This window comes from Ambystoma mexicanum, chromosome 4q, assembly GCF_040938575.1.
Source record: "Ambystoma mexicanum isolate Mex_15411 chromosome 4q, UKY_AmexF1_1, whole genome shotgun sequence".
Classification (NCBI taxonomy): domain Eukaryota; kingdom Metazoa; phylum Chordata; class Amphibia; order Caudata; family Ambystomatidae; genus Ambystoma; species Ambystoma mexicanum.
This window is the reverse complement of record NC_090928.1, coordinates 1,033,116,593-1,033,260,771: the sequence shown is the minus strand read 5'-3', so window position 1 is coordinate 1,033,260,771 and position 144,179 is coordinate 1,033,116,593.

Sequence of the window (144,179 nt, the reverse complement as noted above, 5' to 3'; positions counted from 1 at the left end):
TCCGCAGAGGTATGATTTGCGCAAATTGACCCAGAATTTATTACCCAGACATCCCAACAAAATCCGAAATGTGGGGAAAAAAATGCATTTTCCACACATTTCACTCGGCTCACCCATCGAAACACGCCACCAACAACACATGGCCTACCGTCCCGCATTCCCACAGGTGTCCGATGAAAACAGTACCTCACATGTGTGGGTGCACCTACCTGGGCGCCAAAGGGAAAGCCTAAGACACAGGTAACCCCAAGTCTGTTCTGACACCTGAATTTCACACTTTCTCCAGACAAGCACAATATACAGATATGGGCCTCGGGTATCCAAGTCACCAAGGAAAACAGGGAACCCCATGCATTTCCGAAAAGAGGACACCTGTGGGAATCCGCAGAGGTATGATTTGAGCAAATCGGCCCAGAATTTATTACCCAGACACCCCCGCAAATTCCGAAATGTGGGGAAAAAATGCATTTTCCACACATTTCACTCAGCTCACCCCTTGAAACACACCGCCAACAACAAATGGCATAGCGTCCCGCATTTCCACAGGTGTCCTGATGAAAATGGTACCTCACATGTGTGGGTGCACCTACCTGGACGCCAAGGGGAAAGCCTAAAACACAGGTAACCCCAAGTCTGTTTTGACACCTGAATTTCACACTTTCTCCAGACAAGCACAACATACAGATATGGGCCTCGGGTGTCCAATTCACCAAGGAAAACAGGGAACCCCATGCATTTCCAAAAAGTTTACACCCATGGGAATCCGCAGAGGTATGATTTGCACAAATTGACCTAGAATGTATTACCCAGACATCCCCGCAAAGTCCGAAATGTGGGGAAAAAATGCATTTTCCACACATTTCACTCAGCTCACCCCTCGAAACACACCGCCAACAACAAATGGCCTACCGTCCCACGATCTCAAAGGTGTCCCGATGAAAACGGTACCTCACATGTGTGGGTGCACCTACCTGGGCGCCAAGGGGAAAGCCTAAAACACAGGTAACCCCAAGTCGGTTTTGACACCTGATTTTCACACTTTCTCCAGACAAGCACAACACACAGATATGAGCCTCGGGTGTCCAAGCCACCAAGGAAAACAGGGAACCCCATGCATTTCCGAAAAGAGGACACCCGTGGGAATCTGCAGAGGTATGATTTGCGCAAATCGGCCCAGAATTTATTACCCAGACACCCCCGCAAATTCCAAAATGTGGGGATAAAATGCATTTTACACACATTTCACTCAGCTCACCCCTCGAAACAAACCGCCAACAACACATGGCCTTCCGTCCCGCGTTCCCACAGGTGTCCCGATGAAAACGGTACATCACATGTGTGGGTGCACCTACCTGGGCGCCAAGGGGAAAGCCTAAAACACAGGTAACCCCAAGTCTGTTCTGACACCTGAATTTCACACTTTCTCCAGACAAGCACAATATACAGATATGGGCCTCGGGTGTCCAAGCCACCAAGGAAAACAGGGAACCCCATGCATTTCCGAAAAGAGGACACCCGTGGGAATCCGCAGAGGTATGATTTGCGCAAATTGACCCAGAATTTATTACCCAGACACCCCCACAAAATCTGAAATGTGGGGAAAAAATGCATTTTCCACACATTTCACTCAGCTCACCCCTCGAAACACACCGCCAACAACACATGGCCTACCGTCCCACGTTCCTACAGGTGTCCCGATGAAAACTGTACCTCACATGTCTGGGTGCACCTACCTGGGCGCCAAGGGGAAAGCCTAAAACACAGGTAACCCCAAGTCTGTTCTGACACCTGAATTTCACACTTTCTCCTGACAAGCACAATATACAGATATGGGCCTCGGGTGTCCAAGCCACCTAGGAAAACAGGAACCCCATGCATTTCCGAAAAGAGGACACCCGTGGGAATCTGCAGAGGTATGATTTGCGCAAATCGGCCCAGAATTTATTACCCAGACACCCCCGCAAATTCCAAAATGTGGGGAAAAAATGCATTTTCCACACATTTCACTCAGCTCACCCCTCGAAACAAACCGCCAACAACACATGGCCTACCGTCCCTCATTCCCACCGGTGTCCCGATGAAAACGGTACATCACATGTGTGGGTGCACCTACCTGGGCGCCAAGGGGAAAGCCTAAAACACAGGTAACCCCGAGTCTGTTTTGACACCTGAATTTCACACTTTCTCCAGACAAGCATAACATACAGATATGGGCCTCGGGTGTCCAATTCACCAAGGAAAACAGGGAACCCCATGCATTTCCGAAAAGAGGACACCCGTGGGAATCCGCAGAGGTATGATTTGCGCAAGTTGACCCAGAATTTATTACGCAGACATCCCTACAAAATCTGAAATGTGGGGAAAAAATACATTTTCCACACATTTCACTCAGCTCACCCCTCGAAACACACCGCCAACAACACATGGCCAACCGTCCCACGTTCCTACAGGTGTCCCGATGAAAACTGTACATCACATGTGTGGGTGTACCTACCTGGGCGCCAAGGGGAAAGCCTAAAACACAGGTAACCCCAAGTCTGTTCTGACACCTGAATTTCACACTTTCTCCAGACAAGCACAATATACAGATATGGGCCTCGGGTGTCCAAGCCACCAAGGAAAACAGGGAACCCCATGCATTTACGAAAAGAGGACACCCGTGGGAATCTGCAGAGGTATGATTTGCGCAAATTGACCCAGAATTTATTACCCAGACACCCCCACAAAGTCTTAAATGTGGGGAAAAAAATGCATTTTCCGCACATTTCACTCAGCTCACCCCTCGAAACACATCGCCAACAACACATGGCCTACCGTCCCACGTTCCTACAGGTGTCCCGATGAAAACTGTACATCACATGTGTGGGTGCACCTACCTGGGCGCCAAGGGGAAAGCCTAAAACACAGGTAACCCCAAGTCTGTTCTGACACCTGAATTTCACACTTTCTCCAGACAAGCACAATATACAGATATGGGCCTCGGGTGTCCAAGCCACCAAGGAAAACAGGGAACCCCATGCATTTCTGAAAAGAGGACACCCGTGGGAATCCGCAGAGGTATGATTTGCGCAAATTGACCCAGAATTTATTACCCAGACACCCCCACAAAGTCTTAAATGTGGGGAAAAAAATGCATTTTCCGCACATTTCACTCGGCTCACCCATCGAAACACACCGTCAACAACAAATGGCCTAGCGTCCCGCATTTCCACAGGTGTCCTGATGAAAACGGTACCTTACATGTGTGGGTGCACCTACCTGGGCACCAAAGGAAAAGCCTAAAACACAGGTAACCCCAAGTCTGTTTTGACACCTGAATTTCACACTTTTTCCAGACAAGCACAGCATACAGATATGGGCCTCGGGTGTCCAAGCCACCAAGGAAAACAGGGAACCCCATGCATTTCTGAAAAGAGGACACCTGTGAGAATCCGCAGAGGAAGATTTGCGCAAATTGACCCAGAATTTATTACCCAGACATCCCAACAAAATCCGAAATGTGGGGAAAAAAATGCATTTTCCACACATTTCACTCGGCTCACCCATCGAAACACGCCACCAACAACACATGGCCTACCGTCCCGCATTCCCACAGGTGTCCGATGAAAACAGTACCTCACATGTGTGGGTGCACCTACCTGGGCGCCAAAGGGAAAGCCTAAGACACAGGTAACCCCAAGTCTGTTCTGACACCTGAATTTCACACTTTCTCCAGACAAGCACAATATACAGATATGGGCCTCGGGTGTCCAAGCCACCAAGGAAAACAGGGAACCCCATGCATTTCCGAAAAGAGGACACCTGTGGGAATCCGCAGAGGTATGATTTGAGCAAATCGGCCCAGAATTTATTACCCAGACACCCCCGCAAATTCCGAAATGTGTGGAAAAAATGCATTTTCCACACATTTCACTCAGCTCACCCCTCGAAACACACCGCCAACAACAAATGGCATAGCGTCCCGCATTTCCACAGGTCTCCTGATGAAAACGGTACCTCACATGTGTGGGTGCACCTACCTGGGCGCCAAGGGGAAAGCCTAAAACACAGGTAACCCCAAGTCTGTTTTGACACCTGAATTTCACACATTCTCCAGACAAGCACAACATACAGATATGGGCCTCGGGTGTCCAATTCACCAAGGAAAACAGAGAACCCCATGAATTTCCGAAAAGAGGACACCCGTGGGAATCCGCAGAGGTATGATTTGCACAAATTGACCCAGAATGTATTACCCAGACATCCCCGCAAAGTCTTAAATGTGGGGAAAAAAATGCATTTTCCGCACATTTCACTCAGCTCACCCCTCGAAACACACCGGCAACAACACATGGCCTACCGTCCCACGTTCCTACAGGTGTCCCGATGAAAACTGTACATCACATGTGTGGGTGCACCTACCTGGGCGCCAAGGGGAAAGCCCAAAACACAGGTAACCCCAAGTCTGTTCTGACACCTGAATTTCACACTTTCTCCAGACAAGCACAATATTCAGATATGGGCCTCGGGTGTCCAAGCCACCAAGGAAAACAGGGAACCCCATGCATTTCCGAAAAGAGGACACCCGTGGGAATCCGCAGAGGTATGATTTGCGCAAATTGACCCAGAATTTATTACCCAGACACCCCCGCAAATTCCGAAATGTGGGGAAAAAATGCATTTTCCACACATTTCACTCAGCTCACCCCTCGAAACACACCGCCAACAACAAATGGCATAGCGTCCCGCATTTCCACAGGTGTCCTGATGAAAATGGTACCTCACATGTGTGGGTGCACCTACCTGGACGCCAAGGGGAAAGCCTAAAACACAGGTAACCCCAAGTCTGTTTTGACACCTGAATTTCACACTTTCTCCAGACAAGCACAACATACAGATATGGGCCTCGGGTGTCCAATTCACCAAGGAAAACAGGGAACCCCATGCATTTCCGAAAAGTTTACACCCGTGGGAATCCGCAGAGGTATGATTTGCACAAATTGACCTAGAATGTATTACCCAGACATCCCCGCAAATTCCGAAATGTGGGGAAAAAATGCATTTTCCACACATTTCACTCAGCTCACCCCTCGAAACACACCGCCAACAACAAATGGCCTACCGTCCCACGTTCTCAAAGGTGTCCCGATGAAAACGGTACCTCACATGTGTGGGTGCACCTACCTGGGCGCCAAGGGGAAAGCCTAAAACACAGGTAACCCCAAGTCGGTTTTGACACCTGATTTTCACACTTTCTCCAGACAAGCACAACACACAGATATGAGCCTCGGGTGTCCAAGCCACCAAGGAAAACAGGGAACCCCATGCATTTCCGACAAGAGGACACCCGTGGGAATCCGCAGAGGTATGATTTGCGCAAATTGACCCAGAATTTATTACCCAGACATCCCCACAAAATCTGAAATGTGGGGAAAAAATGCATTTTCCACACATTTCACTCAGCTCACCCCTCGAAACACACCGCCAACAACACATGGCCTACCGTCCCACGTTCCTACAGGTGTCCCGATGAAAACTGTACCTCACATGTCTGGGTGCACCTACCTGGGCGCCAAGGGGAAAGCCTAAAACACAGGTAAACCCAAGTCTGTTCTGACACCTGAATTTCACACTTTCTCCAGACAAGCACAATATACAGATATGGGCCTCGGGTGTCCAAGCCACCAAGGAAAACAGGGAACCCCATGCATTTCCGAAAAGAGGACACCCGTGGGAATCTGCAGAGGTATGATTTGCGCAAATAGGCCCAGAATTTATTACCCAGACACCCCCGCAAATTCCAAAATGTGGGGAAAAAATGCATTTTCCACACATTTCACTCAGCTCACCCCTCGAAACAAACCGCCAACAACACATGGCCTACCGTCCCGCGTTCCCACAGGTGTCCCGATGAAAACGGTACATCACATGTGTGGGTGCACCTACCTGCGCGCCAAGGGGAAAGCCTAAAACACAGGTAACCCCAAGTCTGTTTTGACACCTGAATTTCACACTTTCTCCAGACAAGCATAACATACAGATATGGGCCTCGGGTGTCCAATTCACCAAGGAAAACAGGGAACCCCATGCATTTCCGAAAAGAGGACACCCGTGGGAATCCGCAGAGGTATGATTTGCGCAAGTTGACCCAGAATTTATTACCCAGACATCCCTACAAAATCTGAAATGTGGGGAAAAAATACATTTTCCACACATTTCACTCAGCTCACCCCTCGAAACACACCGCCAACAACACATGGCCAACCGTCCCACGTTCCTACAGATGTCCCGATGAAAACTGTACATCACATGTGTGGGTGCACCTACCTGGGCGCCAAGGGGAAAGCCTAAAACACAGTTAACCCCAAGTCTGTTCTGACACCTGAATTTCACACTTTCTCCAGACAAGCACAATATACAGATATGGGCCTCAGGTGTCCAAGCCACCAAGGAAAACAGGGAACCCCATGCATTTCCGAAAAGAGGACACCCGTGGGAATCCGCAGAGGTATGATTTGCGCAAATTGACCCAGAATTTATTACCCAGACACCCCCACAAAATCTGAAATGTGGGGAAAAAATGCATTTTCCACACATTTCACTCAGCTCACCCCTCGAAACACACCGCCAACAACACATGGCCTACCGTCCCACGTTCCTACAGGTGTCCTGATGAAAACTGTACCTCACATGTCTGGGTGCACCTACCTGGGCGCCAAGGGGAAAGCCTAAAACACAGGTAACCCCAAGTCTGTTCTGACACCTGAATTTCACACTTTCTCCAGAAAAGCACAATATACAGATATGGGCCTCGGGTGTCCAAGCCACCAAGGAAAACAGGAACCCCATGCATTTCCGAAAAGAGGACACCCGTGGGAATCTGCAGAGGTATGATTTGCGCAAATCGGCCCAGAATTTATTACCCAGACACCCCCGCAAATTCCAAAATGTGGGGAAAAAATGCATTTTCCACACATTTCACTCAGCTCACCCCTCGAAACAAACCGCCAACAACACATGGCCTACCGTCCCGCATTCCCACAGGTGTCCCGATGAAAACGGTACATCACATGTGTGGGTGCACCTACCTGGGCGCCAAGGGGAAAACCTAAAACACAGGTAACCCCAAGTCTGTTTTGACACCTGAATTTCACACTTTCTCCAGACAAGCATAACATACAGATATGGGCCTCGGGTGTCCAATTCACCAAGGAAAACAGGGAACCCCAGGCATTTCCGAAAAGAGGACACCCGTGGGAATCCGCAGAGGTATGATTTGCGCAAGTTGACCCAGAATTTATTACCCAGACATCCCTACAAAATCTGAAATGTGGGGAAAAAATACATTTTCCACACATTTCACTCAGCTCACCCCTCGAAACACACCGCCAACAACACATGGCCAACCGTCCCACGTTCCTACAGGTGTCCCGATGAAAACTGTACATCACATGGGTGGGTGCACCTACCTGGGCGCCAAGGGGAAAGCCTAAAACACAGGTAACCCCAAGTCTGTTCTGACACCTGAATTTCACACTTTCTCCAGACAAGCACAATATACAGATATGGGCCTCGGGTGTCCAAGCCACCAAGGAAAACAGGGAACCCCATGCATTTCCGAAAAGAGGACACCCGTGGGAATCCGCAGAGGTATGATTTGCGCAAATTGACCCAGAATTTATTACCCAGACACCCCCACAAAGTCTTAAATGTGGGGAAAAAAATGCATTTTCCGCACATTTCACTCAGCTCACCCCTCGAACACACCGCCAACAACACATGGCCTACCGTCCCACGTTCCTACAGGTGTCCCGATGAAAACTGTACATCACATGTGTGGGTGCACCTACCTGGGCACCAAGGGGAAAGCCTAAAACACAGGTAACCCCAAGTCTGTTCTGACACCTGAATTTCACACTTTCTCCAGACAAGCACAATATACAGATATGGGCCTCGGGTGTCCAAGCCACCAAGGAAAACAGGGAACCCCATGCATTTCTGAAAAGAGGACACCCGTGGGAATCCGCAGAGGTATGATTTGCGCAAATTGACCCAAAATTTATTACCCAGACACCCCCACAAAGTCTTAAATGTGGGGAAAAAATGCATTTTCCGCACATTTCACTCGGCTCACCCATCGAAACACGCCGTCAACAACAAATGGCCTAGCGTCCCGCATTTCCACAGGTGTCCTAATGAAAACGGTACCTTACATGTGTGGGTGCACCTACCTGGGCACCAAAGGAAAAGCCTAAAACACAGGTAACCCCAAGTCTGTTTTGACACCTGAATTTCACACTTTTTCCAGACAAGCACAGCATACAGATATGGGCCTCGGGTGTCCAAGCCACCAAGGAAAACAGGGAACCCCATGCATTTCTGAAAAGAGGACACCTGTGAGAATCCGCAGAGGAAGATTTGCGCAAATTGACCCAGAATTTATTACCCAGACATCCCAACAAAATCCGAAATGTGGGGAAAAAAATGCATTTTCCACACATTTCACTTGGCTCACCCATCGAAACACGCCACCAACAACACATGGCCTACCGTCCCGCATTCCCACAGGTGTCCGATGAAAACAGTACCTCACATGTGTGGGTGCACCTACCTGGGCGCCAAAGGGAAAGCCTAAGACACAGTTAACCCCAAGTCTGTTCTGACACCTGAATTTCACACTTTCTCCAGACAAGCACAATATACAGATATGGGCCTTGGGTGTCCAAGCCACCAAGGAAAACAGGGAACCCCATGCATTTCCGAAAAGAGGACACCTGTGGGAATCCGCAGAGGTATGATTTGAGCAAATCGGCCCAGAATTTATTACCCAGACACCCCCGCAAATTCCGAAATGTGGGGAAAAAATGCATTTTCCACACATTTCACTCAGCTCACCCCTCGAAACACACCGCCAACAACAAATGGCATAGCGTCCCGCATTTCCACAGGTCTCCTGATGAAAACGGTACCTCACATGTGTGGGTGCACCTACCTGGGCGCCAAGGGGAAAGCCTAAAACACAGGTAACCCCAAGTCTGTTTTGACACCTGAATTTCACACTTTCTCCAGACAAGCACAACATACAGATATGGGCCTCGGGTGTCCAATTCACCAAGGAAAACAGGGAACCCCATGCATTTCCGAAAAGAGGACACCCGTGGGAATCCGCAGAGGTATGATTTGCACAAATTGACCCAGAATTTATTACCCAGACATCCCCACAAAATCTGAAATGTGGGGAAAAATGCATTTTCCACACATTTCACTCAGCTCACCCCTCGAAACACACCGCCAACAAGACATGCCTACCGTCCCACGTTCCTACAGGTGTCCCAATGAAAACTGTACCTCACATGTCTGGGTGCACCTACCTGGGCGCCAAGGGGAAAGCCTAAAACACAGGTAACCCCAAGTCTGTTCTGACACCTGAATTTCACACTTTCTCCAGACAAGCACAATATACAGATATGGGCCTCGGGTGTCCAAGCCACCAAGGAAAACAGGGAACCCCATGCATTTCTGAAAAGAGGACACCCGTGGGAATCTGCAGAGGTATGATTTGCGCAAATCGGCCCAGAATTTATTACCCAGACACCCCCGCAAATTCCAAAATGTGGGGAAAAATGCATTTTCCACACACTTCACTCAGCTCACCCCTCGAAACACACCGCCAACAACAAATGGCCTACCGTCCCACGTTCCCACAGGTGTCCTGATGAAAACGGTACCTCACATGTGTGGGTGCACCTACCTGGGCGCCAAGGGGAAAGCCTAAAACACAGGTAACCCCAAGTCTGTTTTGACACCTGAATTTCACACTTTCTCCAGACAAGCACAACACACAGATATGGGCCTCGGGTGTCCAAGCCACCAAGGAAAACAGGGAACCCCATGCATTTCCGAAAAGAGGACACCCGTGGAAATCCGCAGAGGTATGATTTGCGCAAGTTGACCCAGAATTTAATACCCAGACATCCCCACAAAATCTGAAATGTGGGGAAAAAATGCATTTTCCACACATTTCACTCAGCTCACTCTTCGAAACACACCGCCAACAACACATGGCCTACTGTCCCACGTTTCTACAGGTGTCCCAATGAAAACGGTACCTCACATGTGTGGGTGCACCTACCTGGGCGCCAAGGGAAAAGCCTAAAACACAGGTAACCCCAAGTCTGTTTTGACACCTGAATTTCACACTTTCTCCAGACAAGCACAATATACAGATATGGGCCTCGGGTGTCCAAGCCACCAAGGAAAACAGGGAACCCCATGCATTTCCGAAAAGAGGACACCTGTGGGAATCCGCAGAGGTATGATTTGAGCAAATCGGCCCAGAATTTATTACCCAGACACCCCCGCAAATTCCGAAATGTGGGGAAAAAATGCATTTTCCACACATTTCACTCAGCTCACCCCTCGAAACACACCGCCAACAACAAATGGCATAGCGTCCCGCATTTCCACAGGTCTCCTGATGAAAACGGTACCTCACATGTGTGGGTGCACCTACCTGGGCGCCTAGGGGAAAGCCTAAAACACAGGTAACCCCAAGTCTGTTTTGACACCTGAATTTCACACTTTCTCCAGACAAGCACAACATACAGATATGGGCCTCGGGTGTCCAATTCACCAAGGAAAACAGGGAACCCCATGCATTTCCGAAAAGAGGACACCCGTGGGAATCCGCAGAGGTATGATTTGCACAAATTGACCCAGAATGTATTACCCAGACATCCCCGCAAAGTCCGAAATGTGGCAAAAAATGCATTTTCCACACATTTCACTCAGCTCACCCCTCGAAACACACCGCCAACAACAAATGGCCTACCGTCCCACATTCCCAAAGGTGTCCCGATGAAAACGATACCTCACATGTGTGGGTGCACCTACCTGAGCGCCATGGGGAAAGCCTAAAACACAGGTAACCCCAAGTCGGTTTTGACACCTGATTTTCACACTTTCTCCAGACAAGCACAACACACAGATATGAGCCTCGGGTGTCCAAGCCACCAAGGAAAACAGGGAATCCCATGCATTTCCGACAAGAGGACACCCGTGGGAATCCGCAGAGGTATGATTTGCGCAAGTTGACCCAGAAGTTATTACCCAGACATCCCCACAAAATCTGAAATGTGGGGAAAAATGCATTTTCCACACATTTCACTCAGCTCACCCCTCGAAACACACCGCCAACAAGACATGCCTACCGTCCCACGTTCCTACAGGTGTCCCGATGAAAACTGTACCTCACATGTCTGGGTGCACCTACCTGGGCGCCAAGGGGAAAGCCTAAAACACAGGTAACCCCAAGTCTGTTCTGACACCTGAATTTCACACTTTCTCCAGACAAGCACAATATACAGATATGGGCCTCGGGTGTCCAAGCCACCACGGAAAACAGGGAACCCCATGCATTTCTGAAAAGAGGACACCCGTGGGAATCTGCAGAGGTATGATTTGCGCAAATCGGCCCAGAATTTATTACCCAGACACCCCCGCAAATTCCAAAATGTGGGGAAAAATGCATTTTCCACACATTTCACTCAGCTCACCCCTCGAAACACACCGCCAACAACAAATGGCCTACCGTCCCACGTTCCCACAGGTGTCCTGATGAAAACGGTACCTCACATGTGTGGGTGCACCTACCTGGGCGCCAAGGGGAAAGCCTAAAACACAGGTAACCCCAAGTCTGTTTTGACACCTGAATTTCACACTTTCTCCAGACAAGCACAACACACAGATATGGGCCTCGGGTGTCCAAGCCACCAAGGAAAACAGGGAACCCCATGCATTTCCGAAAAGAGGACACCCGTGGAAATCCGCAGAGGTATGATTTGCGCAAGTTGACCCAGAATTTAATACCCAGACATCCCCACAAAATCTGAAATGTGGGGTAAAAATGCATTTTCCACACATTTCACTCAGCTCACTCTTCGAAACACACCGCCAACAACACATGGCCTACTGTCCCACGTTTCTACAGGTGTCCCAATGAAAACGGTACCTCACATGTGTGGGTGCACCTACCTGGGAGCCAAGGGAAAAGCCTAAAACACAGGTAACCCCAAGTCTGTTTTGACACCTGAATTTCACACTTTCTCCAGACAAGCACAGCATACAGATATGGGCCTCGGGTGTCCAATTCACCAAGGAAAACAGGGAACCCCATGCATTTCCGAAAAGAGGACACCCGTGGGAATCCGCAGAGGTATGATTTGCGCAAATCGGGCCAGAATGTATGACCCATACAACCCCGCAAAGTCTGAAATGTGGGGGAAAAAAAGCATTTTTCGCACATTTCACTCGGCTCACCCATCGAAACACGCCGCCAACAACACATGTCCTACCTACCGTCCCGCATTCCCACAGGTGTCCGATGAAAATGGTACCTCACATGTGTCGGTGCACCTACCTGGGCGCCAAAGGGAAAGCCTAAGACACAGGTAAACCCAAGTCTGTTCTGACACCTGAATTTCACACTTTCTCCAGACAAGCACAATATACAGATATGGGCCTCGGGTGTCCAAGCCACCAAGGAAAACAGGGAACCCCATGCATTTCCAAAAAGAGGACACCCGTGGGAATTCGCAGAGGTATGTTTTGCGCAAATTGAGCCAGAATTTATTACCCAGACATCCCCACAAAATCCGAAATGTGGGGAAAAAAATTCATTTTCCGCACATTTCACTCGGCTCACCCATCGAAACACGCCGCCAACAACACATGGCCTACCGTCGCGCATTCCCACAGGTGTCTGATAAATACGGTACCTCACATGTGTGGGTGCACCTACCTGGGTGCCAAAGGGAAAGCCTAAGACACAGGTAACCCCAAGTCTGTTCTGACACCTGAATTTCACACTTTCTCCAGACAAGCACAATATACAGATATGGGCCTCGGGTGTCCAAGCCACCAAGGAAAACAGGGAACCCCATGCATTTCCGAAAAGAGGACACCTGTGGGAATCCGCAGAGGTATGATTTGAGCAAATCGGCCCAGAATTTATTACCCAGACACCCCCGCAAATTCCGAAATGTGGGGAAAAAATGCATTTTCCACACATTTCACTCAGCTCACCCCTCGAAACACACCGCCAACAACAAATGGCATAGCCTCCCGCATTTCCACAGGTCTCCTGATGAAAACGGTACCTCACATGTGTGGGTGCACCTACCTGGGCGCCAAGGGGAAAGCCTAAAACACAGGTAACCCCAAGTCTGTTTTGACACCTGAATTTCACACTTTCTCCAGACAAGCACAACATACAGATATGGGCCTCGGGTGTCCAATTCACCAAGGAAAACAGGGAACCCCATGCATTTCCGAAAAGAGGACACCATTGGGAATCCGCAGAGGTATGATTTGCGCAAGTTGACCCAGAATGTATTACCCAGACATCCCCGCAAAGTCCGAAATGTGGCAAAAAATGCATTTTCCACACATTTCACTCAGCTCACCCCTCGAAACACACCGCCAACAACACATGGCCTACCGTCCCACGTTCCTACAGGTGTCCCGATGAAAACTGTACCTCACATGTCTGGGTGCACCTACCTGGGCGCCAAGGGGAAAGCCTAAAACACAGGTAACCCCAAGTCTGTTCTGACACCTGAATTTCACACTTTCTCCAGACAAGCACAATATACAGATATGGGCCTCGGGTTTCCAAGCCACCAAGGAAAACAGGGAACCCCATGCATTTCCGAAAAGAGGACACCCGTGGGAATCTGCAGAGGTATGATTTGCGCAAATCGGCCCAGAATTTATTACCCAGACACCCCCGCAAATTCCATAATGTGGGGAAAAATGCATTTTCCACACATTTCACTCAGCTCACCCCTCGAAACACACCGCCAACAACAAATGGTCTACCGTCCCACGTTCCCACAGGTGTCCCGATGAAAACGGTACCTCACATGTGTGGGTGCACCTACCTGGGCGCCAAGGGGAAAGCCTAAAACACAGGTAACCCCAAGTCGGTTTTGACACCTGAATTTCACACTTTCTCCAGACAAGCACAACACACAGATATGGGCCTCGGGTGTCCAAGCCACCAAGGAAAACAGGGAACCCCATGCATTTCCGAAAAGAGGACACCTGTGGAAATCCGCAGAGGTATGATTTGCGCAAGTTGACCCGGAATTTAATACCCAGACATCCCCACAAAATCTGAAATGTGGGGGAAAAATGCATTTTCCACACATTTCACTCAGCTCACTCATCGAAACACACCGCCAACAACACATGGCCTACTGTCCCACGTTTCTACAGGTGTCCCAATGAAAACGGTACCTCACATGTGTGGGTGCACCTACCTGGGCGCCAAGGGAAAAGCCTAAAACACAGGTAACCCCAAGTCTGTTTTGACAACTGAATTTCACACTTTCTCCAGACAAGCACAACATACAGATATGGGCCTCGGGTGTCCAATTCACCAAGGAAAACAGGGAACCCCATGCATTTCCGAAAAGAGGACACCCGTGGGAATCCGCAGAGGTATGATTTGTGCAAATCGGGCCAGAATGTATGACCCATACAACCCCGCAAAGTCTGAAATGTGGGGGAAAAAAAGCATTTTTCGCACATTTCACTCGGCTCACCCATCGAAACACGCCGCCAACAACACATGTCCTACCTACCGTACCGCATTCCCACAGGTGTCCGATGAAAATGGTACCTCACATGTGTGGGTGCACCTACCTGGGCGCCAAAGGGAAAGCCTAAGACACAGGTAAACCCAAGTCTGTTCTGACACCTGAATTTCACACTTTCTCCAGACAAGCACAATATACAGATATGGGCCTCGGGTGTCCAAGCCACCAAGGAAAACAGGGAACCCCATGCATTTCCAAAAAGAGGACACCCGTGGGAATTCGCAGAGGTATGTTTTGCGCAAATTGAGCCAGAATTTATTACCCAGACATCCCCACAAAATCCGAAATGTGGGGAAAAAAATTCATTTTCCGCACATTTCACTCGGCTCACCCATCGAAACACGCCGCCAACAACACATGGCCTACCGTCGCGCATTCCCACAGGTGTCTGATAAAAACGGTACCTCACATGTGTGGGTGCACCTACCTGGGCGCCAAAGGGAAAGCCTAAAACACAGGTAACCCCAAGTCTGTTCTGACACCTGAATTTCACACTTTCTCCAGACAAGCACAATATACAGATATGGGCCTCGGGTGTCCAAGTAACCAAGGAAAACAGGGAACCCCATGCATTTCCGAAAAGAGGACACCCGTGGGAATCTGCAGAGGTATGATTTGCGCAAATCGGCCCAGAATTTATTACCCAGACACCCCTGCAAATTCCGAAATGTGGGGAAAAAAGGCATTTTCCACACATTTCACTCAGCTCACCCCTCGAAACACACCGCCAACAACAAATGGCCTAGCGTCCCGCATTTCCACAGGTGTCCTGATGAAAACGGTACCTCACATGTGTGGGTGCACCTACCTGGGCGCCAAGGGGAAAGCCTAAAACACAGGTAACCTCAAGTCGGTTTTGACACCTGAATTTCACACTTTCTCCAGACAAGCACAATATACAGATATGGGCCTCGGGTGTCCAAGCCACCAAGGAAAACAGGGAACCCCATGCATTTTCGAAAAGAGGACACCCGTGGGAATCCGCAGAGGTATGATTTGCGCAAATTGACCCAGAATTTATTACCCAGACACCCCCGCAAAGTCCGAAATGTGGGGAAAAAATGCATTTTCCACACATTTCACTCAGCTCACCCCTCGAAACACACCGCCAACAACAAATGGCCTACCGTCCCACGTTCCCAAAGGTGTCCTGATGAAAACGGTACCTCACATGTGTGGGTGCACCTACCTGGGTGCCAAGGGGAAAGCCTAAAACACAGGTAACCCCAAGTCGGTTTTGACACCTGATTTTCACACTTTCTCCAGACAAGAATAACACACAGATATGAGCCTCGGGTGTCCAAGCCACCAAGGAAAACAGGGAACCCCATGCATTTTCGAAAAGAGGACACCCGTGGGAATCCGCAGAGGTATGATTTGTGCAAATTGACCCAGAATTTATTACCCAGACATCCCCACAAAATCTGAAATGTGGGGAAAAAATGCATTTTCCACACATTTCACTCAGCTCACCCCTCGAAACACATGGCCAACAACACATGGCCTACCGTCCCACGTTCCTACAGGTGTCCCGATGAAAACGGTACCTCACATGTGTGGGTGCACCTACCTGGGCACCAAGGGGAAAGCCTAAAACACAGGTAACCCCAAGTCTGTTTTGACACCTGAATTTCTTACTTTCTCCAGACAAGCACAACATACAGATATGGGCCTCGGGGTGTCCAATTCACCAAGGAAAACAGGGAACCCCATGCATTTCCGAAAAGAGGACACCCGTGGGAATCCGCAGAGGTATGATTTGGGCAAATCGGGCCAGAATGTATGACCCATACAACCCCGCAAAGTCTGAAATGTGGGGGAAAAAAAGCATTTTTCGCACATTTCACTCGGCTCACCCATCGAAACACGCCGCCAACAACTCATGGCCTACCATCCCGGATTCCCACAGGTGTCCGATGAAAATGGTACCTCATATGTGTGGGTGCACCTACCTGGGCGCCAAAGGGAAAGGCTAAGACACAGGTAACCCCAAGTCTGTTCTGACACTTGAATTTCACACTTTCTCCAGACAAGCACCATATACAGATATGGGCCTCGGGTGTCCAAGCCACCAAGGAAAACAGGGAACCCCATGCATTTCCAAAAAGAGGACACCCGTGGGAATCCGCAGAGGTATGATTTGCGCAAATTGACCCAGAATTTATTACCCAGACATCCCCACAAAATCCGAAATGTGGGGAAAAAATTCATTTTCCGCACATTTCACTCGGCTCACCCATCGAAACACGCCATCAACAACAAATGGCCTAGCGTCCCGCATTTCCACAGGTATCCTGATGAAAACGGTACCTTACATGTGTGGGTGCACCTACCTGGGCACCAAAGGAAAAGCCTAAAACACTGGTAACCCCAAGTCTGTTTTGACACCTGAATTTCACACTTTTTCCAGACAAGCACAGCATACAGATATGGGCCTCGGGTGTCCAAGCCACCAAGGAAAACAGGGAAACCCCATGCATTTCCGAAAAGAGGACACCCGTGGGAATCCGCAGAGGTATGATTTGCGCAAATTGACCCAGAATTTATTACCCAGACATCCCAACAAAATCCGAAATGTGGGGAAAAAAATGCATTTTCCACACATTTCACTCGGCTCACCCATCGAAACACGCCACCAACAACACATGGCCTACCGTCCCGCATTCCCACAGGTGTCCGATGAAAACAGTACCTCACATGTGTGGGTGCACCTACCTGGGCGCCAAAGGGAAAGCCTAAGACACAGGTAACCCCAAGTCTGTTCTGACACCTGAATTTCACACTTTCTCCAGACAAGCACAATATACAGATATGGGCATCGGGTGTCCAAGCCACCAAGGAAAACAGGGAACCCCATGCATTTCCGAAAAGAGGACACCTGTGGGAATCCGCAGAGGTATGATTTGAGCAAATCGGCCCAGAATTTATTACCCAGACACCCCCGCAAATTCTGAAATGTGGGGAAAAAATGCATTTTCCACACATTTCACTCAGCTCACCCCTCGAAACACACTGCCAACAACAAATGGCATAGCGTCCCGCATTTCCACAGGTGTCCTGATGAAAACGGTACCTCACATGGTTGGGTGCACCTACCTGGGCGCCAAGGGGAAAGCCTAAAACACAGGTAACCCCAAGTCTGTTTTGACACCTGAATTTCACACTTTCTCCAGACAAGCACAACATACAGATATGGGCATCGGGTGTCCAAGCCACCAAGGAAAACAGGGAACCCCATGCATTTCCAAAAAGAGGACACCTGTGGGAATCCGCAGAGGTATGATTTGCACAAATTGACCCAGAATGTATTACCCAGACATCCCCGCAAAGTCCGAAATGTGGGGAAAAAATGCATTTTCCACACATTTCACTCAGCTCACCCCTCGAAACACACCGCCAACAACAAATGGCCTACCGTCCCACGTTCACAAAGGTGTCCCGATGAAAACGGTACCTCACATGTGTGGGTGCACCTACCTGGGCGCCAAGGGGAAAGCCTAAAACACAGGTAACCCCAAGTCGGTTTTGACACCTGATTTTCACACTTTCTCCAGACAAGCACAAAACACAGATATGAGCCTCGGGTGTCCAAGCCACCAAAGAAAACAGGGAACCCCATGCATTTCCGACAAGAGGACACCCGTGGGAATCCGCAGAGGTATGATTTGCGCAAGTTGACCCAGAATTTATTACCCAGACATCCGCACAAAATCTGAAATGTGGGGAAAAAATGCATTTTCCACACATTTCACTCAGCTCACCCCTCGAAACACACCGCCAACAACACATGGCCTACCGTCCCACGTTCCTACAGGTGTCCCGATGAAAACTGTACCTCACATGTCTGGGTGCACCTACCTGGGCGCCAAGGGGAAAGCCTAAAACACAGGTAACCCCAAGTCTGTTCTGACACCTGAATTTCACACTTTCTCCAGACAAGCACAATATACAGATATGGGCCTCGGGTGTCCAAGCCACCAAGGAAAACAGGGAACCCCATGCATTTCCGAAAAGAGGACACCCGTGGGAATCTGCAGAGGTATGATTTGCGCAAATCGGCCCAGAATTTATTACCCAGACACCCCCGCAAATTCCAAAATGTGGGGAAAAAATGCATTTTCCACACATTTCACTCAGCTCACCCCTCGAAACACACCGCCAACAACAAATGGCCTACCGTCCCACGTTCCCACAGGTGTCCCGATGAAAACAGTACCTCACATGTGTGGGTGCACCCACCTGGGTGCCAAGGGGAAAGCCTAAAACACAGGTAACCCCAAGTTGGTTTTGACACCTGAATTTCACACTTTCTCCAGACAAGCACAACACACAGATATGGGCCTCGGGTGTCCAAGCCACCAAGGAAAACAGGGAACCCCATGCATTTCCGAAAAGAGGACACCCGTGGGAATCCGCAGAGGTATGATTTGCGCAAGTTGACCCAGAATTTATTACCCAGACATCCCCACAAAATCTGAAATGTGGGGAAAAAATGCATTTTCCACACATTTCACTCAGCTCACCCCTCGAAACACACCGCCAACAACACATGGCCTACTGTCCCACGTTCCTACAGGTGTCCCAATGAAAACGGTACCTCACATGTGTGGGTGCACCTACCTGGGCGCCAAGGGAAAAGCCTAAAACACAGATAACCCCAAGTCTTTTTTGACACCTGAATTTCACACTTTCTCCAGACAAGCACAACATACAGATATGGGCCTCGGGTGTCCAATTCACCAAGGAAAACAGGGAACCCCATGCATTTCCGAAAAGAGGACACCCGTGGGAATCCGCAGAGGTATGATTTGCGCAAATAGGGCCAGAATGTCTGACCCATACAACCCCGCAAAGTCTGAAATGTGGGGGGAAAAAAGCATTTTTCGCACATTTCACTCGGCTCACCCATCGAAACACGCCGCCAACAACACATGTCCTACCTACCGTCCCGCATTCCCACAGGTGTCCGATGAAAATGGTACCTCACATGTGTGGGTGCACCTACCTGGGCGCCAAAGGGAAAGCCTAAGACACAGGTAAACCCAAGTCTGTTCTGACACCTGAATTTCACACTTTCTCCAGACAAGCACAACATACAGATATGGGCCTCGGGTGTCCAATTCACCAAGGAAAACAGGGAACCCCATGCATTTCCAAAAAGAGGACACCCGTGGGAATCCGCAGATGTATGATTTGCACAAATTGACCCAGAATTTATTACCCATACATCCCCACAAAATCCGAAATGTGGGGAAAAAAATTCATTTTCCGCACATTTCACTCGGCTCACCCATCGAAACACGCCGCGAACAACACATGGCCTACCGTCGCGCATTCCCACAGGTGTCCGATGAAAACGGTACCTCACATGTGTGGGTGCACCTACCTGGGCGCCAAAGGGAAAGCCTAAGACACAGGTAACGCCAAGTCTGTTCTGACACTTGAATTTCACACTTTCTCTAGACAAGCACAATATACAGATATGGGCCTCGGGTGTCCAAGCCACCAAGGAAAACAGGGAACCCCATGCATTTTCGAAAAGAGGACACCCGTGGGAATCCGCAGAGGTATGATTTGCACAAATTGACCCCGTATTTATTACCCAGACACCCCCGCAAAGTCCGAAATGTGGGGAAAAAATGCATTTTCCACACATTTCACTCAGCTCACCCCTCGAAACACACCGCCAACAACAAATGGCCTACCGTCCCACGTTCCCAAAGGTGTCCCGATGAAAATGGTACCTCACATGTGTGGGTGCACCTACCTGGGCGCCAAGGGGAAAGCCTAAAACACAGGTAACCCCAAGTCTGTTCTCACACCTGAATTTCACACTTTCTCCAGACAAGCACAATATACAGATATGGGCCTCGGGTGTCCAAGCCACCAAGGACAACAGGGAACCCCATGCATTTCCAAAAAGAGGACACCCGTGGGAATCCGCAGAGGTATGATTTGCGCAAATCGGGCCAGAATGTATGACCCTTACAACCCCGCAAAGTCTGAAATGTGGGGGGAAAAAAAGCATTTTTCGCACATTTCACTCGCCTCACCCATCGAAACACGCCGGCAACAACTCATGGCCTACCATCCCGCATTCCCACAGGTGTCCGATGAAAATGGTACCTCACATGTGTGGGTGCACCTACCTGGGCGCCAAAGGGAAATGCTAAGACACAGGTAACCCCAAGTCTGTTCTGACACCTGAATTTCACACTTTCTCCAGACAAGCACCATATACAGATATGGGCCTCGGGTGTCCAAGCCACCAACGAAAACAGGGAACCCCATGCATTTCCAAAAAGAGGACACCCGTGGGAATCCGCAGAGGTATGATTTGCGCAAGTTGACCCAGAATTTATTACCCAGACAACCCCACAAAATCTGAAATGTGGGGAAAAAATGCATTTTCCACACATTTCACTCAGCTCACCCCTCGAAACACACCGCCAACAACACATGGCCTACCGTCCCACGTTCCTACAGGTGTCCCGATGAAAACGGTACCTCACATGTGTGGGTGCACCTACCTGGGCGCCAAGGGGAAAGCCTAAAACACAGGTAACCCCAAGTCTGTTTTGACACCTGAATTTCACACTTTCTCCAGACAAGCACAACATACAGATATGGGCCTCGGGGTGTCCAATTCACCAAGGAAAACAGGGAACCCCATGCATTTCCGAAAAGAGGACACCCGTGGGAATCCGCAGAGGTATGATTTGCGCAAATCGGGCCAGAATGTATGACCCATACAACCCCGCAAAGTCTGAAATGTGGGGGAAAAAAAGCATTTTTCGCACATTTCACTCGGCTCACCCATCGAAACACGCCGCCAACAACTCATGGCCTACCATCCCGCATTCCCACAGGTGTCCGATGAAAATGGTACCTCACATGTGTGGGTGCACCTACCTGGGCGCCAAAGGGAAAGCCTAAGACACAGGTAACGCCAAGTCTGTTCTGACACCTGAATTTCACACTTTCTCCAGACAAGCACAAAATACAGATATGGGCCTCGGGTGTCCAAGTAACCAAGGAAAACAGGGAACCCCATGCATTTCCAAAAAGAGGACACCCGTGGGAATCCGCAGAGGTATGATTTGCGCAAATTGACCCAGAATTTATTACCCAGACATCCCCACAAAATCCGAAATGTGGGGAATAAAATGCATTTTCCGCACATTTCACTAGGCTCACCCATCGAAACACGCCGCTGTGATGCTGGAAATGTATCAGAGGGACAGGGCCTCTGAATCCTTGTCCTCTTCTGCCTTTTATCGTGTGTTCTGTTATGTTTTCTGCCCAGGAATCCATTTGGGACTCCTGGCAGTGCAGCTCTCTCTTTTGGTTTGGTGAACAGACCCCTGGGATACCCTTATGGCACCCATGGGTGGGGGGGTACAACCCTGTGCCCCTAGTGTATGTTTTTGGGCACCTGTGGGTGGCCCACAGAGCAGGGTATGGGCTGGTGGCAGCTCCATGCTGAATTGGACAGGTGCTCTGGGTGTCCTCCATTTTGGGATACCCAGGCCCTGCCATTGGGATCAGTTGATTCCTGATAGAAACAAGATGGCCCCTGTGGCCTCTTGCTTTCTATTGCCTGTTGTCTTGTTTTCCCAAAGTCCTGGGATGCCCTGACTCTGTCCCTTCCCCCTGACTGGCTGTTGGGTGGAAGTTCCATATATGGTGTTGTTGTGAAGGCCCAGCTAGACTGACTGGAGCCTTCCCAGTGACTGTATGTTGTGGGTACCTCCTGTGGGTGGGACCTGGGTGAATGGAGTGTGTGACCAATATACACTCCTTGTTGTGGTTGTCTGGTTTCTGGCATGAGAGACAAAGACTGAGACAGCCCTGCCCGAAACTGGCCTGAATGCAGTGTGTAGTGTTGAATGGCTGGGTACTTGTCCCAATCCACATTCCTTGTTGTGAGTGTCTGAAAGGGAGGAGTGTGGCCTGAATGCACTGTGTGCCTGATTGGCTGACTGACTGCATGAATGCCCTTCTGTGTGATTGGCTGGTGTGTGTGTGCCAGCAGTGTGGATGAGAGACAGAATAGTATATCTGGGGACCTCTCACCACTGGAAATTGTTCAGAAGCATTCAGAAGCTGAGTCTCCACTCAAGAGTAACTGGATTTGCTGATCCTCGACGTCCAGCTGGAAGAAGAAGACTTGCTGTGGCATTTGCTTCGACGGAACTGAAGGTTGTCGACATTGTCGAGGGCTGACCCGAGAGAGGACCTGGCTAGGCGCCCTCTTCCCGTGCTCCGAGGGACCATCGAGCACCGCTGAATCTTCGCCGAAGCGCCCTGGAAGTCAGACCCTCGAAAGGCTGCCGACCCGAGACGGGACCGCCGAGGAGATCGAAGTGAAGCACCCGGACATCGACGCCGTCGAAGTCCATTGCCGTCGACCAGGGTTCGCAGGTCTGTGTAACCGCTGGAGGCCCGTCGAAGTTGTGTTGCCCAGCCGTGGGAACCACTTGACGCCGTGCCGCCGACGATCGGAGCCGTCCGCTCCATTGCCTAAGAACATTCAATCGAAGGACTCTCTCGACCGCATCGTCGACCGCTTATCCTGCCGGAGAAAGTCGAGGACGACCAACGCGCCGAGGAGAAACCTGCCGGTGGGTTTCCCGCCACCCGACGACCCCAAAGACTCGGACGACTCGACGCCCTTGCTGGGCTCCCGTCTCTACAATCTTTGCGGTCCAGAACTATTGTCATCGAGGTGCCCCGCACACCTCCGCCTTGCAGGACGCCGACGCCCCGACGCCGACGAGCACCGCTCGGACGGAGCTGCCGCCTCTTCGACAACGTTCGGCCTCGTTTGTCGACGGACGTTCGACGCCCCGTGCCTCCCGCCTGAAAAGGAAGGCATTCAAGAAGGGCCGTCGATTCCCCGTCGCCGAACAGCGAGTCCCTCGACGCTTGTCGACGCCTTTTCGAGGAACTCGACTCCACCAGGTACATTGGGGGGGTAAAAACATTATAGGAGAGAAATAGACTATTGAACAATATCTGGACTGGGCTGGTGTTATATCTCTTTATTTTGCAGGTTGCCCAGGTGGGGGGATCTCCACACAGAACTGTGTCCAGTAGCAAGGGCCAGTATTCTGCCTATTGTTTCAACCCTCTGTTATCTCTCCTCTCTCTATTGCTGGTTTCCTTCTTATTGATCTGTGTGCCATTTCTACAGTATTGTGAATGCACTTTAATGAGGTCTAATATTAGTGGTACCACTTTAGAATTGTAGATATTTACCATTGCTGATTTTCCTGAGCACAAAGTGCGTTATTGTGATAAGTGTACATAACCCTTGAATATTAATTATATAAAGACTGTGTTTTCAGTAATACAGTGTGTGGACATTCCTTTGTGGGGGCTTGGGGATACACTGTACTTAAGAACCAGCCTGCATCACCTCCTGAGAAGCTAGGCCTTGATTGCTCGCCCATCGCTACCGTATTAGAGAATCTTGGCTGGGGTCCTCTGTGCCTCCCCTCTACCATATAGAGAGCAGAAGTACAGACCCCCCCACCGGTCTTCTTTACAAAGCTGGTGGCAGCGGTGGGATGCTTATGGTTTTAAGACTCAGTGTATAACCGTGCCACTTACAAAATACCCGCACTTTATTAGATTAAGGTTTGGGTGTGTACCAAATAACTGCATTACAAGCAATGGAGGCCATTGCAAATGGTAAATTGACTCGGATGAGCTTAGAGGCTCTCCAGAGTGCTTGTGAAGCCAGGGAGTTAGACTTTGTGGATAAGTCTAGGGCTGAGCTGATAGCTGCCCTGGTGGATTACCAGACTGATGGTGAAACTCTTGAGGAAGGGGGGGATGCAACCAGTGAGGACTCTGCCCCTGGGGTTGTCGCTGAATCTGTTTCTGGGAATGCCACCATTCCTGCTGCCTCTGTTCCAAACCCCAGCAATTCCATGGAACTTGAGTTATTAAGGATGAAATTGGCCTTTGAATATCGCAAGTTGGAAATAGAAGCTGAGCTTAAGAAAGAGGAGCTGGCACAGCAAGTGGAACTCAAGAATAGGGATCTTGCGCTCAAAGACAAGGACACTGAATGTCAGAGAATCCAGCTAGAGAGAGCTAGAGTGGAGACTTCAGCTAGACCAATTGAGAGTGGCAGGTCCCCAGCCACCAAGTTTATGAAAGATTTGGTTGGTGTGTTTGTGGAGGGTTCAGATATCCTCCAATGGATTGAAGCGTTTGAAATGGCTTGTGCAATTCATGATGTAGATAAAAGAGATTGGGCTAAGTGTTTGTTAAGCAGAGTGCCTCAAACTGGATATGACTGTATTCTGAAGCTGAGTGTGGAGGAAAGGGGTCAGTATGAGTGTATGAAGTCTGCTTTGATTGCCAAGTTTGGCAAGACACCTACCCAATACCTTAAAAGGTTCAGGGAATTTAAGAAAAGAGAGAATGTGTCTTGGGTTGACTGGGTGAGTACTGCGCACATGAACATGATGGGGTGGATTGATGGATACAAGGTGAAAACTTTTGTTGAGTTGTCCCACCTCTTGTTTTTTGAGCATTTTTCTGAAGCCTGTTCACCAGAGCTGCGTCAGTATGTGGCTGACCAGAACATTTTGGACCCCTTTAAGCTGGCTAGGTTGGCTGACAAGTGGGTCTCCCACCGGGTGTCCCCTAAGGACTCCAGTGGGAAGGACAAGGACAAAGAAAAGGGGGCCTCTCAGAAAGCTGAGGAGTCCCAAAAGCAGTCACAGTCGGGTAAACCAAAACCTTCCTCTCCTAAGACCCAAAAATCTAGTGGGGATAAGTCCTCTGTGGGTGGGAATAAGAGTAGTGGTCCACCTGCTGCAAAGCAGGCTCCCAGTGGTTCCAGTACCGTACCCCGCACTCCTGGCACTTGTTGGGATTGTGGGGCTCTGGATCACAAAAGGGGTGACCCCAAGTGTAAAGGTAAGGCACTTGGAGTACAGGCTGTCAGCCTGACCTACCCTTACCCCGTGTCTGAGGTGGAGGCCACTGTCCTCCCCTCCTCTACAGGAATCACATTTGGTGCTCCAGTAGAGATTTCCTTAGTGTCCCTTGGGGCCTGGGACCAGTACGCAGAAGTACTGGCGACTATCCCACAGAACACCCGTAGATTTTTGAGGAGTGTCCTCTTGAATGGCCAGCCTTCTACTGGTTTGAGAGACACTGGGGCAAGCATGACAGTGGTGGACAGGACCCTGCTCAAGCCAGAGGACTATGAAGGTGCTCCTCTGCAAACCACCAGGTTAGCTGGTGGGCCTCCCAAATTATCGCCTGTAGCCCTAGTCACACTCATGATTGGAGACAAGACAGCAAAGCTTCCTGTCCTGGTTCAGGACAATGTCCCTGCTAACATTCTGTTAGGAAATGATCTAGTAGAGTTGGGGTTGATCTCGGATGGTCTTCCCATGACTGCTGCTGCAGTCACTAGGTCACAGGTGACACCGGGTCTGGCTGTGAGTCAGGTATCCGAGCCAAAGGCGAGGCCTAAGGCAAGAAGAAGGAAGACCAAGAAGGCCACCTCTGTGGAGGGAACACCTTCTCTTCCTGCTGTTCCGACAGCACCCAATGGGATCCATGCTCCGGACGGGCTGGGTCCAGCGGAAAACCCAAACTCAACTCCTGTGGGAGAAGAGACAGAAGACTCTCCTGTGGGAGAGGTTCTCAACCCGGAGGATCATCCCGACCTTCAATGCTTGTTAGCTGAAGGGGGACCCTCCCGGGCAGACTTCTGTAAGGGACAGAGAGAGTGCCACTCTCTCGAGGGCCTGAGGAAACAGGCCCTGTCCCAGGCACAAGGTGAAGTGCCTAGGACATTCAAGATTTATTGGGAGGGTGAGCTCCTTGTTAGTGAGCCCACTAAGCCCGAACCTGGTGCCCGCAAGAGGTTGGTGGTACCCCAGGTTTACAGGCCCTTCCTACTGCAGTTGGCGCATGAGGTGCCCTTGGCTGGTCATCTTGGGACCAAGAAGACTAAGCAGAGGCTCTCTGCCCATTTCTACTGGCCACGGATGGGAGTAGAGGTGGAGTCCCACTGCAGGACCTGCCCAACTTGTCAGTTGTCTGGCAAGACTGGAGGCAGGGTCATTGCCCCACTGCAGCCATTACCAGTGGTTGGCACACCATTTGAGAGGGTGGGCATCGACATCGTCGGTCCCCTTGACCCTCCCACTTCAGGTGGACATCGGTTCATCCTGGTCTTGGTAGATCATGCCACCAGGTACCCTGAGGCAATACCCCTTCGGACTGTTACTGCCAAGGTGGTTGCCAGGGCTCTCCTGGGCATTTTCACCCGTGTTGGATTCCCCAAGGAGGTTGTCTCTGACCGAGGATCCAACTTCATGTCTAGTTACATGAAAACCATGTGGAAAGAGTGCGGGGTAACCTACAAGTTCTCCACCTCTTACCACCCCCAGACCAATGGTCTGGTTGAGAGATTTAACAAAACTCTCAAGGGCATGCTAGGTGCTTTGGAAGAGCCCCTAAGGAGGAAATGGGATCTCCTCCTGCCATGCCTGCTGTTTGCTTACAGAGAGGTACCTCAAGAGGGTGTTGGTTTCAGCCCCTTTGAGTTACTCTTTGGACATCCCGTGAGGGGGCCCCTCGCCTTGATCCGAGAAGGCTTGGAAGCCACCCCTCCAGGTCCCGCCAAGCAAGTGGGGGACTATGTGTTAGGCCTCAGGCGGAGGATGACACAAATGATGGGTCAGGCAACAGCAAATCTCAAGGCCAGCCAGGAATTGAATAAGTACTGGCATGACCTGAAAGCTTCGCAAGTGGATTGGACTCCGGGACAGGAAATCCTTGTGATGGAGCCTACCAAGCCTAGAGCTTTGGCAGACAAGTGGACTGGACCCTTCAGGATCATCTCCAAGATGGGCGAAGTCAATTATCTGGTGGACATGGGAGCCTCTGGGGTAGCCCCCCAGGTATTCCATGTCAACAGGCTCAAGCCTTTCCACAGGCGAGCAGAGGTCTCATGTCTCTTGCTAGCTTCAGGGCAAGAAGAGGATGAGAGTGAGCCCCTTCCTGATTTGCTGCATAGCAACCCTCAGGATGGCTCAGTGGAGGGAGTACAACTCTCTCCCGATTTGACAACAGAGCAGCAGAGGGCCTGCCGGGCTTTGCTCCAGCAGTATGCCCCTCTGTTTTCACTGACACCGGGCCTTACACCGTGGTGTAAGCACGAAATTGACACTGGTGACAGTGTGCCTGTCAAAAGCAGGAGCTATCGTATGTCAGATACCGTCAAAAACCACATCCAGGCTGAGGTCGCCAAGATGTTGGATCTGGGTGTTATTGAACCCTCCACCAGTCCCTGGTCCAGTCCAGTGGTCCTTGTCCCCAAGGCAAGTTCCCCGGCGGGTACCAAGGATTGGAGGTTCTGTGTGGACTACCGAGGAGTCAATGCCGTCACCAAAACTGACGCGCACCCATTGCCCAGGGCTGATGAGCTCGTGGACACGATAGGTGCTGCCAAATTTGTGAGCACCTTTGACCTTACCTCAGGCTATTGGCAAATAGCTCTGACGGACCATGCCAAGGAAAAGACGGCATTCTCCACACCTGAGGGACTCTACCAGTTTAGGGTCATGCCCTTTGGGTTGAAGAATGCCCCTGCCACCTTCCAGAGATTGGTCAACCATGCGCTCAGTGGGCTGGAAGCCTTTTGTGTGGCTTACTTAGACGACATTGCCGTCTACAGTTCCACCTGGGAAGAGCATTTGACACATCTGGATAAGGTGTTGCAGGCCTTGAAAAGGGCTAACCTCACTATCAAGGCCACCAAGTGCCAGATAGCTCAGGGGAAAGTTACCTATCTTGGTCATGAGGTAGGAGGGGGTCAAATCCAACCTCTCTCCAGTAAAGTACAGGACGTACAGAACTGGGAGACTCCCACTACTCAAACCCAGGTGAGAGCCTTTTTGGGCCTCACTGGGTACTATCGCAATTTCATGGCAGACTATGGAACCATAGCTGCACCCCTGACAGCTCTAACTTCACCCAAACAGCCTAGGAAGGTTAATTGGACTGAAGACTGTCAGAGGGCCTTTGATGGCTTGAAAGAAAGTCTGTGTAGGGCACCTGTGTTGAGTGCGCCTGACTACAGCCGACCCTTTATCGTCCAGACGGATGCCTGCGACACCGGAATTGGAGCTGTCTTGTCCCAGTTAGATGACAAAGGGAGAGAACATCCTATCATATTCATCAGTAGACAACTCAAGGGTAGAGAACTTAGGTGGGCTACTGTTGAAAAGGAATGTTTTAGTATAGTTTGGAGCCTTAGGCGTTTTAGGCCCTACCTTACGGGGTCTACCTTCAAGGTCCAAACAGATCATAAGCCCCTGAAGTGGCTTATGCAGATGAAGGGTGAGAACCCGAAATTGCTCAGGTGGTCCATTAGCCTGCAAGGGCTAGACTTCACCATAGAGCACAGACCAGGGAAAAGTCACGATAATGCAGATGGCCTTTCCAGAAGGTATGTTGACCGTCTGGATGAGGGTGTCTATCCCGTGGGAGATTAGACACCCTCCACCTCAGTCTGGGGGGGGCGACTGTGATGCTGGAAATGTATCAGAGGGACAGGGCCTCTGAATCCTTGTCCTCTTCTGCCTTTTATCGTGTGTTCTGTTATGTTTTCTGCCCAGGAATCCATTTGGGACTCCTGGCAGTGCAGCTCTCTCTTTTGGTTTGGTGAACAGACCCCTGGGATACCCTTATGGCACCCATGGGTGGGGGGGTACAACCCTGTGCCCCTAGTGTATGTTTTTGGGCACCTGTGGGTGGCCCACAGAGCAGGGTATGGGCTGGTGGCAGCTCCATGCTGAATTGGACAGGTGCTCTGGGTGTCCTCCATTTTGGGATACCCAGGCCCTGCCATTGGGATCAGTTGATTCCTGATAGAAACAAGATGGCCCCTGTGGCCTCTTGCTTTCTATTGCCTGTTGTCTTGTTTTCCCAAAGTCCTGGGATGCCCTGACTCTGTCCCTTCCCCCTGACTGGCTGTTGGGTGGAAGTTCCATATATGGTGTTGTTGTGAAGGCCCAGCTAGACTGACTGGAGCCTTCCCAGTGACTGTATGTTGTGGGTACCTCCTGTGGGTGGGACCTGGGTGAATGGAGTGTGTGACCAATATACACTCCTTGTTGTGGTTGTCTGGTTTCTGGCATGAGAGACAAAGACTGAGACAGCCCTGCCCGAAACTGGCCTGAATGCAGTGTGTAGTGTTGAATGGCTGGGTACTTGTCCCAATCCACATTCCTTGTTGTGAGTGTCTGAAAGGGAGGAGTGTGGCCTGAATGCACTGTGTGCCTGATTGGCTGACTGACTGCATGAATGCCCTTCTGTGTGATTGGCTGGTGTGTGTGTGCCAGCAGTGTGGATGAGAGACAGAATAGTATATCTGGGGACCTCTCACCACTGGAAATTGTTCAGAAGCATTCAGAAGCTGAGTCTCCACTCAAGAGTAACTGGATTTGCTGATCCTCGACGTCCAGCTGGAAGAAGAAGACTTGCTGTGGCATTTGCTTCGACGGAACTGAAGGTTGTCGACATTGTCGAGGGCTGACCCGAGAGAGGACCTGGCTAGGCGCCCTCTTCCCGTGCTCCGAGGGACCATCGAGCACCGCTGAATCTTCGCCGAAGCGCCCTGGAAGTCAGACCCTCGAAAGGCTGCCGACCCGAGACGGGACCGCCGAGGAGATCGAAGTGAAGCACCCGGACATCGACGCCGTCGAAGTCCATTGCCGTCGACCAGGGTTCGCAGGTCTGTGTAACCGCTGGAGGCCCGTCGAAGTTGTGTTGCCCAGCCGTGGGAACCACTTGACGCCGTGCCGCCGACGATCGGAGCCGTCCGCTCCATTGCCTAAGAACATTCAATCGAAGGACTCTCTCGACCGCATCGTCGACCGCTTATCCTGCCGGAGAAAGTCGAGGACGACCAACGCGCCGAGGAGAAACCTGCCGGTGGGTTTCCCGCCACCCGACGACCCCAAAGACTCGGACGACTCGACGCCCTTGCTGGGCTCCCGTCTCTACAATCTTTGCGGTCCAGAACTATTGTCATCGAGGTGCCCCGCACACCTCCGCCTTGCAGGACGCCGACGCCCCGACGCCGACGAGCACCGCTCGGACGGAGCTGCCGCCTCTTCGACAACGTTCGGCCTCGTTTGTCGACGGACGTTCGACGCCCCGTGCCTCCCGCCTGAAAAGGAAGGCATTCAAGAAGGGCCGTCGATTCCCCGTCGCCGAACAGCGAGTCCCTCGACGCTTGTCGACGCCTTTTCGAGGAACTCGACTCCACCAGGTACATTGGGGGGGTAAAAACATTATAGGAGAGAAATAGACTATTGAACAATATCTGGACTGGGCTGGTGTTATATCTCTTTATTTTGCAGGTTGCCCAGGTGGGGGGATCTCCACACAGAACTGTGTCCAGTAGCAAGGGCCAGTATTCTGCCTATTGTTTCAACCCTCTGTTATCTCTCCTCTCTCTATTGCTGGTTTCCTTCTTATTGATCTGTGTGCCATTTCTACAGTATTGTGAATGCACTTTAATGAGGTCTAATATTAGTGGTACCACTTTAGAATTGTAGATATTTACCATTGCTGATTTTCCTGAGCACAAAGTGCGTTATTGTGATAAGTGTACATAACCCTTGAATATTAATTATATAAAGACTGTGTTTTCAGTAATACAGTGTGTGGACATTCCTTTGTGGGGGCTTGGGGATACACTGTACTTAAGAACCAGCCTGCATCACCTCCTGAGAAGCTAGGCCTTGATTGCTCGCCCATCGCTACCGTATTAGAGAATCTTGGCTGGGGTCCTCTGTGCCTCCCCTCTACCATATAGAGAGCAGAAGTACAGACCCCCCCACCGGTCTTCTTTACAGCCGCCAACAACACATGGCCTACCGTCCCGCATTCCCACAGGTGTCCGATGAAAATTGTACCTCAAATGTGTGGGTGCACCTACTTGGCCGCCAAAGGGAAAGCCTAAGACACAGGTAACCCCAAGTCTGTGTTGACACCTGAATTTCACACTTTCTCCAGACAAGCACAATATACAGATATGGGCCTCGGGTGTCCAAGCCACCAAGGACAACAGGGAACCCCATGCATTTCCGAAAAGAGGACACCCGTGGGAATCCGCAGAGGTATGATTTGCACAAATCGGGCCAGAATGTATGACCCATACAACACCGCAAAGTCTGAAATGTGGGGGGGGGAAAAGCATTTTTCGCACATTTCACTCGCCTCACCCATCGAAACACGCCGCCAACAACTCATGGCCTACCATCCCGCATTCCCACAGGTGTCCGATGAAAATGGTACCTCACATGTGTGGGTGCACCTACCTGGGCGCCAAAGGGAAAGCCTAAAACACAGGTAACCCCAAGTCTGTTTTGACACCTGAATTTCACACTTTCTCCAGACAAGCACAACATACAGATATGGGCCTCGGGGTGTCCAATTCACCAAGGAAAACAGGGAACCCCATGCATTTCCGAAAAGAGGACACCCGTGGGAATCCGCAGAGGTATGATTTGCGCCAATCGGGCCAGAATGTATGACCCATACAACCCCGCAAAGTCTGAAATGTGGGGGAAAAAAAGCATTTTTCGCACATTTCACTCGGCTCACCCAACGAAACACGCCGCCAACAACTCATGGCCTACCATCCCGCATTCCCACAGGTGTCCGATGAAAATGGTACCTCACATGTGTGGGTGCACCTACCTGGGCGCCAAAGGGAAAGGCTAAGACACAGGTAACCCCAAGTCTGTTCTGACACCTGAATTTCACACTTTCTCCAGACAAGCACCATATACAGATATGGGCCTCGGGTGTCCAAGCCACCAAGGAAAACAGGGAACCCCATGCATTTCCAAAAAGAGGACACCCGTGGGAATCCGCAGAGGTATGATTTGCGCAAATTGACCCAGAATTTATTACCCAGACATCCCCACAAAATCCGAAATGTGGGGAAAAAAATTCATTTTCCGCACATTTCACTCGGCTCACCCATCGAAACACGCCGCCAACAACACATGGCCTACAGTCGCGCATTCCCACAGGTGTCTGATGGAAACGGTACCTCACATGTGTGGGTGCACCTACCTGGGCGCCAAAGGGAAAGCCTAAGACACAGGTAACGCCAAGTCTGTTCTGACACCTGAATTTCACACTTTCTCCAGACAAGCACAATATACAGATATGGACCTCGGGTGTCCAAGTAACCAAGGAAAACAGGGAACCCCATGCATTTCCGAAAAGAGGACACCCGTGGGAATCCGCAGAGGTATGATTTGCGCAAATTGACCCAGAATTTATTACCCAGACATCCCCACAAAATCCGAAATGTGGGGAAAATAATGCATTTTCCGCACATTTCACTCGGCTCACCCATCGAAACACGCCGCCAACAACACATGGCCTACCGTCCCGCATTCCCACAGGTGTCCGATGAAAATTGTACCTCACATGTGTGGGTGCACCTACTTTGCCGCCAAAGGGAAAGCCTAAAACACAGGTAACCCCAAGTCTGTTCTGACACCTGAATTTCACACTTTCTCCAGACAAGCACAATATACAGGTATGGGCCTCGGGTGTCCAAGCCACCAAGGAAAACCGGGAACCCCATGCATTTCCGAAAAGAGGACACCCGTGGGAATCCGCAGAGGTATGATTTGCGCAAATCGGGCCAGAATGTATGACCCATACAACCCCGCAAAGTCTGAAATGTGGGGGAAAAAAAGCATTTTTCGCACATTTCACTCGGCTCACCCATCGAAACACGCCGCCAACAACTCATGGCCTACCATCCCGCATTCCCACAGGTGTCCGATGAATATGGTACCTCACATGTGTGGGTGCACCTACCTGGGCGCCAAAGGGAAAGCCTAAGACACCGGTAACGTTAAGTCTGTTCTGACACCTGAATTTCACACTTTCTCCAGACAAGCACCATATACAGATATGGGCCTCGGGTGTCCAAGCCACCAAGGAAAACAGGGAACCCCATGCATTTCCAAAAAGAGGACACCCGTGGGAATCCGCAGAGGTATGATTTGCGCAAATTGACCCAGAATTTATTACCCAGACATCCCCACAAAATCCGAAATGTGGGGAAAAAAATTCATTTTCCGCACATTTCACTCGGCTCACCCATCGAAACACTCCACCAACAACACATGGCCTACAGTCGCGCATTCCCACAGGTGTCTGATGGAAACGGTACCTCACATGTGTGGGTGCACCTACCTGGGCGCCAAAGGGAAAGCCTAAGACACAGGTAACGCCAAGTCTGTTCTGACACCTGAATTTCACACTTTCTCCAGACAAGCACAATATACAGATATGGACCTCGGGTGTCCAAGTAACCAAGGAAAACAGGGAACCCCATGCATTTCCGAAAAGAGGACACCCGTGGGAATCCGCAGAGGTATGATTTGCGCAAATTGACCCAGAATTTATTACCCAGACATCCCCACAAAATCCGAAATGTGGGGAAAATAATGCATTTTCCACACATTTCACTCGGCTCACCCATCGAAACACGCCGCCAACAACACATGGCCTACCGTCCCGCATTCCCAGAGGTGTCCGATGAAAATTGTACCTCACATGTGTGGGTGCACCTACTTGGCCGCCAAAGGGAAAGCCTAAGACACAGGTAACCCCAAGTCTGTTCTGACACCTGAATTTCACACTTTCTCCAGACAAGCACAATATACAGATATGGGCCTTGGGTGTCCAAGCCACCAAGGAAAACAGGAAACCCCATGCATTTCCGAAAAGAGGACACCCGTGGGAATCAGCAGAGGTATGATTTGCGCAAATCAGCCCAGAATGTATTACCCAGACACCACCGCAAATTCCAAAATGTGGGGAAAAAATGCATTTTCCACACATTTCACTCAGCTCACCCCTCGAAAACACACCGCCAACAACAAATGGCCTACCGTCATACGTTCCCCCAGGTGTCTCGATCGATGAAAACGGTACCTCAAATGTGTGGGTGCACCTACCTGGGCGCCAAGGGGAAAGCCTAAAACACAGGTAACCGCAAGTCAGTTTTGACACCTGAATTTCACACTTTCTCCAGACAAGCACAACATACAGATATGGGCCTCGGGTGTCCAAGCCACCAAGGAAAACAGGGAACCCCATGCATTTCCAAAAAGTGGACACCCGTGGGAATCCGCAGAGGTATGATTTGCGCAAATTGACCCAGAATTTATTACCCAGAAATCCCCACAAAATCTGAAATGTGGGGAAAAAAATGCATTTTCCGCACATTTCACTCGGCTCGCTCATCGAAACACGCCGCCAACAACACATGGCGTACCGTCCCGCGTTCCCACCGGTGTCCCGATGAAAATGGTACATCACATGTGTGAGTGTACCTACCTGGGCGTAAACCCAAGTCTGTTCTGACACCTGAATTTCACACTTTCTCCAGACAAGCACAATATACAGATATGGGCCTCGGGTGTCCAAGCCATAAAGGAAAACAGGAACCCCATGCATTTCCGAAAAGAGGACACCCGTGGGAATCCGCAGAGGTATGATTTGCGCAAATCGGCCCAGAATGTATTACCTAGAAACCCCCGCAAAGTCTGAAATGTGGGGAAAAAATGCATTTTCCACACATTTCACTCAGCTCACCCCTCGAAACACACCGCCAACAACAAATGGCCTACCATCCCGCATTCCCACAGGTGTCCGATGAAAATGGTACTTCATATGTGTGGGTGCACCTACCTGGGCGCCAAAGGGAAAGGCTAAGAGACAGGTAACCCCAAGTCTGTTCTGACACTTGAATTTCACACTTTCTCCAGACAAGCACCATATACAGATATGGGCCTCGGGTGTCCAAGCCACCAAGGAAAACAGGGAACCCCATGCATTTCCAAAAAGAGGACACCCGTGGGAATCCGCAGAGGTATGATTTGCGCAAATTGACCCAGAATTTATTACCCAGACATCCCCACAAAATCCAAAATGTGGGGAAAAAATTCATTTTCCGCACATTTCACTCGGCTCACCCATCGAAACACGCCATCAACAACAAATGGCCTAGCGTCCCGCATTTCCACAGGTGTCCTGATGAAAACTGTACCTTACATGTGTGGGTGCACCTACCTGGGCACCAAAGGAAAAGCCTAAAACACTGGTAACCCCAAGTCTGTTTTGACACCTGAATTTCACACTTTTTCCAGACAAGCACAGCATACAGATATGGGCCTCGGGTGTCCAAGCCACCAAGGAAAACAGGGAACCCCATGCATTTCCGAAAAGAGGACACCCGTGGGAATCCGCAGAGGTATGATTTGGTCAAATTGACCCAGAATTTATTACCCAGACATCCCAACAAAATCCGAAATGTGGGGAAAAAAATGCATTTTCCACACATTTCACTCGGCTCACCCATCGAAACACGCCACCAACAACACATGGCCTACCGTCCCGCATTCCCACAGGTGTCCGATGAAAACAGTACCTCACATGTGTGGGTGCACCTACCTGGGCGCCAAAGGGAAAGCCTAAGACACAGGTAACCCCAAGTCTGTTCTGACACCTGAATTTCACACTTTCTCCAGACAAGCACAATATACAGATATGGGTATCGGGTGTCCAAGCCACCAAGGAAAACAGGGAACCCCATGCATTTCCGAAAAGAGGACACCTGTGGGAATCCGCAGAGGTATGATTTGAGCAAATCGGCCCAGAATTTATTACCCAGACACCCCCGCAAATTCTGAAATGTGGGGAAAAAATGCATTTTCCACACATTTCACTCAGCTCACCCCTCGAAACACACCGCCAACAACAAATGGCATAGCGTCCCGCATTTCCACAGGTGTCCTGATGAAAACGGTACCTCACATGGTTGGGTGCACCTACCTGGGCGCCAAGGGGAAAGCCTAAAACACAGGTAACCCCAAGTCTGTTTTGACACCTGAATTTCACACTTTCTCCAGACAAGCACAACATACAGATATGGGCATCGGGTGTCCAAGCCACCAAGGAAAACAGGGAACCCCATGCATTTCCGAAAAGAGGACACCTGTGGGAATCCGCAGAGGTATGATTTGCACAAATTGACCCAGAATGTATTACCCAGACATCCCCGCAAAGTCCGAAATGTGGAGAAAAAATGCATTTTCCACACATTTCACTCAGCTCACCCCTCTAAACACACCGCCAACAACAAATGGCCTACCGTCCCACGTTCCCAAAGGTGTCCCGATGAAAACGGTACCTCACATGTGTGGGTGCACCTACCTGGGCGCCAAGGGGAAAGCCTAAAACATAGGTAACCCCAAGTCGGTTTTGACACCTGATTTTCACACTTTCTCCAGACAAGCACAACACACAGATATGAGCCTCGGGTGTCCAAGCCACCAAAGAAAACAGGGAACCCCATGCATTTCCGACAAGAGGACACCCGTGGGAATCCGCAGAGGTATGATTTGCGCAAGTTAACCCAGAATTTATTACCCAGACATCCGCACAAAATCTGAAATGTGGGGAAATAATGCATTTTCCACACATTTCACTCAGCTCACCCCTCGAAACATACCGCCAACAACACATGGCCTACTGTCCCACATTCCTACAGGTGTCCCGATGAAAACAGTACCTCACATGTCTGGGTGCACCTACCTGGGCGCCAAGGGGAAAGCCTAAAACACAGGTAACCCCAAGTCTGTTCTGACACCTGAATTTCACACTTTCTCCAGACAAGCACAATATACAGATATGGGCCTCGGGTGTCCAAGCCACCAAGGAAAACAGGGAACCCCATGCATTTCCGAAAAGAGGACACCCGTGGGAATCTGCAGAGGTATGATTTGCGCAAATCGGCCCAGAATTTATTACCCAGACACCCCCGCAAATTCCAAAATGTGGGGAAAAAATGCATTTTCCACACATTTCACTCAGCTCACCTCTCGAAACACACCGCCAACAACAAATGGCCTACCGTCCCACGTTCCCACAGGTGTCCCGATGAAAACGGTACCTCACATGTGTGGGTGCACCCACCTGGGCGCCAAGGGGAAAGCCTAAAACACAGGTAACCCCAAGTCTGTTTTGACACCTGAATTTCACACTTTCTCCAGACAAGCACAACATACAGATATGGGCCTCGGGTGTCCAATTCACCAAGGAAAACAGGGAACCCCATGCATTTCCGAAAAGAGGACACCCGTGGGAATCCGCAGAGGTATGATTTGTGCAAATCGGGCCAGAATGTCTGACCCATACAACCCCGCAAAGTCTGAAATGTGGGGGGAAAAAAGCATTTTTCACACATTTCACTCGGCTCACCCATCGAAACACGCCGCCAACAACACATGTCCTACCTACCGTCCCGCATTCCCACAGGTGTCCGATGAAAATGGTACCTCACATGTGTGGGTGCACCTACCTGGGCGCCAAAGGGAAAGCCTAAGACACAGGTAAACCCAAGTCTGTTCTGACACCTGAATTTCACACTTTCTCCAGACAAGCACAATATACAGATATGGGCCTCGGGTGTCCAAGCCACCAAGGAAAAGAGGGAACCCCATGCATTTCCAAAAAGAGGACACCCGTGGGAATCCGCAGAGGTATGTTTTGCGCAAATTGAGCCAGAATTTATTACCCAGACATCCCCACAAAATCCGAAATGTGGGGAAAAAAATTCATTTTCCGCACATTTCACTCGGCTCACCCATCAAAACACGCCGCCAACAACACATGGCCTACCGGCGCGCATTCCCACAGGTGTCTGATAAAAACGGTACCTCACATGTGTGGGTGCACCTACCTGGGCGCCAAAGGGAAAGCCTAAGACGCAGGTAACGCCAAGTCTGTTCTGACACCTGAATTTCACACTTTCTCCAGACAAGCACAATATACAGATATGGGCCTCGGGTGTCCAAGTAACCAAGGAAAACAGGGAACCCCATGCATTTCCGAAAAGAGGACACCCGTGGGAATCCGCAGAGGTATGATTTGCGCAAATCGGCCCAGAATTTATTACCCAGACACCCCCGCAAATTCCGAAATGTGGGGAAAAAATGCATTTTCCACACATTTCACTCAGCTCACCCCTCGAAACACACCGCCAACAACAAATGGCCTAGCGTCCCGCATTTCCACAGGTGTCCTGATGAAAACGGTACCTCACATGTGTGGGTGCACCTACCTGGGCGCCAAGGGGAAAGCCTAAAACACAGGTAACCTCAAGTCTTTTTTGACACCTGAATTTCACACTTTCTTCAGACAAGCACAACATACAGATATGGGCCTCGGGTGTCCAATTCACCAAGGAAAACAGGGAACCCCATGCATTTCCAAAAAGAGGACACCCGTGGGAATCCGCAGAGGTATGATTTGCACAAATTGACCCAGAATTTATTACCCATACATCCCCACAAAATCCGAAATATGGGGAAAAAAATTCATTTTCCGCACATTTCACTCGGCTCACCCATCGAAACACGCCGCGAACAACACATGGCCTACCGTCGCGCATTCCCACAGGTGTCCGATGAAAACGGTACCTCACATGTGTGGGTGCACCTACCTGGGTGCCAAAGGGAAAGCCTAAGACACAGGTAACGCCAAGTTTGTTCTGACACCTGAATTTCACACTTTCTCCAGACATGCACAATATACAGATATGGGCCTCGGGTGTCCAAGCCACCAAGGAAAACAGGGAACCCCATGCATTTTCGAAAAGAGGACACCCGTGGGAATCCGCAGAGGTATGATTTGCGCAAATTGACCCAGAATTTATTACCCAGACACCCCCGCAAAGTCCGAAATGTGGGGAAAAAATGCATTTTCCACACATTTCACTCAGCTCACCCCTCGAAACACACCGCCAACAACAAATTGCCTACCGTCCCACGTTCCCAAAGGTGTCCCGATGAAAACGGTACCTCACATGTGTGGGTGCACCTACCTGAGCGCCAAAGGGAATGCCTAAGACACAGGTAACCCCAAGTCTGTTCTCACACCTGAATTTCACACTTTCTCCAGACAAGCACAATATACAGATATGGGCCTCGGGTGTCCAAGCCACCAAGGAAAACAGGGAACCCCATGCATTTCCGAAAAGAGGACACCCGTGGGAATCCGCAGAGGTATGATTAGCGCAAGTTGACCCAGAATTTATTACTCAGACATCCCCACAAAATCTGAAATGTGGGGAAAAAATGCATTTTCCACACATTTCACTCAGCTCACCCCTCGAAACACACCGCCAACAACACATGGCCTACCGTCCCACGTTCCTACAGGTGTCCCGATGAAAACTGTACCTCACATGTGTGGGTGCACCTACCTGGGCGCCAAGGGGAAAGCCTAAAACACAGGTAACCCCAAGTCTGTTTTGACACCTGAATTTCTCACTTTCTCCAGACAAGCACAACATACAGATATGGGCCTCGGGGTGTCCAATTCACCAAGGAAAACAGGGAACCCCATGCATTTCCGAAAAGAGGACACCCGTGGGAATCCGCAGAGGTATGATTTGCGCAAATCGGGCCAGAATGTATGACCCATACAACCCTGCAAAATCTGAAATGTGGGGGAAAAAAAGCATTTTTCGCACATTTCACTCGGCTCACCCATCGAAACACGCCGCCAACAACTCATGGCCTACCATCCCGCATTCCCACAGGTGTCCGATGAAAATGGTACCTCACATGTGTGGGTGCACCTACCTGGGCGCCAAAGGGAAAGGCTAAGACACAGGTAACCCCAAGTCTGTTCTGTCACCTGAATTTCACACTTTCTCCAGAAAAGCACCATATACAGATATGGGCCTCGGGTGTCCAAGCCACCAAGGAAAACATGAAACCCCATGCATTTCCAAAAAGAGGACACCCGTGGGAATCCGCAGAGGTATGATTTGCGCAAATTGACCCAGAATTTATTACCCAGACATCCCCACAAAATCCGAAATGTGGGGAAAAAAATTCATTTTCCGCACATTTCACTCGGCTCACCCATCGAAACACGCCGCCAACAACACATGGCCTACAGTCGCGCATTCCCACAGGTGTCAGATGAAAACGGTACCTCACATGTGTGGGTGCACCTACCTGGGCGCCAAAGGGAAAGCCTAAGACACAGGTAACGCCAAGTCTGTTCTGACACCTGAATTTCACACTTTCTCCAGACAAGCACAATATACAGATATGGGCCTCGGTTGTCCAAGTAACCAAGGAAAACAGGGAACCCCATGCATTTCCGAAAAGAGGACACCATGGGGAATCCGCAGAGGTATGATTTGCGCAAATTGACCCAGAATTTATTACCCAGACATCCCCACAAAATCCGAAATGTGGGGAAAAAAATGCATTTTCCGCACATTTCACTCGGCTCACCCATCGAAACACGCCGCCAACAACACATGGCCTACCGTCCCGCGTTCCCACAGGTGTCCCGATGAAAATGGTACATCACATGTGTGAGTGCACCTACTTGGGCGCAAAGGGGAAAGCCTAAAACACAAGTAACCCCAAGTCTGTTTTGACACCTGAATTTCACACTTTCTCCAGACAAGCACAATATACAGATATGGGCCTCGGGTGTCCAAGCCACCAAGGACAACAGGGAACCCCATGCATTTCCGAAAAGAGGACACCCGTGGGAATCCGCAGAGGTAAATCGGGCCAGAATGTATGACCCATACAACCCCGCAAAGTCTGAAATGTGGGGGGAAAAAAAGCATTTTTCGCACATTTCACTCGCCTCACCCATCGAAACACGCCGCCAACAACTCATGGCCTACCATCCCGCATTCCCACAGGTGTCCGATGAAAATGGTACCTCACATGTGTGGGTGCACCTACCTGGGCGCCAAAGGGAAATGCTAAGACACAGGTAACCCCAAGTCTGTTCTGACACCTGAATTTCACACTTTCTCCAGACAAGCACCATATACAGATATGGGCCTCGGGTGTCCAAGCCACCAAGGAAAACAGGGAACCCCATGCATTTCCGAAAAGAGGACACCCGTGGGAATCCGCAGAGGTATGATTTGCGCAAATTGACCCAGAATTTATTACCCAGCCATCCCCACAAAATCCGAAATGTGGGGAATAAAATGCATTTTCCGCACATTTCACTCGGCTCACCCATCGAAACACGCCGCCAACAACACATGGCCTACCGTCCCGCATTCCCACAGGTGTCCGATGAAAATTGTACCTCACATGTGTGGGTGCACCTACTTGGCCGCCAAAGGGAAAGCCTAAGACACAGGTAACCCCAAGTCTGTGTTGACACCTGAATTTCACACTTTCTCCAGACAAGCACAATATACAGATATGGGCCTCGGGTGTCCAAGCCACCAAGGACAACAGGGAACCCCATGCATTTCCGAAAAGAGGACACCCGTGGGAATCCGCAGAGGTATGATTTGCACTAATCGGGCCAGAATGTATGACCCATACAACACCGCAAAGTCTGAAATGTGGGGGGAAAAAAAGCATTTTTCGCACATTTCACTCGCCTCACCCATCGAAACACGCCGCCAACAACTCATGGCCTACCATCCCGCATTCCCAGAGGTGTCCGATGAAAATGGTACCTCACATGTGTGGGTGCACCTACCTGGGCGCCAAAGGGAAATGCTAAGACACAGGTAACCCCAAGTCTGTTCTGACACCTGAATTTCACACTTTCTCCAGACAAGCACCATATACAGATATGGGCCTCGGGTGTCCAAGCCACCAAAGAAAACAGGGAACCCCATGCATTTCCAAAAAGAGGACACCCGTGGGAATCCGCAGAGGTATGATTTGCGCAAGTTGACCCAGAATTTATTACCCAGACATCCCCACAAAATCTGAAATGTGGGGAAAAAATGCATTTTCCACACATTTCACTCAGCTCACCCCTCGAAACACACCGCCAACAACACATGGCCTACCGTCCCACGTTCCTACAGGTGTCCCGATGAAAACGGTACCTCACATGTGTGGGTGCACCTACCTGGGCGCCAAGGGGAAAGCCTAAAACACAGGTAACCCCAAGTCTGTTTTGACACCTGAATTTCACACTTTCTCCAGACAAGCACAGCATACAGATATGGGCCTCGGGGTGTCCAATTCACCAAGGAAAACAGGGAACCCCATGCATTTCCGAAAAGAGGACACCCGTGGGAATCCGCAGAGGTATGATTTGCGCCAATCGGGCCAGAATGTATGACCCATACAACCCCGCAAAGTCTGAAATGTGGGGGAAAAAAAGCATTTTTCGCACATTTCACTCGGCTCACCCATCGAAACACGCCGCCAACAACTCATGGCCTACCATCCCGCATTCCCACAGGTGTCCGATGAAAATGGTACCTCACATGTGTGGGTGCACCTACCTGGGCGCCAAAGGGAAAGGCTAAAACACAGGTAACCCCAAGTCTGTTCTGACACCTGAATTTCACACTTTCTCCAGACAAGCACCATATACAGATATGGGCCTCGGGTGTCCAAGCCACCAAGGAAAACAGGGAACCCCATGCATTTCCAAAAAGAGGACACCCGTGGGAATCCGCAGAGGTATGATTTGCGCAAATTGACCCAGAATTTATTACCCAGACATCCCCACAAAATCCGAAATGTGGGGAAAAAAATTCATTTTCCGCACATTTCACTCGGCTCACCCATCGAAACACGCCACCAACAACACATGGTCTACAGTCGCGCATTCCCACAGGTGTCTGATGGAAACGGTACCTCACATGTGTGGGTGCACCTACTTGGCCGCCAAAGGGAAAGCCTAAGACACAGGTAACCCCAAGTCTGTTCTGACTCCTGAATTTCACACTTTCTCCAGACAGGCACAATATACAGATATGGGCCTCGGGTGTCCAAGCCACCAAGGAAAACAGGAAACCCCATGCATTTCCGAAAAGAGGACACCCGTGGGAATCAGCAGAGGTATGATTTGCGCAAATCAGCCCAGAATTTATTACCCAGACACCAACCCAAATTCCAAAATGTGGGGAAAAAATGCATTTTCCACACATTTCACTCAGCTCACCCCTCGAAACACACCGCCAACAACAAATGGCCTACCGTCATACGTTCCCCCCGGTGTCCCGATCGATGAAAACGGTACCTCACATGTGTGGGTGCACCTACCTGGGCGCCAAAGGGAAAGCCTAAAACACAGGTAACCGCAAGTCAGTTTTGACACCTGAATTTCACACTTTCTCCAGACAAGCACAACATACAGATATGGGCCTCGGGTGTCCAAGCCACCAAGGAAAACAGGGAACCCCATGCATTTCCAAAAAGTGGACACCCGTGGGAATCCGCAGAGGTATGATTTGCGCAAATTGACCCAGAATTTATTACCCATAAATCCCCACAAAATCTGAAATGTGGGGAAAAAAATGCATTTTCCGCACATTTCACTCGGCTCGCTCATCGAAACACGCCGCCAACAACACATGGCGTACCGTCCCGCGTTCCCACCGGTGTGCCGATGAAAATGGTACATCACATGTGTGAGTGCACCTACCTGGGCGCAAAGGGGAAAGCCTAAAACACAGGTAAACCCAAGTCTGTTCTGACACCTGAATTTCACACTTTCTCCAGACAAGCACAATATACAGATATGGGCCTCGGGTGTCCAACCCATAAAGGAAAACAGGAACCCCATGCATTTCCAAAAAGAGGACACCCGTGGCAATCCGCAGAGGTATGATTTGCGCAAATCGGCCCAGAATGTATTACCTAGAAACCCCCGCAAAGTCTGAAATGTGGTGAAAAAATGCATTTTCCACACATTTCACACAGCTCACCCCTCCAAACACACCGCCAACAACAAATGGCCTACCGTCCCACGTTCCCACAGGTGTCCCGATGAAAACGGTACCTCACATGTGTGGGTGCACCTACCTGGGCGCCAAGGGGAAAGCCTAAAACACAGGTAACCCCAAGTCGTTTTTGACACCTGAATTTCACACTTTCTCCAGACAAGCACAACACACAGATATGGGCCTCGGGTGTCCAAGCCACCAAGGAAAACAGGGAACCCCATGCATTTCCGAAAAGAGGACGCCTGTGGGAATCCAAAGAGGTATGATTTGCGCAAATTGACCCAGAATTTATTACCCAGACATCCCCACAAAATCCAAAATGTTGGGAAAAAAATGCATTTTCCGCACATTTCACTCGGCTCACGCAACCAAACACGCCACCAACAACACATGGCCTACCGTCCCGCATTCCCACAGGTGTCCGATGAAAACGGTACCTCACATGTGTGGGTGCACCTACCTGGGCGCCAAAGGGAAAGCCTAAGACACAGGTAACCCCAAGTCTGTTCTGACACCTGAATTTCACACTTTCTCCAGACAAGCACAATATACAGATATGGGCCTCGGGTGTCCAAACCACCAAGGAAAACAGGGAACCCCATGCATTTCCGAAAAGAGGACACCCGTGGGAATCCGCAGAGGTATGATTTGCGCAAATCGGCCCAGAATTTATTACCCAGACACCACCGCAAATTCCAAAATGTGGGTAAAAAATGCATTTTCCACACATTTCACTCAGCTCACCCCTCGAAACACACCGCCAACAACAAATGGCCTACCGTCCCACGTTCCCCCAGGTGTCCCGATCGATGAAAACGGTACCTCACATGTGTGGGTGCACCTACCTGGGCGCCAAGGGGAAAGCCTAAAACACAGGTAACCCCAAGTCTGTTTTGACACCTGAATTTCACACTTTCTCCAGACAAGCACAACATACAGATATGGGCCTCGGGTGTCCAATTCACCAAGGAAAACAGGGAACCCCATGCATTTCCGAAAAGAGGACACCCGTGGGAATCCGCAGAGGTATGATTTGCGCAAATTGACCCAGAATATATTACCCAGACACCCCCACAAAGTCTTAAATGTGGAGAAAAAAATGCATTTTCCGCACATTTCACTCGGCTCACCCATTGAAACACGCCGCCAACAACAAATGGCCTACGGTCCCGCATTTCGACAGGTGTCCTGATGAAAACGGTACCTCACATGTGTGGGTGCACCTACTTGGCCGCCAAAGGGAAAGCCTAAGACACAGGTAACCCCAAGTCTGTTCTGACACCTGAATTTCACACTTTCTCCAGACAAGCACAACACACAGATATGGGCCTCGGGTGTCCAAGCCACCAAGGAAAACAGGGAACCCGATGCATTTCCGAAAAGAGGACACCCGTGGGAATCCGCAGAGGTATGATTTGCGCAAGTTGACCCAGAATTTATTACCCAGACATCCCCACAAAATCTGAAATGTGGGGAAAAAATGCATTTTCCACACATTTCACTCAGCTCACCCATCGAAACACACCGCCAACAACAACTGGCCTACCGTCCCACGTTCCTACAGCTGTCCCGATGAAAACGGTACCTCACATGTGTGGGTGCACCTACCTGGGCGCCAAGGGGAAAGCCTAAAACACAGGTAACCCCAAGTCTGTTTTGACACCTGAATTTCACACTTTCTCCAGACAAGCACAACATACAGATATGGGCCTCGGGGTGTCCAATTCACCAAGGAAAACAGGGAACCCCATGCATTTCCGAAAAGAGGACACCCGTGGGAATCCGCAGAGGTATGATTTGCGCAAATCGGGCCAGAATGTATGACCCATACAACCCCGCAAAGTCTGAAATGTGGGGGGAAAAAAGCATTTTTCGCACATTTCACTCGGCTCACCCATCGAAACACGCCGCCAACAACTCATGGCCTACCATCCCGCATTCCCACAGGTGTCCGATGAAAATGGTACCTCACATGTGTGGGTGCACCTACCTGGGCGCCAAAGGGAAAGGCTAAGACACAGGTAACCCCAAGTCTGTTCTGACACCTGAATTTCACACTTTCTCCAGACAAGCACCATATACAGATATGGGCCTCGAGTGTCCAAGCCACCAAGGAAAACAGGGAACCCCATGCATTTCCAAAAAGAGGACACCCGGGGGAATCCGCAGAGGTATGATTTGTGCAAATTGACCCGGAATTTATTACCCAGACATCCCCACAAAATCCGAAATGTGGGGAAAAAAATTCATTTTCCACACATTTCACTCGGCTCACCCATCGAAACACGCCGCCAACAACACATGGCCTACAGTCGTGCATTCCCACAGGTGTCTGATGAAAACGGTACCTCACATGTGTGGGGGCACCTACCTGGGCGCCAAAGGGAAAGCCTAAGACACAGGTAACGCCAAGTCTGTTCTGACACCTGAATTTCACACTTTCTCCAGACAAGCACAATATACAGATATGGGCCTCGGGTGTCCAAGTAACCAAGGAAAACAGGGAACCCCTTGCATTTCCGAAAAGAGGACACCCGTGGGAATCCGCAGAGGTATGATTTGCGCAAATTGACCCAGAATTTATTACCCAGACATCCCCACAAAATCCGAAATGTGGGGAAAAAAATGCATTTTCCGCACATTTCACTCAGCTCACCCATTGAAACACGCCGCCAACAACACATGGCCTACCGTCCCGCATTCCCACAGGTGTCCGATGAAAATTGTACCTCACATGTGTGGGTGCACCTACTTGGCCGCCAAAGGGAAAGCCTAAGACACAGGTAACCCCAAGTCTGTTCTGACACCTGAATTTCACACTTTCTCCAGACAAGCACAACACACAGATATGGGCCTCGGGTGTCCAAGCCACCAAGGAAAACAGGGAACCCGATGCATTTCCGAAAAGAGGACACCCGTGGGAATCCGCAGAGGTATGATTTGCGCAAGTTGACCCAGAATTTATTACCCAGACATCCCCACAAAATCTGAAATGTGGGGAAAAAATGCATTTTCCACACATTTCACTCAGCTCACCCCTCGAAACACACCGCCAACAACAACTGGCCTACCGTCCCACGTTCCTACAGCTGTCCCGATGAAAACGGTACCTCACATGTGTGGGTGCACCTACCTGGGCGCCAAGGGGAAAGCCTAAAACACAGGTAACCCCAAGTCTGTTTTGACACCTGAATTTCACACTTTCTCCAGACAAGCACAACATACAGATATGGGCCTCGGGGTGTCCAATTCACCAAGGAAAACAGGGAACCCCATGCATTTCCGAAAAGAGGACACCCGTGGGAATCCGCAGAGGTATGATTTGCGCAAATCGGGCCAGAATGTATGACCCATACAACCCCGCAAAGTCTGAAATGTGGGGGGAAAAAAGCATTTTTCGCACATTTCACTCGGCTCACCCATCGAAACACGCCGCCAACAACTCATGGCCTACCATCCCGCATTCCCACAGGTGTCCGATGAAAATGGTACCTCACATGTGTGGGTGCACCTACCTGGGCGCCAAAGGGAAAGGCTAAGACACAGGTAACCCCAAGTCTGTTCTGACACCTGAATTTCACACTTTCTCCAGACAAGCACCATATACAGATATGGGCCTCGAGTGTCCAAGCCACCAAGGAAAACAGGGAACCCCATGCATTTCCAAAAAGAGGACACCCGGGGGAATCCGCAGAGGTATGATTTGTGCAAATTGACCCGGAATTTATTACCCAGACATCCCCACAAAATCCGAAATGTGGGGAAAAAAATTCATTTTCCACACATTTCACTCGGCTCACCCATCGAAACACGCCGCCAACAACACATGGCCTACAGTCGTGCATTCCCACAGGTGTCTGATGAAAACGGTACCTCACATGTGTGGGGGCACCTACCTGGGCGCCAAAGGGAAAGCCTAAGACACAGGTAACGCCAAGTCTGTTCTGACACCTGAATTTCACACTTTCTCCAGACAAGCACAATATACAGATATGGGCCTCGGGTGTCCAAGTAACCAAGGAAAACAGGGAACCCCTTGCATTTCCGAAAAGAGGACACCCGTGGGAATCCGCAGAGGTATGATTTGCGCAAATTGACCCAGAATTTATTACCCAGACATCCCCACAAAATCCGAAATGTGGGGAAAAAAATGCATTTTCCGCACATTTCACTCGGCTCACCCATCGAAACACGCCGCCAACAACACATGGCCTACCGTCCCGCATTCCCACAGGTGTCCGATGAAAATTGTACCTCACATGTGTGGGTGCACCTACTTGGCCGCCAAAGGGAAAGCCTAAGACACAGGTAACCCCAAGTCTGTTCTGACACCTGAATTTCACACTTTCTCCAGACAAGCACAATATACAGATATGGGCCTCGGGTGTCCAAGCCACCAAGGAAAACAGGAAACCCCATGCATTTCCGAAAAGAGGACACCCGTGGGAATCAGCAGAGGTATGATTTGAGCAAATCAGCCCAGAATTTATTACCCAGACACCACCGCAAATTCCAAAATGTGGGGAAAAAATGCATTTTCCACACATTTCACTCAGCTCACCCCTCGAAACACACCGCCAACAACAAATGGCCTACCGTCCCACGTTCCCCCAGGTGTCCCGATCGATGAAAACGGTACCTCACATGTGTGGGTGCACCTCCCTGGGCGCCAAGGGGAAAGCCTAAAACACAGGTAACCGCAAGTCGGTTTTGACACCTGAATTTCACACTTTCTCCAGACAAGCACAACATACAGATATGGGCCTCGGGTGTCCAAGCCACCAAGGAAAACAGGGAACCCCATGCATTTTCAAAAAGAGGACACCCGTGGGAATCCGCAGAGGTATGATTTGCGCAAATTGACCCAGAATTTATTACCCAGAAATCCCCACAAAATCTGAAATGTGGGGAAAAAAATGCATTTTCCGCACATTTCACTCGGCTCGCCCATCGAAACACGCCGCCAACAACACATGGCCTACCGTCCCGCGTTCCCACCGGTGTCCCGATGAAAATGGTACATCACATGTGTGAGTGCACCTACCTGGGCGCAAAGGGGAAAGCCTAAAACACGGGTAAACCCAAGTCTGTTCTGACACCTGAATTTCACACTTTCTCCAGACAAGCACAATATACAGATATGGGCCTCGGGTGTCCAAGCCATAAAGGAAAACAGGAACCTCATGCATTTTCGAAAGGAGGACACCCGTGGGAATCCGCAGAGGTATGATTTGCGCAAATCGGCCCAGAATGTATTACCTAGAAACCCCCACAAAATCCGAAATGTGGGGAAAAAAATTCATTTTCCACACATTTCACTCGGCTCACCCATCGAAACACGCCGCCAACAACACATGGCCTACAGTCGTGCATTCCCACAGGTGTCTGATGAAAACGGTACCTCACATGTGTGGGGGCACCTACCTGGGCGCCAAAGGGAAAGCCTAAGACACAGGTAACGCCAAGTCTGTTCTGACACCTGAATTTCACACTTTCTCCAGACAAGCACAATATACAGATATGGGCCTCGGGTGTCCAAGTAACCAAGGAAAACAGGGAACCCCTTGCATTTCCGAAAAGAGGACACCCGTGGGAATCCGCAGAGGTATGATTTGCGCAAATTGACCCAGAATTTATTACCCAGACATCCCCACAAAATCCGAAATGTGGGGAAAAAAATGCATTTTCCGCACATTTCACTCAGCTCACCCATTGAAACACGCCGCCAACAACACATGGCCTACCGTCCCGCATTCCCACAGGTGTCCGATGAAAATTGTACCTCACATGTGTGGGTGCACCTACTTGGCCGCCAAAGGGAAAGCCTAAGACACAGGTAACCCCAAGTCTGTTCTGACACCTGAATTTCACACTTTCTCCAGACAAGCACAACACACAGATATGGGCCTCGGGTGTCCAAGCCACCAAGGAAAACAGGGAACCCGATGCATTTCCGAAAAGAGGACACCCGTGGGAATCCGCAGAGGTATGATTTGCGCAAGTTGACCCAGAATTTATTACCCAGACATCCCCACAAAATCTGAAATGTGGGGAAAAAATGCATTTTCCACACATTTCACTCAGCTCACCCCTCGAAACACACCGCCAACAACAACTGGCCTACCGTCCCACGTTCCTACAGCTGTCCCGATGAAAACGGTACCTCACATGTGTGGGTGCACCTACCTGGGCGCCAAGGGGAAAGCCTAAAACACAGGTAACCCCAAGTCTGTTTTGACACCTGAATTTCACACTTTCTCCAGACAAGCACAACATACAGATATGGGCCTCGGGGTGTCCAATTCACCAAGGAAAACAGGGAACCCCATGCATTTCCGAAAAGAGGACACCCGTGGGAATCCGCAGAGGTATGATTTGCGCAAATCGGGCCAGAATGTATGACCCATACAACCCCGCAAAGTCTGAAATGTGGGGGGAAAAAAGCATTTTTCGCACATTTCACTCGGCTCACCCATCGAAACACGCCGCCAACAACTCATGGCCTACCATCCCGCATTCCCACAGGTGTCCGATGAAAATGGTACCTCACATGTGTGGGTGCACCTACCTGGGCGCCAAAGGGAAAGGCTAAGACACAGGTAACCCCAAGTCTGTTCTGACACCTGAATTTCACACTTTCTCCAGACAAGCACCATATACAGATATGGGCCTCGAGTGTCCAAGCCACCAAGGAAAACAGGGAACCCCATGCATTTCCAAAAAGAGGACACCCGGGGGAATCCGCAGAGGTATGATTTGTGCAAATTGACCCGGAATTTATTACCCAGACATCCCCACAAAATCCGAAATGTGGGGAAAAAAATTCATTTTCCACACATTTCACTCGGCTCACCCATCGAAACACGCCGCCAACAACACATGGCCTACAGTCGTGCATTCCCACAGGTGTCTGATGAAAACGGTACCTCACATGTGTGGGGGCACCTACCTGGGCGCCAAAGGGAAAGCCTAAGACACAGGTAACGCCAAGTCTGTTCTGACACCTGAATTTCACACTTTCTCCAGACAAGCACAATATACAGATATGGGCCTCGGGTGTCCAAGTAACCAAGGAAAACAGGGAACCCCTTGCATTTCCGAAAAGAGGACACCCGTGGGAATCCGCAGAGGTATGATTTGCGCAAATTGACCCAGAATTTATTACCCAGACATCCCCACAAAATCCGAAATGTGGGGAAAAAAATGCATTTTCCGCACATTTCACTCGGCTCACCCATCGAAACACGCCGCCAACAACACATGGCCTACCGTCCCGCATTCCCACAGGTGTCCGATGAAAATTGTACCTCACATGTGTGGGTGCACCTACTTGGCCGCCAAAGGGAAAGCCTAAGACACAGGTAACCCCAAGTCTGTTCTGACACCTGAATTTCACACTTTCTCCAGACAAGCACAATATACAGATATGGGCCTCGGGTGTCCAAGCCACCAAGGAAAACAGGAAACCCCATGCATTTCCGAAAAGAGGACACCCGTGGGAATCAGCAGAGGTATGATTTGAGCAAATCAGCCCAGAATTTATTACCCAGACACCACCGCAAATTCCAAAATGTGGGGAAAAAATGCATTTTCCACACATTTCACTCAGCTCACCCCTCGAAACACACCGCCAACAACAAATGGCCTACCGTCCCACGTTCCCCCAGGTGTCCCGATCGATGAAAACGGTACCTCACATGTGTGGGTGCACCTCCCTGGGCGCCAAGGGGAAAGCCTAAAACACAGGTAACCGCAAGTCGGTTTTGACACCTGAATTTCACACTTTCTCCAGACAAGCACAACATACAGATATGGGCCTCGGGTGTCCAAGCCACCAAGGAAAACAGGGAACCCCATGCATTTTCAAAAAGAGGACACCCGTGGGAATCCGCAGAGGTATGATTTGCGCAAATTGACCCAGAATTTATTACCCAGAAATCCCCACAAAATCTGAAATGTGGGGAAAAAAATGCATTTTCCGCACATTTCACTCGGCTCGCCCATCGAAACACGCCGCCAACAACACATGGCCTACCGTCCCGCGTTCCCACCGGTGTCCCGATGAAAATGGTACATCACATGTGTGAGTGCACCTACCTGGGCGCAAAGGGGAAAGCCTAAAACACGGGTAAACCCAAGTCTGTTCTGACACCTGAATTTCACACTTTCTCCAGACAAGCACAATATACAGATATGGGCCTCGGGTGTCCAAGCCATAAAGGAAAACAGGAACCTCATGCATTTTCGAAAGGAGGACACCCGTGGGAATCCGCAGAGGTATGATTTGCGCAAATCGGCCCAGAATGTATTACCTAGAAACCCCCGCAAAGTCTGAAATGTGGGGAAAAAATGCATTTTCCACACATTTCACTCAGCTCACCCCTCGAAACACACCGCCAACAACAAATGGCCTACCGTCCCGCGTTCCCACAGGTGTCCCGATGAAAACGGTACCTCACATGTGTGGGTGCACCTACCTGGGCGCCAAGGGGAAAGCCTAAAACACAGGTAACCCCAAGTTGGTTTTCACACCTGAATTTCACACTTTCTCCAGACAAGCACAACACACAGATATGGGCCTCGGGTGTCCAAGCCACCAAGGAAAACAGGGAACCCCATGCATTTCCGAAAAGAGGACGCCCGTGGGAATCCACAGAGGTATGATTTGCGCAAATTGACCCAGAATTTATTACCCAGACATCCCCACAATATCCGAAATGTGGGGAAAAAAATGCATTTTCCGCACATTTCACTCGGCTCACGCAACGAAACACGCCACCAACAACACATGGCCTACCGTCCCGCATTCCCACAGGTGTCCGATGAAAACGGTACCTCACATGTGTGGGTGCACCTACCTGGGCGCCAAAGGGAAAGCCTAAGACACAGGTAACCCCAAGTCTGTTCAGACACCTGAATTTCACACTTTCTCCAGACAAGCACAATATACAGATATGGGCCTCGGGTGTCCAAACCACCAAGGAAAACAGGGAACCCCATGCATTTCCGAAAAGAGGACACCCGTGGGAATCCGCAGAGGTATGATTTGCGCAAATCGGCCCAGAATTTATTACCCAGACACCACCGCAAATAAAAAAAATGTGGGGAAAAAATTAATTTTCCACACATTTCACTCGGCTCACCCATCGAAACACGCCGCCAACAACACATGGCCTACAGTCGTGCATTCCCACAGGTGTCTGATGAAAACGGTACCTCACATGTGTGGGGGCACCTACCTGGGCGCCAAAGGGAAAGCCTAAGACACAGGTAACGCCAAGTCTGTTCTGACACCTGAATTTCACACTTTCTCCAGACAAGCACAATATACAGATATGGGCCTCGGGTGTCCAAGTAACCAAGGAAAACAGGGAACCCCTTGCATTTCCGAAAAGAGGACACCCGTGGGAATCCGCAGAGGTATGATTTGCGCAAATTGACCCAGAATTTATTACCCAGACATCCCCACAAAATCCGAAATGTGGGGAAAAAAATGCATTTTCCGCACATTTCACTCGGCTCACCCATCGAAACACGCCGCCAACAACACATGGCCTACCGTCCCGCATTCCCACAGGTGTCCGATGAAAATTGTACCTCACATGTGTGGGTGCACCTACTTGGCCGCCAAAGGGAAAGCCTAAGACACAGGTAACCCCAAGTCTGTTCTGACACCTGAATTTCACACTTTCTCCAGACAAGCACAATATACAGATATGGGCCTCGGGTGTCCAAGCCACCAAGGAAAACAGGAAACCCCATGCATTTCCGAAAAGAGGACACCCGTGGGAATCAGCAGAGGTATGATTTGAGCAAATCAGCCCAGAATTTATTACCCAGACACCACCGCAAATTCCAAAATGTGGGGAAAAAATGCATTTTCCACACATTTCACTCAGCTCACCCCTCGAAACACACCGCCAACAACAAATGGCCTACCGTCCCACGTTCCCCCAGGTGTCCCGATCGAAGAAAACGGTACCTCACATGTGTGGGTGCACCTCCCTGGGCGCCAAGGGGAAAGCCTAAAACACAGGTAACCGCAAGTCGGTTTTGACACCTGAATTTCACACTTTCTCCAGACAAGCACAACATACAGATATGGGCCTCGGGTGTCCAAGCCACCAAGGAAAACAGGGAACCCCATGCATTTCCAAAAAGAGGACACCCGTGGGAATCCGCAGAGGTATGATTTGCGCAAATTGACCCAGAATTTATTACCCAGAAATCCCCACAAAATCTGAAATGTGGGGAAGAAAATGCATTTTCCGCACATTTCACTCGGCTCGCCCATCGAAACACGCCGCCAACAACACATGGCCTACCGTCCCGCGTTCCCACCGGTGTCCCGATGAAAATGGTACATCACATGTGTGAGTGCACCTACCTGGGCGCAAAGGGGAAAGCCTAAAACACGGGTAAACCCAAGTCTGTTCTGACACCTGAATTTCACACTTTCTCCAGACAAGCACAATATACAGATATGGGCCTCGGGTGTCCAAGCCATAAAGGAAAACAGGAACCTCATGCATTTTCGAAAGGAGGACACCCGTGGGAATCCGCAGAGGTATGATTGCGCAAATCGGCCCAGAATGTATTACCTAGAAACCCCCGCAAAGTCTGAAATGTGGGGAAAAAATGCATTTTCCACACATTTCACTCAGCTCACCCCTCGAAACACACCGCCAACAACAAATGGCCTACCGTCCCGCGTTCCCACAGGTGTCCCGATGAAAACGGTACCTCACATGTGTGGGTGCACCTACCTGGGCGCCAAGGGGAAAGCCTAAAACACAGGTAACCCCAAGTTGGTTTTCACACCTGAATTTCACACTTTCTCCAGACAAGCACAACACACAGATATGGGCCTCGGGTGTCCAAGCCACCAAGGAAAACAGGGAACCCCATGCATTTCCGAAAAAGAGGACGCCCGTGGGAATCCACAGAGGTATGATTTGCGCAAATTGACCCAGAATTTATTACCCAGACATCCCCACAATATCCGAAATGTGGGGAAAAAAATGCATTTTCCGCACATTTCACTCGGCTCACGCAACGAAACACGCCACCAACAACACATGGCCTACCGTCCCGCATTCCCACAGGTGTCCGATGAAAACGGTACCTCACATGTGTGGGTGCACCTACCTGGGCGCCAAAGGGAAAGCCTAAGACACAGGTAACCCCAAGTCTGTTCTGACACCTGAATTTCACACTTTCTCCAGACAAGCACAATATACAGATATGGGCATCGGGTGTCCAAACCACCAAGGAAAACAGGGAACCCCATGCATTTCCGAAAAGAGGACACCCGTGGGAATCCGCAGAGGTATGATTTGCGCAAATCGGCCCAGAATTTATTACCCAGACACCACCGCAAATAAAAAAAATGTGGGGAAAAAATGCATTTTCCACACATTTCACTCAGCTCACCCCTCGAAACACACCGCCAAAAACAAATGGCCTACCGTCCCACGTTACCCCAGGTGTCCCGATCGATGAAAACGGTACCTCACATGTGTGGGTGCACCTACCTGGGCGCTAAGGGGAAAGCCTAAAACACAGGTAACCCCAAGTCTGTTTTGACACCTGAATTTCACACTTTCTCCAGACAAGCACAACATACAGATATGGGCCTCGGGTGTACAATTCACCAAGGAAAACAGGGAACCCCATGCATTTCCGAAAAGAGGACACCCGTGGGAATCCGCAGAGGTATAATTTGCGCAAATTGACCCAGAATATATTACCCAGACACCCCCACAAAGTCTTAAATGTGGGGAAAAAAATGCATTTTCCGCACATTTCACTCGGCTCACCCATCGAAACACGCCGTCAACAACAAATGGCCTAGTGTCCCGCATTTAAACCGGTGTCCTGATGAAAACGGTACCTCACATGTGTGGGTGCACCTACCTGGGCACCAAAGGAAAAGCCTAAAACACAGGTAACCCCAAGTCTGTTTTGACACCTGAATTTCACACTTTTACCAGACAAGCACAGCATACAGATATGGGCCTCGGGTGTCGAAGCCACCAAGGAAAATAGGGAACCCCATGCATTTCCGAAAAGAGCACACCCGTGGGAATTCGCAGAGGTATGATTTGCGCAAATTGACCCAGAATTTATTACCCAGACACCCCTGCAAAGTCCGAAATGTGGGGAAAAAATGCATTTTCCGCACATTTCACTCGGCTCACGCAACGAAACACGCCACCAACAACACATGGCCTACCGTCCTGCATTCCCAAAGGTGTCCGATGAAAACGGTACCTCACATGTGTGGGTGCACTTACCTGGATGCCAAAGGGAAAGCCTAAGACACAGGTAACCCCAAGTCTGTTCTGACACCTGAATTTCACACTTTCTCCAGACAAGCACAATATACAGATATGGGCCTCGGGTGTCCAAGCCACCAAGGAAAACAGGGAACCCCATGCATTTCCGAAAAGAGGACACCCGTGGGAATCCGCAGAGGTATGATTTGCGCAAATCGGCCCAGAATTTATTACCAAGACACACCCGCAAATTCCAAAATGTGGGGAAAAAATGCATTTTCCACACATTTCACTCAGCTCACCCCTCGAAACACACCGCCAACAACAAATGGCCTACCGTCCCACGTTCCCACAGGTGTCCCGATGAAAACGGTACCTCACATGTGTGGGTGCACCTACCTGGGCGCCAAGGGGAAAGCCTAAAACACAGGTAACCCCAAGTCAGTTTTGACACCTGAATTTCACACTTTCTCCAGGCAAGCACAACACACAGATATGGGCCTCGGTGTCCAAGCCACCAAGGAAAACAGGGAACCCCATGCATTTCCGAAAAGAGGACACCCGTGGGAGTCCGCAGAGTATGATTTGCGCAAATTGACCCAGAATTTATTACTCAGACACCCCCACAAAGTCTTAAATGTGGGGAAAAAAATGAATTTTCCGCACATTTCACTCGGCTCACCCATCGAAACACGCCGTCAACAACAAATGGCCTAGCGTCCCGCATTTCCACAGTTGTCCTGATGAAAACGGTACCTCACATGTGTGGGTGCACCTACCTGGGCACCAAAGGAAAAGCATAAAACACAGGTAACCCCAAGTCTGTTTTGACACCTGAATTTCACACTTTTTCCAGACAAGCACAGCATACAGATATGGGCCTCGGGTGTCCAAGCCACCAAGGAAAACAGGGAACCCCATGCATTTCCGAAAAGAGGACACCCGTGGGAATTCGCAGAGGTATGATTTGCGCAAATTGGCCAAGAATTTATTACCCAGACACCCCTGCAAAGTCCGAAATGTGGGGAAAAAATGCATTTTCCACACATTTCACTCAGCTCACCCCTCGAAACACACCGCCAACAATAAATGGCCTAGCGTCCCGCATTTCCACAGGTGTCCTGATGAAAACGGTACCTCAGATGTGTGGGTGCACCTACCTGGGCGCCAAGGGGAAAGCCTAAAACACAGGTAACCCCAAGTCTGTTTTGACACCTGAATTTCACACTTTCTCCAGACAAGCACAACATACAGATATGGGCCTCGGGTGTCCAATTCACCAAGGAAAACAGGGAACCCCATGCATTTCCGAAAAGAGGACACCCGTGGGAATCCGCAGAGGTATGATTTGCGCAAATTGACCCAGAATATATTGCCCAGACACCCCCACAAAGTCTTAAATGTGGGGAAAAAAAGCATTTTCCGCACATTTCACTCGGCTCACCCATCGAAACACGCCGTTAACAACAAATGGCCTAGCGTCCCGCATTTCCACAGGTGTACTGATGAAAACGGTACCTCACATGTGTGGGTGCACCTACCTGGGCACCAAAGGAAAAGCCTAAAACACAGGTAACCCCAAGTCTGTTTTGACACCTGAATTTCACACTTTTTCCAGACAAGCACAGCGTACAGATATGGGCCTCGGGTGTCCAAGCCACCAAGGAAAATAGGGAACCCCATGCATTTCCGAAAAGAGGACACCCGTGGGAATTCGCAGAGGTATGATTGGCGCAAATTGGCTCAGAATTTATTACCCAGACACCCCTGCAAAGTCTGAAATGTGGGGAAAATATGCATTTTCTGCACATTCCACTCAGCTCACCCCTCGAAACACACCGCCAACAACAAATGGCCTACCGCCCCACGTTCCCACAGTTGTCCCGATGAAAACGGTACCTCACATGTGTGGGTGCACTTACCTGGGCGCCAAGGGGAAAGCCTAAAACACAGGTAACCCCAAGTCAGTTTTGACACCTGAATTTCACACTTTCTCCAGACAAGCACAACAAACAGATATGGGCCTCGGGTGTCCAAGCCACCAAGGAAAACAGGGAACCCCATGCATTTCCGAAAAGAGGACACCTGTGGGAATCCGCAGAGGTATGATTTGCGCAAATTTACCCAGAATTGATTACGCAGACTCCCCCACAAAGTCTTAAATGTTGGGAAAAAAATGCATTTTCCGCACATTTCAATCGGCTCACCCATCGAAACACGCTGTCAACAACGAATGGCCTAGCGTCCCGCATTTCCACAGGTGTCCTGATGAAAATGGTACCTCACATGTGTGGGTGCACCTACCTGGGCACCAAAGTTAAAGCCTAAAACACAGGTAACCCCAAGTCTGTTTTGACACCTGAATTTCACACTTTTTCCAGACAAGCACAGCATACAGATATGGGCCTCGGGTGTCCACGCCACCAAGGAAAACATGGAGCCCCATGCATTTCCAAAAAGAGGACACGCATGGGAATCCGCAGAGGTATGATTTGCGCAAATTGACCCAGAATTTATTACCCAGACACCCCCACAAAATCCGAAATGTGGGGAAAAAATGCATTTTCCACACATTTCACTCAGCTCACCCCTCGAAACAAACCGCCAACAACAAATGGCCTAGCGTCCCGCATTTCCACTGGTGTCCTGATGAAAACGGTACCTCACATGTGTGGGTGCAACTACCTGGGTGCCAAGGGGAAAGCCTAAAACACAGGTAACCCCAAGTCTGTTTTGACACCTGAATTTCACACTTTCTCCAGACAAGCACAACATACAGATATGGGCCTCGGTTGTCCAATTCACCAAGGAAAACAGGGAACCCCATGCATTTCCGAAAAGAGGACACCCGTGGGAATCCACAGAGGTATGATTTGTGCAAATGGGGTCAGAATGTATGGCCCATACAACCCCACAAAGTCTGAAATGTGGGGGAAAAAAAGCAATTTTGGCACATTTCACTCGGTTCACCCATCGAAACACGCCGTTAACAACAAATGGCCTACCGTCCTGCATTCCCACAGGTGTCCCGATGAAAACGGTACATCACATGTGTTGGTGCACCTACCTGGGCGCCAAGGGGAAAGCCTAAAACACAGGTAACCCCAAGTCTGTTTTGACACCTGAATTTCACACTTTCTCCAGACAAGCACAACATACAGATATGGGCCTCGGGTGTCCAATTCACCAAGGAAAACAGGGAACCCCATGCATTTCCGAAAAGAGGACACCCGTGGGAATCCACAGAGGTATGATTTGCGCAAATGGGGTCAGAATTTATGACCCATACAACCCCACAAAGTCCGAAATGTGGGGGAAAAAAAGCATTTTTCGCACATTTCACTCGGCTCACCCATCGAAACACACCACCAACAACACATGACCTACCGTCCCGATTTTCCCACAGGTGTCCGATGAAAATGGTACCTCACATGTGTGGGTGAACCTACCTGGGCGCCAAAGGGAAAGTCTAAGACACAGGTAACCCCAAGTCTGTTCTGACACCTGAATTTCACACTTTCTCCAGACAAGCACAATATACAGATATGGGCCTCCGGTGTCCAAGCCACCAAGAAAAACAGGGAACCCCATGCATTTTCGAGAAGAGGACACCCGTACGAATCCGCAGAGGTATGATTTGCGCAAATCGGCCCAGAATTTATTACCCAGACACCCCCGCAAATTCCGAAATATGGGGAAAAAATGCATTTTCCAAACATTTCACTCAGCTCAGCCCTCGAAACACACCTCCAACAACAAATGGCCTACCGTCCCACGTTCCCACAGGTGTCCCGATGAAAACGGTACCTGACATGTGTGAGTGCACCTACCTGGGCGCCAAGGGGAAAGCCTAAAACACAGGTAACCCCAAGTCAGTTTTGACACCTGAATTTCACACTTTCTCCAGACAAGCACAACACACAGATATGGGCCTCGGGTGTCCAAGCCACCAAGGAAAACAGGGAACCCCATGCATTTCCGAAAAGAGGACACCCGTGGGAATCCACAGAGGTATGATTTGCATAAATGGGGTCAGAATTTATTACCCATACAACCCCACAAAGTCTTAAATGTGGGGGAAAAAAAGTATTTTTCGCACATTTCACTCGGCTCACCCATCGAAACACGCCACCAACAACACATGACCTACCGTCCCGCATTCCCACAGGTGTCCGATGAAAATGGTACCTCAGATGTGTGGGTGAACCTACCTGGGCGCCAAAGGGAAAGCCTAAGACACAGGTAACCCCAAGTCTGTTCTGACACCTGAATTTCACACTTTCTCCAGACAAGCACAATATACAGATATGGGCCTCGGGTGTCCAAGCCACCAAGGAAAACAGGGAGCCCCATGCATTTCCGAAAAGAGGACACCCGTGTGAATCCGCAGAGGTATGATTTGCGCAAATTGACCCAGAATTTATTACCCAGACACCCCTGCAAAGTCCGAAATGTGGGGAAAAAAAGTATTTTCCGCACATTTCACTCGGCTCACCCATCGAAACACGCCGTCAACAACAAATGGCCTAGCGTCCCGCATTTCCACAGGTGTCCTGATGAAAACGGTACCTCACATGTGTGGGTGTACCTACCTGGGCACCAAAGGAAAAGCCTAAAACACAGGTAACCCCAAGTCTGTTTTGACACCTGAATTTCACACTTTTTCCAGACAAGCACAGCATACAGATATGGGCCTCGCGTGTCCAAGCCACCAAGGAAAACAGGGAACCCATGCATTTCCAAAAAGAGGACACCCGTGGGAATTCGCAGAGGTATGATTTGCGCAAATTGGCCCAGAATTTATTACCCAGACACCCCTGCAAAGTCCGAAATGTGGGGAAAAAAAGCATTTTCCGCACATTTCACTCGGCTCACCAATCGAAACAAACCGCCAACAACACATGGCCTACCGTCCCGCATTCCCACAGGTGTCCCGATGAAAACGGTACATCACATGTGTGGGTGCACCTACCTGGGCGCCAATGGGAAAGCCTAAAACACAGGTAACCCCAAGTCTGTTTTGACACCTGAATTTCACACTTTCTCCAGACAAGCACAACATACAGATATGGGCCTCGGGTGTCCAATTCACCAAGGAAAACAGGGAACCCCATGCATTTCCGAAAAGAGGACACCCGTGGGAATCCGCAGAGGTATGATTTGCGCAAATTGACCCAGAATTTATTACCCAGACATCCCCGCAAATTCCGAAATGTGGGGAAAAAAATGCATTTTCCGCACATTTCACTGGGCTCACCCATCGAAACATGCCGCCAACAACACATGGCCTACCGTCCCGCATTCCCACAGGTGTCCGATGAAAACGGTACCTCACATGTGTGGGTGCACCTACCTGGGCGCCAAAGGGAAAGCCTAAGACACAGGTAACCCCAAGTCTGTTCTGACACCTGAATTTCACACTTTCTCCAGACAAGGACAACATACAGATACGGGCCTCGGGTGTCCAATTCACCAAGGAAAACAGGGAACCCCATGCATTTCCGAAAAGAGGACACCCGTGGGAATCCGCAGATGTATGATTTGCGCAAATTGACCCAGAATATATTACCCAGACACCCCCACAAAGTCTTAAATGTGCGGAAAAAAATGCATTTTCCGCACATTTCACTCGGCTCACCCATCGAAACACGCCGATAACAACAAATGCCCTAGCCTCCCGCATTTTCACAGGTGTCCTGATGAAAACGGTACCTCACATGTGTGGGTGCACCTACCTGGGCGCCAAGGGGAAAGCCTAAAACACAGGTAACCCCAAGTCTGTTTTGACACCTGAATTTCACACTTTCTCCAGACAAGCACAACATACAGATATTGGCCTCGGGTGTCCAATTCACCAAGGAAAACAGGGAACCCCATGCATTTCCGAAAATAGGACACCCGTGGGAATCCGCAGAGGTATGATTTGCGCAAATCGGCCCAGAAATTATTACCCAGACACCCCCGCAAATTCCGAAATGGGGGGAAAAAATGCATTTTCCACACATTCCACTCAGCTCACCCCTCGAAACACACCGCCAACAACAAATGGCCTACCGCCCCACGTTCCCACAGTTGTCCCGATGAAAACGGTACCTCACATGTGTGGGTGCACTTACCTGGGCGCCAAGGGGAAAGCCTAAAACACAGGTAACCCCAAGTCAGTTTTGACACCTGAATTTCACACTTTCTCCAGACAAGCACAACAAACAGATATGGGCCTCGGGTGTCCAAGCCACCAAGGAAAACAGGGAACCCCATGCATTTCCGAAAAGAGGACACCTGTGGGAATCCGCAGAGGTATGATTTGTGCAAATTTACCCAGAATTGATTACGCAGACTCCCCCACAAAGTCTTAAATGTTGGGAAAAAAATGCATTTTCCGCACATTTCACTCGGCTCACCCATCGAAACACGCCGTTAACAACAAATGCCCTAGCCTCCCGCATTTTCACAGGTGTCCTGATGAAAACGGTACCTCACATGTGTGGGTGCACCTACCTGGGCACCAAAGGAAAAGCCTAAAACACAGGTAACCCCAAGTCTGTTTTGACACCTGAATTTCACACTTTTTCCAGACAAGCACAGCGTACAGATATGGGCCTCGGGTGTCCAAGCCACCAAGGAAAATAGGGAACCCCATGCATTTCCGAAAAGAGGACACCCGTGGGAATTCGCAGAGGTATGATTGGCGCAAATTGGCTCAGAATTTATTACCCAGACACCCCTGCAAAGTCTGAAATGTGGGGAAAATATGCATTTTCTGCACATTTCACTCGGCTCACCAATCGAAACAAGCCGCCAACAACACATGGCCTACTGTCCCGCATTTCCACAGGTGTCCTGATGAAAATGGTACCTCACATGTGTGGGTGCACCTACCTGGGCGCCAAGGGGAAAGCCTAAAACACAGGTAACCCCAAGTCTGTTTTGACACCTGAATTTCACACTTTCTCCAGACAAGCACAACATACAGATATTGGCCTCGGGTGTCCAATTCACCAAGGAAAACAGGGAACCCCATGCATTTCCGAAAATAGGACACCCGTGGGAATCCGCAGAGGTATGATTTGCGCAAATCGGCCCAGAAATTATTACCCAGACACCCCTGCAAATTCCGAAATGTGGGGAAAAAATGCATTTTCCACACATTCCACTCAGCTCACCCCTCGAAACACACCGCCAACAACAAATGGCCTACCGCCCCACGTTCCCACAGTTGTCCCGATGAAAACGGTACCTCACATGTGTGGGTGCACTTACCTGGGCGCCAAGGGGAAAGCCTAAAACACAGGTAACCCCAAGTCAGTTTTGACACCTGAATTTCACACTTTCTCCAGACAAGCACAACAAACAGATATGGGCCTCGGGTGTCCAAGCCACCAAGGAAAACAGGGAACCCCATGCATTTCCGAAAAGAGGACACCTGTGGGAATCCGCAGAGGTATGATTTGTGCAAATTTACCCAGAATTGATTACGCAGACTCCCCCACAAAGTCTTAAATGTTGGGAAAAAAATGCATTTTCCGCACATTTCAATCGGCTCACCCATCGAAACACGCTGTCAACAACAAATGGCCTAGCGTCCCGCATTTCCACAGGTGTCCTGATGAAAATGGTACCTCACATGTGTGGGTGCACCTACCTGGGCACCAAAGTTAAAGCCTAAAACACAGGTAACCCCAAGTCTGTTTTGACACCTGAATTTCACACTTTTTCCAGACAAGCACAGCATACAGATATGGGCCTCGGGTGTCCAAGCCACCAAGGAAAACATGGAGCCCCATGCATTTCCAAAAAGAGGACACGCGTGGGAATCCGCAGAGGTATGATTTGCGCAAATTGACCCAGAATTTATTACCCAGACATCCCCACAAAATCCGAAATGTGGGGAAAAAAATGCATTTTCCGCACATTTCACTCGGCTCACCCATCGAAACACGCTGCCAACAACACATGGCCTACCGTCCCGCATTCCCACAGGTGTCCGATGAAAACGGTACCCCACATGTGTGGGTGCACCTACCTGGGTGCCAAAGGGAAAGCCTAAGACACAGGTAACCCCAAGTCTGTTCTGACACCTGAATTTCACACTTTCTCCAGACAAGCACAATATACAGATATGGGCCTCGGGTGTCCAATTCACCAAGGAAAACAGGGAACCCCATGCATTTCCGAAAAGAGGACACCCGTGGGAATTCGCAGAGGTATGATTTGCGCAAATCGGCCCAGAATTTATTACCCAGACACCCCCGCAAATTCTGAAATGTGGGGAAAAAATGCATTTTCCACACATTTCACTCAGCTCACCCCTCGAAACAAACCGCCAACAACAAATGGCCTAGCGTCCCGCATTTCCACTGGTGTCCTGATGAAAACGGTACCTCACATGTGTGGGTGCAACTACCTGGGTGCCAAGGGGAAAGCCTAAAACACAGGTAACCCCAAGTCTGTTTTGACACCTGAATTTCACACTTTCTCCAGACAAGCACAACATACAGATATGGGCCTCGGTTGTCCAATTCACCAAGGAAAACAGGGAACCCCATGCATTTCCGAAAAGAGGACACCCGTGGGAATCCACAGAGGTATGATTTGTGCAAATGGGGTCAGAATGTATGGCCCATACAACCCCACAAAGTCTGAAATGTGGGGGAAAAAAAGCATTTTTGGCACATTTCACTCGGTTCACCCATCGAAACACGCCGTTAACAACAAATGGCCTACCGTCCTGCGTTCCCACAGGTGTCCCGATGAAAACGGTACATCACATGTGTTGGTGCACCTACCTGGGCGCCAAGGGGAAAGCCTAAAACACAGGTAACCCCAAGTCTGTTTTGACACCTGAATTTCACACTTTCTCCAGACAAGCACAACATACAGATATGGGCCTCGGGTGTCCAATTCACCAAGGAAAACAGGGAACCCCATGCATTTCCGAAAAAGAGGACACCCGTGGGAATCCACAGAGGTATGATTTGCGCAAATGGGGTCAGAATTTATGACCCATACAACCCCACAAAGTCCGAAATGTGGGGGAAAAAAAGCATTTTTCGCACATTTCACTCGGCTCACCCATCGAAACACACAACCAACAACACATGACCTACCATCCCGCATTCCCACAGGTGTCCGATGAAAATGGTACCTCACATGTGTGGGTGAACCTACCTGGGCGCCAAAGGGAAAGCCTAAGACACAGGTAACCCCAAGTCTGTTCTGACACCTGAATTTCACACTTTCTCCAGACAAGCACAATATACAGATATGGGCCTCGGGTGTCCAAGCCACCAAGAAAAACAGGGAACCCCATGCATTTTCGAGAAGAGGACACCCGTACGAATCCGCAGAGGTATGATTTGCGCAAATCGGCCCAGAATTTATTACCCAGACACCCCCGCAAATTCCGAAATATGGGTAAAAAATGCATTTTCCACACATTTCACTCAGCTCACCCCTCGAAACACACCTCCAACAACAAATGGCCTACCGTCCCACGTTCCCACAGGTGTCCCGATGAAAACGGTACCTGACATGTGTGGGTGCACCTACCTGGGCGCCAAGGGGAAAGCCTAAAACACAGGTAACCCCAAGTCAGTTTTGACACCTGAATTTCACACTTTCTCCAGACAAGCACAATATACAGATATGGGACTCGGGTGTCCAAGCCACCAAGGAAAACAGGGAACGCCATGCATTTCCGAAAAGAGGACACCTGTGGGAATCCGCAGAGGTATGATTTGCGCAAATCGGCCCAGAATTTATTACACAGACACCCCTGCAAATTCCGAAATGTGGGGAAAAAATGCATTTTCCACACATTTCACTCAGCTCACCCCTCGAAACAAACCGCCAACAACAAATGGTCTAGCGTCCCGCATTTCCACTGGTGTCCTGATGAAAACGGTACCTCACATGTGTGGGTGCACCTACCTGGGCGCCAAGGGGAAAGCCTAAAACACAGGTAACCCCAAGTCTGTTTTGACACCTGAATTTCACACTTTCTCCAGACAAGCACAACATACAGATATGGGCCTCGGTGGTCCAATTCACCAAGGAAAACAGGGAACCCCATGCATTTCCGAAAAGAGGACACCCGTGGGAATCCACAGAGGTATGATTTGCGCAAATGGGGTCAGAATTTATGACCCATACAACCCCACAAAGTCTGAAATGTGGGGGAAAAAAAGCATTTTTGGCACATTTCACTCGGTTCACCCATCGAAACATGCCGTTAACAACAAATGGCCTACCGTCCCGCATTCCCACAGGTGTCCCGATGAAAACGGTACATCACATGTGTTGGTGCACCTACCTGGGCGCCAAGGGGAAAGCCTAAAACACAGGTAACCTCAAGACTGTTTTGACACCTGAATTTCACACTTTCTCCAGACAAGCACAACATACAGATATGGGCCTCGGGTGTCCAATTCACCAAGGAAAACACGGAACCCCATGCATTTCCGAAAAGAGGACACCCGTGGGAATCCACAGAGGTATGATTTGCGCAAATGGGGTCAGAATTTATGACCCATACAACCCCACAAAGTCTTAAATGTGGGGGAAAAAAAGCATTTTTCGCACATTTCACTCGGCTCACCCATCGAAACACGCCACCAACAACACATGACCTACCGTCCCGCATTCCCACAGGTGTCCGATGAAAATGGTACCTCACATGTGTGGGTGAACCTACCTGGGCGCCAAAGGGAAAGCCTAAGACACAGGTAACCCCAAGTCTGTTCTGACACCTGAATTTCACACTTTCTCCAGACAAGCACAATATACAGATATGGGCCTCGGGTGTCCAAGCCACCAAGGAAAACAGGGAACCCCATGCATTTTCGACAAGAGGACACCTGTACGAATCCGCAGAGGTATGATTTGCGCAAATCGGCCCAGAATTTATTACCCAGACACCCCCGCAAATTCCGAAATATGGGGAAAAAATGCATTTTCCACACATTTCACTCAGCTCACCCCTCGAAACACACCGCCAACAACAAATGGCCTACCGTCCCACGTTCCCACAGGTGTCCCGATGAAAACAGTACCTGACATGTGTGGGTGCACCTACCTGGGCGCCAAGGGGAAAGCCTCAAACACAGGTAACCCCAAGTCAGTTTTGACACCTGAATTTCACACTTTCTCCAGACAAGCACAACACACAGATATGGGCCTCGGGTGTCCAAGCCACCAAGGAAAACAGGGAACCCCATGCATTTCCGAAAAGAGGACACCCGTGGGAATCCGCAGAGGTATGATTTGCGCAAATTGACCCAGAATTTATTACCCAGACACCCCTGCAAAGTCCGAAATGTGGGGAAAAAAAGTATTTTCCGCACATTTCATTCGGCTCACCCATCGAAACACGCCGTCAACAACAAATGGCCTAGCGTCCCGCATTTTCACAGGTGTCCTGATGAAAACGGTACCTTACATGTGTGGGTGCACCTACCTGGGCACCAAAGGAAAAGCCTAAAACACAGGTAACCCCAAGTCTGTTTTGACACCTGAATTTCACACTTTTTCCATACAAGCACAGCATACAGATATGGGCCTCGGGTGTCCAAGCCACCAAGGAAAACAGGGAACCCCATGCATTTCCGAAAAGAGGACACCCGTGGGAATTCGCAGAGTTATGATTTGCGCAAATTGGCCCAGAATTTATTACCCAGACACCCCTGCAAAGTCCGAAATGTGGGGAAAAAATGCATTTTCCGCACATTTCACTCGGCTCACCAATCGAAACAAACCGCCAACAACACATGGCCTACCGTCCCGCGCTCCCACAGGAGTCCCGATAAAAACGGTACATCACATGTGTGGGTGCACCTACCTGGGCGCCAAGGGGAAAGCCTAAAACACAGGTAACCCCAAAATTAGTTTTGACACCTGAATTTCACACTTTCTCCAGACAAGCACAACACACAGATATGGGCCTCGGGTGTCCAAGCCATCAAGGAAAACAGGGAACCCCATGCATTTCCGAAAAGAGGACACCTGTGGGAATCCGCAGAGGTATGATTTGCGCAAATCGGCCCAGAATTTATTACCCAGACACCCCTGCAAAGTCTTAAATGTGGGGAAAAAAATGCATTTTCCGCACATTTCACTCGGCTCACCCATCGAAACACGCCGTCAACAACAAATGGCCTAGCGACCCGCATTTCCGCAGGTGTCCTGATGAAAACGGTACCTCACATGTGTGGGTGCACCTACCTGGGCACCAAAGGAAAAGCCTAAAACACAGGTAACCCCAAGTCTGTTTGGACACCTGAATTTCACACTTTTTCCAGACAAGCACAGCATACAGATATGGGCCTCGGGTGTCCAAGCCACCAAGGAAAACAGGGAACCCCATGCATTTCGGAAAAGAGGACACCCGTGGGAATTCGCAGAGGTATGATTTGCGCAAATTGGCCCAGAATGTATTACCCAGACACCCCTGCAAAGTCCGAAATGTGGGAAAAAAATGCATTTTCCGCATATTTCACTCGGCTCACCAATCGAAACAAACCGCCAACAACACGTGGCCTACCGTCCCGCATTCCCACAGGTGTCCCAATGAAAACGGTACATCACATGTGTGGGTGCACCTACCTGGGCACCAAGGGAAAAGCCTAAAACACAGGTAACCCCAAGTCTGTTTTGACACCTGAATTTCACACTTTCTCCTGACAAGCACAACATACAGATATGGGCCTCGGGTGTCCAATTCACCAAGGAAAACAGGGAACCCCATGCATTTCCGAAAAGAGGACACCCGTGGGAATCCGCAGAGGTATGATTTGCGCAAATTGACCCAGAATTTATTACCCAGACACCCCCACAAAGTCTTAAATGTGGGGAAAAAAATGCATTTTCCGCACATTTCACTCGGCTCATCCATCGAAACACGCCGTCAACAATAAATGGCCTAGCGTCCCGCATTTCCACAGGTGTCCTGATGAAAACGGTACCTCACATTTGTGGGTGCACCTACCTGGGCACCAAAGGAAAAGCCTAAAACACAGGTAACCCCAAGTCTGTTTTGACACCTGAATTTCACACTTTTTCCAGACAAGCACAGCATACAGATATGGGCCTCGGGTGTCCAAGCCACCAAGGAAAACAGGGAACCCCATGCATTTCCGAAAAGAGGACACCAGTGGGAATTCGCAGAGGTATGATTTGCGCAAATTGGCCCAGAATTTATTACCCAGGCACCCCTTCAAAGTCCGAAATGTTGGGAAAATATGTATTTTCCACACATTTCACTCGGCTCACCAATCGAAACAAGCCGCCAACAACACATGGCCTACCGTCCCACGTTCCCACAGGTGTCCCAATGAAAACGGTACATCACATGTGTGGGTGCACCTACCTGGGCGCCAAGGGGAAAGCCTAAAACAGGGGTAACCCCAAGTCTGTTTTGACACCTGAATTTCACACTTTCTCCAGACAAGCACAACATACAGATATGGGCCTCGGGTGTCCAATTCACCAAGGAAAACAGGGAACCCCATGCATTTGCGAAAAGAGGACACCCGTGGGAATCCGCAGAGGTATGATTTGCGCAAATTGACCCAGAATTTATTACCCAGACATCCCCACAAAATCCGAAATGTCGGGAAAAAGATTCATTTTCCGCACATTTCACTCGGCTCACCCATCGAAACACGCCGCCACCAACACATGGCCTACCGTCGCGCATTCCCACAGGTGTCTGATGAAAACGGTACCTCACATCTGTGGGTGCACCTACCTGGGCGCCAAAGGGAAATCCTAAGACACAGGTAACGCCAAGTCTGTTCTGACACCTGAATTTCACACTTTCTCCAGACAAGCACAATATACAGATATGGGCCTCGGGTGTCCAAGCCACCAAGGAAAAAAGGGAACCCCATGCATTTTCGAAAAGAGGACACCCGTGGGAATCCGCAGAGGTATGATTTGCGCAAATTGGCCCAGAATGTATTACCCAGACACCCCCGCAAAGTCCGAAATGTGGGGAAAATATGCATTTTCCGCACATTTCACTAGGCTCACCAATCGAAACAAGCCGCCAACAACAAATGGCCTACCGTCCCGCGTTCCCACAGGTGTCCCGATGAAAACGGTACATCACATGTGTGGGTGCACCTACCTGGGCGCCAAAGGGAAAGCCTAAGACACAGGTAACCCCAAGTCTGTTCTGACACCTGAATTTCACACTTTCTCCAGACAAGCACAATATACAGATATGGGCCTCGGGTGTCCAATTCACCAAGGAAAACAGGGAACCCCATGCATTTCCGAAAAGAGGACACCCGTGGGAATCCGCAGAGGTATGATTTGCGCAAATCGGCCCAGAATTTATTACCCAGACACCCCCGCAAATTCTGAAATGTGGGGAAAAAATGCATTTTCCACACATTTCACTCAGCTCACCCCTCGAAACAAACCGCCAACAACAAATGGCCTAGCGTCCCGCATTTCCACTGGTGTCCTGATGAAAACGGTACCTCACATGTGTGGGTGCAACTACCTGGGTGCCAAGGGGAAAGCCTAAAACACAGGTAACCCCAAGTCTGTTTTGACACCTGAATTTCACACTTTCTCCAGACAAGCACAACATACAGATATGGGCCTCGGTTGTCCAATTCACCAAGGAAAACAGGGAACCCCATGCATTTCCGAAAAGAGGACACCCGTGGGAATCCACAGAGGTATGATTTGTGCAAATGGGGTCAGAATGTATGGCCCATACAACCCCACAAAGTCTGAAATGTGGGGGAAAAAAAGCATTTTTGGCACATTTCACTCGGTTCACCCATCGAAACACGCCGTTAACAACAAATGGCCTACCGTCCTGCGTTCCCACAGGTGTCCCGATGAAAACGGTACATCACATGTGTTGGTGCACCTACCTGGGCGCCAAGGGGAAAGCCTAAAACACAGGTAACCCCAAGTCTGTTTTGACACCTGAATTTCACACTTTCTCCAGACAAGCACAACATACAGATATGGGCCTCGGGTGTCCAATTCACCAAGGAAAACAGGGAACCCCATGCATTTCCGAAAAGAGGACACCCGTGGGAATCCACAGAGGTATGATTTGCGCAAATGGGGTCAGAATTTATGACCCATACAACCCCACAAAGTCCGAAATGTGGGGGAAAAAAAGCATTTTTCGCACATTTCACTCGGCTCACCCATCGAAACACACCACCAACAACACATGACCTACCGTCCCGCATTCCCACAGGTGTCCGATGAAAATGGTACCTCACATGTGTGGGTGAACCTACCTGGGCGCCAAAGGGAAAGCCTAAGACACAGGTAACCCCAAGTCTGTTCTGACACCTGAATTTCACACTTTCTCCAGACAAGCACAATATACAGATATGGGCCTCGGGTGTCCAAGCCACCAAGAAAAACAGGGAACCCCATGCATTTTCGAGAAGAGGACACCCGTACGAATCCGCAGAGGTATGATTTGCGCAAATCGGCCCAGAATTTATTACCCAGACACCCCCGCAAATTCCGAAATATGGGTAAAAAATGCATTTTCCACACATTTCACTCAGCTCACCCCTCGAAACACACCTCCAACAACAAATGGCCTACCGTCCCACGTTCTCACAGGTGTCCCGATGAAAATGGTACCTGACATGTGTGGGTGCACCTACCTGGGCGCCAAGGGGAAAGCCTAAAACACAGGTAACCCCAAGTCAGTTTTGACACCTGAATTTCACACTTTCTCCAGACAAGCACAATATACAGATATGGGACTCGGGTGTCCAAGCCACCAAGGAAAACAGGGAACGCCATGCATTTCCGAAAAGAGGACACCTGTGGGAATCCGCAGAGGTATGATTTGCGCAAATCGGCCCAGAATTTATGACCCATACAACCCCACAAAGTCTGAAATGTGGGGGAAAAAAAGCATTTTTGGCACATTTCACTCAGCTCACCCCTCGAAACAAACCGCCAACAACAAATGGTCTAGCGTCCCGCATTTCCACTGGTGTCCTGATGAAAACGGTACCTCACATGTGTGGGTGCACCTACCTGGGCGCCAAGGGGAAAGCCTAAAACACAGGTAACCCCAAGTCTGTTTTGACACCTGAATTTCACACTTTCTCCAGACAAGCATAACATACAGATATGGGCCTCGGTGGTCCAATTCACCAAGGAAAACAGGGAACCCCATGCATTTCCGAAAAGAGGACACCCGTGGGAATCCACAGAGGTATGATTTGCGCAAATGGGGTCAGAATTTATGACCCATACAACCCCACAAAGTCTGAAATGTGGGGGAAAAAAAGCATTTTTGGCACATTTCACTCGGTTCACCCATCGAAACATGCCGTTAACAACAAATGGCCTACCGTCCCGCATTCCCACAGGTGTCCCGATGAAAACGGTACATCACATGTGTTGGTGCACCTACCTGGGCGCCAAGGGGAAAGCCTAAAACACAGGTAACCTCAAGACTGTTTTGACACCTGAATTTCACACTTTCTCCAGACAAGCACAACATACAGATATGGGCCTCGGGTGTCCAATTCACCAAGGAAAACACGGAACCCCATGCATTTCCGAAAAGAGGACACCCGTGGGAATCCACAGAGGTATGATTTGCGCAAATGGGGTCAGAATTTATGACCCATACAACCCCACAAAGTCTTAAATGTGGGGGAAAAAAAGCATTTTTCGCACATTTCACTCGGCTCACCCATCTAAACACGCCACCAACAACACATGACCTACCGTCCCGCATTCCCACAGGTGTCCGATGAAAATGGTACCTCACATGTGTGGGTGAACCTACCTGGGCGCCAAAGGGAAAGCCTAAGACACAGGTAACCCCAAGTCTGTTCTGACACCTGAATTTCACACTTTCTCCAGACAAGCACAATATACAGATATGGGCCTCGGGTGTCCAAGCCACCAAGGAAAACAGGGAACCCCATGCATTTTCGACAAGAGGACACCCGTACGAATCCGCAGAGGTATGATTTGCGCAAATCGGCCCAGAATTTATTACCCAGACACCCCCGCAAATTCCGAAATATGGGTAAAAAATGCATTTTCCACACATTTCACTCAGCTCACCCCTCGAAACACACCTCCAACAACAAATGGCCTACCGTCCCACGTTCCCACAGGTGTCCCGATGAAAACGGTACCTGACATGTGTGGGTGCACCTACCTGGGCGCCAAGGGGAAAGCCTAAAACACAGGTAACACCAAGTCAGTTTTGACACCTGAATTTCACACTTTCTCCAGACAAGCACAATATACAGATATGGGACTCGGGTGTCCAAGCCACCAAGGAAAACAGGGAACGCCATGCATTTCCGAAAAGAGGACACCTGTGGGAATCCGCAGAGGTATGATTTGCGCAAATCGGCCCAGAATTTATGACCCATACAACCCCACAAAGTCTGAAATGTGGGGGAAAAAAGCATTTTTGGCACATTTCACTCAGCTCACCCCTCGAAACAAACCGCCAACAACAAATGGTCTAGCGTCCCGCATTTCCACTGGTGTCCTGATGAAAACGGTACCTCACATGTGTGGGTGCACCTACCTGGGCGCCAAGGGGAAAGCCTAAAACACAGGTAACCCCAAGTATGTTTTGACACCTGAATTTCACACTTTCTCCAGACAAGCACAACATACAGATATGGGCCTCGGTGGTCCAATTCACCAAGGAAAACAGGGAACCCCATGCATTTCCGAAAAGAGGACACCCGTGGGAATCCACAGAGGTATGATTTGCGCAAATGGGGTCAGAATTTATGACCCATACAACCCCACAAAGTCTGAAATGTGGGGGAAAAAAAGCATTTTTGGCACATTTCACTCGGTTCACCCATCGAAACATGCCGTTAACAACAAATGGCCTACCGTCCCGCATTCCCACAGGTGTCCCGATGAAAACGGTACATCACATGTGTTGGTGCACCTACCTGGGCGCCAAGGGGAAAGCCTAAAACACAGGTAACCTCAAGACTGTTTTGACACCTGAATTTCACACTTTCTCCAGACAAGCACAACATACAGATATGGGCCTCGGGTGTCCAATTCACCAAGGAAAACACGGAACCCCATGCATTTCCGAAAAGAGGACACCCGTGGGAATCCACAGAGGTATGATTTGCGCAAATGGGGTCAGAATTTATGACCCATACAACCCCACAAAGTCTTAAATGTGGGGGAAAAAAAGCATTTTTCGCACATTTCACTCGGCTCACCCATCTAAACACGCCACCAACAACACATGACCTACCGTCCCGCATTCCCACAGGTGTCCGATGAAAATGGTACCTCACATGTGTGGGTGAACCTACCTGGGCGCCAAAGGGAAAGCCTAAGACACAGGTAACCCCAAGTCTGTTCTGACACCTGAATTTCACACTTTCTCCAGACAAGCACAATATACAGATATGGGCCTCGGGTGTCCAAGCCACCAAGGAAAACAGGGAACCCCATGCATTTTCGACAAGAGGACACCCGTACGAATCCGCAGAGGTATGATTTGCGCAAATCGGCCCAGAATTTATTACCCAGACACCCCCGCAAATTCCGAAATATGGGGAAAAAATGCATTTTCCACACATTTCACTCAGCTCACCCCTCGAAACACACCGCCAACAACAAATGGCCTACCGTCCCACGTTCCCACAGGTGTCCCGATGAAAACAGTACCTGACATGTGTGGGTGCACCTACCTGGGCGCCAAGGGGAAAGCCTCAAACACAGGTAACCCCAAGTCAGTTTTGACACCTGAATTTCACACTTTCTCCAGACAAGCACAACACACAGATATGGGCCTCGGGTGTCCAAGCCACCAAGGAAAACAGGGAACCCCATGCATTTCCGAAAAGAGGACACCCGTGGGAATCCGCAGAGGTATGATTTGCGCAAATTGACCCAGAATTTATTACCCAGACACCCCTGCAAAGTCCGAAATGTGGGGAAAAAAAGTATTTTCCGCACATTTCACTCGGCTCACCCATCGAAACACGCCGTCAACAACAAATGGCCTAGCGTCCCGCATTTTCACAGGTGTCCTGATGAAAACGGTACCTTACATGTGTGGGTGCACCTACCTGGGCACCAAAGGAAAAGCCTAAAACACAGGTAACCCCAAGTCTGTTTTGACACCTGAATTTCACACTTTTTCCATACAAGCACAGCATACAGATATGGGCCTCGGGTGTCCAAGCCACCAAGGAAAACAGGGAACCCCATGCATTTCCGAAAAGAGGACACCCGTGGGAATTCGCAGAGTTATGATTTGCGCAAATTGGCCCAGAATTTATTACCCAGACACCCCTGCAAAGTCCGAAATGTGGGGAAAAATGCATTTTCCGCACATTTCACTCGGCTCACCAATCGAAACAAACCGCCAACAACACATGGCCTACCGTCCCGCGTTCCCACAGGTGTCCCGATAAAAACGGTACATCACATGTGTGGGTGCACCTACCTGGGCGCCAAGGGAAAAGCCTAAAACACAGGTAACCCCAAAATTAGTTTTGACACCTGAATTTCACACTTTCTCCAGACAAGCACAACACACAGATATGGGCCTCGGATGTCCAAGCCATCAAGGAAAACAGGGAACCCCATGCATTTCCGAAAAGAGGACACCTGTGGGAATCCGCAGAGGTATGATTTGCGCAAATCGGCCCAGAATTTATTACCCAGACACCCCTGCAAAGTCTTAAATTTGGGGAAATAAATGCATTTTCCGCACATTTCACTCGGCTCACCCATCGAAACACGCCGTCAACAACAAATGGCCTAGCGACCCGCATTTCCGCAGGTGTCCTGATGAAAACGGTACCTCACATGTGTGGGTGCACCTACCTGGGCACCAAAGGAAAAGCCTAAAACACAGGTAACCCCAAGTCTGTTTGGACACCTGAATTTCACACTTTTTCCAGACAAGCACAGCATACAGATATGGGCCTCGGGTGTCCAAGCCACCAAGGAAAACAGGGAACCCCATGCATTTCGGAAAAGAGGACACCCGTGGGAATTCGCAGAGGTATGATTTGCGCAAATTGGCCCAGAATGTATTACCCAGACACCCCTGCAAAGTCCGAAATGTGGGAAAAAAATGCATTTTCCGCACATTTCACTCGGCTCACCAATCGAAACAAACCGCCAACAACACGTGGCCTACCGTCCCGCATTCCCACAGGTGTCCCAATGAAAACGGTACATCACATGTGTGGGTGCACCTACCTGGGCACCAAGGGGAAAGCCTAAAACACAGGTAACCCCAAGTCTGTTTTGACACCTGAATTTCACACTTTCTCCTGACAAGCACAACATACAGATATGGGCCTCGGGTGTCCAATTCACCAAGGAAAACAGGGAACCCCATGCATTTCCGAAAAGAGGACACCCGTGGGAATCCGCAGAGGTATGATTTGCGCAAATTGACCCAGAATTTATTGCCCAGACACCCCCACAAAGTCTTAAATGTGGGGAAAAAAATGCATTTTCCGCACATTTCACTCGGCTCATCCATCGAAACACGCCGTCAACAATAAATGGCCTAGCGTCCCGCATTTCCACAGGTGTCCTGATGAAAACGGTACCTCACATTTGTGGGTGCACCTACCTGGGCACCAAAGGAAAAGCCTAAAACACAGGTAACCCCAAGTCTGTTTTGACACCTGAATTTCACACTTTTTCCAGACAAACACAGCATACAGATATGGGCCTCGGGTGTCCAAGCCACCAAGGAAAACAGGGAACCCCATGCATTTCCGAAAAGAGGACACCCGTGGGAATCCGCAGAGGTATGATTTGCGCAAATTGACCCAGAATTTATTACCCAGACATCCCCACAAAATCCGAAATGTGGGGAAAATATGTATTTTCCACACATTTCACTCGGCTCACCAATCGAAACAAGCCGCCAACAACACATGGCCTACCGTCCCACGTTCCCACAGGTGTCCCAATGAAAACGGTACATCACATGTGTGGGTGCACCTACCTGGGCGCCAAGGGGAAAGCCTAAAACAGGGGTAACCCCAAGTCTGTTTTGACACCTGAATTTCACACTTTCTCCAGACAAGCACAACATACAGATATGGGCCTCGGGTGTCCAATTCACCAAGGAAAACAGGGAACCCCATGCATTTGCGAAAAGAGGACACCCGTGGGAATCCGCAGAGGTATGATTTGCGCAAATTGACCCAGAATTTATTACCCAGACATCCCCACAAAATCCGAAATGTCGGGAAAAAGATTCATTTTCCGCACATTTCACTCGGCTCACCCATCGAAACACGCCGCCACCAACACATGGCCTACCGTCGCGCATTCCCACAGGTGTCTGATGAAAACGGTACCTCACATCTGTGGGTGCACCTACCTGGGCGCCAAAGGGAAATCCTAAGACACAGGTAACGCCAAGTCTGTTCTGACACCTGAATTTCACACTTTCTCCAGACAAGCACAATATACAGATATGGGCCTCGGGTGTCCAAGCCACCAAGGAAAAAAGGGAACCCCATGCATTTTCGAAAAGAGGACACCCGTGGGAATCCGCAGAGGTATGATTTGCGCAAATTGGCCCAGAATGTATTACCCAGACACCCCCGCAAAGTCCGAAATGTGGGGAAAATATGCATTTTCCGCACATTTCACTAGGCTCACCAATCGAAACAAGCCGCCAACAACAAATGGCCTACCGTCCCGCGTTCCGACAGGTGTCCCGATGAAAACGGTACATCACATGTGTGGGTGCACCTACCTGGGCGCCAAGGGGAAAGCCTAAAACACAGGTAACCCAAAGTCTGTTTTGACACCTGAACTTCACACTTTCTCCAGACAAGCACAACATACAGATATGGACCTCGGGTGTCCAATTCACCAAGGAAAACAGGGAACCCCATGCATTTCCGAAAAGAGGACACCAGTGGGAATTCGCAGAGGTATGATTTGCGCAAATTGACCCAGAATTTATTACCCAGAAATCCCCACAAAATCTGAAATGTGGGGAAATAAATGAATTTTCCGCACATTTCACTCGGCTCACCCATCGAAACACGCCGCCAACAACACATGGCCTACCGTCCCGCGTTCCCACAGGTGTCCCGATGAAAATGGTACATCACATGTGTGAGTGCACCTAGCTGGGCGCAAAGGGGAAAGCCTAAAACAACGGTAAACCCAAGTCTGTTCTGACACCTGAATTTCACACTTTCTCCAGACAAGCACAATATACAGATATGGGCCTCGGGTGTCCAAGCCACCAAGGAAAACAGGAACCCCATTCATTTCCGAAAAGAGGACACCCGTGGGAATACGCAGAGGTATGATTTGTGCAAATCGGCCCAGAATTTATTACCCAGACACCACCGCAAATTCCGAAATGTGGGGAAAAAATGCATTTTCCACACATTTCACTCAGCTCACCCCTCGAAACACACCGCCAACAACAAATGGCCTACCGTCCCACATTCCCCCAGTGTCCCGATGAAAACTGTACCTCACATGTGTGGGTGCACCTACCTGGGCGCCAAGGGGAAAGTCTAAAACACAGGTAACCCCAAGTCAGTTTTGACACCTGAATTTCACACTTTCTCCAGACAAGCACAACACACAGATATGGGGCTCGGGTGTCCAAGCCACCAAGGAAAACAGAGAACCCCATGCATTTCTGTAAAGAGGACACCCGTGGGAATCCGCAGAGGTATCATTTGCACAAATCGGCCCAGAATTTATTACCCAGACACCCCCACAAAGTCTTAAATGTGGGGAAAAAAATGAATTTTCCGCCCATTTCACTCGGCTCACCCATCGAAACACGCCGTCAACAACAAATGGCCTAGCGTCCCGCATTTTCACAGGTGTCCTGATGAAAACGGTACCTTACATGTGTGGGTGCACCTACCTGGGCACCAAAGGAAAAGCCTAAAACACAGGTAACCCCAAGTCTGTTTTGACACCTGAATTTCACACTTTTTCCATACAAGCACAGCATACAGATATGGGCCTCGGGTGTCCAAGCCACCAAGGAAAACAGGGAACCCCATGCATTTCCGAAAAGAGGACACCCGTGGGAATTGGCAGAGGTATGATTTGCGCAAATTGGCCCAGAATTTATTACCCAGACACCCCTGCAAAGTCCGAAATGTGGGGAAAAAATGCATTTTCCGCACATTTCACTCGGCTCACCAATCGAAACAAACCGCCAACAACACATGGCCTACCGTCCCGCGTTCCCACAGGTGTCCCGATGAAAACGGTACATCACATGTGTGGGTGCACCTACCTGGGCGCCAAGGGGAAAGCCTAAAACACAGGTAACCCCAAAATTAGTTTTGACACCTGAATTTCACACTTTCTCCAGACAAGCACAACACACAGATATGGGCCCCGGGTGTCCAAGCCAACAAGGAAAACAGGGACCCCCATGCATTTCCAAAAAGAGGACACCTGTGGGAATCCGCAGAAGTATGATTTGCGCAAATCGGCCCAGAATTTATTACCCAGACACCCCCACAAAGTCTTAAATGTGGGGAAAAAAATGCATTTTCCGCACATTTCACTCGGCTCACCCATCGAAACACGCCGTCAACAACAAATGGCCTGGCGACCCGCATTTCCGCAGGTGTCCTGATGAAAACGGTACCTCATATGTGTGGGTGCACCTACCTGGGCACCAAAGGAAAAGCCTAAAACACAGGTAACCCCAAGTCTGTTTGGACACCTGAATTTCACACTTTCTCCAGACAAGCACAACATACAGATATGGGCCTCGGGTGTCCAATTCACCAAGGAAAACAGGGAACCCCATGCATTTCCGAAAAGAGGACACCCGTGGGAATCCGCAGAGGTATGATTTGCGTAAATTGACCCAGAATTTATTACCCAGACACCCCCACAAAGTCTTAAATGTGGGGAAAAAAATGCATTTTCCGCACATTTCACTCGGCTCACCCATCGAAACACGCCGTCAACAATAAATGGCCTAGCGTCCCGCATTTCCACAGGTGTCCTGATGAAAACGGTACTTCACATTTCTGGGTGCACCTACCTGGGCACCAAAGGAAAAGCCTAAAACACAGGTAACCCCAAGTCTGTTTTGACACCTGAATTTCACACTTTTTCCAGACAACCACAGCATACAGATATGGGCCTCGGGTGTCCAAGCCACCAAGGAAAACAGGGAACCCCATGCATTTCCGAAAAGAGGACACCCGTGGGAATCCGCAGAGGTATGATTTGCGCAAATTGACCCAGAATTTATAACCCAGACATCCCCACAAAATCCGAAATGTGGGGAAGAAAATGCATTTTCCGCACATTTCACTCGGCTCACCCATCGAAACATGCCGCCAACAACACATGGCCTACCGTCCCGCATTCCCACAGGTGTCCGATGAAAATGGTACCTCACATGTGTGGGTGCAACTACCTGGGCGCCAAAGGGAAAGCCTAAGAAAGAGGTAACCCCAAGTCTGTTCTGACACCTGAATTTCACACTTTCTCCAGACAAGCACAATATACAGATATGGGCCACGGGTTTCCAAGCCACCAAGGAAAACAGGAAACCCCATGCATTTCCGAAAAGAGGACACCCGTGGGAATCCGCAGAGGTATGATTTGCGCGAATCAGCCCAGAATTTAGTACACAGACACCCCCGCAAATTCCGAAATGTGGGGAAAAAATGCATTTTCCACACATTTCACTCAGCTCACCCCTCGAAACACACCGCCAACAACAAATGGCCTACCGTCCCACGTTCCCACAGGTGTCCCGATGAAAACGGTACCTCACATGTGTGGGTGCACCTACCTGGGCGCCAAGGGGAAAGTCTAAAACACAGGTAACCCCAAGTCGGTTTTGACACCTGAATTTCACACATTCTCCAGACAAGCACAACATACAGATATGGGCCTCGGGTGTCCAAGCCACCAAGGAAAACAGGGAACCCCATGCATTTCCAAAAAGAGGACACCCGTGGGAATCGGCAGAGGTATGATTTGCGCAAATTGACCCAGAATTTATTACCCAGAAATCCCCACAAATCTGAAATGTGGGGAAAAAAATGCATTTTCCGCACATTTCACTCGGCTCACCCATCGAAACACGCCACCAACAACACATGGCCTACCGTCCCGCGTTCCCACAGGTGTCCCGATGAAAATGGTACATCACATGTGTGAGTGCACCTACCTGGGCGCAAAGGGGAAAGCCTAAAACACAGGTAAACCCAAGTCTGTTTTGACACCTGAATTTCACACTTTCTCCAGACAAGCACAACATACAGATATGGGCCTCGGGTGTCCAATTCACCAAGGAAAACAGGGAACCCCATGCAGTTCCGAAAAGAGGACACCCGTTGGAATCCTCAGAGGTATGATTTGCGCAAATCGGCCCAGAATTTATTACCGAGACACCCCTGCAAAGTCTTAAATGTGGGGAAGAAAATGCATTTTCCGCACATTTCACTCGGCTCACCCATCGAAACATGCCGCCAACAACACATGGCCTACCGTCCCGCATTCCCACAGGTATCCGATGAAAATGGTACCTCACATGTGTGGGTGCAACTACCTGGGCGCCAAAGGGAAAGCCTAAAACAGAGGTAACCCCAAGTCTGTTCTGACACCTGAATTTCACACTTTCTCCAGACAAGCACAATATACAGATATGGGCCACGGGTGTCCAAGCCACCAAGGAAAACAGGAAACCCCATGCATTTCCAAAAAGAGGACACCCGTGGGAATCCGCAGAGGTATGATTTGCACGAATCAGCCCAGAATTTATTACCCAGACACCCCCGCAAATTCCGAAATGTGGGGAAAAAATGCATTTTCCACACATTTCACTCAGCTCACCCCTCAAAACACACCGCCAACAACAAATGGCCTACAGTCCCGCGTTCCCACAGGTGTCCCGATGAAAATGGTACATCACATGTGTGAGTGCACCTATCTGGGCGCAAAGGGGAAAGCCTAAAACACAGGTAAACCGAAGTCTGTTCTGACACCTGAATTTCACACTTTCTCCAGACAAGCACAATATACAGATATGGGCCTCGGGTGTCCAAGCCACCAAGGAAAACAGGAACCCTATGCATTTCCGAAAAGAGGACACCCGTGGGAATCCGCAGAGGAATGATTTGCGCAAATCGGGCCAGAATGTATGACCCATACAACCCCGCAAAGTCTGAAATGTGGGGGAAAAAAAACATTTTTCGCACATTTCACTCGGCTCACCCATCGAAACACGCCGCCAACAACACATGGCCTACCATCCCGCATTCCCACAGGTGTCCGATGAAAATGGTACCTCACATGTGTGGGTGCACCTACCTGGGTGCCAAAGGGAAAGCCTAAGACACAGGTAACCCCAAGTCTGTTCTGACACCTGAATTTCACACTTTCTCCAGACAAGCACAATATACAGATATGGGCCTCGGGTGTCCAAGCCACCAAGGAAAACAGGGAACCCCATGCATTTTCGAAAAGAGGACACCCGTGGGAATCCGCAGAGGTATGATTTGCGCAAATTGACCCAGAATTTATTACCCAGACATCCCCACAAAATCCGAAATGTGGGGAAAAAAATGCATTTTCCGCACATTTCACTCGGCTCACCCATCAAAACATGCCGCCAACAACACATGGCCTACCGTCCCGCATTCCCACAGGTGTCCGATGAAAATGGTACCTCACATGTGTGGGTGCACCTACCTGGGCGCCAAGGGGAAAGCCTAAAACACAGGTAACCCAAAGTCTGTTTTGACACCTGAACTTCACACTTTCTCCAGACAAGCACAACATACAGATATGGACCTCGGGTGTCCAATTCACCAAGGAAAACAGGGAACCCCATGCATTTCCGAAAAGAGGACACCAGTGGGAATTCGCAGAGGTATGATTTGCGCAAATTGACCCAGAATTTATTACCCAGAAATCCCCACAAAATCTGAAATGTGGGGAAATAAATGAATTTTCCGCACATTTCACTCGGCTCACCCATCGAAACACGCCGCCAACAACACATGGCCTACCGTCCCGCGTTCCCACAGGTGTCCCGATGAAAATGGTACATCACATGTGTGAGTGCACCTAGCTGGGCGCAAAGGGGAAAGCCTAAAACAACGGTAAACCCAAGTCTGTTCTGACACCTGAATTTCACACTTTCTCCAGACAAGCACAATATACAGATATGGGCCTCGGGTGTCCAAGCCACCAAGGAAAACAGGAACCCCATTCATTTCCGAAAAGAGGACACCCGTGGGAATACGCAGAGGTATGATTTGTGCAAATCGGCCCAGAATTTATTACCCAGACACCACCGCAAATTCCGAAATGTGGGGAAAAAATGCATTTTCCACACATTTCACTCAGCTCACCCCTCGAAACACACCGCCAACAACAAATGGCCTACCGTCCCACATTCCCCCAGTGTCCCGATGAAAACTGTACCTCACATGTGTGGGTGCACCTACCTGGGCGCCAAGGGGAAAGTCTAAAACACAGGTAACCCCAAGTCAGTTTTGACACCTGAATTTCACACTTTCTCCAGACAAGCACAACACACAGATATGGGGCTCGGGTGTCCAAGCCACCAAGGAAAACAGAGAACCCCATGCATTTCTGTAAAGAGGACACCCGTGGGAATCCGCAGAGGTATCATTTGCACAAATCGGCCCAGAATTTATTACCCAGACACCCCCACAAAGTCTTAAATGTGGGGAAAAAAATGAATTTTCCGCCCATTTCACTCGGCTCACCCATCGAAACACGCCGTCAACAACAAATGGCCTAGCGTCCCGCATTTTCACAGGTGTCCTGATGAAAACGGTACCTTACATGTGTGGGTGCACCTACCTGGGCACCAAAGGAAAAGCCTAAAACACAGGTAACCCCAAGTCTGTTTTGACACCTGAATTTCACACTTTTTCCATACAAGCACAGCATACAGATATGGGCCTCGGGTGTCCAAGCCACCAAGGAAAACAGGGAACCCCATGCATTTCCGAAAAGAGGACACCCGTGGGAATTGGCAGAGGTATGATTTGCGCAAATTGGCCCAGAATTTATTACCCAGACACCCCTGCAAAGTCCGAAATGTGGGGAAAAAATGCATTTTCCGCACATTTCACTCGGCTCACCAATCGAAACAAACCGCCAACAACACATGGCCTACCGTCCCGCGTTCCCACAGGTGTCCCGATGAAAACGGTACATCACATGTGTGGGTGCACCTACCTGGGCGCCAAGGGGAAAGCCTAAAACACAGGTAACCCCAAAATTAGTTTTGACACCTGAATTTCACACTTTCTCCAGACAAGCACAACACACAGATATGGGCCCCGGGTGTCCAAGCCAACAAGGAAAACAGGGACCCCCATGCATTTCCAAAAAGAGGACACCTGTGGGAATCCGCAGAAGTATGATTTGCGCAAATCGGCCCAGAATTTATTACCCAGACACCCCCACAAAGTCTTAAATGTGGGGAAAAAAATGCATTTTCCGCACATTTCACTCGGCTCACCCATCGAAACACGCCGTCAACAACAAATGGCCTGGCGACCCGCATTTCCGCAGGTGTCCTGATGAAAACGGTACCTCATATGTGTGGGTGCACCTACCTGGGCACCAAAGGAAAAGCCTAAAACACAGGTAACCCCAAGTCTGTTTGGACACCTGAATTTCACACTTTCTCCAGACAAGCACAACATACAGATATGGGCCTCGGGTGTCCAATTCACCAAGGAAAACAGGGAACCCCATGCATTTCCGAAAAGAGGACACCCGTGGGAATCCGCAGAGGTATGATTTGCGTAAATTGACCCAGAATTTATTACCCAGACACCCCCACAAAGTCTTAAATGTGGGGAAAAAAATGCATTTTCCGCACATTTCACTCGGCTCACCCATCGAAACACGCCGTCAACAATAAATGGCCTAGCGTCCCGCATTTCCACAGGTGTCCTGATGAAAACGGTACTTCACATTTGTGGGTGCACCTACCTGGGCACCAAAGGAAAAGCCTAAAACACAGGTAACCCCAAGTCTGTTTTGACACCTGAATTTCACACTTTTTCCAGACAACCACAGCATACAGATATGGGCCTCGGGTGTCCAAGCCACCAAGGAAAACAGGGAACCCCATGCATTTCCGAAAAGAGGACACCCGTGGGAATCCGCAGAGGTATGATTTGCGCAAATTGACCCAGAATTTATAACCCAGACATCCCCACAAAATCCGAAATGTGGGGAAGAAAATGCATTTTCCGCACATTTCACTCGGCTCACCCATCGAAACATGCCGCCAACAACACATGGCCTACCGTCCCGCATTCCCACAGGTGTCCGATGAAAATGGTACCTCACATGTGTGGGTGCAACTACCTGGGCGCCAAAGGGAAAGCCTAAGAAAGAGGTAACCCCAAGTCTGTTCTGACACCTGAATTTCACACTTTCTCCAGACAAGCACAATATACAGATATGGGCCACGGGTTTCCAAGCCACCAAGGAAAACAGGAAACCCCATGCATTTCCGAAAAGAGGACACCCGTGGGAATCCGCAGAGGTATGATTTGCGCGAATCAGCCCAGAATTTAGTACACAGACACCCCCGCAAATTCCGAAATGTGGGGAAAAAATGCATTTTCCACACATTTCACTCAGCTCACCCCTCGAAACACACCGCCAACAACAAATGGCCTACCGTCCCACGTTCCCACAGGTGTCCCGATGAAAACGGTACCTCACATGTGTGGGTGCACCTACCTGGGCGCCAAGGGGAAAGTCTAAAACACAGGTAACCCCAAGTCGGTTTTGACACCTGAATTTCACACATTCTCCAGACAAGCACAACATACAGATATGGGCCTCGGGTGTCCAAGCCACCAAGGAAAACAGGGAACCCCATGCATTTCCAAAAAGAGGACACCCGTGGGAATCGGCAGAGGTATGATTTGCGCAAATTGACCCAGAATTTATTACCCAGAAATCCCCACAAATCTGAAATGTGGGGAAAAAAATGCATTTTCCGCACATTTCACTCGGCTCACCCATCGAAACACGCCACCAACAACACATGGCCTACCGTCCCGCGTTCCCACAGGTGTCCTGATGAAAATGGTACATCACATGTGTGAGTGCACCTACCTGGGCGCAAAGGGGAAAGCCTAAAACACAGGTAAACCCAAGTCTGTTTTGACACCTGAATTTCACACTTTCTCCAGACAAGCACAACATACAGATATGGGCCTCGGGTGTCCAATTCACCAAGGAAAACAGGGAACCCCATGCAGTTCCGAAAAGAGGACACCCGTTGGAATCCTCAGAGGTATGATTTGCGCAAATCGGCCCAGAATTTATTACCGAGACACCCCTGCAAAGTCTTAAATGTGGGGAAGAAAATGCATTTTCCGCACATTTCACTCGGCTCACCCATCGAAACATGCCGCCAACAACACATGGCCTACCGTCCCGCATTCCCACAGGTATCCGATGAAAATGGTACCTCACATGTGTGGGTGCAACTACCTGGGCGCCAAAGGGAAAGCCTAAAACAGAGGTAACCCCAAGTCTGTTCTGACACCTGAATTTCACACTTTCTCCAGACAAGCACAATATACAGATATGGGCCACGGGTGTCCAAGCCACCAAGGAAAACAGGAAACCCCATGCATTTCCAAAAAGAGGACACCCGTGGGAATCCGCAGAGGTATGATTTGCACGAATCAGCCCAGAATTTATTACCCAGACACCCCCGCAAATTCCGAAATGTGGGGAAAAAATGCATTTTCCACACATTTCACTCAGCTCACCCCTCAAAACACACCGCCAACAACAAATGGCCTACAGTCCCGCGTTCCCACAGGTGTCCCGATGAAAATGGTACATCACATGTGTGAGTGCACCTATCTGGGCGCAAAGGGGAAAGCCTAAAACACAGGTAAACCGAAGTCTGTTCTGACACCTGAATTTCACACTTTCTCCAGACAAGCACAATATACAGATATGGGCCTCGGGTGTCCAAGCCACCAAGGAAAACAGGAACCCTATGCATTTCCGAAAAGAGGACACCCGTGGGAATCCGCAGAGGAATGATTTGCGCAAATCGGGCCAGAATGTATGACCCATACAACCCCGCAAAGTCTGAAATGTGGGGGAAAAAAAACATTTTTCGCACATTTCACTCGGCTCACCCATCGAAACACGCCGCCAACAACACATGGCCTACCATCCCGCATTCCCACAGGTGTCCGATGAAAATGGTACCTCACATGTGTGGGTGCACCTACCTGGGTGCCAAAGGGAAAGCCTAAGACACAGGTAACCCCAAGTCTGTTCTGACACCTGAATTTCACACTTTCTCCAGACAAGCACAATATACAGATATGGGCCTCGGGTGTCCAAGCCACCAAGGAAAACAGGGAACCCCATGCATTTTCGAAAAGAGGACACCCGTGGGAATCCGCAGAGGTATGATTTGCGCAAATTGACCCAGAATTTATTACCCAGACATCCCCACAAAATCCGAAATGTGGGGAAAAAAATGCATTTTCCGCACATTTCACTCGGCTCACCCATCAAAACATGCCGCCAACAACACATGGCCTACCGTCCCGCATTCCCACAGGTGTCCGATGAAAATGGTACCTCACATGTGTGGGTGCACCTACCTGGGCGCCAAAGGGAAAGCCTAAGACAGAGGTAACCCCAAGTCTGTTCTGACACCTGAATTTCACACTTTCTCCAGACAAGCACAATATGTAGATATGGGCCACGGTTGTCCAAGCCACCAAGGAAAACAGGAAACCCCATGCATTTCCGAAAAGAGGACACCCGTGGGAATCCGCAGAGGTATGATTTGCGCGAATCAGCCCAGAATTTAGTACCAAGACACCCCCGCAAATTCCAAAATGTGGGGAAAAAATGCATTTTCCACACATTTCACTCAGCTCACCCCTCGAAACACACCGCCAACAACAAATGGCCTACCGTCCCATGTTCCCACAGGTGTCCCGATGAAAATGGTACCTCACATGTGTGGGTGCACCTCCCTGGGCCCCAAGGGGAAAGCCTAAAACACAGGTAACCCCAAGTCGGTTTTGACACCTGAATTTCACACTTTCTCCAGACAAGCACAACATACAGATATGGGCCTCGGGTGTCCAAGCCACCAAGGAAAACAGGGAACCCCATGCATTTCCAAAAAGAGGATAGCCGTGGGAATCCGCAGAGGTATGATTTGCGCAAATTGACCCAGAATTTATTACCCAGAAATCCCCACAAAATCTGAAATGTGGGGAAAAAATGCATTTTCGGCACATTTCACTCGGCTCACCCATCGAAACACGCCACCAACAACACATGGCCTACCGTCCCGCGTTCCCACAGGTGTCCCGATGAAAATGGTACATCACATGTGTGAGTGCACCTACCTGGGCGCAAAGGGGAAAGCCTAAAACACAGGTAACCCCAAGTCAGTTTTGACACCTGAATTTCACACTTTCTCCAGACAAGCACAACACACAGATATGGGCCTCGGGTGTCCAAGCCAACAAGGAAAACAGGGAACGGCATGCATTTCCAAAAAGAGGACACCCGTGGGAATCCGCAGAGGTATGATTTGCGCAAATTGACCCAGAATTTATTACCCAGACACCCCCACAAAGTCTTACATGTGTGGAAAAAAATGCATTTTCCGCACATTTCACTCGGCTCACCCATCGAAACACGCCGTCAACAACAAATGGCCTAGCGTCCCGCATTTCCACAGGTGTCCTGATGAAAACGGTACCTCACATGTGTGGGTGCACCTACCTGGGCACCAAAGGAAAAGCCTAAAACACAGGTAACCCCAAGTCTGTTTGGACACCTGAATTTCACACTTTTTCCAGACAAGCACAGCATACAGATATGGGCCTCAGGTGTCCAAGCCACCAAGGAAAACAGGGAACCCCATGCATTTCCGAAAAGAGGACATACGTGGGAATTCGCAGAGGTATGATTTGCGCAAATTGGCCCAGAATTTATTACCCAGACACCCCTGCAAAGTCCGAAATGTGGGGAAAAAATGCATTTTCCGCACATTTCACTCGGCTCACCAATTCAAACAAACCGCCAACAACACATGGCCTACCGTCCCGCGTTCCCACAGGTGTCCCGATGAAAACGGTACATCACATGTGTTGGTGCACCTACCTGGGCACCAAGGGGAAAGCCTAAAACACAGGTAACCCCAAGTCTGTTTTGACACCTGAATTTCACACTTTCTCCAGACAAGCACAACATACAGATATGGGCCTCGGGTGTCCAATTCACCAAGGAAAACAGGGAACCCCATGCATTTCCGAAAAGAGGACACCCGTGGGAATCCGCAGAGGTATGATTTGCGCAAATTGACCCAGAATTTATTACCCAGACACCCCCACAAAGTTTTAAATGTGGGGAAAAAAATGCATTTTCCGCACATTTCACTCGGCTCACCCATCAAAACACGCAGTCAACAATAAATGGCCTAGCGTCCCGCATTTCCACAGGTGTCCTGATGAAAACGGTACTCACATGTGTGGGTGCACCTACCTGGGCACCAAAGGAAAAGCCTAAAACACAGGTAACCCCAAGTCTGTTTTGACACCTGAATTTCACACTTTTTCCAGACAAGCACAGCATACAGATATGGGCCTCGGGTGTCCAAGCCACCAAGGAAAACAGGGAACCCAATGCATTTCCGAAAAGAGGACACCCGTGGGAATTCGCAGAGGTATGATTTGCGCAAATTGGCCCAGAATTTATTACCCAGACACCCCTGCAAAGTCTGAAATGTGGGGAAAAAATGCATTTTCCGCACATTTCACTCGGCTCACCAATTGAAACAAACCGCCAACAACACATGGCCTACCGTCCCGCGTTCCCACAGGTGTCCCGATGAAAACGGTACATCACATGTGTGGGTGCACCTACCTGGGCGCCAAGGGGAAAGCCTAAAACACAGGTAACCCCAAGTCTGTTTTGACACCTGAATTTCACACTTTCTCCAGACAAGCACAACATACAGATATGGGCCTCGGGTGTCCAATTCACCAAGGAAAACAGGGAACCCCATGCATTTTCGAAAAGAGGACACCCGTGGGAATCCGCAGAGGTATGATTTGCGCAAATTGACCCAGAATTTATTACCCAGACATCCCCACAAAATCCGAAATGTGGGGAAAAAAATGCATTTTCCGCACATTTCACTCGGCTCACCCATCAAAACATGCCGCCAACAACACATGGCCTACCGTCCCGCATTCCCACAGGTGTCCGATGAAAATGGTACCTCACATGTGTGGGTGCACCTACCTGGGCGCCAAAGGGAAAACCTAAGACAGAGGTAACCCCAAGTCTGTTCTGACACCTGAATTTCACACTTTCTCCAGACAAGCACAATATACAGATATGGGCCTCGGGTGTCCAAGCCACCAAGGAAAACAGGGAACCCCATGCATTTTCGAAAAGAGGACACCCGTGGGAATCCGCAGAGGTATGATTTGCGCAAATTGACCCAGAATTTATTACCCAGACACCCCCACAAAGTCTTAAATGTGTTGAAAAAAATGCATTTTCCGCACATTTCACTCGGCTCACCCATCGAAACACGCAGTCAACAATAAATGGCCTAGCGTCCCGCATTTCCACAGGTGTTCTGATGAAAACGGTACCTCACATGTGTGGGTGCACCTACCTGGGCACCAAAGGAAAAGCCTAAAACACAGTTAACCCCAAGTCTGTTTTGACACCTGAATTTCACACTTTTTCCAGACAAGCACAGCATACAGATATGGGCCTCGGGTGTCCAAGCCACCAAGGAAAACAGGGAACCCAATGCATTTCCAAAAAGAGGACACCCGTGGGAATTCGCAGAGGTATGATTTGTGCAAATTGGCCCAGAATTTATTAACCAGACAGCCCTTCAAAGTCCGAAATGTGGGGAAAATATGTATTTTCCGCACATTTCACTCGGCTCACCAATTGAAACAAGCCGCCAACAACACATGGCCTACCGTCCCACGTTCCCACAGGTGTCCCGATGAAAACGGTACATCACATGTGTGGGTGCACCTACCTGGGCGCCAATGGGAAAGCCTAAAACACAGGTAACCCCAAGTCTGTTTTGACACCTGAATTTCACACTTTCTCCAGACAAGCACAACATAGAGATATGGGCCTCGGGTGTCCAATTCACCAAGGAAAACAGGGAACCCCATGCATTTCCGAAAATAGGACACCCGTGGGAATCCGGAGAGGTATGATTTGCGCAAATCGGGCCAGAATGTATGACCCATACAACCCCGCAAAGTCTGAAATGTGGGGGAAAAAAACATTTTTCGCACATTTCACTCGGCTCACCCATCGAAACACGCCGCCAACAACACATGGCCTACCATCCCGCATTCCCACAGGTGTCCGATGAAAATGGTACCTCACATGTGTGGGTGCACCTACCTGGGTGCCAAAGGGAAAGCCTAAGCCAAGTCTGTTCTGACACCTGAATTTCACACTTTCTCCAGACAAGCACAATATACAGATATGGGCCTCGGGTGTCCAAGCCACCAAGGAAAACAGGGAACCCCATGCATTTTCGAAAAGAGGACACCCGTAGGAATCCGCAGAGGTATGATTTGCGCAAATTGACCCAGAATTTATTACCCAGACATCCCCACAAAATCCGAAATGTGGGGAAAAAAATGCATTTTCCGCACATTTCACTCGGCTCACCCATCAAAACATGCCGCCAACAACACATGGCCTACCGTCCCGCATTCCCACAGGTGTCCGATGAAAATGGTACCTCACATGTGTGGGTGCACCTACCTGGGCGCCAAAGGAAAAGCCTAAGACAGAGGTAACCCCAAGTCTGTTCTGACACCTGAATTTCACACTTTCTCAAGACAAGCACAATATGTAGATATGGGCCACGGGTGTCCAAGCCACCAAGGAAAACAGGAAACCCCATGCATTTCCGAAAGAGGACACCCGTGGGAATCCGCAGAGGTATGATTTGCGCAAATCGGCCCAGAATGTATTACCCAGACACCCCCGCAAAGTCCGAAATGTGGGGAAAAAATGCATTTTCCACACATTTCACTCAGCTCACCCCTCGAAACACACCGCCAACAACAAATGGCCTACCGTCCCACGTTTCCACAGGTGTCTCGATGAAAACGGTACCTCACATGTGTGGGTGTACCTACCTGGGCGCCAAGGGGAAAGCCTAAAACACAGGTAACCCCAAGTCTGTTTTGACACCTGAATTTCACACTTTCTCCAGACAAGCACAACATACAGATATGGGCCTCGGGTGTCCAAGCCACCAAGGAAAACAGGGAACCCCATGCATTTCCAAAAAGAGGATACCCGTGGGAATCCGCAGAGGTATGATTTGCGCAAATTGACCCAGAATTTATTACCGAGACACCCCTCCAAAGTCCGAAATGTGAGAAAAGAAACGCATTTTCCGCACATTTCACTTGGCTCACCCATCAAAACACGCCGCCAACAACACATGGCCTACCGTCCCGCGTTCCCACAGGTGTCCCGATGAAAATGGTACATCACATGTGTGAATGCACCTACCTGGGCGCAAAGGAGAAAGCCTAAAACACAGGTAAACCCAAGTCTGTTCTGACACCTGAATTTCACACTTTCTCCAGACAAGCACAATATACAGATATGGGCCTCGGGTGTCCAAGCCACCAAGGAAAACAGGAACCCCATGCATTTCCGAAAAGAGGACACCCGTGGGAATCCGCAGAGGTATGATTTGCGCAAATCGGCCCAGAATGTATTACCCAGACACCCCCGCAAAGTCCGAAATGTGGGGAAAAAATGCATTTTCCACACATTTCACTCAGCTCACCCCTCGAAACACACCGCCAACAACAAATGGCCTACCGTCCCACGTTTCCACAGGTGTCTCGATGAAAACGGTACCTCACATGTGTGGGTGTACCTACCTGGGCGCCAAGGGGAAAGCCTAAAACACAGGTAACCCCAAGTCGGTTTTGACACCTGAATTTCACACTTTCTCCAGACAAGCACAACATACAGATATGGGCCTCGGGTGTCCAAGCCACCAAGGAAAACAGGGAACCCCATGCATTTCCAAAAAGAGGATACCCGTGGGAATCCGCAGAGGTATGATTTGCGCAAATTGACCCAGAATTTATTACCCAGAAATCCCCACAAAATCTGAAATGTGGGGAAAAAAATGCATTTTCCGCACATTTCACTCGGCTCACCCATCGAAACATGCCGCCAACAACAAATGGCCTACCGTCCCACGTTCCCACAGGTGTCTCGATGACAACGGTACCTCACATGTGTGGGTGTACCTACCTGGGCGCCAAGGGGAAAGCCTAAAACACAGTTACCCCAAGTCGGTTTTGACACCTGAATTTCACACTTTCTCCAGACAAGCACAACATACAGATATGGGCCTCGGGTGTCCAAGCCACCAAGGAAAACAGGAACCCCATGCATTTCCGAAAAGAGGACACCCGTGGGAATCCGCAGAGGAATGATTCGCGCAAATCGGCCCAGAATCTATTACCGAGACACCCCTGCAAAGTCTTAAATGTGGGGAAGAAAATGCATTTTCCGCACATTTCACTCGGCTCACCCATCGAAACATGCCGCCAACAACACATGGCCTACTGTCCCGCATTCCCACAGGTGTCCGATGAAAATGGTACCTCACATGTGTGGGTGCAACTACCTGGGCGCCAAAGGGAAAGCCTAAGACAGAGGTAACCCCAAGTCTGTTCTGACACCTGAATTTCACACTTTCTCCAGACAAGCACAATATACAGATATGGGCCACGGGTGTCCAAGCCACCAAGGAAAACAGGAAACCCCATGCATTTCCGAAAGAGGACACCCGTGGGAATCCGCAGAGGTATGATTTGCGTGAATCAGCCCAGAATTTAGTACCCAGACACCCCCGCAAATTCCGAAATGTGGGGAAAAAATGCTCTTTCCACACATTTCACTCAGCTCACCCCTCGAAACACACTGCCAACAACAAATGGCCTACCATCCCACGTTCCCACAGGTGTCCCGATGAAAACTGTACCTCACATGTGTGGGTGCACCTACCTGGGCGCCAAGGGGAAAGCCTAAAACACAGGTAACCCAAGTCGGTTTTGACACCTGAATTTCACACTTTCTCCAGACAAGCACAACATACAGATATGGGTCTCGGGTGTCCAAGCCACCAAGGAAAACAGGGAACCCCATGCATTTCCAAAAAGAGGACACCCGTGGGAATCCGCAGAGGTATGATTTGCGCAAATTGACCCAGAATATATTACCCAGAAATCCCCACAAAATCTGAAATGTGGGGAAAAAAATGCATTTTCCGCACATTTCACTCGGCTCACCCATCGAAACACGCCACCAACAACACATGGCCTACCGTCCCGCGTTCCCACAGGTGTCCCAATGAAAATTGTACATCACATGTGTGAGTGCACCTACCTGGGCGCAAAGGGGAAAGCCTAAAACACAGGTAAACCCAAGTCTGTTTTGACACCTGAATTTCACACTTTCTCCAGACAAGCACAACATACAGATATGGGCCTCGGGTGTCCAATTCACCAAGGAAACCAGGAAACCCCATGCATTTCCGAAAAGAGGACATCCGTGGGAATCCTCAGAGGTATGATTTGCGCAAATCGGCCCAGAATTTATTACCGAGACACCCCTGCAAAGTCCGAAATGTGAGAAAAGAAACGCATTTTCCGCACATTTCACTTGGCTCACCCATCAAAACACGCCGCCAACAACACATGGCCTACCGTCCCGCGTTCCCACAGGTGTCCCGATGAAAATGGTACATCACATGTGTGAGTGCACCTACCTGGGCGCAAAGGGAAAAGCCTAAAACACAGGTAAACCGAAGTCTGTTCTGACACCTGAATTTCACACTTTATCCAGACAAGCACATTATACAGATATGGGCCTCGGGTGTCCAAGCCACCAAGGAAAACAGGAACCCCATGCATTTCCGAAAAGAGGACACCCGTGGGAATCCGCAGAGGTATGATTTGCGCAAATCGGCCCAGAATGTATTACCCAGACACCCCTGCAAAGTCTTAAATGTGGGGAAAAAAATGCATTTTCCGCACATTTCACTCGGCTCACCCATCGAAACACGCCGTCAACAACACATGGCCTACCGTCCCGCGTTCCCACAGGTGTCCCGATGAAAATGGTACATCACATGTGTGAGTGCACCTACCTGTGCGCAAAGGGGAAAGCCTAAAACACAGGTAAACCGAAGTCTGTTCTGACACCTGAATTTCACACTTTATCCAGACAAGCACAATATACAGATATGGGCCTCGGGTGTCCAAGCCACCAAGGAAAACAGGAACCCCATGCATTTCCGAAAAGAGGACACCCGTGGGAATCCGCAGAGGAATGATTTGCGCAAATCAGCCCAGAATGTATTACCGAGACACCACTGCAAAGTCTTAAATGTGGGGAAGAAAATGCATTTTCTGCACATTTCACTCGGCTCACCCATCGAAACATGCCGCCAACAACACATGGCCTACCGTCCCGCATTCCCACAGGTGTCAGATGAAAATGGTACCTCACATGTGTGGGTGCAACTACCTGGGCGCCAAAGGGAAAGCCTAAGACAGAGATAACCCCAAGTCTGTTCTGACACCTGAATTTCACACTTTCTCCAGACAAGCACAATATACAGATATGGGCCACGGGTATCCAAGCCACCAAGGAAAACAGGAAACTCCATGCATTTCCGAAAAGAGGACACCCATGGGAATCCGCAGAGGTATGATTTGCGCGAATCAGCCCAGAATTTAGTACCCAGACACCCCCGCAAATTCCGAAATGTGGGGAAAAAATGCATTTTCCACACATTTCACTAAGCTCACCCCTCGAAACACACCGCCAACAACAAATGGCCTACCGTCCCACGTTCCCACAGGTGTCCCAATGAAAACGGTACCTCACATGTGTGGGTGCACCTACATGGGCCCCAAGGGGAAAGCCTAAAACACAGGTAACCCCAAGTCGGTTTTGACACCTGAATTTCACACTTTCTCCAGACAAGCACAACATACAGATATGGGCCTCGGGTGTCCAAGCCACCAAGGAAAACAGGGAACCCCATGCATTTCCAAAAAGAGGATACCCGTGGGAATCCGCAGAGGTATGATTTGCGCAAATTGACCCAGAATTTATTACCGAGACACCCCTCCAAAGTCCGAAATGTGAGAAAAGAAACGCATTTTCCGCACATTTCACTTGGCTCACCCATCAAAACACGCCGCCAACAACACATGGCCTACCGTCCCGCGTTCCCACAGGTGTCCCGATGAAAATGGTACATCACATGTGTGAGTGCACCTACCTGGGCGCAAAGGAGAAAGCCTAAAACACAGGTAAACCCAAGTCTGTTCTGACACCTGAATTTCACACTTTCTCCAGACAAGCACAATATACAGATATGGGCCTCGGGTGTCCAAGCCACCAAGGAAAACAGGAACCCCATGCATTTCCGAAAAGAGGACACCCGTGGGAATCCGCAGAGGTATGATTTGCGCAAATCGGCCCAGAATGTATTACCCAGACACCCCTGCAAAGTCTTAAATGTGGGGAAAAAAATGCATTTTCCGCACATTTCACTCGGCTCACCCATCGAAACACGCCGTCAACAACACATGGCCTACCGTCCCGTGTTCCCAAAGGTGTCCCGATGAAAATGGTACATCACATGTGTGAGTGCACCTACCTGTGCGCAAAGGGGAAAGCCTAAAACACAGGTAAACCGAAGTCTGTTCTGACACCTGAATTTCACACTTTATCCAGACAAGCACAATATACAGATATGGGCCTCGGGTGTCCAAGCCACCAAGGAAAACAGGAACCCCATGCATTTCCGAAAAGAGGACACCCGTGGGAATCCGCAGAGGAATGATTTGCGCAAATCGGCCCAGAATGTATTACCCAGACATCCCCACAAAATCCGAAATGTGGGGAAAAAATGCATTTTCCGGACATTTCACTCGGCTCACCCATCAAAACATGCCGCCAACAACACATGGCCTACCGTCCCGCATTCCCACAGGTGTCCGATGAAAATGGTACCTCACATGTGTGGGTGCACCTACCTGGGCGCCAAAGGGAAAGCCTAAGACAGAGGTAACCCCAAGTCTGTTCTGACACCTGAATTTCACACTTTCTCCAGACAAGCACAATATGTAGATATGGGCCACGGTTGTCCAAGCCACCAAGGAAAACAGGAAACCCCATGCATTTCCGAAAAGAGGACACCCGTGGGAATCCGCAGAGGTATGATTTGCGCGAATCAGCCCAGAATTTAGTACCAAGACACCCCCGCAAATTCCAAAATGTGGGGAAAAAATGCATTTTCCACACATTTCACTCAGCTCACCCCTCGAAACACACCGCCAACAACAAATGGCCTACCGTCCCATGTTCCCACAGGTGTCCCGATGAAAATGGTACCTCACATGTGTGGGTGCACCTCCCTGGGCCCCAAGGGGAAAGCCTAAAACACAGGTAACCCCAAGTCGGTTTTGACACCTGAATTTCACACTTTCTCCAGACAAGCACAACATACAGATATGGGCCTCGGGTGTCCAAGCCACCAAGGAAAACAGGGAACCCCATGCATTTCCAAAAAGAGGATACCCGTGGGAATCCGCAGAGGTATGATTTGCGCAAATTGACCCAGAATTTATTACCCAGAAATCCCCACAAAATCTGAAATGTGGGGAAAAAATGCATTTTCGGCACATTTCACTCGGCTCACCCATCGAAACACGCCACCAACAACACATGGCCTACCGTCCCGCGTTCCCACAGGTGTCCCGATGAAAATGGTACATCACATGTGTGAGTGCACCTACCTGGGCGCAAAGGGGAAAGCCTAAAACACAGGTAACCCCAAGTCAGTTTTGACACCTGAATTTCACACTTTCTCCAGACAAGCACAACACACAGATATGGGCCTCGGGTGTCCAAGCCAACAAGGAAAACAGGGAACGGCATGCATTTCCAAAAAGAGGACACCCGTGGGAATCCGCAGAGGTATGATTTGCGCAAATTGACCCAGAATTTATTACCCAGACACCCCTGCAAAGTCTGAAATGTGGGGAAAAAATGCATTTTCCGCACATTTCACTCGGCTCACCAATTGAAACAAACCGCCAACAACACATGGCCTACCGTCCCGCGTTCCCACAGGTGTCCCGATGAAAACGGTACATCACATGTGTGGGTGCACCTACCTGGGCGCCAAGGGGAAAGCCTAAAACACAGGTAACCCCAAGTCTGTTTTGACACCTGAATTTCACACTTTCTCCAGACAAGCACAACATACAGATATGGGCCTCGGGTGTCCAATTCACCAAGGAAAACAGGGAACCCCATGCATTTTCGAAAAGAGGACACCCGTGGGAATCCGCAGAGGTATGATTTGCGCAAATTGACCCAGAATTTATTACCCAGACATCCCCACAAAATCCGAAATGTGGGGAAAAAAATGCATTTTCCGCACATTTCACTCGGCTCACCCATCAAAACATGCCGCCAACAACACATGGCCTACCGCCCCGCATTCCCACAGGTGTCCGATGAAAATGGTACCTCACATGTGTGGGTGCACCTACCTGGGCGCCAAAGGGAAAACCTAAGACAGAGGTAACCCCAAGTCTGTTCTGACACCTGAATTTCACACTTTCTCCAGACAAGCACAATATACAGATATGGGCCTCGGGTGTCCAAGCCACCAAGGAAAACAGGGAACCCCATGCATTTTCGAAAAGAGGACACCCGTGGGAATCCGCAGAGGTATGATTTGCGCAAATTGACCCAGAATTTATTACCCAGACACCCCCACAAAGTCTTAAATGTGTTGAAAAAAATGCATTTTCCGCACATTTCACTCGGCTCACCCATCGAAACACGCAGTCAACAATAAATGGCCTAGCGTCCCGCATTTCCACAGGTGTCCTGATGAAAACGGTACCTCACATGTGTGGGTGCACCTACCTGGGCACCAAAGGAAAAGCCTAAAACACAGTTAACCCCAAGTCTGTTTTGACACCTGAATTTCACACTTTTTCCAGACAAGCACAGCATACAGATATGGGCCTCGGGTGTCCAAGCCACCAAGGAAAACAGGGAACCCAATGCATTTCCAAAAAGAGGACACCCGTGGGAATTCGCAGAGGTATGATTTGTGCAAATTGGCCCAGAATTTATTAACCAGACAGCCCTTCAAAGTCCGAAATGTGGGGAAAATATGTATTTTCCGCACATTTCACTCGGCTCACCAATTGAAACAAGCCGCCAACAACACATGGCCTACCGTCCCACGTTCCCACAGGTGTCCCGATGAAAACGGTACATCACATGTGTGGGTGCACCTACCTGGGCGCCAATGGGAAAGCCTAAAACACAGGTAACCCCAAGTCTGTTTTGACACCTGAATTTCACACTTTCTCCAGACAAGCACAACATAGAGATATGGGCCTCGGGTGTCCAATTCACCAAGGAAAACAGGGAACCCCATGCATTTCCGAAAATAGGACACCCGTGGGAATCCGGAGAGGTATGATTTGCGCAAATCGGGCCAGAATGTATGACCCATACAACCCCGCAAAGTCTGAAATGTGGGGGAAAAAAACATTTTTCGCACATTTCACTCGGCTCACCCATCGAAACACGCCGCCAACAACACATGGCCTACCATCCCGCATTCCCACAGGTGTCCGATGAAAATGGTACCTCACATGTGTGGGTGCACCTACCTGGGTGCCAAAGGGAAAGCCTAAGCCAAGTCTGTTCTGACACCTGAATTTCACACTTTCTCCAGACAAGCACAATATACAGATATGGGCCTCGGGTGTCCAAGCCACCAAGGAAAACAGGGAACCCCATGCATTTTCGAAAAGAGGACACCCGTGGGAATCCGCAGAGGTATGATTTGCGCAAATTGACCCAGAATTTATTACCCAGACATCCCCACAAAATCCGAAATGTGGGGAAAAAAATGCATTTTCCGCACATTTCACTCGGCTCACCCATCAAAACATGCCGCCAACAACACATGGCCTACCGTCCCGCATTCCCACAGGTGTCCGATGAAAATGGTACCTCACATGTGTGGGTGCACCTACCTGGGCGCCAAAGGGAAAGCCTAAGACAGAGGTAACCCCAAGTCTGTTCTGACACCTGAATTTCACACTTTCTCAAGACAAGCACAATATGTAGATATGGGCCACGGGTGTCCAAGCCACCAAGGAAAACAGGAAACCCCATGCATTTCCGAAAAGAGGACACCCGTGGGAATCCGCAGAGGTATGATTTGCGCAAATCGGCCCAGAATGTATTACCCAGACACCCCCGCAAAGTCCGAAATGTGGGGAAAAAATGCATTTTCCACACATTTCACTCAGCTCACCCCTCGAAACACACCGCCAACAACAAATGGCCTACCGTCCCACGTTTCCACAGGTGTCTCGATGAAAACGGTACCTCACATGTGTGGGTGTACCTACCTGGGCGCCAAGGGGAAAGCCTAAAACACAGGTAACCCCAAGTCTGTTTTGACACCTGAATTTCACACTTTCTCCAGACAAGCACAACATACAGATATGGGCCACGGGTGTCCAAGCCACCAAGGAAAACAGGGAACCCCATGCATTTCCAAAAAGAGGATACCCGTGGGAATCCGCAGAGGTATGATTTGCGCAAATTGACCCAGAATTTATTACCGAGACACCCCTCCAAGGTCCGAAATGTGAGAAAAGAAACGCATTTTCCGCACATTTCACTTGGCTCACCCATCAAAACACGCCGCCAACAACACATGGCCTACCGTCCCGCGTTCCCACAGGTGTCCCGATGAAAATGGTACATCACATGTGTGAGTGCACCTACCTGGGCGCAAAGGAGAAAGCCTAAAACACAGGTAAACCCAAGTCTGTTCTGACACCTGAATTTCACACTTTCTCCAGACAAGCACAATATACAGATATGGGCCTCGGGTGTCCAAGCCACCAAGGAAAACAGGAACCCCATGCATTTCCGAAAAGAGGACACCCGTGGGAATCCGCAGAGGTATGATTTGCGCAAATCGGCCCAGAATGTATTACCCAGACACCCCCGCAAAGTCCGAAATGTGGGGAAAAAATGTATTTTCCACACATTTCACTCAGCTCACCCCTCGAAACACACCGCCAACAACAAATGGCCTACCGTCCCACGTTTCCACAGGTGTCTCGATGAAAACGGTACCTCACATGTGTGGGTGTACCTACCTGGGCGCCAAGGGGAAAGCCTAAAACACAGGTAACCCCAAGTCGGTTTTGACACCTGAATTTCACACTTTCTCCAGACAAGCACAACATACAGATATGGGCCTCGGGTGTCCAAGCCACCAAGGAAAACAGGGAACCCCATGCATTTCCAAAAAGAGGATACCCGTGGGAATCCGCAGAGGTATGATTTGCGCAAATTGACCCAGAATTTATTACCCAGAAATCCCCACAAAATCTGAAATGTGGGGAAAAAAATGCATTTTCCGCACATTTCACTCGGCTCACCCATCGAAACATGCCGCCAACAACAAATGGCCTACCGTCCCACGTTCCCACAGGTGTCTCGATGACAACGGTACCTCACATGTGTGGGTGTACCTACCTGGGCGCCAAGGGGAAAGCCTAAAACACAGGTAACCCCAAGTCGGTTTTGACACCTGAATTTCACACTTTCTCCAGACAAGCACAACATACAGATATGGGCCTCGGGTGTCCAAGCCACCAAGGAAAACAGGGAACCCCATGCATTTCCAAAAAGAGGATACCCGTGGGAATCCGCAGAGGTATGATTTGCGCAAATTGACCCAGAATTTATTACCCAGAAATCCCCACAAAATCTGAAATGTGGGGAAAAAAATACATTTTCCGCACATTTCACTCGGCTCACCCATCGAAACACGCCACCAACAACACATGGCCTACCGTCCCGCGTTCCCACAGGTGTCCCGATGAAAATGGTACATCACATGTGTGAGTGCACCTACCTGGGCGCAAAGGGAAAAGCCTAAAACACAGGTAAACCGAAGTCTGTTCTGACACCTGAATTTCACACTTTATCCAGACAAGCACAATATACAGATATGGGCCTCGGGTGTCCAAGCCACCAAGGAAAACAGGAACCCCATGCATTTCCGAAAAGAGGACACCCGTGGGAATCCGCAGAGGAATGATTCGCGCAAATCGGCCCAGAATGTATTACCGAGACACCCCTGCAAAGTCTTAAATGTGGGGAAGAAAATGCATTTTCCGCACATTTCACTCGGCTCACCCATCGAAACATGCCGCCAACAACACATGGCCTACTGTCCCGCATTCCCACAGGTGTCCGATGAAAATGGTACCTCACATGTGTGGGTGCAACTACCTGGGCGCCAAAGGGAAAGCCTAAGACAGAGGTAACCCCAAGTCTGTTCTGACACCTGAATTTCACACTTTCTCCAGACAAGCACAATATACAGATATGGGCCACGGGTGTCCAAGCCACCAAGGAAAACAGGAAAACCCATGCATTTCCGAAAGAGGACACCCGTGGGAATCCGCAGAGGTATGATTTGCGTGAATCAGCCCAGAATTTAGTACCCAGACACCCCCGCAAATTCCGAAATGTGGGGAAAAAATGCTCTTTCCACACATTTCACTCAGCTCACCCCTCGAAACACACTGCCAACAACAAATGGCCTACCATCCCACGTTCCCACAGGTGTCCCGATGAAAACTGTACCTCACATGTGTGGGTGCACCTACCTGGGCGCCAAGGGGAAAGCCTAAAACACAGGTAACCCAAGTCGGTTTTGACACCTGAATTTCACACTTTCTCCAGACAAGCACAACATACAGATATGGGTCTCGGGTGTCCAAGCCACCAAGGAAAACAGGGAACCCCATGCATTTCCAAAAAGAGGACACCCGTGGGAATCCGCAGAGGTATGATTTGCGCAAATTGACCCAGAATATATTACCCAGAAATCCCCACAAAATCTGAAATGTGGGGAAAAAAATGCATTTTCCGCACATTTCACTCGGCTCACCCATCGAAACACGCCACCAACAACACATGGCCTACCGTCCCGCGTTCCCACAGGTGTCCCAATGAAAATTGTACATCACATGTGTGAGTGCACCTACCTGGGCGCAAAGGGGAAAGCCTAAAACACAGGTAAACCCAAGTCTGTTTTGACACCTGAATTTCACACTTTCTCCAGACAAGCACAACATACAGATATGGGCCTCGGGTGTCCAATTCACCAAGGAAACCAGGAAACCCCATGCATTTCCGAAAAGAGGACATCCGTGGGAATCCTCAGAGGTATGATTTGCGCAAATCGGCCCAGAATTTATTACCGAGACACCCCTGCAAAGTCCGAAATGTGAGAAAAGAAACGCATTTTCCGCACATTTCACTTGGCTCACCCATCAAAACACGCCGCCAACAACACATGGCCTACCGTCCCGCGTTCCCACAGGTGTCCCGATGAAAATGGTACATCACATGTGTGAGTGCACCTACCTGGGCGCAAAGGGGAAAGCCTAAAACACAGGTAAACCGAAGTCTGTTCTGACACCTGAATTTCACACTTTCTCCAGACAAGCACATTATACAGATATGGGCCTCGGGTGTCCAAGCCACCAAGGAAAACAGGAACCCCATGCATTTCCGAAAAGAGGACACCCGTGGGAATCCGCAGAGGTATGATTTGCGCAAATCGGCCCAGAATGTATTACCCAGACACCCCTGCAAAGTCTTAAATGTGGGGAAAAAAATGCATTTTCCGCACATTTCACTCGGCTCACCCATCGAAACACGCCGTCAACAACACATGGCCTACCGTCCCGCGTTCCCACAGGTGTCCCGATGAAAATGGTACATCACATGTGTGAGTGCACCTACCTGTGCGCAAAGGGGAAAGCCTAAAACACAGGTAAACCGAAGTCTGTTCTGACACCTGAATTTCACACTTTATCCAGACAAGCACAATATACAGATATGGGCCTCGGGTGTCCAAGCCACCAAGGAAAACAGGAACCCCATGCATTTCCGAAAAGAGGACACCCGTGGGAATCCGCAGAGGAATGATTTGCGCAAATCAGCCCAGAATGTATTACCGAGACACCACTGCAAAGTCTTAAATGTGGGGAAGAAAATGCATTTTCTGCACATTTCACTCGGCTCACCCATCGAAACATGCCGCCAACAACACATGGCCTACCGTCCCGCCTTCCCACAGGTGTCCGATGAAAATGGTACCTCACATGTGTGGGTGCAACTACCTGGGCGCCAAAGGGAAAGCCTAAGACAGAGATAACCCCAAGTCTGTTCTGACACCTGAATTTCACACTTTCTCCAGACAAGCACAATATACAGATATGGGCCACGGGTATCCAAGCCACCAAGGAAAACAGGAAACTCCATGCATTTCCGAAAAGAGGACACCCATGGGAATCCGCAGAGGTATGATTTGCGCGAATCAGCCCAGAATTTAGTACCCAGACACCCCCGCAAATTCCGAAATGTGGGGAAAAAATGCATTTTCCACACATTTCACTAAGCTCACCCCTCGAAACACACCGCCAACAACAAATGGCCTACCGTCCCACGTTCCCACAGGTGTCCCAATGAAAACGGTACCTCACATGTGTGGGTGCACCTACATGGGCCCCAAGGGGAAAGCCTAAAACACAGGTAACCCCAAGTCGGTTTTGACACCTGAATTTCACACTTTCTCCAGACAAGCACAGCATACAGATATGGGCCTCGGGTGTCCAAGCCACCAAGGAAAACAGGGAACCCCATGCATTTCCAAAAAGAGGATACCCGTGGGAATCCGCAGAGGTATGATTTGCGCAAATTGACCCAGAATTTATTACCGAGACACCCCTCCAAAGTCCGAAATGTGAGAAAAGAAACGCATTTTCCGCACATTTCACTTGGCTCACCCATCAAAACACGCTGCCAACAACACATGGCCTACCGTCCCGCGTTCCCACAGGTGTCCCGATGAAAATGGTACATCACATGTGTGAGTGCACCTACCTGGGCGCAAAGGAGAAAGCCTAAAACACAGGTAAACCCAAGTCTGTTCTGACACCTGAATTTCACACTTTCTCCAGACAAGCACAATATACAGATATGGGCCTCGGGTGTCCAAGCCACCAAGGAAAACAGGAACCCCATGCATTTCCGAAAAGAGGACACCCGTGGGAATCCGCAGAGGTATGATTTGCGCAAATCGGCCCAGAATGTATTACCCAGACACCCCCGCAAAGTCCAAAATGTGGGGAAAAAATGCATTTTCCACACATTTCACTCAGCTCACCCCTCGAAACACACCGCCAACAACAAATGGCCTACCGTCCCACGTTTCCACAGGTGTCTCGATGAAAACGGTACCTCACATGTGTGGGTGTACCTACCTGGGCGCCAAGGGGAAAGCCTAAAACACAGGTAACCCCAAGTCGGTTTTGACACCTGAATTTCACACTTTCTCCAGACAAGCACAACATACAGATATGGGCCTCGGGTGTCCAAGCCACCAAGGAAAACAGGGAACCCCATGCATTTCCAAAAAGAGGATACCCGTGGGAATCCGCAGAGGTATGATTTGCGCAAATTGACCCAGAATTTATTACCCAGAAATCCCCACAAAATCTGAAATGTGGGGAAAAAAATGCATTTTCCTCACATTTCACTCGGCTCACCCATCGAAACATGCCGCCAACAACAAATGGCCTACCGTCCCACGGTCCCACAGGTGTTTCGATGACAACGGTACCTCACATGTGTGGGTGTACCTACCTGGGCGCCAAGGGGAAAGCCTAAAACACAGGTAACCCCAAGTCGGTTTTGACACCTGAATTTCACACTTTCTCCAGACAAGCACAACATACAGATATGGGCCTCGGGTGTCCAAGCCACCAAGGAAAACAGGGAACCCCATGCATTTCCAAAAAGAGGATACCAGTGGGAATCCGCAGAGGTATGATTTGCGCAAATTGACCCAGAATTTATTACCCAGAAATCCCCACAAAATCTGAAATGTGGGGAAAAAAATACATTTTCCGCACATTTCACTCGGCTCACCCATCGAAACACGCCACCAACAACACATGGCCTACCGTCCCGCGTTCCCACAGGTGTCCCGATGAAAATGGTACATCACATGTGTGAGTGCACCTACCTGGGCGCAAAGGGAAAAGCCTAAAACACAGGTAAACCGAAGTCTGTTCTGACACCTGAATTTCACACTTTATCCAGACAAGCACAATATACAGATATGGGCCTCGGGTGTCCAAGCCACCAAGGAAAACAGGAACCCCATGCATTTCCGAAAAGAGGACACCCGTGGGAATCCGCAGAGGAATGATTCGCGCAAATCGGCCCAGAATGTATTACCGAGACACCCCTGCAAAGTCTTAAATGTGGGGAAGAAAATGCATTTTCCGCACATTTCACTCGGCTCACCCATCGAAACATGCCGCCAACAACACATGGCCTACCGTCCCGCATTCCCACAGGTGTCCGATGAAAATGGTACCTCACATGTGTGGGTGCAACTACCTGGGCGCCAAAGGGAAAGCCTAAGACAGAGGTAACCCCAAGTCTGTTCTGACACCTGAATTTCACACTTTCTCCAGACAAGCACAATATACAGATATGGGCCACGGGTGTCCAAGCCACCAAGGAAAACAGGAAACCCCATGCATTTCCGAAAGAGGACACCCGTGGAAATCCGCAGAGGTATGATTTGCGCGAATCAGCCCAGAATTTAGTACCCAGACACCCCCGCAAATTCCGAAATGTGGGGAAAAAATGCATTTTCCACACATTTCACTCAGCTCACCCCTCGAAACACACTGCCAACAACAAATGGCCTACCGTCCCAAGTTCCCACAGGTGTCCCGATGAAAACTGTACCTCACATGTGTGGGTGCACCTACCTGGGCGCCAAGGGGAAAGCCTAAAACACAGGTAACCCCAAGTCGGTTTTGACACCTGAATTTCACACTTTCTCCAGACAAGCACAACATACAGATATGGGTCTCGGGTGTCCAAGTCACCAAGGAAAACAGGGAACCCCATGCATTTCCAAAAAGAGGACACCCGTGGGAATCCGCAGAGGTATGATTTGCGCAAATTGACCCAGAATTTATTACCCAGAAATCCCCACAAAATCTGAAATGTGGGGAAAAAAATGCATTTTCCGCACATTTCACTCGGCTCACCCATCGAAACACGCCACCAACAACACATGGCCTACCGTCCCGCGTTCCCACAGGTGTCGCAATGAAAATGGTACATCACATGTGTGAGTGCACCTACCTGGGCGCAAAGGGGAAAGCCTAAAACACAGGTAAACCCAAGTCTGTTTTGACACCTGAATTTCACACTTTCTCCAGACAAGCACAACATACAGATATGGGCCTCGGGTGTCCAATTCACCAAGGAAAACAGGAAACCCCATGCATTTCCGAAAAGAGGACATCCGTGGGAATCCTCAGAGGTATGATTTGCGCAAATCGGCCCAGAATTTATTACCGAGACACCCCTGCAAAGTCCGAAATGTGAGAAAAGAAACGCATTTTCCGCACATTTCACTTGGCTCACCCATCAAAACACGCCGCCAACAACACATGGCCTACCGTCCCGCGTTCCCACAGGTGTCCCGATGAAAATGGTACATCACATGTGTGAGTGCACCTACCTGGGCGCAAAGGGGAAAGCCTAAAACACAGGTAAACCGAAGTCTGTTCTGACACATGAATTTCACACTTTCTCCAGACAAGCACATTATACAGATATGGGCCTCGGGTGTCCAAGCCACCAAGGAAAACAGGAACCCCATGCATTTCCGAAAAGAGGACACCCGTGGGAATCCGCAGAGGTATGATTTGCGCAAATCGGCCCAGAATGTATTACCCAGACACCCCTGCAAAGTCTTAAATGTGGGGAAAAAAATGCATTTTCCGCACATTTCACTCGGCTCACCCATCGAAACACGCCGTCAACAACACATGGCCTACCGTCCCGTGTTCCCAAAGGTGTCCCGATGAAAATGGTACATCACATGTGTGAGTGCACCTACCTGTGCGCAAAGGGGAAAGCCTAAAACACAGGTAAACCGAAGTCTGTTCTGACACCTGAATTTCACACTTTATCCAGACAAGCACAATATACAGATATGGGCCTCGGGTGTCCAAGCCACCAAGGAAAACAGGAACCCCATGCATTTCCGAAAAGAGGACACCCGTGGGAATCCGCAGAGGAATGATTTGCGCAAATCGGCCCAGAATGTATTACCCAGACATCCCCACAAAATCCGAAATGTGGGGAAAAAATGCATTTTCCGCACATTTCACTCGGCTCACCCATCAAAACATGCCGCCAACAACACATGGCCTACCGTCCCGCATTCCCACAGGTGTCAGATGAAAATGGTACCTCACATGTGTGGGTGCACCTACCTGGGCGCCAAAGGGAAAGCCTAAGACAGAGGTAACCCCAAGTCTGTTCTGACACCTGAATTTCACACTTTCTCCAGACAAGCACAATATGTAGATATGGGCCACGGTTGTCCAAGCCACCAAGGAAAACAGGAAACCCCATGCATTTCCGAAAAGAGGACACCCGTGGGAATCCGCAGAGGTATGATTTGCGCGAATCAGCCCAGAATTTAGTACCAAGACACCCCCGCAAATTCCAAAATGTGGGGAAAAAATGCATTTTCCACACATTTCACTCAGCTCACCCCTCGAAACACACCGCCAACAACAAATGGCCTACCGTCCCATGTTCCCACAGGTGTCCCGATGAAAATGGTACCTCACATGTGTGGGTGCACCTCCCTGGGCCCCAAGGGGAAAGCCTAAAACACAGGTAACCCCAAGTCGGTTTTGACACCTGAATTTCACACTTTATCCAGACAAGCACAACATACAGATATGGGCCTCGGGTGTCCAAGCCACCAAGGAAAACAGGGAACCCCATGCATTTCCAAAAAGAGGATACCCGTGGGAATCCGCAGAGGTATGATTTGCGCAAATTGACCCAGAATTTATTACCCAGAAATCCCCACAAAATCTGAAATGTGGGGAAAAAATGCATTTTCGGCACATTTCACTCGGCTCACCCATCGAAACACGCCACCAACAACACATGGCCTACCGTCCCGCGTTCCCACAGGTGTCCCGATGAAAATGGTACATCACATGTGTGAGTGCACCTACCTGGGCGCAAAGGGGAAAGCCTAAAACACAGGTAACCCCAAGTCAGTTTTGACACCTGAATTTCACACTTTCTCCAGACAAGCACAACACACAGATATGGGCCTCGGGTGTCCAAGCCAACAAGGAAAACAGGGAACGGCATGCATTTCCAAAAAGAGAACACCCGTGGGAATCCGCAGAGGTATGATTTGCGCAAATTGACCCAGAATTTATTACCCAGACACCCCTGCAAAGTCTGAAATGTGGGGAAAAAATGCATTTTCCGCACATTTCACTCGGCTCACCAATTGAAACAAACCGCCAACAACACATGGCCTACCGTCCCGCGTTCCCACAGGTGTCCCGATGAAAACGGTACATCACATGTGTGGGTGCACCTACCTGGGCGCCAAGGGGAATGCCTAAAACACAGGTAACCCCAAGTCTGTTTTGACACCTGAATTTCACACTTTCTCCAGACAAGCACAACATACAGATATGGGCCTCGGGTGTCCAATTCACCAAGGAAAACAGGGAACCCCATGCATTTTCGAAAAGAGGACACCCGTGGGAATCCGCAGAGGTATGATTTGCGCAAATTGACCCAGAATTTATTACCCAGACATCCCCACAAAATCCGAAATGTGGGGAAAAAAATGCATTTTCCGCACATTTCACTCGGCTCACCCATCAAAACATGCCGCCAACAACACATGGCCTACCGTCCCGCATTCCCACAGGTGTCCGATGAAAATGGTACCTCACATGTGTGGGTGCACCTACCTGGGCGCCAAAGGGAAAACCTAAGACAGAGGTAACCCCAAGTCTGTTCTGACACCTGAATTTCACACTTTCTCCAGACAAGCACAATATACAGATATGGGCCTCGGGTGTCCAAGCCACCAAGGAAAACAGGGAACCCCATGCATTTTCGAAAAGAGGACACCCGTGGGAATCCGCAGAGGTATGATTTGCGCAAATTGACCCAGAATTTATTACCCAGACACCCCCACAAAGTCTTAAATGTGTTGAAAAAAATGCATTTTCCGCACATTTCACTCGGCTCACCCATCGAAACACGCAGTCAACAATAAATGGCCTAGCGTCCCGCATTTCCACAGGTGTCCTGATGAAAACGGTACCTCACATGTGTGGGTGCACCTACCTGGGCACCAAAGGAAAAGCCTAAAACACAGTTAACCCCAAGTCTGTTTTGACACCTGAATTTCACACTTTTTCCAGACAAGCACAGCATACAGATATGGGCCTCGGGTGTCCAAGCCACCAAGGAAAACAGGGAACCCAATGCATTTCCAAAAAGAGGACACCCGTGGGAATTCGCAGAGGTATGATTTGTGCAAATTGGCCCAGAATTTATTAACCAGACAGCCCTTCAAAGTCCGAAATGTGGGGAAAATATGTATTTTCCGCACATTTCACTCGGCTCACCAATTGAAACAAGCCGCCAACAACACATGGCCTACCGTCCCACGTTCCCACAGGTGTCCCGATGAAAACGGTACATCACATGTGTGGGTGCACCTACCTGGGCGCCAATGGGAAAGCCTAAAACACAGGTAACCCCAAGTCTGTTTTGACACCTGAATTTCACACTTTCTCCAGACAAGCACAACATAGAGATATGGGCCTCGGGTGTCCAATTCACCAAGGAAAACAGGGAACCCCATGCATTTCCGAAAATAGGACACCCGTGGGAATCCGGAGAGGTATGATTTGCGCAAATCGGGCCAGAATGTATGACCCATACAACCCCGCAAAGTCTGAAATGTGGGGGAAAAAAATATTTTTCGCACATTTCACTCGGCTCACCCATCGAAACACGCCGCCAACAACACATGGCCTACCATCCCGCATTCCCACAGGTGTCCGATGAAAATGGTACCTCACATGTGTGGGTGCACCTACCTGGGTGCCAAAGGGAAAGCCTAAGCCAAGTCTGTTCTGACACCTGAATTTCACACTTTCTCCAGACAAGCACAATATACAGATATGGGCCTCGGGTGTCCAAGCCACCAAGGAAAACAGGGAACCCCATGCATTTTCGAAAAGAGGACACCCGTGGGAATCCGCAGAGGTATGATTTGCGCAAATTGACCCAGAATTTATTACCCAGACATCCCCACAAAATCCGAAATGTGGGGAAAAAAATGCATTTTCCGCACATTTCACTCGGCTCACCCATCAAAACATGCCGCCAACAACACATGGCCTACCGTCCCGCATTCCCACAGGTGTCCGATGAAAATGGTACCTCACATGTGTGGGTGCACCTACCTGGGCGCCAAAGGGAAAGCCTAAGACAGAGGTAACCCCAAGTCTGTTCTGACACCTGAATTTCACACTTTCTCAAGACAAGCACAATATGTAGATATGGGCCACGGGTGTCCAAGCCACCAAGGAAAACAGGAAACCCCATGCATTTCCGAAAAGAGGACACCCGTGGGAATCCGCAGAGGTATGATTTGCGCAAATCGGCCCAGAATGTATTACCCAGACACCCCCGCAAAGTCCGAAATGTGGGGAAAAAATGCATTTTCCACACATTTCACTCAGCTCACCCCTCGAAACACACCGCCAACAACAAATGGCCTACCGTCCCACGTTTCCACAGGTGTCTCGATGAAAACGGTACCTCACATGTGTGGGTGTACCTACCTGGGCGCCAAGGGGAAAGCCTAAAACACAGGTAACCCCAAGTCTGTTTTGACACCTGAATTTCACACTTTCTCCAGACAAGCACAACATACAGATATGGGCCTCGGGTGTCCAAGCCACCAAGGAAAACAGGGAACCCCATGCATTTCCAAAAAGAGGATACCCGTGGGAATCCGCAGAGGTATGATTTGCGCAAATTGACCCAGAATTTATTACCGAGACACCCCTCCAAGGTCCGAAATGTGAGAAAAGAAACGCATTTTCCGCACATTTCACTTGGCTCACCCATCAAAACACGCCGCCAACAACACATGGCCTACCGTCCCGCGTTCCCACAGGTGTCCCGATGAAAATGGTACATCACATGTGTGAGTGCACCTACCTGGGCGCAAAGGAGAAAGCCTAAAACACAGGTAAACCCAAGTCTGTTCTGACACCTGAATTTCACACTTTCTCCAGACAAGCACAATATACAGATATGGGCCTCGGGTGTCCAAGCCACCAAGGAAAACAGGAACCCCATGCATTTCCGAAAAGAGGACACCCGTGGGAATCCGCAGAGGTATGATTTGCGCAAATCGGCCCAGAATGTATTACCCAGGCACCCCCGCAAAGTCCAAAATGTGGGGAAAAAATGCATTTTCCACACATTTCACTCAGCTCACCCCTCGAAACACACCGCCAACAACAAATGGCCTACCGTCCCACGTTTCCACAGGTGTCTCGATGAAAACGGTACCTCACATGTGTGGGTGTACCTACCTGGGCGCCAAGGGGAAAGCCTAAAACACAGGTAACCCCAAGTCGGTTTTGACACCTGAATTTCACACTTTCTCCAGACAAGCACAACATACAGATATGGGCCTCGGGTGTCCAAGCCACCAAGGAAAACAGGGAACCCCATGCATTTCCAAAAAGAGGATACCCGTGGGAATCCGCAGAGGTATGATTTGCGCAAATTGACCCAGAATTTATTACCCAGAAATCCCCACAAAATCTGAAATGTGGGGAAAAAAATGCATTTTCCTCACATTTCACTCGGCTCACCCATCGAAACATGCCGCCAACAACAAATGGCCTACCGTCCCACGGTCCCACAGGTGTTTCGATGACAACGGTACCTCACATGTGTGGGTGTACCTACCTGGGCGCCAAGGGGAAAGCCTAAAACACAGGTAACCCCAAGTCGGTTTTGACACCTGAATTTCACACTTTCTCCAGACAAGCACAACATACAGATATGGGCCTCGGGTGTCCAAGCCACCAAGGAAAACAGGGAACCCCATGCATTTCCAAAAAGAGGATACCAGTGGGAATCCGCAGAGGTATGATTTGCGCAAATTGACCCAGAATTTATTACCCAGAAATCCCCACAAAATCTGAAATGTGGGGAAAAAAATACATTTTCCGCACATTTCACTCGGCTCACCCATCGAAACACGCCACCAACAACACATGGCCTACCGTCCCGCGTTCCCACAGGTGTCCCGATGAAAATGGTACATCACATGTGTGAGTGCACCTACCTGGGCGCAAAGGGAAAAGCCTAAAACACAGGTAAACCGAAGTCTGTTCTGACACCTGAATTTCACACTTTATCCAGACAAGCACAATATACAGATATGGGCCTCGGGTGTCCAAGCCACCAAGGAAAACAGGAACCCCATGCATTTCCGAAAAGAGGACACCCGTGGGAATCCGCAGAGGAATGATTCGCGCAAATCGGCCCAGAATGTATTACCGAGACACCCCTGCAAAGTCTTAAATGTGGGGAAGAAAATGCATTTTCCGCACATTTCACTCGGCTCACCCATCGAAACATGCCGCCAACAACACATGGCCTACCGTCCCGCATTCCCACAGGTGTCCGATGAAAATGGTACCTCACATGTGTGGGTGCAACTACCTGGGCGCCAAAGGGAAAGCCTAAGACAGAGGTAACCCCAAGTCTGTTCTGACACCTGAATTTCACACTTTCTCCAGACAAGCACAATATACAGATATGGGCCACGGGTGTCCAAGCCACCAAGGAAAACAGGAAACCCCATGCATTTCCGAAAGAGGACACCCGTGGAAATCCGCAGAGGTATGATTTGCGCGAATCAGCCCAGAATTTAGTACCCAGACACCCCCGCAAATTCCGAAATGTGGGGAAAAAATGCATTTTCCACACATTTCACTCAGCTCACCCCTCGAAACACACTGCCAACAACAAATGGCCTACCGTCCCAAGTTCCCACAGGTGTCCCGATGAAAACTGTACCTCACATGTGTGGGTGCACCTACCTGGGCGCCAAGGGGAAAGCCTAAAACACAGGTAACCCCAAGTCGGTTTTGACACCTGAATTTCACACTTTCTCCAGACAAGCACAACATACAGATATGGGTCTCGGGTGTCCAAGTCACCAAGGAAAACAGGGAACCCCATGCATTTCCAAAAAGAGGACACCCGTGGGAATCCGCAGAGGTATGATTTGCGCAAATTGACCCAGAATTTATTACCCAGAAATCCCCACAAAATCTGAAATGTGGGGAAAAAAATGCATTTTCCGCACATTTCACTCGGCTCACCCATCGAAACACGCCACCAACAACACATGGCCTACCGTCCCGCGTTCCCACAGGTGTCGCAATGAAAATGGTACATCACATGTGTGAGTGCACCTACCTGGGCGCAAAGGGGAAAGCCTAAAACACAGGTAAACCCAAGTCTGTTTTGACACCTGAATTTCACACTTTCTCCAGACAAGCACAACATACAGATATGGGCCTCGGGTGTCCAATTCACCAAGGAAAACAGGAAACCCCATGCATTTCCGAAAAGAGGACATCCGTGGGAATCCTCAGAGGTATGATTTGCGCAAATCGGCCCAGAATTTATTACCGAGACACCCCTGCAAAGTCCGAAATGTGAGAAAAGAAACGCATTTTCCGCACATTTCACTTGGCTCACCCATCAAAACACGCCGCCAACAACACATGGCCTACCGTCCCGCGTTCCCACAGGTGTCCCGATGAAAATGGTACATCACATGTGTGAGTGCACCTACCTGGGCGCAAAGGGGAAAGCCTAAAACACAGGTAAACCGAAGTCTGTTCTGACACATGAATTTCACACTTTCTCCAGACAAGCACATTATACAGATATGGGCCTCGGGTGTCCAAGCCACCAAGGAAAACAGGAACCCCATGCATTTCCGAAAAGAGGACACCCGTGGGAATCCGCAGAGGTATGATTTGCGCAAATCGGCCCAGAATGTATTACCCAGACACCCCTGCAAAGTCTTAAATGTGGGGAAAAAAATGCATTTTCCGCACATTTCACTCGGCTCACCCATCGAAACACGCCGTCAACAACACATGGCCTACCGTCCCGTGTTCCCAAAGGTGTCCCGATGAAAATGGTACATCACATGTGTGAGTGCACCTACCTGTGCGCAAAGGGGAAAGCCTAAAACACAGGTAAACCGAAGTCTGTTCTGACACCTGAATTTCACACTTTATCCAGACAAGCACAATATACAGATATGGGCCTCGGGTGTCCAAGCCACCAAGGAAAACAGGAACCCCATGCATTTCCGAAAAGAGGACACCCGTGGGAATCCGCAGAGGAATGATTTGCGCAAATCGGCCCAGAATGTATTACCCAGACATCCCCACAAAATCCGAAATGTGGGGAAAAAATGCATTTTCCGCACATTTCACTCGGCTCACCCATCAAAACATGCCGCCAACAACACATGGCCTACCGTCCCGCATTCCCACAGGTGTCAGATGAAAATGGTACCTCACATGTGTGGGTGCACCTACCTGGGCGCCAAAGGGAAAGCCTAAGACAGAGGTAACCCCAAGTCTGTTCTGACACCTGAATTTCACACTTTCTCCAGACAAGCACAATATGTAGATATGGGCCACGGTTGTCCAAGCCACCAAGGAAAACAGGAAACCCCATGCATTTCCGAAAAGAGGACACCCGTGGGAATCCGCAGAGGTATGATTTGCGCGAATCAGCCCAGAATTTAGTACCAAGACACCCCCGCAAATTCCAAAATGTGGGGAAAAAATGCATTTTCCACACATTTCACTCAGCTCACCCCTCGAAACACACCGCCAACAACAAATGGCCTACCGTCCCATGTTCCCACAGGTGTCCCGATGAAAATGGTACCTCACATGTGTGGGTGCACCTCCCTGGGCCCCAAGGGGAAAGCCTAAAACACAGGTAACCCCAAGTCGGTTTTGACACCTGAATTTCACACTTTATCCAGACAAGCACAACATACAGATATGGGCCTCGGGTGTCCAAGCCACCAAGGAAAACAGGGAACCCCATGCATTTCCAAAAAGAGGATACCCGTGGGAATCCGCAGAGGTATGATTTGCGCAAATTGACCCAGAATTTATTACCCAGAAATCCCCACAAAATCTGAAATGTGGGGAAAAAATGCATTTTCGGCACATTTCACTCGGCTCACCCATCGAAACACGCCACCAACAACACATGGCCTACCGTCCCGCGTTCCCACAGGTGTCCCGATGAAAATGGTACATCACATGTGTGAGTGCACCTACCTGGGCGCAAAGGGGAAAGCCTAAAACACAGGTAACCCCAAGTCAGTTTTGACACCTGAATTTCACACTTTCTCCAGACAAGCACAACACACAGATATGGGCCTCGGGTGTCCAAGCCAACAAGGAAAACAGGGAACGGCATGCATTTCCAAAAAGAGAACACCCGTGGGAATCCGCAGAGGTATGATTTGCGCAAATTGACCCAGAATTTATTACCCAGACACCCCTGCAAAGTCTGAAATGTGGGGAAAAAATGCATTTTCCGCACATTTCACTCGGCTCACCAATTGAAACAAACCGCCAACAACACATGGCCTACCGTCCCGCGTTCCCACAGGTGTCCCGATGAAAACGGTACATCACATGTGTGGGTGCACCTACCTGGGCGCCAAGGGGAATGCCTAAAACACAGGTAACCCCAAGTCTGTTTTGACACCTGAATTTCACACTTTCTCCAGACAAGCACAACATACAGATATGGGCCTCGGGTGTCCAATTCACCAAGGAAAACAGGGAACCCCATGCATTTTCGAAAAGAGGACACCCGTGGGAATCCGCAGAGGTATGATTTGCGCAAATTGACCCAGAATTTATTACCCAGACATCCCCACAAAATCCGAAATGTGGGGAAAAAAATGCATTTTCCGCACATTTCACTCGGCTCACCCATCAAAACATGCCGCCAACAACACATGGCCTACCGTCCCGCATTCCCACAGGTGTCCGATGAAAATGGTACCTCACATGTGTGGGTGCACCTACCTGGGCGCCAAAGGGAAAACCTAAGACAGAGGTAACCCCAAGTCTGTTCTGACACCTGAATTTCACACTTTCTCCAGACAAGCACAATATACAGATATGGGCCTCGGGTGTCCAAGCCACCAAGGAAAACAGGGAACCCCATGCATTTTCGAAAAGAGGACACCCGTGGGAATCCGCAGAGGTATGATTTGCGCAAATTGACCCAGAATTTATTACCCAGACACCCCCACAAAGTCTTAAATGTGTTGAAAAAAATGCATTTTCCGCACATTTCACTCGGCTCACCCATCGAAACACGCAGTCAACAATAAATGGCCTAGCGTCCCGCATTTCCACAGGTGTCCTGATGAAAACGGTACCTCACATGTGTGGGTGCACCTACCTGGGCACCAAAGGAAAAGCCTAAAACACAGTTAACCCCAAGTCTGTTTTGACACCTGAATTTCACACTTTTTCCAGACAAGCACAGCATACAGATATGGGTCTCGGGTGTCCAAGCCACCAAGGAAAACAGGGAACCCAATGCATTTCCAAAAAGAGGACACCCGTGGGAATTCGCAGAGGTATGATTTGTGCAAATTGGCCCAGAATTTATTAACCAGACAGCCCTTCAAAGTCCGAAATGTGGGGAAAATATGTATTTTCCGCACATTTCACTCGGCTCACCAATTGAAACAAGCCGCCAACAACACATGGCCTACCGTCCCACGTTCCCACAGGTGTCCCGATGAAAACGGTACATCACATGTGTGGGTGCACCTACCTGGGCGCCAATGGGAAAGCCTAAAACACAGGTAACCCCAAGTCTGTTTTGACACCTGAATTTCACACTTTCTCCAGACAAGCACAATATGTAGATATGGGCCACGGTTGTCCAAGCCACCAAGGAAAACAGGAAACCCCATGCATTTCCGAAAAGAGGACACCCGTGGGAATCCGCAGAGGTATGATTTGCGCGAATCAGCCCAGAATTTAGTACCAAGACACCCCCGCAAATTCCAAAATGTGGGGAAAAAATGCATTTTCCACACATTTCACTCAGCTCACCCCTCGAAACACACCGCCAACAACAAATGGCCTACCGTCCCATGTTCCCACAGGTGTCCCGATGAAAATGGTACCTCACATGTGTGGGTGCACCTCCCTGGGCCCCAAGGGGAAAGCCTAAAACACAGGTAACCCCAAGTCGGTTTTGACACCTGAATTTCACACTTTATCCAGACAAGCACAACATACAGATATGGGCCTCGGGTGTCCAAGCCACCAAGGAAAACAGGGAACCCCATGCATTTCCAAAAAGAGGATACCCGTGGGAATCCGCAGAGGTATGATTTGCGCAAATTGACCCAGAATTTATTACCCAGAAATCCCCACAAAATCTGAAATGTGGGGAAAAAATGCATTTTCGGCACATTTCACTCGGCTCACCCATCGAAACACGCCACCAACAACACATGGCCTACCGTCCCGCGTTCCCACAGGTGTCCCGATGAAAATGGTACATCACATGTGTGAGTGCACCTACCTGGGCGCAAAGGGGAAAGCCTAAAACACAGGTAACCCCAAGTCAGTTTTGACACCTGAATTTCACACTTTCTCCAGACAAGCACAACACACAGATATGGGCCTCGGGTGTCCAAGCCAACAAGGAAAACAGGGAACGGCATGCATTTCCAAAAAGAGAACACCCGTGGGAATCCGCAGAGGTATGATTTGCGCAAATTGACCCAGAATTTATTACCCAGACACCCCTGCAAAGTCTGAAATGTGGGGAAAAAATGCATTTTCCGCACATTTCACTCGGCTCACCAATTGAAACAAACCGCCAACAACACATGGCCTACCGTCCCGCGTTCCCACAGGTGTCCCGATGAAAACGGTACATCACATGTGTGGGTGCACCTACCTGGGCGCCAAGGGGAATGCCTAAAACACAGGTAACCCCAAGTCTGTTTTGACACCTGAATTTCACACTTTCTCCAGACAAGCACAACATACAGATATGGGCCTCGGGTGTCCAATTCACCAAGGAAAACAGGGAACCCCATGCATTTTCGAAAAGAGGACACCCGTGGGAATCCGCAGAGGTATGATTTGCGCAAATTGACCCAGAATTTATTACCCAGACATCCCCACAAAATCCGAAATGTGGGGAAAAAAATGCATTTTCCGCACATTTCACTCGGCTCACCCATCAAAACATGCCGCCAACAACACATGGCCTACCGTCCCGCATTCCCACAGGTGTCCGATGAAAATGGTACCTCACATGTGTGGGTGCACCTACCTGGGCGCCAAAGGGAAAACCTAAGACAGAGGTAACCCCAAGTCTGTTCTGACACCTGAATTTCACACTTTCTCCAGACAAGCACAATATACAGATATGGGCCTCGGGTGTCCAAGCCACCAAGGAAAACAGGGAACCCCATGCATTTTCGAAAAGAGGACACCCGTGGGAATCCGCAGAGGTATGATTTGCGCAAATTGACCCAGAATTTATTACCCAGACACCCCCACAAAGTCTTAAATGTGTTGAAAAAAATGCATTTTCCGCACATTTCACTCGGCTCACCCATCGAAACACGCAGTCAACAATAAATGGCCTAGCGTCCCGCATTTCCACAGGTGTCCTGATGAAAACGGTACCTCACATGTGTGGGTGCACCTACCTGGGCACCAAAGGAAAAGCCTAAAACACAGTTAACCCCAAGTCTGTTTTGACACCTGAATTTCACACTTTTTCCAGACAAGCACAGCATACAGATATGGGCCTCGGGTGTCCAAGCCACCAAGGAAAACAGGGAACCCAATGCATTTCCAAAAAGAGGACACCCGTGGGAATTCGCAGAGGTATGATTTGTGCAAATTGGCCCAGAATTTATTAACCAGACAGCCCTTCAAAGTCCGAAATGTGGGGAAAATATGTATTTTCCGCACATTTCACTCGGCTCACCAATTGAAACAAGCCGCCAACAACACATGGCCTACCGTCCCACGTTCCCACAGGTGTCCCGATGAAAACGGTACATCACATGTGTGGGTGCACCTACCTGGGCGCCAATGGGAAAGCCTAAAACACAGGTAACCCCAAGTCTGTTTTGACACCTGAATTTCACACTTTCTCCAGACAAGCACAACATAGAGATATGGGCCTCGGGTGTCCAATTCACCAAGGAAAACAGGGAACCCCATGCATTTCCGAAAATAGGACACCCGTGAGAATCCGGAGAGGTATGATTTGCGCAAATCGGGCCAGAATGTATGACCCATACAACCCCGCAAAGTCTGAAATGTGGGGGAAAAAAACATTTTTCGCACATTTCACTCGGCTCACCCATCGAAACACGCCGCCAACAACACATGGCCTACCATCCCGCATTCCCACAGGTGTCCGATGAAAATGGTACCTCACATGTGTGGGTGCACCTACCTGGGTGCCAAAGGGAAAGCCTAAGCCAAGTCTGTTCTGACACCTGAATTTCACACTTTCTCCAGACAAGCACAATATACAGATATGGGCCTCGGGTGTCCAAGCCACCAAGGAAAACAGGGAACCCCATGCATTTTCGAAAAGAGGACACCCGTGGGAATCCGCAGAGGTATGATTTGCGCAAATTGACCCAGAATTTATTACCCAGACATCCCCACAAAATCCGAAATGTGGGGAAAAAAATGCATTTTCCGCACATTTCACTCGGCTCACCCATCAAAACATGCCGCCAACAACACATGGCCTACCGTCCCGCATTCCCACAGGTGTCCGATGAAAATGGTACCTCACATGTGTGGGTGCACCTACCTGGGCGCCAAAGGGAAAGCCTAAGACAGAGGTAACCCCAAGTCTGTTCTGACACCTGAATTTCACACTTTCTCAAGACAAGCACAATATGTAGATATGGGCCACGGGTGTCCAAGCCACCAAGGAAAACAGGAAACCCCATGCATTTCCGAAAAGAGGACACCCGTGGGAATCCGCAGAGGTATGATTTGCGCAAATCGGCCCAGAATGTATTACCCAGACACCCCCGCAAAGTCCGAAATGTGGGGAAAAAATGCATTTTCCACACATTTCACTCAGCTCACCCCTCGAAACACACCGCCAACAACAAATGGCCTACCGTCCCACGTTTCCACAGGTGTCTCGATGAAAACGGTACCTCACATGTGTGGGTGTACCTACCTGGGCGCCAAGGGGAAAGCCTAAAACACAGGTAACCCCAAGTCTGTTTTGACACCTGAATTTCACACTTTCTCCAGACAAGCACAACATACAGATATGGGCCTCGGGTGTCCAAGCCACCAAGGAAAACAGGGAACCCCATGCATTTCCAAAAAGAGGATACCCGTGGGAATCCGCAGAGGTATGATTTGCGCAAATTGACCCAGAATTTATTACCGAGACACCCCTCCAAGGTCCGAAATGTGAGAAAAGAAACGCATTTTCCGCACATTTCACTTGGCTCACCCATCAAAACACGCCGCCAACAACACATGGCCTACCGTCCCGCGTTCCCACAGGTGTCCCGATGAAAATGGTACATCACATGTGTGAGTGCACCTACCTGGGCGCAAAGGAGAAAGCCTAAAACACAGGTAAACCCAAGTCTGTTCTGACACCTGAATTTCACACTTTCTCCAGACAAGCACAATATACAGATATGGGCCTCGGGTGTCCAAGCCACCAAGGAAAACAGGAACCCCATGCATTTCCGAAAAGAGGACACCCGTGGGAATCCGCAGAGGTATGATTTGCGCAAATCGGCCCAGAATGTATTACCCAGACACCCCCGCAAAGTCCGAAATGTGGGGAAAAAATGCATTTTCCACACATTTCACTCAGCTCACCCCTCGAAACACACCGCCAACAACAAATGGCCTACCGTCCCACGTTTCCACAGGTGTCTCGATGAAAACGGTACCTCACATGTGTGGGTGTACCTACCTGGGCGCCAAGGGGAAAGCCTAAAACACAGGTAACCCCAAGTCGGTTTTGACACCTGAATTTCACACTTTCTCCAGACAAGCACAACATACAGATATGGGCCTCGGGTGTCCAAGCCACCAAGGAAAACAGGGAACCCCATGCATTTCCAAAAAGAGGATACCCGTGGGAATCCGCAGAGGTATGATTTGCGCAAATTGACCCAGAATTTATTACCCAGAAATCCCCACAAAATCTGAAATGTGGGGAAAAAAATGCATTTTCCGCACATTTCACTCGGCTCACCCATCGAAACATGCCGCCAACAACAAATGGCCTACCGTCCCACGTTCCCACAGGTGTCTCGATGACAACGGTACCTCACATGTGTGGGTGTACCTACCTGGGCGCCAAGGGGAAAGCCTAAAACACAGGTAACCCCAAGTCGGTTTTGACACCTGAATTTCACACTTTCTCCAGACAAGCACAACATACAGATATGGGCCTCGGGTGTCCAAGCCACCAAGGAAAACAGGGAACCCCATGCATTTCCAAAAAGAGGATACCCGTGGGAATCCGCAGAGGTATGATTTGCGCAAATTGACCCAGAATTTATTACCCAGAAATCCCCACAAAATCTGAAATGTGGGGAAAAAAATACATTTTCCGCACATTTCACTCGGCTCACCCATCGAAACACGCCACCAACAACACATGGCCTACCGTCCCGCGTTCCCACAGGTGTCCCGATGAAAATGGTACATCACATGTGTGAGTGCACCTACCTGGGCGCAAAGGGAAAAGCCTAAAACACAGGTAAACCGAAGTCTGTTCTGACACCTGAATTTCACACTTTATCCAGACAAGCACAATATACAGATATGGGCCTCGGGTGTCCAAGCCACCAAGGAAAACAGGAACCCCATGCATTTCCGAAAAGAGGACACCCGTGGGAATCCGCAGAGGAATGATTCGCGCAAATCGGCCCAGAATGTATTACCGAGACACCCCTGCAAAGTCTTAAATGTGGGGAAGAAAATGCATTTTCCGCACATTTCACTCGGCTCACCCATCGAAACATGCCGCCAACAACACATGGCCTACTGTCCCGCATTCCCACAGGTGTCCGATGAAAATGGTACCTCACATGTGTGGGTGCAACTACCTGGGCGCCAAAGGGAAAGCCTAAGACAGAGGTAACCCCAAGTCTGTTCTGACACCTGAATTTCACACTTTCTCCAGACAAGCACAATATACAGATATGGGCCACGGGTGTCCAAGCCACCAAGGAAAACAGGAAACCCCATGCATTTCCGAAAGAGGACACCCGTGGGAATCCGCAGAGGTATGATTTGCGTGAATCAGCCCAGAATTTAGTACCCAGACACCCCCGCAAATTCCGAAATGTGGGGAAAAAATGCTCTTTCCACACATTTCACTCAGCTCACCCCTCGAAACACACTGCCAACAACAAATGGCCTACCATCCCACGTTCCCACAGGTGTCCCGATGAAAACTGTACCTCACATGTGTGGGTGCACCTACCTGGGCGCCAAGGGGAAAGCCTAAAACACAGGTAACCCAAGTCGGTTTTGACACCTGAATTTCACACTTTCTCCAGACAAGCACAACATACAGATATGGGTCTCGGGTGTCCAAGCCACCAAGGAAAACAGGGAACCCCATGCATTTCCAAAAAGAGGACACCCGTGGGAATCCGCAGAGGTATGATTTGCGCAAATTGACCCAGAATATATTACCCAGAAATCCCCACAAAATCTGAAATGTGGGGAAAAAAATGCATTTTCCGCACATTTCACTCGGCTCACCCATCGAAACACGCCACCAACAACACATGGCCTACCGTCCCGCGTTCCCACAGGTGTCCCAATGAAAATTGTACATCACATGTGTGAGTGCACCTACCTGGGCGCAAAGGGGAAAGCCTAAAACACAGGTAAACCCAAGTCTGTTTTGACACCTGAATTTCACACTTTCTCCAGACAAGCACAACATACAGATATGGGCCTCGGGTGTCCAATTCACCAAGGAAACCAGGAAACCCCATGCATTTCCGAAAAGAGGACATCCGTGGGAATCCTCAGAGGTATGATTTGCGCCAATCGGCCCAGAATTTATTACCGAGACACCCCTGCAAAGTCCGAAATGTGAGAAAAGAAACGCATTTTCCGCACATTTCACTTGGCTCACCCATCAAAACACGCCGCCAACAACACATGGCCTACCGTCCCGCGTTCCCACAGGTGTCCCGATGAAAATGGTACATCACATGTGTGAGTGCACCTACCTGGGCGCAAAGGGGAAAGCCTAAAACACAGGTAAACCGAAGTCTGTTCTGACACCTGAATTTCACACTTTCTCCAGACAAGCACATTATACAGATATGGGCCTCGGGTGTCCAAGCCACCAAGGAAAACAGGAACCCCATGCATTTCCGAAAAGAGGACACCCGTGGGAATCCGCAGAGGTATGATTTGCGCAAATCGGCCCAGAATGTATTACCCAGACACCCCTGCAAAGTCTTAAATGTGGGGAAAAAAATGCATTTTCCGCACATTTCACTCGGCTCACCCATCGAAACACGCCGTCAACAACACATGGCCTACCGTCCCGCGTTCCCACAGGTGTCCCGATGAAAATGGTACATCACATGTGTGAGTGCACCTACCTGTGCGCAAAGGGGAAAGCCTAAAACACAGGTAAACCGAAGTCTGTTCTGACACCTGAATTTCACACTTTATCCAGACAAGCACAATATACAGATATGGGCCTCGGGTGTCCAAGCCACCAAGGAAAACAGGAACCCCATGCATTTCCGAAAAGAGGACACCCGTGGGAATCCGCAGAGGAATGATTTGCGCAAATCAGCCCAGAATGTATTACCGAGACACCACTGCAAAGTCTTAAATGTGGGGAAGAAAATGCATTTTCTGCACATTTCACTCGGCTCACCCATCGAAACATGCCGCCAACAACACATGGCCTACCGTCCCGCATTCACACAGGTGTCCGATGAAAATGGTACCTCACATGTGTGGGTGCAACTACCTGGGCGCCAAAGGGAAAGCCTAAGACAGAGATAACCCCAAGTCTGTTCTGACACCTGAATTTCACACTTTCTCCAGACAAGCACAATATACAGATATGGGCCACGGGTATCCAAGCCACCAAGGAAAACAGGAAACTCCATGCATTTCCGAAAAGAGGACACCCATGGGAATCCGCAGAGGTATGATTTGCGCGAATCAGCCCAGAATTTAGTACCCAGACACCCCCGCAAATTCCGAAATGTGGGGAAAAAATGCATTTTCCACACATTTCACTAAGCTCACCCCTCGAAACACACCGCCAACAACAAATGGCCTACCGTCCCACGTTCCCACAGGTGTCCCAATGAAAACGGTACCTCACATGTGTGGGTGCACCTACATGGGCCCCAAGGGGAAAGCCTAAAACACAGGTAACCCCAAGTCGGTTTTGACACCTGAATTTCACACTTTCTCCAGACAAGCACAGCATACAGATATGGGCCTCGGGTGTCCAAGCCACCAAGGAAAACAGGGAACCCCATGCATTTCCAAAAAGAGGATACCCGTGGGAATCCGCAGAGGTATGATTTGCGCAAATTGACCCAGAATTTATTACCGAGACACCCCTCCAAAGTCCGAAATGTGAGAAAAGAAACGCATTTTCCGCACATTTCACTTGGCTCACCCATCAAAACACGCCGCCAACAACACATGGCCTACCGTCCCGCGTTCCCACAGGTGTCCCGATGAAAATGGTACATCACATGTGTGAGTGCACCTACCTGGGCGCAAAGGAGAAAGCCTAAAACACAGGTAAACCCAAGTCTGTTCTGACACCTGAATTTCACACTTTCTCCAGACAAGCACAATATACAGATATGGGCCTCGGGTGTCCAAGCCACCAAGGAAAACAGGAACCCCATGCATTTCCGAAAAGAGGACACCCGTGGGAATCCGCAGAGGTATGATTTGCGCAAATCGGCCCAGAATGTATTACCCAGACACCCCCGCAAAGTCCAAAATGTGGGGAAAAAATGCATTTTCCACACATTTCACTCAGCTCACCCCTCGAAACACACCGCCAACAACAAATGGCCTACCGTCCCACGTTTCCACAGGTGTCTCGATGAAAACGGTACCTCACATGTGTGGATGTACCTACCTGGGCGCCAAGGGGAAAGCCTAAAACACAGGTAACCCCAAGTCGGTTTTGACACCTGAATTTCACACTTTCTCCAGACAAGCACAACATACAGATATGGGCCTCGGGTGTCCAAGCCACCAAGGAAAACAGGGAACCCCATGCATTTCCAAAAAGAGGATACCCGTGGGAATCCGCAGAGGTATGATTTGCGCAAATTGACCCAGAATTTATTACCCAGAAATCCCCACAAAATCTGAAATGTGGGGAAAAAAATGCATTTTCCTCACATTTCACTCGGCTCACCCATCGAAACATGCCGCCAACAACAAATGGCCTACCGTCCCACGGTCCCACAGGTGTCTCGATGACAACGGTACCTCACATGTGTGGGTGTACCTACCTGGGCGCCAAGGGGAAAGCCTAAAACACAGGTAACCCCAAGTCGGTTTTGACACCTGAATTTCACACTTTCTCCAGACAAGCACAACATACAGATATGGGCCTCGGGTGTCCAAGCCACCAAGGAAAACAGGGAACCCCATGCATTTCCAAAAAGAGGATACCAGTGGGAATCCGCAGAGGTATGATTTGCGCAAATTGACCCAGAATTTATTACCCAGAAATCCCCACAAAATCTGAAATGTGGGGAAAAAAATACATTTTCCGCACATTTCACTCGGCTCACCCATCGAAACACGCCACCAACAACACATGGCCTACCGTCCCGCGTTCCCACAGGTGTCCCGATGAAAATGGTACATCACATGTGTGAGTGCACCTACCTGGGCGCAAAGGGAAAAGCCTAAAACACAGGTAAACCGAAGTCTGTTCTGACACCTGAATTTCACACTTTATCCAGACAAGCACAATATACAGATATGGGCCTCGGGTGTCCAAGCCACCAAGGAAAACAGGAACCCCATGCATTTCCGAAAAGAGGACACCCGTGGGAATCCGCAGAGGAATGATTCGCGCAAATCGGCCCAGAATGTATTACCGAGACACCCCTGCAAAGTCTTAAATGTGGGGAAGAAAATGCATTTTCCGCACATTTCACTCGGCTCACCCATCGAAACATGCCGCCAACAACACATGGCCTACCGTCCCGCATTCCCACAGGTGTCCGATGAAAATGGTACCTCACATGTGTGGGTGCAACTACCTGGGCGCCAAAGGGAAAGCCTAAGACAGAGGTAACCCCAAGTCTGTTCTGACACCTGAATTTCACACTTTCTCCAGACAAGCACAATATACAGATATGGGCCACGGGTGTCCAAGCCACCAAGGAAAACAGGAAACCCCATGCATTTCCGAAAGAGGACACCCGTGGAAATCCGCAGAGGTATGATTTGCGCGAATCAGCCCAGAATTTAGTACCCAGACACCCCCGCAAATTCCGAAATGTGGGGAAAAAATGCATTTTCCACACATTTCACTCAGCTCACCCCTCGAAACACACTGCCAACAACAAATGGCCTACCGTCCCAAGTTCCCACAGGTGTCCCGATGAAAACTGTACCTCACATGTGTGGGTGCACCTACCTGGGCGCCAAGGGGAAAGCCTAAAACACAGGTAACCCCAAGTCGGTTTTGACACCTGAATTTCACACTTTCTCCAGACAAGCACAACATACAGATATGGGTCTCGGGTGTCCAAGTCACCAAGGAAAACAGGGAACCCCATGCATTTCCAAAAAGAGGACACCCGTGGGAATCCGCAGAGGTATGATTTGCGCAAATTGACCCAGAATTTATTACCCAGAAATCCCCACAAAATCTGAAATGTGGGGAAAAAAATGCATTTTCCGCACATTTCACTCGGCTCACCCATCGAAACACGCCACCAACAACACATGGCCTACCGTCCCGCGTTCCCACAGGTGTCGCAATGAAAATGGTACATCACATGTGTGAGTGCACCTACCTGGGCGCAAAGGGGAAAGCCTAAAACACAGGTAAACCCAAGTCTGTTTTGACACCTGAATTTCACACTTTCTCCAGACAAGCACAACATACAGATATGGGCCTCGGGTGTCCAATTCACCAAGGAAAACAGGAAACCCCATGCATTTCCGAAAAGAGGACATCCGTGGGAATCCTCAGAGGTATGATTTGCGCAAATCGGCCCAGAATTTATTACCGAGACACCCCTGCAAAGTCCGAAATGTGAGAAAAGAAACGCATTTTCCGCACATTTCACTTGGCTCACCCATCAAAACACGCCGCCAACAACACATGGCCTACCGTCCCGCGTTCCCACAGGTGTCCCGATGAAAATGGTACATCACATGTGTGAGTGCACCTACCTGGGCGCAAAGGGGAAAGCCTAAAACACAGGTAAACCGAAGTCTGTTCTGACACATGAATTTCACACTTTCTCCAGACAAGCACATTATACAGATATGGGCCTCGGGTGTCCAAGCCACCAAGGAAAACAGGAACCCCATGCATTTCCGAAAAGAGGACACCCGTGGGAATCCGCAGAGGTATGATTTGCGCAAATCGGCCCAGAATGTATTACCCAGACACCCCTGCAAAGTCTTAAATGTGGGGAAAAAAATGCATTTTCCGCACATTTCACTCGGCTCACCCATCGAAACACGCCGTCAACAACACATGGCCTACCGTCCCGCGTTCCCAAAGGTGTCCCGATGAAAATGGTACATCACATGTGTGAGTGCACCTACCTGTGCGCAAAGGGGAAAGCCTAAAACACAGGTAAACCGAAGTCTGTTCTGACACCTGAATTTCACACTTTATCCAGACAAGCACAATATACAGATATGGGCCTCGGGTGTCCAAGCCACCAAGGAAAACAGGAACCCCATGCATTTCCGAAAAGAGGACACCCGTGGGAATCCGCAGAGGAATGATTTGCGCAAATCGGCCCAGAATGTATTACCGAGACACCCCTGCAAAGTCTTAAATGTGGGGAAGAAAATGCATTTTCTGCACATTTCACTCGGCTCACCCATCGAAACATGCCGCCAACAACACATGGCCTACCGTCCCGCATTCCCACAGGTGTCCGATGAAAATGGTACCTCACATGTGTGGGTGCAACTACCTGGGCGCCAAAGGGAAAGCCTAAGACAGAGGTAACCCCAAGTCTGTTCTGACACCTGAATTTCACACTTTCTCCAGACAAGCACAATATACAGATATGGGCCACGGGTGTCCAAGCCACCAATGAAAACAGGAAACTCCATGCATTTCCGAAAAGAGGACACCCATGGGAATCCGCAGAGGTATGATTTGCGCGAATCAGCCCAGAATTTAGTACCCAGACACCCCCGCAAATTCCGAAATGTGGGGAAAAAATGCATTTTCCACACATTTCACTCAGCTCACCCCTCGAAACACACCGCCAACAACAAATGGCCTACCGTCCCACGTTCCCACAGGTGTCCCAATGAAAACGGTACCTCACATGTGTGGGTGCACCTACATGGGCCCCAAGGGGAAAGCCTAAAACACAGGTAACCCCAAGTCGGTTTTGACACCTGAATTTCACACTTTCTCCAGACAAGCACAACATACAGATATGGGCCTCGGGTGTCCAAGCCACCAAGGAAAACAGGGAACCCCATGCATTTCCAAAAAGAGGACACCCGTGGGAATCCGCAGAGGCATGATTTGCGCAAATTGACCCAGAATTTATTACCCAGAAATCCCCACAAAATCTGAAATGTGGGGGAAAAAATGCATTTTTCTGCACATTTCACTCGGCTCACCCATCGAAACACGCCACCAACAACACATGGCCTACCGTCCCGCGTTCACACAGGTGTCCCAATGAAAATGGTACATCACATGTGTGAGTGCACCTACCTGAGCGCAAAGGGGAAAGCCTAAAACACAGGTAAACCCAAGTCTGTTTCGACACCTGAATTTCACACTTTCTCCAGACAAGCACAACATACAGATATGGGCCTTGGGTGTCCAATTCACCAAGGAAAACAGGGAACCCCATGCATTTCCGAAAAGAGGACACCCGTGGGAATCCTCAGAGGTATGATTTGCGCAAATCGGCCCAGAATTTATTACCGAGACACCCCTGCAAAGTCCGAAATGTGAGAAAAGAAACGCATTTTCCGCACATTTCACTTGGCTCACCCATCAAAACACGCCGCCAACAACACATGGCCTACCGTCCCGCGTTCCCACAGGTGTCCCAATGAAAATGGTACATCACATGTGTGAGTGCACCTACCTGGGCGCAAAGGGGAAAGCCTAAAACACAGGTAAACCGAAGTCTGTTCTGACACCTGAATTTCACACTTTCTCCAGACAAGCACAATATACAGATATGGGCCTCTGGTGTCCAAGCCACCAAGGAAAACAGGGAACCCCATGCATTTCCGAAAAGAGGACACCTGTGGGAATCCGCAGAGGTATGATTTGCGCAAATCGGCCCAGAATTTATTACCCAGACAACCGCGCAAATTCCGAAATGTGGGGAAAAAATGCATTTTCCACACATTTCACTCAGCTCACCCCTCGAAACACACCGCCAACAACACATGGCCTACCGTCCCGTGTTCCCAAAGGTGTCCCGATGAACACGGTACATCACATGTGTGGGTGCACCTACCTGGGCGCCAATGGGAAAGCCTAAAACACAGGTAACCACAAGTCTGTTTTGACACCTGAATTTCACACTTTCTCCAGACAAGCACAAGATACAGATATGGGCCTCGAGTGTCCAATTCACCAAGGAAAACAGGGAACCCCATGCATTTCCGAAAATAGGACACCCGTGGGAATCCGCAGAGGTATGATTTGCGCAAATCGGGCCAGAATGTATGACCCATACAACCCTGCAAAGTCTGAAATGTGGGTGAAAACATTTTTTTTTCGCACATTTCACTCGGCTCACCCATCGAAACACGCCGCCAACAACACATGGCCTACCGTCCCGCATTCCCACAGGTGTCCCGATGAAAACGGTACATCACATGTGTGGGTGCACCTACCTGGGCGCCAAGGGGAAAGCCTAAAACACAGGTAACCCTAAGTTTGTTTTGACACCAGAATTGCACACTTTCTCCAGACAAGCACAACATACAGATATGGGCCTCGGGTGTCCAAGCCACCAAGGAAAACAGGGAACCCCAGGCATTTCTGAAAAGAGAACACCCGTGGGAATCCGCAGAGGTATGATTTGCGCAAATTGGCCCAGAATGTATTACCCAGACACCCCCTCAAAGTGCGAAATGTGGGGAAAAATGCATTTTCCGCACATTTCACTCGGCACACCCATCAAACCACGCCGCCAACAACACATGGCCTACCTTCCCGCGTTCCCACAGGTGTCCCGATGAAAACGGTACCTCACATGTGTGGGTGTACCTACCTGGGCGCCAAGGGGAAAGCCTAAAACACAGATAAACCCAAGTTTGTTTGACACCTGAATTTCACACTTTCTCCAGACAAGCACAACATACGGATGTGGGCCTCGGGTGTCCAATTCACCAAGGAAAACAGGGAACCCCATGCATTTCCGAAAAGAGGATACCCGTGGGAATCCGCAGAGGTATAATTTGTGCAAATCAGCCCAGAATGTATTACCCAGAAGCCTTGGCAGAGTCTGAAATGTGCCAAAAAAAAACACATTTTTCACTTTGTTGGGGGTTCTGGGTAAAACATTCTGGTCTGCTTCGCGCAAGTTGGACCTCTGTGAATTCCTACTGGTGCCCTCTTTTCAAAAATGCATTGGGTTCCCAGTTTTCCTTCGTGGCTTGGACACACTATGCCCAAATCTGGAGGTTATCTCCCCAAACCCTTTTGTAGTTATCAGTGGGTTTGCCTTTTCCATTTGCAGCTAGATTGGTGAACCCACACATGTGAGGTACCGTTTTCATTGGGACACCTGTGTAAATGCTGGAAGGTATGACATCTGTTGTTGGCAGCATGTTCCGGTGGTTGAGCCGAGTGAAATGTCTGGAAATTGTGTTTTTTACCCCCAAATTTGGAATTTGCCAGGGGTTCTGGGTAGTAGATTCTGGGCCGATTTGCGCAAGTCAGACCTCTGTTGATTCCCACGGGTGTCCTCTTTTGGGAAATGCATGGGGTTCCCTGTTTTCCTTGCTGGCTTCGACACCGTAGGCCCAAATCTGTAGATTGCCCACATGAACAAAATGGGCTGTGCCGAAAGGCTTGGGGTTACCAGCGGGTTACCCTTTTCCTTTTGCCCCCCGGTAGGTGCACCCACACATGTGAGGTACCTTTTTTGTCGGGACACCTGTGGGAACGCTAGAAGGTATGACATCTGTTGTTGGCAGCGTGTTTCGGTGGGAAATGTCTCTGAAATTGGCTGGAAATGAAGGCAATTCTCAGACATTTCGTCCTGGCCACCCACCGAAACACACCGCCAACAATACATGGCCTACCTTCCCATGTCCCCACACATGTCCCAATGAAAATGGTACCTCACATGTGTGGGTGCACCTACCGGGGGCGCAAAAGGAAAAGGGTAACCCACTGGTAACCCCAAGCCTTTCGCCACTGCCCATTTTGTTCATGTGGGCAACCTACAGATTTGGGCCTAGGGTGTCCAAGCCAGCAAGGGAAACAGGGAACCCCATGCATTTCCCAAAAGAGGACACACGTGGGAATCCACCGAGGTCTGCCTTGCACAAATTGCCCCAGTTTTTATTAGCCACAATCCCTGACAAAATGTTATATTTGGTGGGGAAAAAAACACAATGTTCACTTTGTCTGGGGTTCTGGGAAATAAATTCTGGCCCGCTTCGCGCAAGTCAGACCTCTGTGCATTCCCACAGGTGTCCTCTTTTGGGAAATGCATGGGGTTCCCTATTTTCCTTGTTGGCTTCGACACCCTAGCCCCAAATCTGTAGGTTGCCCACATGAACAAATTGTGCTGTGGTGAAAGGCTTGGATTTACCAGCAGGTTACCCTTTTCCTTTTGCGCCCCGGTAGGTACACCCACACATGTGAGGTACCTTTTTCGTTGGGACACCTCTGGGAACGCGAGAAGGTATGACATCTGTTGTTGGCTACATGTTTCAGTGAGTGGACACAGGGAAATGTCTCTGAAATTGGCTGGAAATGAAGACAATTCTCAGACCTTTCGCTCTGGCCACCCAACAAAACCCACTGCCAACAACACATGGCCTACATTCCCGCGTCCCCACACGTGTCCCGATGAAAACGGTACCTCGCATGTGTGGGTGCACCTACCGGGGACGCAAAAGGAAAAGGGTAACCCACTGGGAACCCTAAGCCTTTCGCCACTGCCCATTTTGTTCAAGTGGGCAACCTACAAATTCGGGCCTAGGGTGTCGAAGCCAGCAAGGGAAACAGGGAACCCCATGCATTTCCCAAAAGAGAACACCTGTGGGAATCCACAGAGGTCTGACTTACGCAAATCGGCCCAGAATTGTCTACCCAGAACCCCCGGCAAAGACCCACATGGGAGAAGGGTGCCCAAGGCCAGGGATATTACAGCCGACTTTGCTGGAGCTCTGGCTGCCCTGCGTTACAGCTTCTCCCCACCAAGGATTCTTCGCAGTGTGCCAAGACCTCCCAGAAGGGAAAAGCTGTAATGCAACCCAGCCGCAACTCCAGGACAGTTGGAGGTGATGTGCCCAGACGTGCCATTCCCACCCACACCACCAACAATCCAGCCCCAGTCTCACCCACCCCACTGACAGTGGGCCCTAACCATAGAATAATAAAAAATAGTACTCACATAACATTGCAGATGCTTGGGTAGAAAAAGCTGTAAACAAAACAAATAACATGTGTTACCTACGGTCACACCAGCAAAATGTAGCCCTCCCTGGGGACAGATAAGGGGGGGCTGTCCTGCACTCCTCCCTGGCCTCAGTCGTCCCTTCCTAGGAGCAGATATCTGGTCCCAGGGAGGGCTGCATGACAAGGCACCCACTCCATCGCGGCTGGGGGGTGGGGAGGTCAACGCCCCATCCCATTAGAAAATTCCCTGTGCCTTTGGGGTGCCCCATTCCCCCCCTAAAATGCGTTCTACCATTTTCCATTTTTTTCTTTGTTTACAAAACTTGCCTTGGCGCAGAGGGGCACATTGGTGTGCCAATCTGGCCCCAGGGTGCCCACAATTTTGATGGCCCTCCTCCCCCCTCACCCCAAATGGATGGCAGGGGCACCTCATGCTGGCATCCCTGGGCCTCGTACAAACAGCTGTGTGAGGTACACCCCCCACTCCATTTGGGGTGGGAGGGGAGAGGGCCACCAAAAATGGTGGGACAGGCCCCCCGATGGGTGGGGCAGTAAGGTTTGGGCACCCTGGGGCCAGATTGGCACACCAATGTGCCCCTCTGCGCCAAGGCAAGTTTCGTAAACAAAGAAAATAATTCAAAATGGCAGGCAGCCCTTTAGCGGGGGCGGAGGGGCCCCTACACCGCGGTGGAATTTTCTAATGTGAAGGGGGGTGCACCTCTTTACGCATGCCGATGTGAAACTGAAGGTAAGCCAGCCCCCTGGCAGTGAGGGGGGACCTCCCCCTCTCACAGCCCGGGGGTTGGATTACAGTTTTGTGTGATCCCTGCTTTGCAGGGATCACACAAAACAAAGTGCCAAAAAGGACGAGGTATCTCGTCCTTGGCAACAGGGAGGGAATTCCAAGGACGAGATACCTCGTCCTTGGCACTAATGAGGTTAAATCACAATATATTTTGATAGGTAACAACAAATACCAATGGGGTGACAGAACACTGAATAATATCTTTAATGCATGGGGAATCAGGTAATGAACACAAAAACAATGCAGCACAGAAAATAATGCGTTTGGTTTGGTTTGGAACTGATAGCGCTATGGTTAGAGGTTCCCCCTGCAACACTCCTCAACCCACCAATAGGCAATTTAAATAGATGTGAGAAGAGAGCAGATACTCAGGAATAACACAGACAAACAGAATATCACTCCCACCTCCCCCCCTTAAAGACAAGAGAAAAACGGATTAGACTTTACAACTGTCAGGATGGCTTTGAAATTGGCTGAGCAAAAACACCAAATGTGGTCAAAAATGCTTAAATTATTATAAATTTCGACAGGAGCCGCTTTAACAGATGCAAGCAAACACAAGCAATGATTTGATCAAAAGAAAACATTTGAAATCTCAAAGTCAAAGTGGGAAATAATTTAAAGCTAATTCACACGTGTAAAACTCTTCAAAATGTCAATTTGCGGCAAACTTTTCCTTATGCAATTTTCTGATATAACGGGTCATGTTTAGTACTGCCGTTTTGGGTTGCAGAGATAGATAAGGATGTTAGGTACAAGTGGGAGTTCACATTTTGCTTCTATCTTAAAAACTGAGGGAGTTATGGAGGTTTCAGTGCGAGGTGTTTTTTTGAAAATAAAGACACAAATTTGGACAAGGACTTCAGTTTAGAATCAGAAAATAGGGCTTATGCTTTTACTCAAGGCTAGAGCATTTAGGCTAAGCAACCAAGTCGGGACAAAGTAAGCTCTGAGACTGATTCATGACTTCAGTAACAGATCCCCATCACCTTCCCCGGCGGCACCAGTCCAAAGACTCAAAGTGGGATTTATGGATGAGAGTTACATTATAAAGATGACTATGAAAATGGTGCTTTTGCAACTAGCCAGAATAAGATAGCACTAAAGATTTTGGCACTGTTGCTGTTTAGGAAAGTAGGGATAGTTCAGAGATCAGAATGGAACACGATAATGCAAGGTATACAATAGATTATTTTGACAGTCACGGTTCTGGTCAATGGATTGGGTCTATCAAGGAAGGACAGCACATCAGGCGCGGGACTGGGTCAGCTAGGCCGGTCACCGGAAATGCACAGGATCTGCCCTTCTTGTTTCTGGGTATTTCAAATCAGCGGGATAGCGAGTTCATCATGCAAGCCTTATGGTAGCAAGCTAGATAGTTTCAGGATGCTTTCCCACACCACAGTGCTACACTGGGTTTTGAGAATCAGTTTGAGGATTGAGGCCTTGCTGAAAATGGTTCAGCTACTGCTTGGCCTATTTCTTGGCATCTGGATCTGGAAGGATGTTAATGGCTGGATGTTGAATGCTGGAACAAAGTGCTTCGCTGGAATCAGAAGAGTGCCTGAGTGAGTGAGTGAGTTCCTATGTATTGTCAGCTGTCTCTATTTATCCTTTCAAATGACATCACAAAAATGGGTGTATGGGCCAGCTTAACTAAGCTTGCCCCTGTGAACTGGGATTGGATCAGTGCCTCATCTCCGCCTTGCATCTGAGTGATTGGATCAAGGACGGATGATGTCACATTTATGGTTTGTCTTTTACAGTTCTTAGAAACCTCCCCTAGCCACTAGTATCAAAATCGAATTTTGTCCTAAATACATATTTATACATTGGTAACCTCTACAAAAGACACACACAAAGATTCCATATTTTAAGTAGTATCTGTTCATCAAAATCCTGCAGCTTTGAGATCTTGTTTCACCTTTCTGCAGAATTTTGTCCATTTCGCCAAGGAAAACATTTTCCAAACTTTCTGGAAATTTTCACAAATATGTATGTTTACCATGGGGATGTGTGTGTAAAGTTTAACAATTCTAGCATTAATACAGTTCACCTAAAACCACATATAGTCCATTCCTGTCCAGAATATGTTACACAGTTCCACCGCCTCTTGAAACGTAAAGCCAAAAATTAGACTAACAAATCTGTCCTTTTTATATTTTTCACCACTTTGGATAACAAGTTATGAGTCTCTAAACAGTGTTCATTATTTATTCTTAGCAGCAAATGGTCTGCCTTTTGTCTCTCGCTGGACCTCAAGGAGTAGCCCCCCTCCTTTGGGGAATTCCTTCAAGGAGCAGTTTACGACCTTTTCACACATCCATTTCCTGGCCTGGAGGATCTGCCATTGTTCATTCCTTGGTTGTAGACAAAAGTCTGGCCTAACCCACAATTATTATTTGGCAGTGAATTTCTGCTGAGAGCATTTCCCTCCACTTGGGAGAAACCTGTTTTCCCACTTGTTGCAGGCCAAGCCAGGCTAATTTAGTCTTAATTTCTTGACTTAAAATCTAGCTGAAACCAAACTAGTTGCATCAAATGACATAGATACATTATTTTCTTAAACCTGTGGAATCAAAAACAACTGAGATCTGTATTCCTTTTAGCACCAATCCTTTTATGTTTGCTAATCCAACAGACTTTTAGTTTAGGTAACTTTTAGGTGTCATCAGGAGAGCCCATCTGACAGGGCTGTCATTCACAGATAGCCCAGTGTACTGCACAAATATGTTGACAGGGGCTGTCATTCTTTTCACAGGCAATCCAGTTTCTCTGAGAAAACATTTTGCTCTTCACATTTCAGGACTTTGTACATTCCCAGTGGTTCAATAGATTAAATGAATTTTAGTGCCAAGCACGATTTTGAGTGTTGAAACAATATTATGTACAGGCCTTTTGGAGTTTTTGCAGCAAAATAAATGTCATTTAAAGGCACCTTTTTGAGTTTCATTTGCAAAGTGCTGCTTCTCCCTCTGTACTCTATGTTTGATTGTCATGGAGTCAACTGGCATTTTTTCTGCAGTGTGTGCTCTATTCCACCACACATTCACCATGGGTGGCAGGTTGTGCAGCCATCTTTTTGTGTGTTAGAAAACGTGGTTTTGGAGGTTTTGGCAGACACAAGAGTATGCTGCCGTTGTTGCTGTTTCTTGCACCATAAATAGCAGAGTGAAGCCGCATAGTATAGCAAAGTGAGTCAATACATCCCACGATACCACAACCCAGCACCTCCAAGCTACCCATTGCATCTACTGGACTTAGCCAGTGGCCCTGCTGCTGGATACTGGGCACATGTCATGGCCGAAGGTCCTGCCACAGTCTCCTCAAAGAGCCCCAATTTGCTCAATGGACATGGCATGTAGCCATGACTGGTGGCCCTCTCTGCCTCAGGCCCGCTCTTGGCCAGTGAACACAACAGTCACCTTGGCGGTGCCTTTGGCACTATGGCAATGGGTGCCTATTAGGTGCCAGGGAAAGGCCAAAGACCATGCCTCAGTCAAAGTGACCTCATGGGAATTAACAGAAGAATGGTCATGGGATGATTGGCTGGCGGGCGTGTGAGGAGCGAGTGGTCTGAAAGTAATGGTGCTCACTTTCATGTGACCTCATATTAGGGGTTGTTGGTAAGTCTCTCTGATTGCCCATTGTATTCTGCAGTCATTTCACATGGCTACTGTCATTACCTGCTACAAATGTGCAGAGTTCCTGGCAATAAGGAGTGGAGGTCTCTTTTTCTCAATCTGGGTAGAGTGAGGCAGTTTCTTTGTGGGAGCTACACTCCTAATGTATGCTCAAAGTATTTCCTCCTTTTTGAGATAAAACATAGTTCATATCATCGGCGTGCCATCATCAGTTGGATGCTTTTCAGTTCCTTCTCATGGACCCCATTCCCCAGCTCTTCCAATGCTACTTGATCCAGGTATTTGCTGCGCTTTGCTGCTGCGTCCAAAATCTGGGCTCCTGGATAGTGTAATCTAAAAGACACTCCCCTCAGACTAATCTAATATCTCAAAGCCTGCATCATGAGAGGAGATGACCCGTGCAGAGCATGTTGGCACCCTGCACGCATATATCATCCAGGGGGCTAGTCTGACCAGACCCCACTCAATATCCCTCCAACCACTGTTTCCAAGGGACCACTCATATGCATACCAATGAAAAGCATACAGTATCTACAAGTACTGATTCTAATGAGCAAAAGAGATGCAGTAGAACTTCACTGAGGATGTTAAACGCACACAATACACTTTCCTGCTGGTATTACACATAGGTTTTCAGTGTTATTGATGTTGCTACTGAACTGCTCAGAAGTCACTGCAAGTTTACACTAAGACATTTACCATTCACTGTAAATGATCACTAAATATGCATATGGCAAGTCCTTCTTGTATTAATAAAAGATATTGAAACAGCCAAAAAATGTGATGCAGGAGATGTGAGAAAAACAAAAATGTATTGTCTCTGTCAAGGCAGTCAAATATAAGACATTCACATTCTAGTAGAGTGAGTGCATGGTTTTATGGTAGTTACATAAAGCAAAAAGCAACAATTTGTTACAAAATTCTTAAACAATCAATGGCATGAGTTACAGTATATGTACTTCTATAAATTACACACATTAATTGGCCTTTTCTAAACATGTGGTATCAATGAGTTACATACAAGTTTGCTCATATTCAGTAAAGTAATTTCCATTCGCATACTCTTTGATTGGATAATGAGTGTTAAAACATGTGACAGTTGCGGTTGATATTCTTTCGGCTGTTCCAAGAGGAGTAGATGTGGAGTGAGTAGGTACAGAACTCTGGACCAGTCATCATGTGAGATGTGACAATGTGACACAAAATTATAACATTTAAGTTCTGTCCTAGATGATCTAAGCGGTTGGCACCAGAATAACATCCTCATCATTAAGAACTAATTACTATCCAAACATTTTGCAAATCTTTCGGTGGGAAGGTTACTTGCATGCCCTTCCTGCTTCTCATGATTGCATTTGTCTGGAACTGACCTTATGCGCTGGGGTCTGGCTGCTGACAAAGTTTGCTCTTTCATTATTGTGCAGATGTGTATGTGTTTGTGCAGTGTATATTGCTGTGCAATTATCTGCATTTACTATTACATTCAGGTGGTGTGACTTAGGTGTGACCTACTATGCTAATTACTGGTTCCTATATAATTCTGTTACATGAGCACTGCTGTTCATTCAAAATGTAGTTTTTGAGCGGCCCTACTCACTGTTACATTCATGCGATGTGAGCGATGTGTAAACTTCTGTGTTGTTCATCAGTTCCTTCTTAGGGCTGGATTGTGGATAACAGAGTCTTGCATAACTGTTTTTTTCATCAAAAGAGAGTTATGTGAGTGTTACTTATCCTACAGTGGACAGTGTTGTGCTAGAATCATTCTATCTGTATGAACACCCTTTTCAAGTCTTACTGCTCGACTTCTGCCAATGTGTGACCTTCATTAAGTTAAGTTTGGTTTCTCTGCCTAGGAATACAAGTTGTTATATTTATCTGGGACATGGCTATGGGAACGCAGACAACTTTACATGGTCCAACCAATCAGAGCACAGTGCCTTGTCCTTAAACTCTGGGGTCTGGTATAATAATAATAATTAGGCATTTATATATATAGCGCTATGAACCCTCAGGTATCTGAGTGCTGCTTATTATTACCCACGGTGTGTGGTGCTCATTTATCGACCTCGGAAGGATGAAAGGCTGAGTTTGGCCCCGCCGGGATTCGAACCTGCATTAACAGGCTCTGCACGGATGTCAAAGTGAGCGCTCTACTCGCTGTGCCACTTGACCGGATTTTTCTGTTGCACTTCCATGAGCTCACTACCGCAAACTAAATCTTGGGAAAGGTGTTGCCTCTCCTTGCTTTAGCCAATCATTGCACGGTAATCGGTCTGTGACTGTGTGAATGTTGCAAGTGAGGATGTGTGCCTTTCAGCGAGTGTCTGACAGCTGCTATCTGCTATGGGGTGATGGGGAGATATTCAGGCTTCAGCAACAGCTTACTAAAATGTAGTGAGTTCAGATACTGTAAAATATCGAAAAACATATATTCATCAATACATATTTCCCTAATTGATGTTATATGCAGCTGGGTTTGGGTAAAGGTATATCAGGGGTTGGGCAGAGTGATAGAAATGTGGTGGTAATGCTATTACCGCCACATTACTGCTCTGCCCAATCACGAGTTTGGGCAGAAAGTGGGAGGTTTACCTCCAGCTTTTTGCTGGAGCTTAAAACCTCCATGTTCCGCTCATTTTTGGTGCTATTACCACTGGCACTATTACCACTGGTGGTAATAGCTTTGAAAAGCCCCAGCGAGCCCTATGGACTCAAAATAAAAGGGGATTAACAGCACCACCACAACTTGGGATCCGGCACACATTGCACCGGACCAAGTTGCAGTAACGCTAATAGCGTCGGGTGGTATCCCAGCGCATTTACTGCCAGCATACTGCCCAACTCGTGATGAGGCCCATAGTTGGTCTACAAAGGGTGTGTTATGGCCTGATTGAAGCGAAGCTACCAGTGGTCTGTTGGCCTTAAGCATGAAGCCTTTTGCTAAACAGGGCTACTTGCTTTGTCGCAGTGTGCTTTTCTCACAGTGACTTTCTCTGCTTATATTTTCGTGCAGGTTTGGGACATTGAATAAATGTGCCCATATTCTTATACTCCCCTTCACATGACCTTTCACATCTCACCCACATCTCAGTGTTCTTGGATCTGCAGCTATCTAATCCTTAACACACATGTATGTCTCTTTATAGCTTATCAAATTAGCACAACAAAGAATTAGATACAAAATGGATTGCTGGCAACAAGCAAGAGGGTAACAACAGCCTTGTTTCCTTTAGAGCAGTTAATAGGCCGCCAAAATAGAAGAAATCACACACTACAAAACTCAGTTGCAGTACATGACATTACACTTCAAACATGCTGTTATCACCATAAACTGTGGCACCGGCTTATGAAATACTGAAAGAATCGGGTGAAACAAGATACTCAGGCATCTTAGATATCTGGGCCACGTAAATCAGAAAGCTATTAGTAGAAGTCACCAATATCTCGTGGGATACTGTTTGCAATACTCCTCAGATTGCTAAAAAGAAACTCAGACGTTGGTATTGGATAGAAAACAGTGAATTGCACAAGGCGATGCCATCATCACTTAATCTAGGGATGACCTGCAATAACGTAGATAAGTTACCAAAATATCTAACAAGATTTCCGTCAAGATCTTACCGCAACAAATTTTTAAGGCTTCGGCTTAACCTATATAAAACCAAAGAGATGATGCACTTGAGACATCACAAAGAAATAACAGACAATAGATGTAGGTTCTGTAAAAATGAATCAGAATCTCTCAAACATCTAGTTTGTGAATGTAGATATGTGGCCACCCAGCGATCATTTTTTCTTCAAGACCTAACATCGATCCTTCAGCAAACTGAACATTTGTGGTACGCTCTAATAGCTGGAAATAATGTTAGATTAAATTGTGCCTTGGTAAATTTTCTTGAAAACATCTTAGAAGACTCTTGTTAAAAAAAAAAAAAGACCTTATTGTGGAAGAGCTTCTAAATTGAATCTAATGATGAATTTCCAAAGATGATCTTAGAAGAAAAAATAGGATGAAGAAGATGTCTTTATTTTTGTAATTAAAGTTGTGTAAATAACTAATTGTTACAATAAAAAAAGAAAAAAATAATGACATTAATAACGTTAATAATTAAGGCGCCCAGTTCTATGGTATTTTTCTGTCGTATTTACTAATATTTATGTTGTAGTCATGCTATCCTTATTTATCCTCATTTATATTTTTTCTGTAAAAATAATAATTTGCAACTAGTGTTTTTCAGCATTTATGCAAATAAATAATCTTGCCAGTAATGGAAAGTTCAGAGCGATGAGTTATTGTGCGGCAGCCCACGATCCATTTCCATATTTAAAACAAAGAGCTTCTCTTTCTGCTGACTTGATGAACATCTCTGTAGCCCTTTAAGAAACGTCAAAGGTCAATCACCTCTCCTTCACGTTACTTTACACAGCGATTGACCTACAAGATAAATGGAAAGCTAATCAAGAGACGTGCATTTCCGCTTGCTTGCATTTTCTTTTTTACTTTTTACAAATAAATAGGGAACGGAAACAATGCGATTTTTCCATCTGTACTTATATGTAAAGATCATTAAAACCGGAAACTAGGAGCCCAAATGATAATGAATAATTATGGTGTTTATTTCACACAGATATCAAAGTCAATTTCAGAGCACTCGGTAACTGGTGCTGTCACTATCGTTATTACCACAATGGCGGTACACAGTTTTTGACCACGGAGGGATAGAGACACAAGTTGCCCGTGTGCAGCTCCTCATCAGAGTTCGGAACGCCACGTGTGGAACTATCTAC